Source organism: Silurus aristotelis, assembly GCF_946808225.1.
Source record: "Silurus aristotelis genome assembly, chromosome: 9".
Lineage (NCBI taxonomy): Eukaryota > Metazoa > Chordata > Actinopteri > Siluriformes > Siluridae > Silurus > Silurus aristotelis.
In genome coordinates, this window is record NC_139582.1 from 19,653,204 (window position 1) to 19,797,382 (window position 144,179).

Sequence of the window (144,179 nt, forward strand, 5' to 3'; positions counted from 1 at the left end):
AATGGAAGGTCCTCTACCCTCCCATCTCACTCCGTGACTGGAGCGTCCAAATGTTGTCCAGCCCAGAGTTCGGTGGAGCAGAGCCCAGAACGGAGCAGCTACCCGTGAATGAGTGGATCCCTCTTAGCCAGTCACAGATGGAGGAGAAGTTGATGAAGGGATGGCCAGGAGACTGGCAGCAGAGGGTGGGCAACCCAGAGAAGCGAAACATTGTGGTGGCAGATGATGCAGCGTTCAGAGAGAAGAGTAAGCTTCTTACAGCCATGGAGAGACAGAAATGGCTGAACTCGTACATGCAGAAACTTTTGGTGGTTAACTCCAAATAAATCGCTTGGGTCTGAAGGATACATTACAATATAAATATTAAAAGAAAGAATGTTATTTTGGTCACAAAACAGAAAGTAATCTTAATCACTGTACATTACATCTCCGTTCTTCATTGTAAAGAAGCCAGTCAGTATTGTATAGGCTGATAAAAAGCATGTATGTGGCTGGTTGTTTCTTTTGTGTAATTAATTTTAAGTTAAGATTGTAACTGCAAAAATAATTGCTAATGTGTTTGGTTTAACTTCTACTGAAGTGTAAGATCTTTGAACCACAAAAAATGGTATATATAGACCATGTATGATATACATATGCGTGTCATTTAATAATCAAGAACCACCACAAGTACAATAAATGTGTATTCTAACTCTTCTTCTTCTTCTTCTTCTATCAGAATTGAGTAGTTCTTTGTAAAACATAAAACTATGATATTATATAAAATAACTTGAACAGACAAGAGTCATTTGCATCCCCGGTATTTATTCCACATTTAATAAAAAATAATCCGACTTTGCTTTTTAGTTTCTGATTCGACTGAATAAAAAAAAAAAAATAAAAAAATGAAAATAGCATGGACAAATTTGCTAGTACCACTAATGATATAAACAATTGGATTCTAGTGATGTTTTGAAGTAACTGCTTTCTTTAATTATTATCACACGTCTTGTGATCTTGTAATTAGTCATTCAGCCATATTTTATTAAAGAGAAGTAGTCAGTCGGCTGTTTGGTGTTATTGTGTACCCCACACTGAACATCGAACAAAGAAAACACGGGAGAAAGTTGTCAGAGTTGTTCAGAAAATAAAATGGACAAACGTTAAAAGTAAAGGTAATAAAGGTATATTATTAAAGGTTATAAAAATAAAAATTAATTAATAAAAAATTAATAAATACAGCCTGTGACTGAAGAAGCAAAACTATTATGAAAGAGGTCTGAAATTAATATATTTTAGAAAATAGAGACACGGATAATAGTGGAATCTGTAAGAATTAAAGCGAGTAAAAAAAGTGAAATTAATTTGTTGTTCAGCTTTATATACCTCCTTTAGTTTTAAAAGTCTAGAAATGTATAGAATGCAGAAGGAATGTAGGAAATGGCATAGGAGTATATGCTAACCATGAGATGACATTTAAAACAAAGTTTGTGTTTTTAAATTTCTCTTAATAGCTCTTGCAAAAAGTGAGAGCCAATAGTAATAATAATAATAATAATAGAAATATTAATATCACACCCTTACTACAAAGATAGACTACATTCAAAGACAGCAGCTCAGATCAGATTTATGAGATGTCCTACTAGGGTTTGTGCATGTTTAATGGAAGAATTATTATGTTGTCACATCCAAAATAATTTGTATTTCTGGACACAATGGGACCAGAGTCTAATACGACGTTTTTCACTTGACTTCATTGCAAACCATCATCTTTCTGTGTTCTGTTTATAAATCAAACATAAGAATGAATTCTAATTTGAGCTGCTGTGCGAACCAAGAAATAATCAACGTGTAAGTGTAAGCCCATTGGGTAGAATTCACATATGATTAAGTACAATTTTGAGATTTACCACATTTATATATACATACAAAATTAATTTTGAATGAACTTTGTCAAGTATAATACGTTTTACACGTGGCAACAACATTCCTCCTGTATTTATCACACATAATGAAAACTACTGTTTTTTTTATATATTTATATTTGGCAACCCTTATTGATCACTTGAAGGTTTCTATTTTTTTTCTGTAATGAAACATACAAAAGGGTTCATACAAAAGGCGTCAAATCTGCTCTTTAATATTAAGTGTATCTTTAAAAACTATTGCATTCACGTCGTAATTAACTGCGACAACACAATTCAGGTTTCAAGACTTCGAGCATCCCTTACTTAACACACTCGTAATGGTTGTGTCTGTAATTGCGACGACAATTATTTGCACTCTTAAATTATACAGTTCTTCCCTACTCGTCTTTATTTGTGTTAGTCATTCTGTCCCTTTTTACAGATACAGCATTAAGCTACTTCAGTCTAACCAAAATTCCACCCAGTGCATATAATTAAACTCATTAGAACGCTCCATCACATTTCACTTTGGAAGTCAATGTCCACTATTCATTCATTTGCATAGGCCATGCTTTATTTAAGATAAGAGAGAAAAAGGTTCCTAATAAAAAGGAAGGTCAACGTCAAACATGAAGCTGAAGAAACTCCTTCAGCAGCCCAAATAACCACATTCCTTGAAAGACAAAGTTCATAATAGGGTCCGTCCTAGAAAACAGACTGGATGTAAATGTTAAACAAGAAGTATAAGTGTGTGTAAGTAACCTTTTGACCAATCTACCAAGATACTATTCAGCCACACTATATGGACAAAATATTGGGACACCTGAACATTTTTGGCGCTATGTGATTCTTCCCCAAATTGTTACCACAAAATTAGAAGCACCCAAGTTTATAAAATGTCTTTGGATTTGGTTGCTTTTACTTGAACTAGGAGACCCAAACCTGTTCCACCATGACAAATGCCCCATACACATATCCAGCTCTTTTAAGATATGTTTTACCTGGGTTGGAGTGGGAAATCTTGAGTGGTCTGCCTTTGAGCTCAACCCTATCGAACACCATTGGGATAAATTTGAATGCTATTGCACTCCAGGCCCCGTCACCTCACCTACATCAGTACCTGACTGTATAATAAAACCACCATGGCTGAATAAGCACAAATCTTCACAGCCGCACTCCAAAATATAGTGTGATATCTTCCCAGAAAAGTAGAGGTTATTACAACAGCAAATGGGGACTAAATAATGGAATGAATAGGATGTTTAACAATCTTATTATCAGGTGTCCATAATCTATTATCTATATAATGTACAACATGAGGTAAAAGTTTAAATTAAAATGAAACTTACTTACACCTATCATATACGGACTTGCAAAAGTGAATAAACAGCTCACATTTGTGTTCATTCTACTTCAGTGTCCAACATCCCAAAATGTTTACAGTGGGATTTGACCCTAAATGTTTAGCATTTCTGAGCTTTGGTCACGTTTCAATGATCTCATGAGGGGCTGATGACTCTTCTGGAAAGTTAGTAGTAGGATTTGGCAGCTTTTGATTGTGTGGCCCTGAGTTCTGCTGTATCTCCATAGCAATGGTTCCAGGGTCTTGTGGCAAGAACTCCTTAGCCTGTCGATGATACTCCAGGAATGTACAGGCTTTGGTGGCTAAGGCCACAATGTTCTTACCTATAAAGATTGTGGAGACTCGGCTGTCCTGAAAAAGCACCATGTTGACTCCACGGATGAGAACGGTAACTATGTTAATGGCGACCAGGCTGAGGACAGGGTAAAGCATCATCTTTTTTGGGGACATGTGCTCAACTTGCAAACTGATTTCGCTGAGAGAGATACACGGCAAAACCAGCAGGAGAATGTAACAGTAGAAGAACATTAGTCCCTCAGCCCAGATGGGCAGTCCCGTCCGCTGTGGTTCCCATAAGTTAGCTTGGATGTCCAGTACATCCAGTAAGTCCAGTGCCACCCAGAACAATCTACCTCGCATGTCTTCTTTTCTCCGGAACGTTCTTACATAATCCATGCTATCCAAAGCCACCAAGACAAAATACAGCCCAGGAACACAGACTGAAAGCAGCAGAGTCAAAGCTTTCCGAGCGACCGTCTCCGCAGTTTGACGCTCGGCCTTGTAGTTTTGAAAAACAAAGTACAGTTTAATCTCCAGGACAAAGATATAGAGGAACCAGAGGATCATGGCATAGCCACGCTTTGCAGTCTTCACCTCGGCCCCTACCCAAACAGTAACATAGCGCAGAACAATGAGGAAGCAAATGTCCCCTACTAATACAATGATGCAAACGCCAATCTTACGTGGACCCTGGTTCTGCTCTACCAGGTAAGCGTCCATGATGGCCATGCTGGTCATGATGACGATGGTAGTGAGACACACATGCTGCTTGTCAGGGGGAGGCAAAACCATAGTGAAAATTCTACTGCTCTGACCCCACAATTTATAAAAAATATTATTACATAACAGGAATAGTACTTCTGGTACTAAAAGAACACGTTCTAGCAATCCATTGGAGTATCTGGAAATGTCATGGGTTCTGGTGCTTGCTCAGTTTTTTCAATGGCGGTGTACTTCATGTGCCTCCAAGATTGTCCAGTGAAATATTTGCAGACTTTTGGTCAAGAGCTTGTCTTTTGGCTGAGACAAGCTCTTGCCTGATAGACACAGATCCACTCATCTGTGTCAGCTAGGCAACATTAACACAATGGCAGTGCTGGTCAACCCTGGCTCCATGCAGCCACATTTCCGCTAGTGCAGTATGCTTACAAGCTCAAATACACTCTGTTTCAGCTACTCTGGAGTCTATCATTGCTGTGACATTTAGTGGGTCATTGTTTGGCCTGGATATGAAGCCACTGGTTGCCTTGTGAATTTTCCTGGTTCATGGATTCTGCCAAAAAGAAAAAAAGGAAGTCAGTCAGGTAAGTAAGTGGTGCAGAGAAATCTTATGTTTTTCTGTGTGATACATTCATTCAGCATAACAAAAAGGGGTCACTTGTGCATTGTGGTTTCATCCAGAACTCAATCTTAAAGAAAAGGAAATTATAACATTTTAATTGGTAAATCTTTTCCAGTCTAGGGATTTTACTGGGATACAAAATAAACTAAATCGAGGAGTTCTATACTGATCGGGGTTGTGATAGTACCCGGGAAATGTCCAGCTCCGGATCGTAATGCGGGAATACACCTAGGAGGCACACCAGCCCATCACAGGCCACCATATACAAACACACACACACACACACACACACACACACACACACACACACACACACACACACACACACACACACAAAGACCCACTTATTCACATCTTTCAGCATTGGCAAGTCACCTACTGGAGGTCATGACCATGTATCAACAATGGATGAATGAAAACGCTGCCGTATACAGAATGCATTTGAAAATATCTCTACCTGATAGTCCAAAACTGCTGCCATAGCAACTATATTATATTAAGACAGCAATGATAATGAGCCGTGATGAGCCCTTAGCAGTAGGGGACTTTCACACTTCTGGGAGGTGAGAGCAAGTAAGAGAGAGCATTGCAGTGGTGTGCATAAAGGAATGGCAAGGACATACATTTGGTTCAGAGATACACATTAAATCTACACTTGTACATAATGATAAGAGTGTATTCTAAAGCAAAAGAAATGCTTGAAAAAACACGGAACGAGGTGCAACACAATTCCTAAAAATACTGATTTTGACACACAGCTCTTGACTAAACACACATTACACTTAAATAAATACTGGAACCCAAAACACTAGAGTATTTTTCTTTTTTTTTTATAAAATATTGCAATCAGGGATCCCTCCAGGTCTCCTCACTTCACACACACAAATTACCTTCTATTTTACTATACGCAGAGGTAAAGGCTGTAGAGGTGCAGTTTTAAATCAAGAACTTAATTAAACCGGCAACTCACAGGGGGTAATATGTGGACTGAAGCCGTACAGAATGAGCTCATCAGGCCAATCAATGCACAAAAAGGGCACATTAACATCAATAGCAAGTGCACTGAGAGGCTGCTGTCTTTATCCCCTTCAGTTAATTCATTATATTAATATAGCCACTGCACCAGGTAGTCATTTTTTATAGATCATGACTGTCAATGTTTCTGGCCAATACTAGGGTTAGATATGATTTCTGTTGCAGAGTAAATGTAGGCTACATACAGATGTGGACAAGGTAGGTGGTCCTGGCCCAAATTTTTTAATGAAATAACTTAGAATGAAAAAGTAATGTGTGTCCAACATTGCTTATTTTATATAAAACACACGTTTTGATTTTTACTTAAATAAAAAAAGCAAAGACAAAAATTATGGCACACACAACCTAATAGTCTGTGTCACAACCTTTAAGGGCAATCACTGTAAAATATTCATTTTTGACTGCCTACAGGTCTTCTTGCCCACTTTTTTTTAATGAGCACATTCCTCCCCAGTTCAAAAGGAGCATTCTTCAGACTGCATGTTTCAACTCTATCCAGAGATACTAATAAGATTCAGACCAGGGCTCATAGGAGACCACTTTAAAATACTGGGAGCTGTATTTTAGCTGTGTGTTTGATTCATTATCCTGTTGGAGGAACCATGAGCTGTGACTGAAGCTGGAAGAAGGAGCTTTAAGATGGGGTCAGTATGTTTTACTCCAGAACAGCTTGGAAGTCTTGAAATATTCTTGTGCCCTGCACTGATTCAAAGCTTCTAGTGCCAGACGCAGCAAAACAGCGCCATAACAAAATCAAGCTTTCTTCATTCATTTGGCATGGGCTTTAGTGCTAATTCGTCAATACTTGCAGTACAAAAACCGACATGTTAATTTCTGATTTTGGATTTAAGCGAACAAATGTCTCATTTAAATATTAACTTCTTTAAAGGTTTTTACTTCATTTTACCATGACGCTCTTTTTTTCTACCCTGGATCATTTTGCTCTCTGTCGGGGGTTTGTGTAAAGAGGAAACAGTTACTCTGTCATGCCATCTCGCAATCTGGGAGGCACTAGCATTATCAGATTAACTCACAAACAACCACGACTCATTTTCCATGGCTTTAAAGGGAAAGTCAACGATTTACACTTTTTTGTTTTGTCTCTTTTTTTTTTGTTTCATGACACACACCAGCTGCATTAAACTCTAGCCCAGATATCATGCTTGCCATGCTCGTTTACATCTCCATAGAAATCACACTTTTTTTATACACCATGAAAAGTTATTTATAAAGTGATCTACAAACATGTGATTGTGTAACATGTCGTTGCAAAACAAGAAATGATGTATCATGATATAACTTTTTTAGTTATACTACACTTTTAATATACCTAAACTTGACACTTGTTTTATCAATTTACTTAATTTTTATCCTTATATTCTATTTTTAATGTTTAAATGTTGGACATCGTTAAAAAAGCATCGGAAACACAAATATATCAGTCTTACTTTCCCACTGTCTCGTATCTCATTTTAGGGAAGTGTAATTACGGGTGGCTCAATCCTTCCGTTTTGGTAGTAACCCTGCATTAAAAAGGATTTTCACTCTCCCGTGTGATCGCTAGCTGTTGAATCATTGCTCAGCTGATACCAAAAACAGATTCATATGGAAGTGTGCTGGTGCTCTAGCTTCTGCCAGGAGCGAATACTTTGCTTCGTGTACTGTGTGGCATGTTGAGTCACTTGCTTATTGTGAGCTGTAACCATAGAGGATAAATACTTGGTCAGCGAACTCATTCAAACGTAGGGGGCTTTTCTTAATAAAGCAAATTTACCAATACATTTTGGGACAGGGACAGCATTTATTATTTTGGAATCAAGAATTGTGCAATACTAGCATGAAATATGTACATAATGTGCACAAATTGCAAATGTATGACAAATTTGTATAATCATACTCATCTTAACTTCCAAATTACTATTCTGACAAAAGTAATCAATGTCTAGCACTGATGTCTGCCCTTTAAACCTGTAAGGCAAGAGTGTGTCCTAATTTTGAAAAGTATCATATACTTCCTAAACAGTACCGTATTTTCCAGACTATAAGCCGCTACTTTTTCCCCACGCTTTGAACCCCGCGACTTAAACAACAAAGCGGCTAATATATGGATTTTTCCTTGCCGTTTCCTGATTTCACAAACTGCAAGACAAAAAACTGAGCCCCATTAGACCAATGAAATTGCCGAACGGGTTTAGGAAAACCAATGAAACTCTTTATATTAACACATCATAAATATGGATGATGTTCCTCTGACGTTTGACCTGCCGCTCACTCGGACTGTCTACAGGAAATGCGAATCATTCGTCATGCTGAAAACAACCGGGCATGAAAAAACACTCTTCACCTGTGTTCTGAGCTACACGGCATCGGGAGAAAAGCTTCACCGATGGTGATTTTTAAACGCACGACGATGCCAAAAGATAAACTCTCGAGAGAAATTGTTGTGAAAGAAAGGAGGAAGACAGTGAACAATGACTTTCTTGGTAGGCTACTGTTTAGATACAAGTCGTGTTACAGACACCGTCTTTCATTAAAGCCTGTGTAAGGTTAATTAGTTTCAATGCAGCTTATAGACAGGTGCGGCTTATTTATGTTCAGAATAAAAATATTTGTCAAATTCAGTGGGTGCGGCTTATATTTGGGTGCGCTTAATAGTCCGGAAATTACGGTACTTAAAAATGTCTTATGAAATATGAATGCCACCTAATCTAGGAATTCTACACTATATGGAGCTGAAGATTCCTACATTATTTTTTTAGCATCCCTTTCTACGTTTAGTCTTCATTTTCTGTTATAGTAACCTCCACTCTTCTGGGAAGATTACATTTTGAAGTGTGCTTGTGGAGAATGCTCATTTAGCCAAGAGTGTGATAGTAACATCAGGTTCTGATGTAGGGTGAGGAGAGGTGAACTGAGGTGCAGTCAACATTACAATTCACCCCCAAGTTGTTCAATAGGGTTGAGGTCAGAGCTCTATAGCAGGAGATCTTTCACTCGAAACCATTTATAACATATCTTTATGTTATCTTTATTATCATTCTGCAGCAGATTTGTAGTTCAAGTGAAAAAAAACTGTGACAGTGAAGGAAATTGTTTTTTTTTTTTTACTATAAAACCCCCTGCAGATCTTGAGTCAATAGTCTTTCTGTGGCCCAGTACCAAATGATCCATGGACCCTTGTGTCTAAAGTAAAGGCATTGAAGTCTCAAGTCTTATAAAGTCCAAGTCAAGAGCTTAACTCTTTAAAAGTTCCTAAACAAGTTATAAACTTTCATTCTGGCTATGTAGTTGGTAGTAAGTTCAATGTTCACCACTTTCTACACTATACAACTATATAATATATTTGAGAAACACATGAGAAACTATTTACATTAAAGGCATCTATCTCTGTTCCCTTTCGCATGCAGTGGAACATATTTTGATGCATTTCAAATGGCAAATGAAAGTTGAATATTCTTCTGATATTCTTGAACTTTAATGTGCATATGGACCTGTAGGTAGGGAACTACATTGGGAGCATAGCTACCGCATAGTGCCTCAGTTATGAGCAAATGAGCAGTTTTTATTCTTAATATCCAGTGGATTTGCTTTCTGACTGGCTAAACATTGACATTGGAAATGATGATTGATGCTGATTTGATGAGAATTAATTGTTTTGTTGGTGAACAAAGAGCAGTTGATTTACTGTACACTTTGGCTTTAAGAATAAATCTTTTCAAGTCTTTCCAAGGGGTATGGGCTCGAGTCCAAGTGAACTCACAAGTCATTGATGTCCAAGTCAAAGCCGTCTTCTTTAATTATGACAAGTAAATTTGTGATTTTGCCCCCCCAACAATGGTTATTGCACAATCAGTTGTAAAGCTGATTGGTTAAGAAACCTTCTGAATTTGTATGGTATATTAACATTTAAATAGAATCAGGTCTAATCCCAGGTGGGTAATGGACAAGACACTGAAAGGGTGATGATAGACTCGACCCTAGAAATAGAACCAAGCTTTGAAAAACTGGAATGTCACTTTCCATCTGTTGAAAGAGTTTGAGTGAGGGTTTGAAATGGAAAAGTGAGGACTAGATAAGTCAGGTTAATTAGTTCATTTTATTTATCACACCTTTACCAACAAAATACTCTTTTATGTTTGCCAAGGATATATGTTAGATCTGCCAGAAACACGGATAAGTCTTAAATGTATGAGTGGATTACTTGTAACTAAGCAACAAGGTTTTTTCTTAGGTGCTGAGACAGTGTATAAATAGATTAAATTATTTGTATGCATTTTCAAGGTCAGGCTCACGTTATACAGCCTGGGATCCTAATGGCACTTATGCATATGCACATCTATTTTCACATGCTATATATATATACAAATAAGAGAACATGTAAAAATAATTACTCTAATATTGGTATTCATTCAAAAGGGCACATGCTATCAGGTCCAACTCTGTGTAACACAGCTTATGTAAATGACCTGAATGATTCCGTTATTGTCAGATTAGAAAATAATAAGTGCTTCATGACTGGAGGCACAATGACAGTACAGCACTGAAAATGTGCTTTCAATGGATGGAAAAATGATTCAATTTGTAAATTATTCTTAAAAATTCAGCCTAAAACAACAAAAAAGTTTTTCTTTTCAATGACATTTTCCAAAATTGTAAAAGATTACACACACATAGTATAGTAATGAAAACATTCATAAAACATTTATTCATGGAGAATATAAAAATCTTCCATCATTCCTCTTTATTAGCCAAAATAGCAGTGGTTCCGATCCACTAAGCTGCATGATGTCTAGACCACAGTATTGGTCTGATACAGTGTAAAAGCAGTGCGTTCTTTTAAAGTGATCGATTCTCATTTAGACTCAATAGAAAGTTCAGCTATAAGTGGATGCGGAGCGAGCAGCACAGTGAATGATGCATCATTTTGTTGCATTGGAAAAACATGAAATTGTTTAGCTGTTATGAGTCATGCTGGTAGATATATAACATTATTACACATATTGAAGAAATGTATTTGGAGAAATACACACGATTTTTCAATTAATCAATGGATCATGTCCTGTTCACAGACTGTACACAGATATATATATATATATATATATATATATATACATATACACTGTATTGAGTCTATATATACAAAAACACATATCAGGGCTGTCAATCGGTTAAAATATTAAATCGTGATTATTATTGCACAATTAACTCGAGTTAACTCGATTTATCGCAACTTAGTCAGAAACATTGTAATTATGGTGTTTTAAATTACTGTAGTTAATTCATCAGAATCACCAGTAAAATAAATGTTTAGTGATTAAAAATAATTTTTAATTGGAGTTATTTATTTTATATTTATTTATTTATATATTTTTTTAAATATATAAATGCAGCGCGTATTTCTGTTTGACTATTTTTATTAAAAATATACATAAATATAAAAAAAAGGTACAAATAAAATATTCAACGCAACTCGCATTTATTCACGACGTCCTTTCTTTACTCAGATTTTGAAAATTTCTGAGTAAAAATTACTCGAATGAAAAATTATTTTTAATCATTGAACATCTGTTTTACTGATGCGCCAAGTTTTAAATCAAACACCAAAATCAACCATAAATCTTCTTCTTCTTCTTCTTCTTCTTCTTCTTCTATATTGGCAGTTTGCATTCTTAAGCAGAGCATTAGCACCATCTACTGTGGTAATGGATCAGAGACTTATATCCCTATTCCCTAGACCAAAAAACCACCATGATGACCACATCCGGCAATTGAAACCGTCCGTGTGGAAACATAGCAAAAGTGATTACAAAGTTCAGTTTGGTGTCCTGATGATTTACTTAATTTAAAACACCATCATTAATTTAAAATATTTACAAGAATATTTTGTCTTCATCCTAATTATGGGTTAATTGAGAGCGTCTGGTTTGATCTTTTAAATGGACACAATATCAAATGAGCCTGGAAATGGAAATGGAATAAAATATCTATGGCGAACGATCAAAAAATGTAAACCTAAAAAAGAACAATATGAGTCTACCTCAAGAACCTTGAGCAAAAGAAGGAGGAATTCACATCTTGGGACTATTAAAAAAATCCACACATGATCAAACCATGAAGCCTGGAGCTGTGAGACAGCAAAGCTACCATGGCAATAAAATGCTACACAAAAAACAAGCTAATTTGATAACTAAAGTAATTTATCACTTTTAAAGGACTAGGAACATCCAAGTTCTCCATCGGCACCCTGCGTTCAGTTAAATCTTCCAGTGATTACTCATAGCCGTGTCGACTCAGATCTGGTGTGCGGCTTTAGTGTCATTCAGTCTTGTACATTTCAAGCTTAGGTACAGTTTACATATGAATGGGTTCAGGACCTGAAAAATCTACATGTCATGTGATTTTATTAGTGTATAGTTTACTGTGTTGCTGATAGTTACAGTTCCCTCCACTAATATTGGCACTCTGGGTAAATATGAGCGGTGAAGTCTGTGAAAAACTGCCTTACTTGTTGTGAAATATTTTTTAAATAAAGTCTAAAAAAACCCTCTGCTCTCGTGGATATCAAACAATTGCAAACACAATATTTTATTTGAATAAAATGTACAAATTAATAGGACCCTCAATACTTTGTGCTACTTTCCTTTGCCAAGCTAAGCTCTGGGTCCATATTGCCTGTTGAGGTTGGAGAATACATGGTAAGCGATGTGAGAAGATTCCTCCAGAACTTCTTTGTGTTTTTTATTTAGAGCGAAAAAGAAGCTGCTATAACGTAAGTGCTAACAGGAACTGACTTGTCTCTTGGACATTTCACAGTGGAGGTGTTTCATTGATAAATGAAGCTGGGATTCTGACTCCATGTTTTGACCCATGTAAAGCACATAAAATTTTGTCCTGCTTTTTAAAGACCGCATTAAATGCAGGCTGTGAGGAAGAACGTCACTGGTTGGACATATTTAATGTCCACGTCTCTGGCAAAAGTGATAAGCCTGGTTAACAATTTAACAAGTTAACTGGGGCTTGTTTGTGAGAAAAAAAAAAAAAATATATAGTGAACAAACAAAAAACTGCTGACTAACAGCTCAGCTGATATACGCTTGTCGATCATTCAGTTTGCTTTCATTGTACAAGAAGAAAAAGATAGTGCATTTGAAAAAAGTGTGTAGCACCAAGACAAGCCTCAAGCTACGCTCAATTAAACAGCTCATCAATGGGGCCAAGCAACTAGAGACTGAAACTAGTGACTTCCTGTAACATGAGTCACTGGCGATCATGTGAAATCTGTGCGTGTCCTGTGATGTGCCGAGGTGAATTACAAAAACAGAAGATCGCCTTGAAGCAACGTCCAATAGCAGTGAAGACAGCAGTGTGAACATGATTACCGGTGACTACCAGTCTGAGTGAAGATTCTTGTCAACTTATATAAATGTATCGAACCAATGGCATTTGAAATACCTCAAATACACTCACTGGCGCCTCCCATGGGTGTAATTACGTAACTTATGGTAAGAATAAGTAAATAAACGAGTCGAAAGGTCTTTCGAGTCACTGGGATAAAGCAAAATGACCACCACTATTCTTAGCATTACATGAAATTGTAAATGAATGCATGACATATTGCAAAGCTGTGGGACAATAGGAATAAAACACTTCACGACTATCTCGACTAGATTTGGTCAGGGTGTACCTGATGTCCATCCAGGGAATACACCCTAGATGGGTCACCAATTCGTTGTATACACCATGCACACTAACACACTCACTTCCTGGTATTTTTTGTTTTTAAGTATAAGGATAATGAAGAATCAGCAGAAACCTACATGGGGGAAAAAACACTTGACTGACTGCAATCATTAAGGGATTAAACAGATGAGGTTTGCTGTATTAAGCAGACAATCAACTTCTCATTCAGGTCGAGCCCCATTCACACACCATCTGGATGTTGATTAATTTCTTATTACAGCATGCCTCAGTAGATGTGCATAATTTTTTTACTGATCAATCAGATCACCTGAGCAGAAACGTTTCCGACCAGTAGAACATATTGGAATGTAATGCACTTATCATGCTAATGAACCAGGACCTTCTAAACCACTATGAAAATATTTTGCTTTAACAAAAGTTTCAACATGTAGTCAATGTGTGCTATTTCTCCAGCCACTGTGAAGCATCTGCTTCGTTACTCTGCATGCACGCATCTTTTGGCACTTGCTAGAGGTGATGGAAAGAAAAGAAAAACAGCAGAAAGCATGATCATCATTTCATCACGCAAAGGGGTTCGGAGCAGAGAAGATAAAGCTCCTACCCCAGACTCTCCTACACCAGACTGCTGCTGGGTTCCGGCGTCCTCAATCCTGAGTCGTGAACTGATTGCAGCTTTGAATTATCTCTTCTCCATAAAATCCCGGCAGATAGAGAATCGAGAGCGATTTCCATCTAAAAACGAACAAACAAAACAAAACAAAACAAACAAACAAACAAACAAATATGAAACCCCTTCTCCCTCACCTCCTGAACATCAGCTCTGGAATAAAAGGAGCAAGCTCAGGCGCATCAGCGGTCTGCCTGGTCCAATCCTATTTCTCTCTCCCTCCTGATTCAGTGTCTCATTCTCCTCTCACGCCCTCGGCAGGGAGCCTAATTTATTGCCAATTTGCTTATGTCAAGTGTCAGCCCCCCTAACCAACCCCCCCCCCCCTCCCAGACTCCCTGACTTGAATCCATGATCAATGAGTGTAAACGCAAAGTGATACAGATTTCATTTTTACTTTGGGACCTCGATGTGTAGCAGCAAATATTCTTCTTCTTCTTCTCATTATTATTATTATTATTATTATTATTATTATTATTATTATTATTATTATTATTATTATTATTATTATTCAGAAGAATTTATCACACACACACACACACACACACACACACACACACACACACACACACACACCCCAACAGGCATATATTAGGTAGCAATATATAAGTATATATATATATATATATATATATATATATATATATATATATATATATATATATATATATATATATTTATAGTATCTGTTACATTTTTCAGTCACTTAGCCTTTTATAGTATAATATGCAACAAACTAAGTAATTTAAATAATATGAAGATTACGAACTTATTGTGTAGATGATCAGAAGGTATTTAATAGGTTGCCTAGCCTTTAATGTTTTGATAGACGCTTGTGTTTCTTTTGTTTCTATGCAATAAACTAGGCATGAAGATTTATTTTTATATTTGATATATATATATATATATATATATATATATATATATATATATATATATGTATATATATATATATATATATATATATATGTATATATATATATATATATATATATATGTATATATATATATATATATATATATATATATATATATATATATATATATATATACCTTTCCTCTTCTAAAACTTGCCAAATTTGTTCTTTACTAGTTTGACATTTCTTTCTTGAGATCCAGTTCATCACAGAGCAGCTCAATAGGATTTAGATTTGGTGCCATGGCAGGCTTTTCCACGATAGATAACATTTCAGCTGAGTGTTTGCTCTCTAAATGTTTACAGATCTTGGGTGTATGCCTCGTCTTGTTATATTGTGAAGTTGGGTCCTATTAGCTGCAGTCCAGATGGATTTGCATGGTGTTGAAGTATGGAAGGTCCCTTACGAGGGAAATATCAAGGTCCGTGACGTCGGAGTGATGTGGGGCCGCCTTCCCGTGGGCTCACCACCTGCAGGAGGGACCGTAAGGGACGGTGCTTTGAGGATTGGGCAGTAGTCGAAGGCAGGGGCCTGCTTAGACTTCTGCCCCCGCGACCCGAATTACGGATAAGCGGGAGAAAATGAATGAATGAATGAATGAAGTATGGAATGGAAGCTATTATTGGGTCAGGATTCCTTTCACCATTTACCCTACATGTATATAATGAGTCAGCATGTTATACAAAAGAAACAGGAACTTGTGACAGAAACGTGACATATTTATATGTATTTCATCCAAAATCTACTTCCATAATTTAACAGATTGATGCAAGATAAAGAGAGGCAAGAAATAGAGAGAACTGTGAACTGAAAGAGTATTTTAAAAAGATACCTACTATGTACTTATGGCAACCCATAGTGAATTTAAGAAGTAATTGCTGTATTTAAAGTAAGCAGCAAGTAGAGAGAGTTTTTAAAGTTGGAATTGCATACATTAATATTCAGAACTCTGGTGTTCATGGTTAATGTGGGGCGTGGGCTGGAGTTTAAAAGCATATCAAATCAGACAAGGAGCAATATCATGTCAAGCACCACTGAAAATCTGATGCAAACACAATATATCCTAATGAAATATACTGTTTGGATTGGATTAAACAAAAACTCAATAAATATCATTTAAACCCAAATTAAATCCATAAATATCAGGATTTAAAAGTCAATTGAAAGATTTTTTAGCATGAAGAACATGTCAGAGAAGATGGCATCTCAACTGGAGGTCTTGTCTCTCTTATAAACTGATTTTTCATCTAATATATTAACCATTAGGACATAAGTGTCGCATTATTATTTCAGCCATATAGAGTGTTCCAGTGCACAGTTTATTGTTCCTCCAAAACCAAGTTTGTTTAGAAAACCACACAAATCTACATTAAACTAAATTTGGGGCAAAGTTGCACAGAAGGTGTGTGTGTGTGCGTGTGTGTGTGTGTGTCAGTCCACTCTCTTTATATTAAACAGTCTGATGGCAAACTGTAATAGTAACAGAAGTTGAACAGAATTACACAATAACACTAAATTAATTATACAAAAAAATGTCTCTTATACCAAATACAATATATATTATGTGCTACAAAACACTGAGTGCTACTAAGAGCTTCCTTGTTCATTGTTTTTCCCCCCAAAACAATCAGAACCTTTTTTGTTCATCATCAGCCATCCTGTTTCTCCAAAATAATTCTAAAAAAGAGATGAATTGATTCAGTCAGAGTTCAGGGCTCCCAGTGAGCAGTCCTCCTTACATCCCACCCATGCCTTTGTGAAGCCACTCCTCTGTCCTTCCTTGGCCCTTTTGACATCGAGATATAATTGGTGATAGAGAGGAGGAAAAAACAAGGGCAGATCAAGGCAGTGAAGAGATTATAGGATCGAGGTGGATACGGTCGAGGCACACAGAGACACTGAGGCCTTAAACACAGATGACTCTAAGCAACATGCACACTCGACTAAACTCTATCAGTACAATCTCGAAAAGCACTGGTGGCTACACGGGCAATTAGATTTGGACAGGCTGATTATCTCTGCAGTCTGGGACAAAGAGGGACCAATAATGAGGGACAATTGATAAACAGCAGTGTTTTGTTTTTTGAGGGGCAGACAAATGCATCTGTGTTAACAACTGGCTCTAGATTAGTGGTGCTGGACCAATAAACACAAGAAAAAAAATTATGACAGGACACGCTAGACTGAAAAGACAAGGTTCAAGGTCACAATACAACCAGTTAATAAGAGTAATAGAATATATATATTTTTTTAAATCACAGGAAAAGTGCTCAAGGACTGCAAGACTGAGTATGAAATTAAGGGTAGCACTCAGAGGTTACTTTTTTTGGGCTTCACCCTTTATTTATTATTTAAAGAAGAATTCTCATCTACCTTTGAAGCAAGGTTTACAATAAAAGCTGATATTATGGAGTGCTACATGATGCTATCAGGGCTTATACATAAAGATGCTGAGAATTAAGGTTATAGCATTTCTATTAATCAATCACACCACATTACGAGATGATACACATCTTTGACTTATGTATACTCAAACCTTTAAATTCTGTATAGGCTTGGGATCTTACCTGCATGAACATAGATATGAATCCAGAAAATGTTCATCCATTCTAACACTTTCTTTGTTCAGGCTACATCGAGTGCAGTAAATTTCTGTGCTTTATCTTCCTCCATAAGAAAAGGGAACCTTGTTATGTTGCTTTGTGAGCCTCTTCTAGCTCTTCATCCACAAGTCCCACAAAGGACAAGAAAGCCCATTACATTATCTTGTTTTTCTTCATCCCAGTACATGACAAAATATTTCTTGTTTTCATTTCTTGGTGCGAGTTACGAGGTGAAATGATGGCAGGAGCATGTATCAACCTGGAAGTTTCAATCTTTGCTGGAGGGCTTTTTGGTTTGTGAATCCAAGCCAAATTTGATTACAAGGAAGCATGGTTACCGTGTTGTTCGTTTCTAGAAGAGCTTTTGTTAAAACACACTTACCCAAGCTAACCTCAGAAGAAATCCTAAATAAGATCTTAATTTAAATAATTGATTTTTTTTTTACTTACTTGCCTTCTTATCTGCAGGTTTACTTGGTCCATGGTTCTATTTGACATAATGCAAAACATTTTGGTGCATTAGTTAAAATATTAAATACAATAAAATGTAAGTAAAATGTACACTAAAATGAGTCCAGCCAGAACTGTTTATGAACACAGGAGAAAACAAGGCCAGGGTGATTCATATGCAGCCAAGAGTTACAAGATCACAGCAGCAATCAGATACTACATATACAAACAAGTTTCCCAGCAGGAGAAGCAACATGGAAATAAGCCTGTTTATATGCATGAGATTGGCAAGCACTGTAACTGAAATACACTTCAGGACTGAATCTTTCTCGAGGTTGAATTCAAGAAACGAGATATTGAGTGTAAGAAAACAGAAAGTGGATGCTTTTCAGTTACATGATGTAACTTACTGTATGTTTGTTCTTCATTACTAGCTTTAATAGTAGCTTTAAAAAGTTATACTTCTTCTTTAATTAAAAACTACTCTGTGCAGCTGAGCATGGTTCCACATGAACAGCCTAAAGATACATGAAGTTACTGAGCAACTCAAGAAAATGAGGATAGATTTGGACTGTAATTAAAATCAACAGTCTGCTACAAGAGCTCAGGACCACAGTTCTGCATTTAAGCACTAATCATTGGAGCACACCTCAACAATGATAAAACAATAATGAATGGACATTAGGTTCTACTCAGATGAGGATAGGTTTCCTTTTGAGTCTGGTTCCTCTAAAGGTTTTTTTGGTTGATACAAACTCATGGGGAGGTTTTCCTTGCCACTGGCACCACTTGCTCACTATTAGGGATTCATTTATAAGGGATACATTTATAGGCACTTATCAGTGTTAACTTCATAACACTTTTACACTAAATAAATACTAAAAGCATTTTAGGATGCTCTCCATATGAACAGCCGAACAATACATGATGTTACTGTGTCTGGTTTGCACTCAAGTCCATGTTGTTATATTATCAAAATAGATTAAATTTTAATAAATGAGTATCTCTATATTGCGCATGAGGATAGGTTCCATTTTAAGTCTGGTTCCTCTCAAGGTTTCTTCCTTTATACCATCTCAGGGAGTTTTTCCTTGTCACTATTGGCTTGCTCATTAGAGATAAACTTATAAGGGAATAAACCGATAGGCAGATATATATTTAACCATGATAACCCTTTTAGCTCTGTAAAGCTGCTTTGGGACGATGTTATAAGAGGGATACAAATAAAACTGAATTGAATCGAATACATTTCTAACCATAAAAATTGAGATCGAAAGGAAAAAAAAAAACATCAAATGAGTTCTGAGTTGGCCTTGGCTACTAATTAAAGCTACTAATTTAAAAATAATTACATAAATATTGTAATCACAAACAGTGGGGTCAAAGTATTTAATTCACTCAGCCATGATCAGTATCCAACAAGGCTGTAATGTAGCAATAATTCTACATAAACATTTTTAAATGTAATTTTTTATACTCATACCCCATATAGTTTAAAATAAATCCATAGGCATCAAATTGCAATTAGAAACACCCCAAGACAACATGAAGAAATTCTCTCGCTTTACACCTTTAAGTGTATGGGTGTACATGAGTCTTTATTTTTGTAGGTACTTATAAAAAGCCTGCACCTTTTGATCAAAAGGTGCACAATAGGCCAAAAATCCACTCAGGCAGCATTAGTTGAGACCATTCAGTTCTTAACAGATAATTATTCTTCATTTATATCAATGCGAAATGTATGCCAATGTGTTATAATATATATGGTGGGTGTAACAGTTTAACATTTTTACAACGCTATTGTAAAATAAGTCTGCAAAGAAGAGATGTGGTTTTGTAGTTTATTATCAAAACATCATCTTTGTGTCATTATTGTAGAAACTGCCTTTGTGTTAGCTTTGATTTGGAACATTTCATGCCTAAAAAATGGAAACCCATTTTGAATAATATTTAGATGCACTGTACAGATTGTCAATAAAACTAATTAACTTTTTATCCTCTTAGTGGTGTAATAAACCAGATTAAAATGGCCTCACTTATAATCTCCTTAGACAGGACACTATTATATCATTTTCAGCATTCTGAAGGCCAAACTAGACATCAACCCGATGTGGATGACAACACAAAACAAAACAGAAGAGTTATCGGAAAACAGGTACCCACAAACACCAATTAAACTGGCTCATGCTGTGTTCTGAATAATGTAGTGTGGCCACAGATGTTAATTACTTAAGGATGCAGGGGACTGGTTGTAACTGACAGAAAGGTCTTGTTAATGTCACCCAGCGTGTGCGTCGACATGGACAAATGAGGTGTAAACACTGTATACCTTCTGGTGTGTTGTCTATAGCTGCTGAAACGTATTTATTGTTTATGCTCAGGTGAAAGTTTGCTGTCCTCTGGGCCAGGGGTGGTATGCTGCCTCATGAGACTGCAGCAGGAATAAATTCTCTGAGTTTGTGTATGGACTATGTAACGTTGTTTTTTGTTCTCTTTACTTTGGATGGGTCCCTGACTGGAAATACTGGTGCACAATATTTCTGGGATAGGTTTTTTGTTTTGTTATATTTTGCTATAGTTAAATGTAAGACCTGGACAATTTGACTAAGAATAGGAAGCAAGAAAATGAAAGAATTATACATGGGTTAATATGGTTTAGGTGTTAACTAGCACACATTGATGGCATGTGTGTGGTATGAGTTGTGGTTCTACCTCTCAGCTCCAAGGTCACCGATTAAATCCTAATTATAACGCTGTTCTGTATTCTGTTCGCTATGGTTTCCTTGTTTGAATGCATGTGCAGATTGTCCTGCATTTGACCGGTGTCCCATTTGGTGTCCCTGGGCTAAGCTCCAGATCCATTGTAACCCTCAGCAGAATGGTAACTAAAGATAAGAATTCTGTGCTCAAAAGAAAAGACCCAGATGAAGCATTTACGTATATATACATATAATATAACTTCTTTCTATATTTTTGCACTCTGCTTCTCTGCCTTTTTTTTAATTCTATCTATTTTCCTCCATTGAGATTCTATTTATCTAGTCAGGTCTTCTATTCGCTGACTTATATATATTTTTACAGCCTTTCATGGTACATTTAGAGATTGAATTGTGCCGAGGAATGTATCCCCCAAAGTATGTGAACACTTCACCAGTACCCACATATGCACTTTTTGTATCTCCTATACTAGAATAAGTCCTTTATTTGCTGTTAAAATAACCTGCACTTGTCGTGGCTATTTAAAACAAGAACAAATTCAGTGACAAAACCAAGACTTTTAACAGAAACGAAGGCCTAAGTGCGGAATCCAGCGGTGATGTAAAAAAATTAAGGTTTTATTCCCTCTGAAATGAAGTCAGACCTTTTAATGGAAGTGTCCAAAGTTACAGCAAAAACTGACTTTTTATACTATTTTCTTTTTAGTGTAGATAACACTTTTTTCTACTTTTCAATGGTTACCTCGTTTAAATTTCTTCATGACAACAGGTACAGTACATCATCTGCCACCATTATCTCCAAGATTTGCAATACTTCCTCATTTTAATAATGGCAAAGTCCTTTCTTTTATATATAGTTTTAAAAATCTGCATGTGGCAAAAATAATTAGCACATGCCAGACATTGCACTCGCGCTGGCCGGAAATGAGACTTATAAGGCTGAAAAAGGAACCTTCTTACTTTTAAGTCTAGCAACGAAACTACTGACCATAAATGAGACTTCTGCTTTCGCCCACATTAGGCACTTACAGTACTGTCACTATACTGAGTACACATTTCTTTGGTTAAACTGAGTGGTGCAAATAACAGAAAGGAATTAATAAAGAAATAATACTGAAATGTGCTACAAAAAAATACTATATACTCTTCTAGGAAGGCTTTGGATTTTCAGGTGTTTAATAAGGGTTGTGGTCAGGGTCCTGTACAGGCTATTGGAGTTATTTCCCTTTAACCTTGTCAAACCATGTACATCTCTTTATGCACAAGGAGCATCACCATACTAGAAATGTTCAGTGATGGGAACCGGAGGTGGTAGCTCAGTGGTTAAGGCTTTGGACGCTGGATCGAAAGGCCCTTAACCCTGAACTTCTCAGTTGTAATTTGCTCTGGATAAAGGCACCTGGCAAATGCACTGAATGTGAATGCAAATGAAAGCGTACAATGAACAGCATACAAATGCATGAATTTATTTGCAGTAGCAGTTTAAGGCACTATAAAATGAATAATAAAATTTGAATAAAAAAAGAAATATTATTATTTTGTCTCATCTCCCACAGTGGCTAAGCCTGTATGGGAAATCTTCGAGAAAATTTTCAATAAAATGAATGATTTTCATAACAGTTTTATTGTAATGCATTAAACAGAAAACTTCAATTATATAGTGGAAGTATATACCACTGTGCACAGCTATAATTTCTTTTAAAAATATACTTCATAGCCCTACATTAATATATGGAAGGTCTATAAAGTTTTGCTGCATTTTATGTGTCATCTGTTGAGTGGCAGGATAAACACCAGACCTTCCAGTGTGTTAGCCTTTGACTGCATTTCCTCTCGCCGGCTCTGCCTCAGCAGCTCCATCTCCCACTCTAGTATTTCCTTTCTGTGCCTCAGCTCCTTTATCACTGATGAAGCCTGGAGCATTCCTGGAGTCTTTCCCTGGCCTGAATAACCTCTCTGGGGTTTGCTTGTTGACCTGGAGGCCTGTGATTCCAGATAGTATGGTGTGAATCCTTTGTCTATAGCTGTCAGAGTGTTGACTAGTGAAAAGCCCTGTAAGTGGGTCGCTACCCTCCTCTCCACCTCTTCTTTCTGGCTGGGACTCAGTCTGGCGGTGTCTGTGCGTCTGTCCTACAGAGATATGACAGGACGTAAGCAATGTTAACACTGAATTTTATTAAAGGAGCAGGTCGTAAAAGGAATCAAAAGAAAACCGTGTCTGTGGTGCCCCCTGTTTCCCAGAATAAACCTCTACTGACCTGCTAAGAAGTTTTTTATCATAAAAATATTTTTTCTTTTATTTCTATGTTTGTGGCTTAGTGTGTGATCCTTACTAGTCTGTCCTTGTGTTTGCTTTGTAGCCTCAGCAGCATCTTGTCTAAACGTCTCACAGATTCCCTGGCCTTGTCATCATGGCATCTGCATTGAGTGACAGCCTGATCTCTTGGTAGCACATCTACAGAACATTCCTGATGCCCATCTGAGAGGTAGCAATCGATTACACTGTCCTGTAAAGAAATAAAAAAACAGAGAATCTAGAAATGGTGTCTGTAACTATGACCAGATCGAATTCAATTTAATTGTATTCCATTTAACAACCTTTAAACTTTGTCACACGGCTGCTTTATGAAAACCAAACCGATTAAGAATATACATTCTTTATATACATTCAGAAATTTGTCCCTAGAAGTTTATCACTAATGAGTGAGCCAGATGTGATGGTGATGAGAGGGGAAAAAAAGCTCTCTGGGATAATATGAGGGAGAAAACCGAGAGGAACCAGACACAAAAGAAACCACGTTCTCATTAATGGATGTTCGATCATTATAGTTTCATCTATTTCAATAATAGGGACTAGTTTTGTAGGGTCGAGAACATGTTTGCATTTTAAAATAAATGCTGGCCTGAATTCAATTTCCATCTCTCGTAATAGACAGTGAATCAAAATGACACCTATCAGAGGTTCCTTTAGCCAGGTCTGAGCACTAGGCATATATTTGGGCCATAAACATTGCATATTAAAATAAACCCGAACCGTGAAACAATAGTCTGGCGTCTGTCACCTGCAGAGAGCATAGAGCTGTCGTCCCCTCTGCTAACCTTAAAAAAAACCTCATAATAACACTCTCTCAATGCATAATATCCCAACACCCTTTACACGTCTTTTTACTTTAACCTGCATGCTCAAAGCCTGCCAAGAGCTCTGAAACCACTCCTCTTAACAGGAGGCTTTCTTAATAACTCCAGTGCGATGTGGATGTGAGCTGCTTCATGCTTTCAGAGCACGTTAATTAACAAGGCATTGAGTCCGTATCAAAAGCCGCATATCCCAATATGGCTCAAGGCTAATTCCCTGTTCTACTTTAATGATATACTGCAGTGGCTTGAGAATTGAATCGCAATGGATGGGCAGAGCCTGTACACTTTATGGTTAAGTACACTTGTTTTAGAGCATTTAAACAGAATAATAAAGCAGGTAATAAACTGATTTAGGAAAATATCAGAGATATGGGATATGGACCAGTACTAAACAGTTATAATTACTAGCTATTAAATGAGGAAAAGATCATCTTTATGTGTATAATATCACTAAAATGTATTTCTTTATTTCTCTAAATATGCTTGGAAAGGTCTATTATTAAAAAGCGCTACACAAATTAAATCAAATTAAATGAAGTTTATGCCATTTTGAATGTTTTAAGAATGATTTGGCATGTAAAAGGTTGTTTTTTTGTTTTTCTTTTTTTCAATAAAATCCTGCACAGGAGGCACTATAAGGCACTATTACAACATGGTGCACAAACTGCAAAGAGGAAAAAAGTATTTCAATATATATATTGATTTTTTGTAAATAATGAATTATACATCATTATACATTTAACAGCATTAGGGCTTTAGCTTCATGTCTGAAATTTGGTCACAACCCAAAGTCTGTATCTTTGTTTATTCTTGATGACCAGCGGTTTGGAAAACATGAGAAGTAAGTATAAAAAAAGTCATCTGCATACAAGCAGAAGCACTCATAAGAAACCCTACTGTTGGTGAATCAATGATGCTGTTTTGCAGCTTGTGATTCAGAGGCATCTTGTAAAAAATTGATGGCGTCATGAATTCTGCTAAGCACCGAGATATGGCCGCTGAAAACCTGGTCGCCTCCGCCAAGAGGTTTAGACTTGGCCATAAATAGAGCTTTCGGAAAGATGGGCAGCCAAACTGCCTTCTGAATCTCTCTCGGTCCTGCTATTGTACATCTAGAACATCTGTGTGACTTTGCATTCATTTTCATTCAAGGACATAGTGTATGGTGTCGAAAAAAAATTTGCATAGAGACCTACGCACCATCCAACACCAGTACATCGGCTCTACGTTTTTCCATTCCAGATACGCTTCAAGAATTCCGTTCAGGGTCTGTATGCGCTCGAGATCCTAAACAAAGCAGATGAGTTGTGTGAGTCAAATGCATTGTAACTATACAGATATGTAACTTCATTGTAACTTTAGAAATGCTAACTTTATGGACAAAAGTATTGGGACACCGACTCTTCCTTGCCGTACGTGCTTCTTCCCTAAAACGTTACCACAAAATTGAAGGCACACAATTGCATAGAATGTCTAGGAGGCGGTAGTGTTACATTTTTCCTTCACTTGAACTCAGAGACCCAAACCTATTTCCACAAAAAGCCGGCTTCATGGACAAATTTCGTACATTGGTTGGAGTGATACATCTATTAGAACCCTACTGAACACCTCTGGGGTGAATTGTGTACACCAGAACCTGACTTTACTGACACCCTTGTGGTTAAAGGAATCTTATGCTCAGGTGTCCACAAACTTTTGCCCACAGAATAGCATGAGAAAGACTAGTTTTTCCTCATCTGAGACACTCAACAGGTTCTGCATTTTTGCAGTTTATTTCTTGTACATGTTTTATGTGTGTTATTTTGTTCCCTTCCACGCCTGTTTCAAATTCTTGTTCCTCTCCTGCTTCTTTGGATCACCCCCTGTAACATATATCTATCACATACGGAAACTACCCATTAACCTGGCTTGATGTTTATATAAAACATAAGATGATGATGCTCCCTTCAGTACATTCTGGCATAGGTCACCTTTTCAAGTGGAGTAGATCCAGTGAGATTAGGAACATGAGAAGTGTTGGGGTTGGGTGAAGAGCTCATGCAGAAGCAGACCTGCACAAATGCATGAAAGATCATTTTAGATATCATTTCAGCCAGCAGATAATGGTCATAACTCATGCCTTGCCACCTGCCTGGTCAGTAAGCTTGGCTTGCTCTTGCTGAGCTGATAAGAGACTCCGCCACTGGAGCTTCAGTTTCCCGTACTGCCATTGCAACCTCCTGACTTCTGTTTCTTCACACAAGTTTAAACCCCGTTTCAGTTCTTCAGGCAGACCCTACCGACCGCACACACACACACACAATATCAGGGTACCTTACAAGTAAAACATGTATAAGCTTTTTTACAAAACAAGTGACTGAAATAAATCTAAGATCGTTGTTAGATTCCTTCTAGGATGCTCCTTAAAAAAAACCAAAAAACAAAACAAACAAAAAAAAACAAACAAAGGGAGTGAAGGGAAACTAAGAGTTCTAATGTGCAATAAAGAACAGTTATACAAAGACCACACAAACACAGTATACACAAAACTATAAATAGTCATAATAATGGAAACCATTTGAAAATAGCAACAGGAATCAGCGACCACGAAGCAATTAAAATTAGCCTTCAAATCTCTCGAATCTCTTATCGAAACTTCCTTTTTGCACCTTTCACATTGATTTCTATTCATTTCTTTAAAGATATAAATACATTTAAGAACTCATTTTCTTTTTGGAAATGTATAACTTATGCGAGCATGTTCTACTGACAGGTTTAGTACTTCAGCACTGTTTTGCTGTTGCGCTTGTGAAGTGCACCGTTTGGTGGTTTCCGTGTGGTCCAGACCACCGAGAGCTTTATAAAGCTACTGCAGGCACGTCTATGCAAGTTACTGAACGCATTATAAATAAATGCACACTTTACCTGCACAGTAAATGATTTTCTTTCCTCCCTCTCTTAATCTGTACCCTCACAATACAGCTCAAGAATCCCTTCGTCCCGTCTCGATACCAAATTTTGAAGCACAGATGTACAGTACATGAAGTGAAATGTTTATTTTTCTTGGTTATATGATTTAACGGATGTTGTATAGATGCTACAAGAGATTACGTAGTGTCTGTCTAAAGTATGAAGCTTTGTCTTTTATCGGTTTTGAAACCATGCATGTTCATTTTGTTTGGATACAACAAAATAAGTAAAAAAAACAACACAATTTGACAGTGAATAACTGGATAAAAGGATGAATTTGGACAATTTTTGCTCTGACAGAAGAACTTATGCAAGATAGAGAACAGGAAAGAAGATGTTAGCAGACTGACTCACACCCACAGTTACACAAATTCCATACTTCAATGCCATGCAGTTCTGGACTGCAGCTTAATGGAAGATAATTTATGATTATTCAGAGAGCAAACAGTCAGCTGGAGTGGTTTCCACCATGAATCCTATCGAAGCGCTCTGGGATGAACCGGATCAGAAGGTCAGAAGGAAATCTACAACTAGTGATGAACACCTGTGTGATGTTTTACAAGAGTCGTTGCAAAGTATTTCAGCTAAATGTTTGGAGGAATTAACTGTCCGGATGCCAAGAAAGTGTGTAAAGCTGTTCTTCATGCATTGGGAGGATTTTTTTTAAATGAAAATAAAGTAGAACATCTGGACATTTATATATTTGTTTTGGTCAAAGTAAATCTCCTACCATTAAATGACCCTTGTTTGTTGCATCAAAACAAAATGAACATTTAAGTTTCTTTCAAAAACTATTAACGGTAAAGTGTTCCAAACTTTTCACAGACATATATATATATCCTTTACACCCACACTGAAGCCTGGACAAATCCACCAGTAGATGAAATTTTATTTTTCGGTTAAATGTGTGGACTTTAAACTAGAGATCTACCCCTGCTGGAGATGCCAGGACATCTAGGAGCAGGAGTCTGTCTCGTAGTAGAGCCTCGATCAGGTTTCCGGATGCAATAAGCCAGCTGAAGGCTAGCAGCAGGTCCCTGCTTCCGATCTCCTCTCTGCTTTCACATGCCTGAGGTCCAACAACCCACCAGCCACCATACCCACTGTGCCACAGGGCACTCTTCACAAAGCATAACTGGGGGTCTGCAAGAATTATACCATTCATCATGGGACAAACACACACACACACACACACACACACACACACACACACACACACACGGCAGTCACATTAGATAAATATTCAGAAATCCAAGCATGACCGTCTATTAACCTTTTTAAAACATTTTCATTGAAATTTTAATCTAATAACAAACTACCAATACCTGAGATAGACCTGAGTTCTGCGCATGCGCAGTCCGATTCAAAGCCCTTATAAAGGAGACTACATAGTAAACGCCACAATTCCTCCGCCTGCAAAAGCAAAAAACGACGTTTATACGTATTTTGAGGTGTTATGCAGTCAATAAAACTTTTAGGTTCGGTGTGATGGGTAGAAATTATTTTTTTGTGAACTTTTCGAGTAGAACCGAGTCACTAACCGCGTCAGGTTTGTTGAATTTGGCTCTTCTGAACACTTCAGCGGGTGGAACCAAATCAACATCCAGAGCTGAAAGAAGCGTACAGAGCCTTGTTATCACTTCTTTAACTTTTATATTCTTTTTACGCTCCTCATTCTGCATTTTAGAATTAAATTACACTTTAATATGTTGTTTTTGCCTTATCAAACACTGTTCCCGGATTTGAGTCGTTCATGTCACGTGACTCTATACGTCAGCGCTGCCCCCCCCCCCCCCGCATTCAAACACGTGACTGCCTTGGAAACTCTAAAGACGTGTATGCTTAAAAAAAAAAAACCTCTGGTGTTTGAGGAAAGTGACCACAGATTTGGGTTGTCTTGGTATACCAAACTGGTATTTAATAAACCTACTGGCAAAAAAAAAAAAAAATTCAAGACGGTCAAAAGTTTGTGGACAGCTGACAATCACACATGTATGAGCCTTTGCTCATGACAAGTGATAGACTATAGCCCAGGGTTAAATGTATTGTAGTTTATTACGTGCAGCTAAAATATATAAACGTGTAAAGAAGAAAAAAAAATTATGATTAATAATTTCTTAAATATTTAGTCAAAATAAGTGTGTCAAAATTCTGTGTTTTCCCAAGTGTAACGCTGCCCCCTCTCGGTCAATAGGCATTACTGCAGAAGTCCTAAGAGGCCGTGCATTATATTCTTTCTTTCTTGTTTTTACGCGTTATGTATATTAACCATGATGTGATGATTCTGCTTCTAGACATAAACCTATAAGTGCATTATATTGTATTTTCTTAAAATAAAAGACAAATGAAAAACCCACAGCCTTAAAATCTAAATTCAGGAATGAATTAACTATATAAGGCTGGTTTCATGTAAAATCCATTGTATATACACATGTACATTATTCTTTCCTAACCACATAGAAAGAACTGAACTAAACTAAACCGACTCTCGCATCAAGTGTGTAAACACATAAAATACTAATCACAACAAGTGATTTTGTTCTTTTATTCCAACAGTAGTTTTAAATATATCAATAAATCACACAAATGTATATCATAGAAACTTATCTAATAATAGTAATAAAATGAAGTAAGAATCACAATAAAAAAATCTTTGAAAACGACTGTGAAAACCAAAACAGCTTCGATATCATTTGAAACTTTGTTAATCCGTTAGATTTTGTCTTCATTTGTTAAAAAACTTTAATGTTTGTGCCTTTAGGTGTGAATCTCCATATATTTACACCATAAATATGATATGTTTATGTTACAGTCACATCTACAGAAGGCTACATAATGCCACAAAGTGCATCAGCTTATCTACAAGACTTTTCTTACCACTTTTTTAATAAATACTTTAAACATTTTAATGAGCAGTTAGAAGGGTATAAATTAAAATCAAGTCAATTTATAAAAGTCGGCAAAATACGACAATCTCTTCATTGTTAACATGGTGTAGTGAAGTCTGCAAAACTGTACCAAAAAACAAACAAACAAAATAAAAGATTAACTTTCTGCATCTTTCTCCTCCTCTTCTTGCTTGATCACTGGGATCCCTGGTAATGAGAGATAGAAGAGTGACGGAGGGTCAGCAAACATACATCTAACAGCTATTTGACTTATAATAAAGAACATAATATAATTACGATATTTAAGAGAAAGAAAAAAATGTAAATTATATATATTTATATATCATTATATATTTGTCCTTATCCCCTGGTCAGTGTCAAGGTGTTCAGGTGTGAGTGTGTTGAACATACAGGTAGTTTGCTGTCAGTTTAATCAGCGTTTCTAACAAATGCGCTGCTAATAAACAGCTATAACCATTATAACATATAGTTCTGGTTCCAGACAGAGTGAGACAGCTATTGAAAAAAATTCCTAAGGACCTTACGGAGGTAAATGCATGATTTTTGTGTGTAACTTATACGGTGATTACATTCATTTTGATAAATGGGTCAAGGTATGTAACAAAAAATAGCACCAGGAGTTAACCAACAGCTTTATAATTAGTAAAAACACACCAAAGATGCACCTTTACACAAACTCTTTCTCTAATAAATATGTATTAAAACTCAGGGAAATAAATGTAATCTTGTGGCACTACTTTATCTTATATATATATATATATATATATATATATATATGTATGTTCTGTACAGATAAAAGTTGGCATTAAAGTGACGAAGCAGAGGTGTACCAAGTGTAGCTTCTTCCTTACCATCAAGCTTCTTCAGATTGGGGACCCTCTTGGTGGCCTCGTCTATCCATGTTCCCTCAGCAGAGTATTTCTCTTCTAAAGGATTGCCCACGAAGACCAGATCGACCAGGGTTGAAAGCTCGGCCAATTTCACAAACTCTCCTGACGTAAGGCAGAGTCACAAAACAAACATTTCATGCTTGTTGAAAATCAACTACGGAGGTTTTTGGAAATATATGTGCCAGAGAACATGCTTACCCCACTCTTTGACCAAGTTGTTGGACATGTACAGGACACGGAGCTTCTTCATCACATGGATTCCCTTCAGCTTGTCTATGAGATTGTAGGAGATCCATAGTTCCTCTAATGTATCTGCTATGGCCTCCTACAAAGGCACAGGTGAATATTTATATACCGTACATAATCCTAGAGGTGTATGGGAGCTCCTGGTCCAGAACAATTCAGAGATATAATTCTCACTTACTAGTCCGTTTAGGTTCTTGATGTTGTTACGACCCAGGGATAATATCTTGAGATTCTCTGAGAAAAGCAAGTAGAAAAAAACAACCTGCCTTCATTTTTCTTGTTACAGTTTCGAAAAGATTTATTTTATTTCCGATACATTTATAAAAAAAATCAATTAACAATAGATTAAGATCACAAAACAGCTTTACAGAAATATTATCTGTCTGTCTGTCTGTCTGTCTGTCTGTCTGTCTGTCTTCATATAAGATTAACACATGCAGTATTCACTTACTTAATCCGTTTAGGTTGGCGATTTTTTCAATACAGTTGGTTGACAAGGACAGTTTCCTGGACAACAAACATGAAAAAAGTTATGCACTGAACCTGCTGATTTTTATATTTACAGATGTGTTTAAAATAATAGCATTCCAACATCACAAACCAGATCAATCACTGTTTTTGGAAGAAATTCTATTTCTACATGGCAAATATTTACTAGTAGGTGTAGTAGAGTAATAGAAAACCAACAGACCCAACAATAATGACGTGCATGTTGCTGATTCTGTGTAAATTAGTCATTAATCGAAAAGGGCGTGTTCAAAATATAGCAGTGTGGAGTTCAATTGGAGATGTAAATTATTCTGTGAAAAAACTGGTGTCAAAGAAATGTCCCTTATTTAAGGACGAAGGCAGCAAATGTTGTACTGTGCATTTCTCCCTGAGGAACAGCCAAAACGCCAAAGACTCAGCCAATGATCAGCTCCAGGGTGATCAAAGAAAGTCTAAAGTTACCTGTGAGTACTGTAACAATTAGAAGACATCTATGTGAAGCCAAGCTATTGGCATGAAGCCCCCGCAAATTCCCACTGTTGAAAAAATTGACACGTGCTGAAGAGGTTACAATTTGCAAAACCACAAAATGCAGAGGAATTGTTGTGTGTAGTGGGAGGTGTGATTGGGATGGTTTGGACATGTTCAAAAGAGGGACATGGGGTATATCGGTAGAAGAATTCTGAGGATAAAGCCACCAGGTAGGAGGAAAAAAGGAAGGCCAAGAAGGAGGTTTATGGATGTGGTGAAAGGAAGACATGCAGGTAGTTGGACTGAAAGAGGCAGATGTAGAGGACAGGGGGGTATGGAGAAGGATGATCCGCTGTGGCGACCCCTGATGGGAGAAGCCAAAAGAAGAAGAAGTGGTGCAGTCGTCCTGGGCTGGAATACCAGAGGTTGGTCGACTCCATGCAACACAGACGTGAAGGAGGTCTCAGAAATCGTTCTTATACTAAATATCAGTTCAGTGATTGACAAGAAAGCTAAATCTAAAGTTTATACAGTAAATGTTCGACTATGTAAAGGAACATGCACACACTGCTATATTTTTGGAACGGCCTAATATTCTTTCTACTTCACTTTCTGTAACGTAATACATTTTTCTTCATGTTTTGATTTAGAATTGAACGTGCATGCATTTGTGTGTATTGTAATATTTTGGGCTTTACTCAATTTTTTTTAAACACTGCTACTATACACATATATATATATGTGTGTGTGTGTGTGTGTGTGTGTGTGTGTGTGTGTGTGTGTGTGTGTGTGTGAAGGAAATATAAGTAAAAGTGTACTGACTCGCAGTTAATAAGGGTGGAGAGAGATGCATCCATCTTTTCAATAGGAGGGATTTGGCCATACAGCTTGACTTCTTTGGCATCACCTGCTTTTTCTGCTGACTTCTCCTCCTGTGTGTGTGTGTGTGTGTGTGTGTGTGTGTGTGTGTGTGTGTGAGAGAGAGAGAGAGAGAGAGAGAGAGAGAGAGAGAGAGAGAGAGAGAGAGAGAGAGAGAGAGAGAGAGAGAGAGATACAGACAGATAGATATTGTCATTGCATTACTGCATATTACTACATAATGTCCTATAGTCTTTACCAGGTGTACAAATAGAAGAATTATGTACATAAACAAACTGCAGTTTAACACACAGTGTAAATATATAAATGTGTAAGACCTATGTAAGGCACAGTAAATGTTTATATACTATGTTATATAATTTAATGTAATTTAATATAATGTTAGAAGTTCAGACTGTGGTCACTCCTTACCCACTTCGCAAGAGCCTCTTTAATAGTTGTTGATTTTGCCTAAAGAGAAAGAAAACACATGAGAAGTGTGTATTTAAATCCCAGTCACCACCGTGCCAGTTTAACAGCATGTCGGCATCCTGTTGGTCTTCTGTTGGGATCTGATTTAATGTGGACATTATTCAGTAAAAGCCCCAGATCCAATCCCCATATAACCCCGGCTAACTTCTATTAGCAAGGAGCGCGAGCTGCGAACTCATGTTTATGACTTTCGCAAAAACACAATCTCAGGAAATAAAATCTCAGGGTTTTTTTTTTTACTGTTTCCCAGTGACTTTTTAACGACAGTAACTCCAGAAATACTCGATCACTTCAGTAAACGCTAAAAGAAGATGATTAGCTGCTCACCATGTTCTCCTCAGCGGTTGCTATGGAACTGTCATCATACAACGCGCACGCGCAAACTCGGCGTCCGGCTCTATTAGAGTAAACATGAAGGCCAGGCGTGGGGGTGATGGGGAGGGCGCGTGCTGGCCTGACTGAAATAATACAAATAAATACACTGTTCTTTGCCTTAAAACCGTCGATTATTTAAAATAATTCACAAGACTTTATCAGATCATTAATGATTTATAATAATCTAACCAAATTGAATGAAAATATTAAATTGCCCATTTTTAATAGAATCCTATTTCAAGTTTTTAACTGTGATAACCCCTGAACCTTTCAAACTACTTCTACAACAATGTTTATCTATCTATCTATCTATCTATCTATCTATCTATCTATCTATCTATCTATCTATCTATCTATCTATCTATCTATCTATCTATCTATCTATCTATCTATCTATCTATCTATCTATCTATCTATCTATCTATCTATCTATCTATCTATCTATCTATCTATCTATCTATCTATCTAATCAACTGCCTGCCTGCCTGCCTGTGCATCCATCCACTAATCCTTTTTCTCTCTCTCTCTTTCCCTCTATCTATGTGTCTATCATTTACATTTCAGATAATTTAAGGTTCAAATCAATATTTTAAAATAAATTATACTATTTCCTTACACATTTGTCACAGAAATGACAAGAAATATCATAATATGATAATATAATTTTCTTTTTGACTGGTGTCTCTTAACCATTTATAAGCATGCACAGAACAGATGTGGGGGCAGAGTGGTACCTGTCCCAGTGGGCCTGTGTTAACACATGCTATAACTACTGTTTTTTTGCATAAATTAATCTACAATTAATTAATTGAATTTATCTAAATATTTTCCTGTCTGTCTGTCGGCCTGTTGAAAGGCATTCCCCTTATTTTTTTTAAGTTGCATGAAAATACATAAGAGAAAGCATGAATTCATACAAGGGTTTAGCATTTTTCAGTAAAAGCATAAAAGCTCCTGTTGGAATAGCATTCATAACAATAGACAATCTGTAGAACAATGGTGATCTCACTGTTTCAAATAGAAAATATATCATAACACTAGGTCTGCATTATGTCAGAAAACAGAAAACAAGACAATAATGCCATTCTGACTAATAGCAGCAGAAAAGTGTTCAACAATCTTCACTGCAGGATGGACTGCCAGGCACTTGCATGCTTTGTTTGGGTTATTCCTTGTTTTTTAATATTGGTTTTATTGATGTAAATGGTAAATTCATGCACTGCTTGTACAGAATGATTCAAATGTGCTTCAGGTGAGTTGGTGTATCACTTATAACATGCTAATTTTTGCTTTGAGTAAATGCACATGTAGGCAACTCTAATTATACTATATTTACATATTGTATTGAGTGTCAGTGAATTGGTCTATTTTGGTTCAGTCATTCTCATGTTTTTTTTTATGACATGCATCTTAATAAGTCGTTTGCTGGTTGTTGGCACACAGTGAGTCATACATTCATGTTAAAAATTTATTTTTTCTTTTAGCTACATTTTTTGTTTTTGTCTGACAAAGTTTACTTTTGTAAGTGGAAAATTAGATTCTCTAACCTCTCTTATATTGCACCACACACACACACACACACACACACACACACACACACACACACACACACACACACACACACACACATATATATATATATATATATATATATATATATATATATATATATATATATATATATATATTTACTGAGCTTGCTCAACAGCTTCTGCACATTTTTCATTACCCAGTGCCTTTTTATTAATTCATTAATTTATTTATTAAACGTCATTTCCTATTCTATCGCTATTCTGCGGGATAAACAGGGATTGGCAACACGCGTCCACCTCTTCCCCATCCTGCGCCGTGTTAAACGCGTGGCCTTAACTGCAGCTCTGCCCGGCTCTCATTGGCCGATTTAAAAATCTCCAAGCGATGTGATTGGTTGCTTTTTGAATTCCGTCAACGCGGCCAGTTTGAACCAGGGAAATCCTTTAGCAACTGCACACTCTCTTCACGTCTTCTCAGTGTCAAAAAAAAAAAAAAAAAAAATCAACTTTTGGTAAGTAAAAGAAGGTGTATATTTATTAAAATGTCCTTTTATTACTTTATTATTAACTTCGTCAGTATGTGGAAAAATGTTAGCACGCAAGGTAAAGTAGCCAACGTTGCTTGAAGAGTTCACCGAATTCACTGCGTTAGCTAGAAAATGAACTGATGTAAAGGCGACATTAGCTGTTAAGGGTAATAATTTTTTTTATAAGTATTTGAATGAAAAATATCTAGTTTTTTTATTTAATTCTACACATTTATAAAATATTTTATTTACTATTGTCTAATTAGCTGAAAGGTTCTGTCAAACAAGCAGCTAGCAACTGAACTCCTTCATGCATTAATACACACACACACACACACACACACACACACACATACATACATACATACATACATACATACAGTTTATATATATATATATATATATATATATATATATATATATATATATATAAATATATATATATATATATATATATATATGTGTGTGTGTGTGTGTGTGTGTGTGTGTTTGCGCGCATGTAAAGACCTGTGTTGCACTCATGACTTTTTTTTTTGTCTGAAAGATCAGTTGACAATGGAAGACTACCTGAAGATAGAAAAAATTGGTGAAGGTGAGTATTTATTAATTTATAAAAATTTTTACAGTATTACAGTACCATTCTGTCAGACTGACATGTAATATACTGCAATGAATGTGTTTGTATTCCTCCACCTATCCATTTATTTGCAAAGGAGAAGTCTGAATGCATTAAAAACATTCATGTCGAAATAAAAAGATATTCAAATATTATTCTTTTTTTTAATGTAAGTCAGCTTGCAGGCTGAACACAATTTTGACTGAATTTTGTCACTTCATTTATTCACTGTTGAATCCAAGCATAAAAGCACACTGAAAGTGTGTCCTGCGTTGTCATGTTACAGGTACGTACGGTGTGGTGTATAAGGGCCGGCACAAATCCACAGGCCAGGTGGTGGCTCTGAAGAAGATTCGATTGGAGAGTGAAGAGGAGGGTGTGCCTAGCACTGCTGTACGAGAAATCTCGCTGCTCAAGGAGCTACAGCATCCCAATGTCGTACGGTGTGTACCGCTTGCTCCACTGGCCAATCGGGGGCACCCGTGAGCTCGGTTATGCGATAGAGTACACATAATGCTCTCCTCTGAGTGTGTAATGCAAGAAAAAGCGTTTAGATAACTAGCAAGGTCACTCATAAAATGCAATGTGTGTTGGTCTCCATCTCATACTCTCATCATCTTTAGACTGCTGGATGTGCTGATGCAGGAGTCCAAACTGTATTTGGTGTTTGAGTTTTTGTCAATGGATCTGAAGAAATACTTGGACTCTATTCCCTCAGGCCAGTACATGGACCCTATGCTTGTCAAGGTGGGCCTTTGCATGAAATAGAGTTAAAACAGAAAAAGTTTAGAAAGACTATTCAAATCAGTTAGAAGGATTTAACACCAGAAAAAAAAGTACCATAAAGTAATGTCGCAATGCGTTCTCTCTGTGTGTCCTGCAGAGTTACCTGTATCAGATCCTAGAGGGGATTCTATTCTGTCACTGTCGTCGAGTTCTGCATCGTGACCTGAAGCCGCAAAACCTGCTAATCGATAACAAAGGTGTGATAAAGCTGGCGGATTTCGGCTTGGCCCGTGCCTTCGGAGTGCCTGTCCGAGTCTACACGCACGAGGTACGTCCCGATATGTCTCCAGTGGCCCCGTGTTCGCACCGGAGTTAGGTTGCGCGGTAACCGGATGTTTTTCACGTGTAGGTTGTGACTCTGTGGTACAGAGCCCCTGAGGTGTTATTGGGAGCCTCTCGTTATTCCACTCCTGTCGACGTTTGGAGCATCGGCACCATCTTTGCTGAGCTCGCCACCAAGAAGCCCCTGTTCCACGGAGACTCTGAGATCGACCAGCTCTTCCGCATTTTCAGGTACACACATCAGGGTATCACGCAGTGAGGAGAAGAGCACGATAATAGATGGTGCGAGGTGGCCGAAAGAACATTGAGACACATATTTCAGAAATATTCCAGATTTTATTATCTAATGAAGGAACAGGATTTGTGCGCTCTGACCGTATGCGATGAATACGTAGATATCGAAATAAGAATGATTATGAAAATATTTGCAGCCTGATCTAACCAATAAGAATCGAGCCATACCATATGATCTCTTTTTCATTGGTCTTGAACACACTTTTTTACTCTGTTGGTTCGTGTGTGTGTGTCTCCAGGGTTCTAGGTACTCCAAATAATGAGGTGTGGCCAGATGTAGAGTCTCTTCCTGACTATAAGAACACTTTCCCCAAGTGGAAGCCTGGCAATCTGGGAGGCATCGTTAAGAATCTCGACAAGAACGGCATCGACCTGCTTGGGGTGAGCTGCGATTCTCGTGCACATGATTAAAGCAGTGTGAACGATCAGAGTGACACACTTTGTTTTGTTTATTTTTTTTTCAACAGAAAATGCTCACCTATGACCCTTTAAAGAGGATTTCTGCACGCCAGGCTATGACTCACCCCTATTTCGACGATTTGGATAAAACCACTCTACCTGCCAGCAACCTCAAAAGCTAAAGAGTAACCCACTCTTATACACGTTACACCCGAATAAAAACCTCAAACCAAACAAGCGACATCAGGCATCAGAACTGGGCGTTCTGCTGCAGCGTCTAAAATCATAACGGACCAGAACCTCGCCTGTTTGGAGGAATTCGGGAATTCCAACCAGGGGTTCCCAGTGCAAATATGTTTATATTTGACCTCGAAAGCTCTTTCCTGCCCTGATGCAGACTTTACCATCTGATGAAAATGCAATACCCCTTTTCCTTTTGTATGTATGTTTTGTTTTTGTACGTGTTTTTTCTATACTTCCTTTATCCTTTAATTAAATGTTCTATATGTTGAGTTTGAACCAGACTCAGTGTTGATTTAATGCATCCTCAATAAAAGTGCACTTTGTGTGGGGGCTGAACCATATTGAATATATTTTTTGCCCTCCATTTGAAATTGTGCTGATCTTTTAAAATGTATCTATTTATAAGTAACAAACCCCCAATAAAAAAAACCGAAATAAATAGTATTCAGGGACGCAATCTCGTTGCTGTTTTCGAAAGAGGTCGACCGATAACTAGGTTGGATCGTATTTGCATAATGGATACTGGATTAAAAACATACACACCATGTAAAATAGTACTGAACATTTTCATGTGGAGCAGGATATTACACTGCATTTAAGTAGAAATATTTCAACTGGACTTTTTGTTTTGGTTGTTTTTTTGACAGTAAGATTTTGGACCATGAACAGTACACTTAAGTCTTTGTACAACACTTTGTACACATTGATCCACTGAAGCAACTGATTTGCTCCTGGTTTTTTTTGTTTTTTTAAGGTTTATATTTCACCGTATCCCTCTACTGAAACACGCATTGAGTAATGTGTATTTAAATCAGTTGAGCCAGGACTTAAACTACAGCCAGGACCTTCACAGTGTCACCTGTCTTAACCCATTAAACTATCAGGGATGACATTAGGTTTCTTTTGTTAAACATCTATTTACAAATCAAGAAATTGGTGTGTTTTTTTTGTACAGGATTTTACCTCACCTGCAACAGGACACAAAGCACAATAAAAAAAAGCAAAGAAAGCATAATGTCCTTAAGCTCTCATATCTTAGATCTGTTCTATTTGGACTGATTGGTTGTTCTCTTCCAGCCCAACTGGAGTCCAGTACCTATAGATATTTAACCCCCTGAACAATGTTTTTTCGGGTATTTATCTTTCAATTTTCAACCACCGGCAGGAAAAAATATTGCTAACAATATACTCAGTAAAAAAAGCCTTTCAGATTACTTGCTTTTTTAACATTCATCTTGTTTTATACAAGACAGAGGTTATTGAAATAGAAAGCAGTACTGATATCATATATACCAGAATCCAAACCATGAATAGCATCTTTAACAAGGCATATGGCTTACCAGGTTGAGCCATTTAAGCAAAGCTGTTTCGTTTCTTTTTTAGCTAATTTAATCTTTGATTTTATAGCTCTACTGACAGAAAGAAATAATTGTGACACACAGAATGATGGTTGTACTTCACCTGATGCAGGACTCAAACCGCATCTTCAGGAAGACACCAACATTAAGCTACTGAGCAACCAGGGCTGGCAAAGGTTTTTTTTCTTTTTGGCAAGGTTGTAAAGCTTTGCTCTGTCACTACTCATGAAAACAAAGAGAAAAGACAAAGATTGTCATGCATTATGGAATCTGTACTGTACGAAATGTACTGTTGCAATAAATCCATCACTGGACCTGAACTGAGAGTCACCTGTACAGATTCAGATAGAGCTGAGAGAGCTATTCAATACATGTTTATCCTGTTAAAGTGTGCTTTGAGTTTTGGCCCTTTATGTGCGATTGCGTTTCACACCACTGAATTAGATGAACATAGGGGTTTCCTATTTAGCATGATAAAATTACTTTTGACCAGTAGGTAACAATGTTGTGTCAGAGCCTCATGGCAAGATCAGTCAGAGGACCTCAAAGACTTTTCTTGCATATGCACTTTAAAGAAGTATCAGCCACACTTTTAAAGCCCCCTTTATTGTGAACCAGAGGTGGGAAGTAACGGAGTACAAATACTTTGTTACTGTACTTAAGTAGATTTTTTTGGTATCAGTACTTTACTCCACTATTTATTTTTCAGACAACTTTTTACTTTTACTCATTACATTTTTACACAAATATCTGTACTTTTTACTTCTTACATTTTTAAAACCGGCTCGTTACTTTAGTTTTAATCCATTGATTTGGTGAAATATTTTTTTTATTTTCACTGCGCGCCGATTTCAGCCGAACAACCGATTTCCTGTCATTGCGTGTCTTTTTCAATCCACTGGTGTATAAAGTCCTGACCCTCACTCACCACAGATGTAGACTAGTTTACGGAGCTAAGAATCAGCAGGCAGAAGGCAGTAAGAAGTTTGGGGTTAATGTGGATGAGACAGAGGGAGTCAGTGATGTAAACATGACTGAGAACAGACACATTCCTGATCATCATCATCTTTTCTCTGCTTGTGTTCTATATGTGGATCTTCAGCCTGGATACATTCATTAGGTAACAACATTTTTAATTCGTTTTGTATTAATATATATATATATATATATATATATATATATATATATATATATATATATATATATATATATATATATATATATATATATATATTTCTGCGCCAAGTCTTAAATCAAACACCAAATCCGCCATGTTTTACACAATTAACCCTCTGGGTGGCGTTTTGTGGGGTTTTCCCTCATAATGGCGACACAAACTTAAATTACTGTTTTTATTGATCGTACAGATAAAAACAATACATCATTCAAATCTGTAAAATGTCTATAATTTTCTATATATAAGCTTCCTGACTTGACTTGAAGAGGTGCAGTTTCTCCGGTATCACCTCATTAACTGTCCGTGTGGAAACATAGCAAAGGCTCTTAATGATGTCCACACATCTCTGCACTGATATAGCCTTTATATTTAATCACTGTACATATGCTTACATACATATCACATGCTGTAAATATGATACATGTTTAACACCTCCAAGCTGCCAGTTTTGGGCACCTGAGCAAGCCCTTAACTCACTAATGCTCATTTAGTAAATGAGATCATTAAGAGTCGCTCGGGATAAACACTTCCAACAGGAAGTGGCTATATCTCACTATCTTTGTCTCTCTATTTTCTCTGTGTCTCTTTTAGTAAATGTCTCTGTCTCACTGTATATGTCTCTCTCTTGCTGTCTCTCTATTTGTTTCTCACTCTTTCTAAAGCTGTGTCTGTGTCTCTTTGTCTTTGTCTCTGTCTTTCCTGCTTATTTACATGTCTAACAAAGTTTTGAGTTTTGAAAGTAATGCCATTAGCGATTTATGATGAAAGACTTTCCTGGTTTGATTCTTACCTCTAGTTTCATATTGAACATTATAAGAAGTTTTTAAAACCAGAACAATAAAAGGTCATTAAAATTGGTTGCTGGTAAATCATGGTATATTTTAGTGGTGCAGGTGTTGGAGATGTGGTTCTTGTACCTGAGTCACTTCTCATAGACTTCGAGTAACTGAGAGAATGAACAGAAAGGAGAAGTTTTGCTCTCTACCATCATGACCTAAGAGAAAACGGTGGTCTCTTAACTATAGAAAAACCAAGAGTCCAATAAGCAAAGCCTTATTTGTCACCCCTGTGGTAGTGTAGTGGTTAGTAATGCAGCCTCTGCTATCTGACTCACCCAGTTCAATTCCTACCCCTTAGCTATCCTTTAAAATGTTTAAAAAGTTTTATAAAAGAACCAAAAAAGGTCCTAAAAATCAAGGTCTTGCAGGAGATCCTGTGGCTCAATTGGAAGAGCTTTGCCTCTGGGTTGAGACCTTGCTGGTTCAAACCCCGCCATTAGCAAGGCACCAGCATTAACCCACTAAACCATCAGGAAGGACAAGCTGGGAAGCTTGTTTAGAGCAGGTCTATCTTTCTTTTTTTTAACAGAAGAATGATAGACCTGCTCTAATCAAGCTTCCCATCCTGTTTTTTCTTGATGGCAAGCTTGATTAGAGCAGGTCTATCATTCTTTTCAAACCATCAACACAAGAATTTAATGCTAAAGAAAGATGTAGGAAGCAAATACAGATGTAAGTAGCACAAGTTAAACCCACATTGTAAATAGCAGAAAAATAGCAGGATTCGAACGAAGATCCCCACCAACAGCGATAACGTTAACCCATTGAGCTATTGGTGAGGACAGGCTAGGGAGCTTGTTTAGAGCAGGTCTATCTTTCTTTTCAACCAATTAAAAACAAAAATATATCGCTAAAGAAAAACATAGGAAGTGAATCCTGATCGTGACTGGCAGGCAGAAAGCAGGATTCGAACCCTGAACCCCACCAAAAGCAAAATACCGGATTTAACCCACTGGACCATCAGAGAAGACAGGCCAGGAAGTTTGTTTAGAGCAGGTCTATCTACCTTTAAACCATCAACACAAGAATATAAAGCTAAAGAAAGATTTAGGAAGCAGGAACATAACCGACATCGCAACTAGCAGGATTCAAACCCTGATCCTTACCATCAGCGAGTCACCAGCCTTAATCCAATGAACCATGGAAGAGATCAGACGAGGATGCATGTTTAGATGAGGCACAAGCCTTAAACCACTGAGCGACCACTGCTGAAAAGCATGTGTGCTTTTTGGAGGGTTCATACTTTGTTTAATGCCAGCGTAGTAAGAAAGAAGGCATGTAGGACTGGCTTTGAAACCTTATAACCAGCGTGGACTATATTAAGGACCATGTTCAGGCACAAGCCTTAACTCACTGAGCTACCACAGAAGTGCTTTTTTTTTTTTTTTTTTTTTTTTTGGTGGAGTTATCTTTCATTAAAGACCAGGAAATCAAGAAATTAATCCAACACAGAAAGAACAGAATTGAAATGTTTTCAGAGTGGACAAGGTCCAGAAGTTTTATTTACCAACACAGCAACCAGCTCGACCAGGAATCAAACTCTCAAACTCATCCTCGTGGGGACCCTGACAATAACCCACTAGGCTATCACATCCATCCATCCATCCATCTATCTATCTATCTATCTATCTATCTATCTATCTATCTATCTATCTATCTATCTATCTATCTATCTATCTATCTATCTATCTATCTATCTATCTATCTATCTATCTATCTATCTAATATGATGTGAGGTCCAGTTAACAGCTAAAACAGGTAGCGATAATAACTACTTTTTACTTAATGTTTGAGCCAAAACTTCTTTACTTTCACTTGAGTAAAAAAGTATAATCAGTACTTCAACTTTTACCCGAGTATTTTAAAACATGAGGATCTCTACTTTTACTTAAGTAAAGGATGTGGGTACTTTTGCCACCTCTGTTGTGAACCCACCTCTTCACACACCCTATCTGCTAAACACCTTCACTATTTATTTCATCATACATGAAAACATACCGCTGTAATGCATCCTTACTTTCTCAGCCCCATTTTAGTTTTCACTAAAGGCAACCACTGTGAGGACAAGCTGGTCGGACCATCAATTTCTTAGCTCAAAGACCCACAAAGATCCACTCATGAATTCCTTTTTTGTTTGTGGAGTTTATATTTCATTTATATAAACTCTGAGTGAAAAATGACATGACAATGAGCCTTTCCTTCATTTGAGTTAGAATTTGATTCTATGGTCAGAATCATGTTCAGAATGTTCTCCAATTCACTTATTTAATCCACTGAGCCATTGGGTACCACAGGTGTGCCTTCTTATATTTTGAACTATCAGGGTTTCCACTTATTTAGTTTTTTGTGGGAGGAGGTCTATCATTTTTATCCTTCTACTCTGCCACTGTCCTCCTTTTTTCCCCACTTTTCTTGTCTTGAGCCCATGTTAATACCTGTGACAGAACAAACTAGCAGTTACATTTAATCCACTGAGCATTACCACTGATTTTTATGGGTTTTATATTTCTATTTAAATGGAGCAATCTAATACTGCTGAAGACAGACCCTCAGCCAGGAAGAAAAAATAAGTTTTATCATATATGAAAAAAGTTCGGCAAACCCCCCACTCCCCAATTTTCCAGCTTGTGAAGAAATTTTTTTAAATCCTTTCTTTTCCCTTAACCAACTTTTGTTTTTATGGTGTTATGAACATTCACAGAGTTAAAACAGCTGGAAAAAAGTGATTCACAACCACACAGAAGAAAAATTGGTGTGGGGAAAGAAAAGCTCTTGAAAAAGCGGAAAATTCTGATCATAAATGGAAACAAACAGCAATAAATCGAACAGGTTCATTTTAATTGGGTATATTTGTTATTTTTTAGCTAAATAAATATCTATAATCATATGCTTAAAAACAGCTATGCAGTTACACAACGCAAGCACAGAGTAATTTGAGATTTTCCAGTCAGGGCTGATGAGAAAAAATTCGGAATGCAGTTTTGAAAAAAAAATTATCCACATACCCCAAATACACTTTTTATAGATGTAGAATTATTCATATAAAATGTATACGGTATATAACTATCCTAAATCTGTTATAGTTATTTTATATATTTATATATAGTGATTCTTTTAAGAGATAAACAATTTAGGAAGCATTGAAAAACGTACTGTAAATCTTCTCGATTGCTCAATACAAAATTAAAACAAATTTTGATTTTTGATCGTCAGTGATCTTTCAAGAATTTTTGCATTCAGATGTAACCAGTGAACAATGAATAGCGAGACAGCAGTAAACTCCGCAATTTTAGGACTTCTGCGTCTCACACCTTCACGTCCCACGGTGTATACGTTCCCGCCTCTGGAGGAGGACACTGAAACAAATCCAGATTTATCATGTTTTATAGCATAAATAAGTATCATTTTCTTCTTCTATTCCACATACTACCAAAACAGCACAGGCTGTTTAAACCTGGCTACTCGGGTCCTGATTCCTCATTCATCCTAGTTTTGTTGAAACCTCAGTATTATAATTGTGTATCTTCTGTCTTATTGCCTATGTTCAAGTGGAAAAGTCAAGTTCAAGTCCTGGTCAGTAAAATGTTTCTCAAGACGAAATCAATCTAACCTAAAAGAAATAATGTAGATATCATACAGATTTAGCATCCACTATGGCATGTCTTTAAAAAAAAAAACTTTGACAACGTACAAGCTTGGTGAATCTGTCCTCACAAGCGTTGCGTATTTTCTCTGGTGTAGCGGGGCTGTCCAATCTAAACGGTCCTGTAAGGCCTGACTCAGCCCTAGCTGCTGTAATAGCATCTTTGATAGCATAGAAAACCGAAGCTGCCAGGAAGAGCGGGGGCTCCCCAACTGCCTAAATAGAGAAGAAATAAAAGGATATGCACAATAGTGAACATATATTTCCACAATTAGAAACTTAATAATCTTAAAATAATATTTTTTATACTTCGGATATGTCAAATAGAGTAGTCTAAGTCTCTTATATACAGTAATCCCTCGCTGCATGCTACATTTCCTAAAGAAGAGCCAATGACTAAAATATTAGACATACATTTTAATCATCCATGTTGTTGCCTGTGTTTTAGATCTATTAAAATTGACTTTATTTATAGACATACTTGTTTGTGTTACTGTTTAATTTAGAAAGAAACACATTCAATAACTAATCCAGTTTTTTAAAAGATGGCTCCTCATGGCTATGCCACAAAGACCTTTCTTGGATAACCAAAACCGCTTTGACCAAGATCGAAAGTATTACCTTGGAAGAGAAGATTGCTTTTTCATTCGGGGAATCTCTAAGTAGTGAGACCTTCAGTTCAGTTGGAATGTCTCCAAATGCAGGAATCTTATACATCCCAGGTCCACGAGTGTACAGGTTCCCTTGGGGAGAGTATCGTAACTCCTCGAGTGTAAAAAGTCCCACGCCCTGCATGAACGCACCCTCCACCTGCACATGAACATTTAAACAAAGTGTTGTTAAGCCAGGAAGTCACTTTGAGAGAACAAAAAACCAAAACTATGATTACCTGACCAATGTCCAGGGCTGGGTTCAGACTTTTGCCAACATCCATGACAATTGATGTATGCAAGTTCTGGATAGGTGTAAAGGAGTGAAGATGTGGATAATTTTGTCACCACACGTTAACACATCACCAACACATAACATGTAAGACCACCTGTATTTATCACAATTGGCAGAGATAGACAAAACCAAAACCAAAATTTTTTGTAAGAACTATAACAATTTTTATCCAAATGGCTTGATGTTGCCTATAAATGACAAAATTATTTAATAATAGCAAATTCATGAAGGGTGAGAAGGTCATTTTTACCTTGTGACTGCCAGTCAGACAGTCTATTTCCACCACTGAGACCGCTACACCGTAAGAGAAGTAGTTAAATGGGCGGCCTGAATTCGTTTCAAAGTCATAACCGATATCTGGGGTCCTGCAAAATCAGAGGGAATATAAAATATACTGAGGTTAATAGTATAAAAAAACACTGCTGTTGATTCAATATACATTTTTTCACATACTTATAAAACCCATTGGCTGATAAGTTCACCCGGTCAAAGTAAGCTGCTTTCACCTACAAAAAAACGTTATGAGGTAATTAAATGTTTTGCTTCATATACAGAAACACCTACATCAATTTAGATTTGATCACTATAAAGATTTTTGCCAAATATAAGTCAAATTTACAAACCCAGTCCTCCCAGCTTCCTTTTGGATCCTTGGCTTTGTATGGCTCCAGTCTCTGTATTAGCTTCTGGCATGCGTTCTGTGTAACATTATAGGATTAAGTATTATTTCATGTATTCAATTTACATTCATTTCAACCCACTTAAATATAACAATAGGTAACATTATTATCAGAACCAATTCCATTATTATGTAATTCTTTCTATGCTGGCATTAAGTTGGCATTACGTTCTCTTCAGATATAAACTGTGTATTATACATTTAATTGTTGTAGATTAGAATTTACAATGCTTACAAAGACAGCCATGCCATTGAGGTCCGATGCGGCAGATGCAGCAGTAGGGCTTGTGTTTGGGACTGTGTTAGTGCTGGTCTCACTGATGTGAATCTTTGTGGTGGGGATTCCCAAAGTACGACTGGCAACCTACGAAGCACAACCACATATGCTTTTATACCACTGCTGAATGGAGATACAGCAAAAACACACATCCTTATTATTTATTAGATAACATTACTGACATTATATCCAATTTAAATGGTTTCTGCAGGTTTCACAAAGTAGGATTTTTTACTTTTAAACCCATTAGGAATAAAATTTGTTAGAAACTGGCCTTAACCTCTTTAACCAACTGGCCTAAATTCCTTTTTTTTTTTCCTTCAAACCGAGAATTGCAAAAATTGCACTTTCCAATAGCTAAAATCAATTCCGTTTCAGATTTGTTGTACAATGATGCAAGACAGATTTGCGCCAATAAGAGAAAGATGATTGGCTGTTGCATGTGGGTCTCATTTGTAGTCGTAATACAATTATATTTGGACTAGCGAAAGAAAAAAAGAAACACTAAAGAAACAAACTAAATAAAACCTATTCTAAAAGTGCTGTGGCAGCATTGCAATAAGCATTAAAGGAAGCATTAAAGGAAAATTAAGACGTGTTTAAAATTATTTAAAACCTTGAACAGCGATTTGATTTTTTAAGGCAAAAAATTTACATATATTTATATTTTATATATTTTTTTAGACCTTTAAGTCCCCACAGAAACCCTGAGGAACACCTGAACTTTTCAGCCAAATTCTTACCCCAAATCTCCACAACAGCAAAGTTTAAATGGGGATGCATTGTGGAATTAGATGTTCAAAAAGCACCTACATATTTTATGGTCAAGTGTCCATAAACCTTTTTTTTTGCATATGTGTATAAATTGTTCATATGTGAATATCAAATCTTATAGCAATCTCTTAATTTATAATAGTGGGACAAGTGTGTTTGCCTACTGCAGCAGAGGTTCATGTACAAGCCCTGGTTATGTGCATCTCATTTTGATTGTGCTTACCTGGACCATTTTAGTGTGCAGTCCTTGTCCCATTTCAGTTCCACCATGGGTGAGAAGGACTGAGCCATCTGTATAGATATGAACCAGTGCTCCTGCCTGGAAAAATATCAATACAGTCAATACACACAAAAACAAAAAAAACCCTTGCATAAATATTCACCACTAGTACTGAAATGGCCTCAATATATATCAATGATGATATTGTTTACAAAATGAAACATTTTCTAGAAATGATCGACATTGGTTATTTTGGATTTTGTATATAAAAAAAAAGTGACAAGATATTTTAAGTCCCATTTGGAATTTTCAAAAGGCATGCATGCTGGACATGTGGACACTTAAAACAAATGACTCAAAAAGCTTTATGGTTGAAGGAAAACTTGGTTGAATGGATCATTCTGAGAGCAAGATGTTCCAGACTACAAAAGATGTGAGGACAATATCCCCCAACACACTACCCCTAACCACTGCTACACTATAGTAGAGGTCGACCAATTAATCGGTTTTGCCAATTAATTGGCACCGATTTGTTTGCTGGAACTATTGGATAACGGCCAAAATCCATACCGATAATTTTTTCCGATTAATTATAAATTATCTTTTGATTAATCAGTTATTAGCAAGTAAAAGCAAGCAACCTAGTTATCAATATTGGTAAAATCAACTACCTCTACACTGGAGTGGTTCTAAACCAAGAATGATCGACATACTGAAGAAATCACATGCTCACAATCTGAATAAAGTCGATTTCAATTACAGGTTGTATCAATACAAAATGCAAAGTATTGTATAATGTGAAAAGAAATACGACCTGGTTTAGAAAGGCTGCGGTGAAACTGATGCCAAACTTTGTGGGAATGATGGACAAGCCTCTTTTGGTCCAGCGATTCTGTCTGGTTCACAACAACAGCAACAACATAAACATTCTTCCCTTTTCTGAATTTGTTTTATTATTAAATAAGGCGATGAGATGAAACTTAAAATGCTGTAAATGTTTTGTAGCAACTCACTTGTTATACTGTTCCACCTTGGCTTTCCGTTGGTAGAAATCTGAGATGGTTATACATTCCTCCCAACAACGATGTATGGTGAACTGGTCCAGACACTGGTTAAAGGGGGTGTTGTCCCCCTGCTTATACAAGTTTAACTTCCTTACCTGTGAGTTCAAATACACACTGGTGTAAGTGCGAACAGAAAATGATATGAAGTCTTAAATTCTGATATCCCACACGGAACCTGTTCAGCAGGAAGACCACAAGACAGAGCCACATCACTTATCCAACTCTCTGCCACCATCATCCCCTGAGGCCCACCGAAGCCACGGAATGCAGTGTTGGAAGGCAGATTGGTTTTACATATGTATCCTGTCCCACGGATGTGAGGGATGTTATAACAGTTGTCCATATGGAAGAGTGCTCGTTCCATAATCTAAAGGAAAGGATTATAAATGTATGCTCTTATGCCAAAACACATTATAAGCGTAAATGTCGTGCTCCTGACTGATACTCACAGACAGGGAAAGGTCCATTGAATTTCCTGCATTGCTGTAGTAGGTTACCTCAAGAGCCATGACTTTTCCATCCTTCTTGAATCCAACCTTCACAAATCATAACAGCAGATATGATAGGATAAAAAACTATAGGATATCTTCTTTCATCAGTAATGATATAAATTCTATATTATATCCACGCCAACTTCTTACCTTGTAACGTCCAAAAAATGGGTGCCGGCCTCCAGTAACCAGCATGTCCTCATCACGGTCCAGCATGCACCGGACTGGCCTTTTGACTCTACAGACGGTATGGTGTAACCGCTCAGGTATTTATTTATCAGGTAGGTATTTCTAAGTACCTTTGACTAAAACAATAAATATTTGTAAACACAATTTATGGTTCTTACTTATAAGCAGCAACAGCCACGACTGATGAGAGCATGGTGCTGCGGCTCTCTTTCCCTCCGAATCCTCCTCCCATTCTCTTAACTCGACACACAACGTGACTAAATGGGACTCCTAATGCTTTGGCCACAAGAGCCTAAAACATATAGTAATCATTGCCATTCTGAAATAAAATTTAAATTTCTAAAGCAACCTCCTCCACATTTTATAAATGAAGAAATCTATTTTTATTGTTGACAGTAAACATTGTAAATTACACACATGATGCCCTGATAAAAAGTTCAGCAGAAGCTGAGAATTTTGAATGATTTACTGACTGATACCAGATACCTGATTCCCACTTAATTTGTACCTATTTATTTTAACTAAGTTCAAAAACATACTGAATATACATATAAACTATATGGACAAAAGTATTGGGACTACTTTTCCAGCCACATGTCATGCCATGTCAAGTTTATTTCTATAGTGCTTTTCACAATGGACATTGTCTCAAAGCAGCTTTACAGAATTTAAGAATTAAGGAGAGTGATGTGTATTTATCTCTGGTGAGCAGCCTGGGGCGACTGTGGCAAGAAAAAACATTCTTAGATGTTATGAGGAAGAAACCCTGAGAGGAACCTGACTCAAAAGAGGAACCCATCATAATTTGGGTGACATCAAGACTGTAAGTGTGTTAGAGTGTGGTTCTTCCACAAAGTTGGATACACACAATTGTATAGAATGTCTTTGGATGTGTTAGCATTACATTTTCCCTTCAATCAAACTAGGAGAACCAAACCTGTTCCAGCATGACAATGCCCCTGTGTCCAAGGCCAGCTCCATGAAGTTATGCTTTACATAGATTGGACTGCTATAGAGCTCTGATATCAACATTACTGTACACTTTTGGGATGAATTGGAATACTGCCTCCTCACCTTACATCTGTAAATGATTTTATTAACACCCTTGCGGTTAAATGAGCACAAATCTCTAAAAAAATCTATTGGAAAATCTTCCCAAAAGAGTGGAGGTTAATTTAACAGCAAAAGGAGACTAAATGTGGAATGGACTAATCAAAAGGCTCATACTAATCTTATGCCCAGCTGTCCACAAACTTTTGTCCATATAGTGTAAGTAGATACATTGAGTAAACTATACATGATTCGTATCTGACAATGAAATATATGAACTGCGCATCTTGTTACTTGTGTTTTTGTGGCTGCCTGTGTGGACACGAACAGTTCCATTTCATCTTCTCCTCGAGGGACAGCCAGTGTGCAGTTTGTCTCCAAGTAAAAATGTTCCTGTCCCCCTATGTGCATTTCACCTGAGAACACAATCGAAACGTCAATCAGAATGCAGACAATGCCATCATAGAGGTTTAGAGGAAGTGCAGTTTTTTCCAAGGGGTTCTGTGAGGTACTTTTAACATTTTGGAACCTTTTTATTGCACGGTTATTTTGGACTGAACCAAAAAAGGTTCTTTATGGCAGCTTCTTTTAAGAACCATTTACTGAATGCTTCTAAAAACAGTTCTTATAAGGCATTTTATTTTGGTTATTCCTCACACCTTTTTTAACAGTATATACAATATATACCTTAGTCTGGAGCAAACATCTCGAACTGTGAAAAAAGTTAATCCAGTCTTTAAGAGTATCTTCTTCTTCTTCTTTCGGCTGCTCCCATTAGGGGTCGCCACAGCGGATCATCCGTCTCCATACCACCCTGTCCTCTATATCTGCCTCTTTTACACCAACTACCTGCATGTCTTCCCTCACCACATCCATGAACCTCCTCCTTGGCCTTCCTCTTTTCCTCCTACCTGGTGGCTCCATCTTCAGCATTTTTCTACCAATATAATTCATGTCCCTTCTCTGCACATGTCCAAACCATCTCAATCTCGCCTCCCTCACCTTGTCACCAAAACATCCTACATGTGCTGTCCCTCTAATAAACTCATTTCTAATCTTGTCCATCCTCGTCACTCCCAACGAAAACCTCAACATCTTCAGCTCTGCTACCTCCAGCTCCACCTCCTGTCTTTTACTCAATGCCACTGTCTCTAATCCATACAACATCGCAGGTCTCACCACAGTCCTATAAACTTTCCCTTTCATTCTTGCAGATACTCTTCTATCACAAATCACTCCTGTCACTCTTCTCCACCCACTCCACCCTGCCTGCACTCTTTTCTTTACTTCCCTAACACACTCTCCATTACTTTGCACTGTTGACCCCAAGTACCTGAACTCCTCCACCTTCTCCACCTCTTCTCCCTGCAACCGCATCACTCCACTGCCCTCCCTCTCATTCACACACATGTACTCTGTCTTACTCCTACTGACTTTCATTCCCCTTCTCTCCAGCGCATATCTCCACCTCTCCAGGCTCTTCTCAACCTGCTCTCTACTCTCACCACAAATCACAATATCATCTGCAAACATCATAGTCCAGGGAGACTCCTGTCTGACCTCGTCCGTCAACCTGTCCATCACCACTGCAAACAGGAAAGGGCTCAGGGCCGATCCTTGATGCAGTCCAACCTTCACCCTGAACCAGTCTGTCGTACCTACTGCACACTTTACTGCCGTCACACTGTCCTCATACATGTCCTGCACCACCCTCACATACTTCTCTGACACACCTGACTTCCTCATACAATACCACAACTCCTCTCTCGGCACCCTGTCGTACGCTTTCTCTAAATCCACAAATACACAATGCAGCTCCTTCTGTCCTTCTCTATACTTCTCCATCAACATCCTCAAAGCAAATAAGGCATCTGTGGTGCTCTTCCTCGGCATGAAACCATACTGTTGCTCACAGATGGTCACCTCTTCTCTCAGCCTGGCTTCCACTACTCTTTCCCATAACTTCATGGTGTGACTGATCAACTTAATTCCCCTGTAGTTACTGCAGGTCTGCACATCTCCCTTATGCTTAAAGATCGGTACCAGCACACTCCTTCTCCATTCCTCAGGCATCCTCTCCCCTTCCAGAATCCTGTTAAACAATCTGGTTAAAAACTCCACTGCCATCTCTCCTAAACATCTCCACGCTTCTACCGGTATGTCATCTGGTCCAACCGACTTTCCATTCTTCATCCTCTTAATCGCTGCTCTCACTTCCTCCTTACTAATCCTATCTACATCCTGCTTCACCAACTCCACATCCTCCAACCTTCTCTCTCTCTGATTTTCCTCATTCATCAGCTGCTCAAAATACTCCCTCCATCTTCTCAACACACTCTTCTCACTAGTCAACACATTTCCCTCTCCATCCTTTATTGCTCTAACTTGCAGTACATCCTTCCCAGCTCGGTCCCTCTGCTTGGCCAATCGGTATAAATCCTTTTCTCCTTCCTTAGTGTCCAACCTCTTATACAGTTCCTCATATGCCTTTTCCTTGGCTTTCGCCACATCCCTTTTACCCTGCTGCCGCATCTCCTTGTACTCCTGCCTACTTTTCTCATCACTCTGTCGATCCCACTTCTGTTTTGCCAATCTCTTTCACCTAATGCTCTCCTGCACTTCCTCATTCCACCACCACGTCTCCTTGTCTTGCTTTCTATTTCCAGATGTCACACCAAGTACTTTTCTAGCTGCCTCCCTCATCACTCCTGCAGTAGTTGCCCAATCATCCGGCACCTCTTCACCACCACCAAGCCCCTGTCTGACCTCTTCCCTGAACCTCACACTACACTCTTCCTCCTTCAGTTTCCACCATCTTATTCTTCTTTCAAACCTTACTTTCCTCCTCTTCTTCTTCGCCTCCAAAACCATCCTACAGACCACCATCCGATGCTGTCTAGCTACACTGTCAGGTTGCATCTCCTACACAGAAGATAATCCACCTGTGTGCACCTTCCTCCACTCTTATACGTCACCCAATGATCCTCCTTCTTCTTAAAATACGTGTTCACCACTGCCATTTCCATCCTTTTAGCAAAATCTACCACCATCTGCCCTTCCACATTCCTCTCCTTAAAACCATACCTACCCATCACCTCCTCATCACCTCTGTTCCCTTCACCTACATGCCCATTAAAGTCTGCCCCAATCACCAATCGTTCTTTCCTAGGTACACCATCTACCACTTCATCTAATTCACTCCAGAATCTATCTTTCTCCTCCATCTCACAGCCAACTTGTGGAGCATAGGCACTGATGACATTTATCATCATCCCTTCAACTTCCACCTTCACGATCATCACCCTATCAGAAACTCTCTTCACCTCCACTACACTCTTACTGTACGCTTCCTTCAGAATCACCCCTACACCATTTCTCTTCCCATCCACACCATGATAAAACAGTTTAAACCCACCTCCAATGTTCCTGGCCTTACTCCCTTTCCACTTGGTCTCCTGAACACACAACACATCTACCTTTCTTCTCTCCATCATATCAGCTATCTCTCTCCCTTTACCCGTCATAGTACCAACATTTAAAGTACCAACCCGAACCTCTACTCTCCTACACTGCTCCTTTTCCTGCCGTCTCTGTAGACGCCTTCCTCCTCTCCTTCTCCTCCTTCGGCCAACAGTAGCCCAATTTCCACCGGTACCCTGTCGGCTAACGATACCTGTGGCGGTCGTTGTTAACCTCGACCGATCCCGTATGAAATTCTCATTTGTGATCCGCATATTTGATTTGGCACATGTTTTACGCTGGATGCCCTTCCTAACGCAACCCTCCCCATTTACCCGGGCTTGGGACCGGCACTAAGAGTACACTGGCTTGTGCCCCCCTAATGGCTGGGTTCCAGTCTTTAAGAGTATATTAATGCTAAAAGATTTAAGTGCTATAATACCTTGTATGATGGTATCAGACTCCTGAAAGCCCTGCACAAGATCTCCTTTCTCTATAGTTCTCACAGGCTGGAAGAAGGACTCGTTGGCAATGGCATCCTGAACAAGAGAAGATGAAAGAAGATTGGACATGTTTAATATTACTCATAACTAATGTACAGTACACATGAAGTTTGATATAATAATAAATACAAGATGTATTTGAGTATTTTTGTGCACATTACTTTGGGCTTCCGTATTTAATATCCACTATCACCACATTATTCATACACTTTATTGGCAAAGGTTTGCAGGCACTATACTGCAAGTATTACAGTATAAACCAAAAAAACATTGTCGTCTAGGTCCTTTTTTCTACGGCTGTCTATGGTTGACAGATCACTTGAGAAGAAATGATTCATGCCCATATGATAGAACAAAAGGTGGGAATTTATGTATATACATTAAATTGTGTCAATTTACATGTAAAAAACTTTTTTTTCTACTTATTCATGCTTGTTTAGTCGTAGAAAACACTAATCACCTCTGGAAGGTAAACATATACAAAAAAAAGTAAATCATTGAACCCACTGTGGCCAGTTCTACGAATTAAGAGCCATATTATGCAATAGTAGCCAATGAACGAAGCCAATAAAAATCCAATCCTTTACTGACTGAGGTTAATTATTATCTGAACGCTTCTGATAACATCCCAGTCCTGTCATAACCTATAACCTATACACCATTCAGGCATAATTTTTTTGACATTATAACAATATGACAGGTGAAGTTAATAACACATTATCTCTTGCCGCCTGTTAGTGGGTGGGAAATATTAGGTAGCAAGTGAACATTTTGTCCTCAAATTTGACGTGTTAAATGCAGGAAAATTGGGCAAGCGTAAGGATTTGACAAATTGTGATGTCTAGATGACTGGGTCAGAGCATCTTCAAAACTGCAGCTCTTGTGGTGTGTTCCTGGTCTGCAGTGGTCAGAATCTATCAAAAGTGGTCCAAGGAAGGAACAGTGGAGAACCGGTGACAGGGTCACATTGATGCATGTAGTTAGCGAAGGCTGGCCCATGAGATCCGATTCAACAGACGAGCTGTTGTAGCTCAAATAGCTAAAGAAGCTAATGTTTTAAATGCTCGACAGGTCAGGACTGTTTTGGCAGCAAAAGAAGGGGACCAACAAAATGTTAGGCAGGTGGTCCATACACAATATGGAAAAAGTTAATGGAACACCTGACCTTTCCAACCATATGTGGTTCTTCTTCAAACTGTTATCACAAAGTTGGCCCGCACACAACACTATAGGGTATCTTTGGAAGTGGTAGAATCAACTACACCTTTCGCTTGAGCTAGACAACAATGCCCCTGTGCACACAGTCAGCTCCATGAAGATATTATTTCCATGGGCTGGATTGAACATGTTTGGGATAAATTCGAATGCTGACTGCACCCCAGGCCTCTTTACCTTACCTACATAATTACCTGATTTTAATAAGTTCCTATAATGTCCTATTTCCTTACAATGGGGCAAGATAAAACATGCTTAATAACCTGACCCTTCCAGTATTACAGAAACTAAACAGTGTTTGTATGTTGGGCGTGTGTTTTATTTAAACATGCCTATATAGTGAGATCTTTCAAAAGTCTCAAAAATGCCTCTTTGTAATTTTCTCAGAATTTTAAAGGATAAAATTGCGTCTTTTTGAGTCCACCCTACTTTTACCACATAACATCTGTTGTATTCACTTCATAGAGGAAATGGGCAGAACAAAGCACTTACACTGCATATTTTGCTTGCTTTCTAATATTACATGTATACTTTTATTACATGCATTAACGTATTATGTCACAGCGTTAAAAATAACCTTCTTTCTAATCCACAAGTGTAAGGCTTTTGCGAGGTTTATAGACAATTATGGAACACTTTCATACCTGAATGGTGATGATCACAGGCTGGCATTCCTCATATGAGATTTTCACAGCTTTGGCTGCTCTCTGGGCATGGACTTGTGTGTCTGCTACAACGGCTCCCACAATGTGACCCACATATGTGACCTAAAAAAATTTAAATAAAAATCATGAAGACTTACATAAAAGTTGATATGTCTAAATGTTCAGTTTTGCCCTTTGGAGATAAAATCAATTAATGTTCAGACACTCATTATTCTACATTGCTTCATTTTTAGAGACTTATGACGCAGGTAACCTTGTCTTCAGCGAAGACAGTTTCATCATAAACAACAGGTCCAGTTTTATTGCTGCCAGGGATGTCTTTGGCAGAGACGAATAGAACCACTCCTGGAAGTGCCATGGCATCATCAGTGTCAATAGATCTGCAGTGTAACACAAACATGATTAATGCCAAGCGATGCAGAAAGTACGGCAAATCGAATCGAAGAATAGCCTTTATTTGTCACATATACATTACAGCACAGTGAAATTCTTTCTTTAGATATCCCAGCTTGCTCAGAAGCTTAGCCATGATACGGTGCCCCTGGAGCACAGATATTTGAGGGTTTTACTCAAGGGCCCAAGAGTGGCAGCTTGGCAAGCTTGGGGCTTGAACCCCCAACCTTCCAATTAGTTACCCAGCACCTTAAGCACTGAGCTACCACTCTCCACAACAACATGCACTTTTGCAGATGGTCGAATGACATCAGTATTATGTTTATGGTGCAATTCTGTTGCAGTAAATCACAATATATCATCCAGAATATTATATATATATAATACACACACACACACATACCCACACACACACACACACACACACATACCCACACACACACACACACACACACACACACACACACACACACACACACACACACACACACACACACACACACACACACAGGTAGTCCCAGAGTTAGGATGGTGCGACTAATGATATAGTATAAAATGGTTCTCATCATGTACTCAACCTGTCAAGCAACTTCACTAGTGACTCCTTGTTTCAACATGCCATACTATATTAGTGGCTTAGAGCCCAATTACCAAAACATAGCGTATACTGTTATAGAAAATAAATTATTTATGTAAACCCAATGCACTATAATAGGACATGCTTCTGTCAGGGATTTTTCTTGCGATTGTGATCTGTAGCTTGGTCATTAAGGATCTATATTTCTATGTGGATTTTTGGTAATGTTGCTGTGTAAATATTTGTGAATGTTCAATGGTACATTAGCTATACAAATAACATTTAACTGAATTGAAATTTTAACTTGCTGTATTTGGCCCAGTTTGGAATTCAAAACAGAGCACAAGTGAGTGCATCCACGAGTGGATCTAAGTTTGAGCATAAAATCAAAACATATATGCATTTATTGGCTGGATTTTCTCCAAAAAAAAAAGGACTTTGAACCTGTCAACATATATAAACTGGCAAACAAATGCTCTATATGCAATAAAAATGGAGTCAATAAGCCCAAACACTCAATTTCAATTGACCACATATCGCATGCTGCTTTGACATTTGGTATTTGTATTAACATTTTGAAGTTATATTTGCATTTCTAGAAATGTTTCCAATGTTGTGCATGTCATGTTACTGTCCTAATCGTCACACTATTCTACTGACAATATATTTTTTAAAGTTTAGCTGACACAAACCATCGGAAACTAGTATATGGCATCTATGTTCAAGGCATATGACAAGGTATTAACAAAACAAGTGAAACTATGTTAGGGAGAACTTGATTCACTGTGTAGTGTACAGATGGTGGTCGTATGCACGCTCATACTACTACCCCGCCCAGAAACACAAGCAGTTTACTGGCAAAATTAAATCAAATTTTTGATAAATAATGGCTACATTAGCCGATTTGCATGGTGGGCTGAATGCTTATAATTGACAGGCTGATTAACCACATGGAGTATATCATATCATATTATAATTCTTCCCTATGGAGAAATTTACAGAATTCTTTAGCAGTCCTTCAGTATAACTTTCTCAGCATGGCACAAGTTCAGCATTCTCAACAATTAACCACCAAACAGTTTGGAAAACCATCTCAGTATGGAAATGTGCCAACTGAACTACAATAATATTGATTAATTAGTCATTACAAAAAAAGGTACTGTATCAGTGCTGCTTTTGATACAGTTTGCATATGAAGGGGTATAAAGGTGAAGTGTAGCATAGGGGTTATAGTCACCGACCATAACCCCTAAACCCTAACCCAACCCTATCACTAAAACCAACTCAAACCCAACCATAACACTAAACTCTAACCATTAACCCAACCCTAACAAAAACCCCAAACCCAACCCAAATCCAAACTCCTTACATACTATTCTCCAATAAATAGAAGTATGACTAAAAGTGGTTTTTGGTGTATTTTGTGTTTTTCATTTCCTGATTCTGGCATTTCATTCGGAGAGAAATATCCTAAACAGCAAATATGCCACACAACCAGTTTTAAATGAAATGGAAATGATTATTAATATTAATTCATTTATATATTATTAATATATAAAACAATAAAATAAAACAAGCTTGTGGCCAGTTACTAGCAGCGACTCATTGTTAAACAGTAGCTTATGCTTCTCAAGGTTTCAAGAGCAAATTCTACAAAAAAGAATCTCTAAGATACGTTTAGAGTAAATGAAATGCAGAATATGTAACAGATTCAGACACAGTTAAATTGACAAAAATAATGTCAATTAAAAGCTAGCTTAATTCTAGCTATAATTACTCACTTAATATAAGCATGAGCTTTAGTGCTGGTTACAATCGCCAAACAGAGCTCGTTCTCAAAGCGAGGAATATCGTCACAGTAAACGGCCTCTCCTGTGGCCTGCTTCAGAGCTGACAGGTGCATAACAGGACGACCCACCACATCAACTGGGTTCTGACCAGCAGGGACTACCTATATCACAGAAACAGTGCACAATCATATATTATATGTAAATAAACACGCGTGAATTTATGTTTCTTCTCTTTTTTTTAACTCAGATCAAATATGTATACCTGGTAGAGCTGAACACTTGTTGGAGAATCCTGGTGACTAATTTCAATAGCAGTAGTATAATCTGGCTGGACATCCTCCACCGAGAGGTACTGAAGAAACACAAATAGGCAGCTTTAAAAAAAATTTTTTTAATTCATAATTAAAAACATTGTTTTCAGGTATTGATTAGTGGTAGCTATGAATTTCAGGTGCGCAGATTCCAGAATGTTTGAATAGAAATTCGATGATCATAAAGATTTTGAAGACTTTGTGAGTCAGGTGAAGATCAACTTAGATATCATTCCCACTTAGAAATATGGGTCATTGGAAATGAAGCTTTATTTTGAGTTATACGTACAGTGTCGATAACCGTAGCCTTACCTCCAGAGCTAGTTTGTGCTTTACAGTAAGGTAGAATTTGAAGAACAAGCTGATGGTCAGGGTGCGTCTATATGCCACCATCCCACCCGGTGCGGAGGGAGATAGCGCCATCTCTTCAGCTAATAAACAGCAGGCATCCTGCATCAGCTCTTCATTCCACTGCCTTTAATCGTGGACAAAGGAAGAGAAGGACTCAATGCATTTCCTTTGTGTGAAGCATTGTGTTATATATTGTAGTTCTTAACGCTTCCTTTTTATTGTATTTTGCTCCACAATCAGTGTAAATGGTGGATTGTGATTGTTTGAAAGTTCAGGCGTAAGTTCAGGGTTGCAGGAAGTTGGCAGTTAGATCAGCATTTAAAAAGATAATAAACACAGAGTTGGTTTTACGCATGCTTTGACTTATATGGGAAATACGGCGATAAATGACACAGGATAAATTTAACGGACTAAGAAGAAAACAATCAAATGAGAAATAGAACGGGAAAAAAAAAACTGCACCAGGAGTTAACACCAACAGCTCCATTATTCATCTATCGCTCTCATAACTGCATAAACTGCATTCAAATAAATGTGATCTTGTGGCAATACTTTATCTTGACATTCATGCCTTTGTGTTGCACTCAGCAGGATCCTTGTCCCGATACACACTTTCTGTCTCTACTCCATTTGCATCGAGCTTTTCCCTGTGACCTAACATACAAAATATGAATCAAGTTCAAACACTGTTAGGAGGCAGATTCATGTTTTTTTTTGTAACTGCAATTTAACAAAATTGTATTTTGTGTCTTGGTTTGCAGTTTGATATTTTTTTTAAGTGATCTGAGGTTTATGAAAACCCTGGTCCTGAAGATTCATCTGTCTTGTGCATTTAATTCAATTCAATACAATTCAATTCAATTCAATTCAATAGTTATTTCACAATAGACATTGTCTCAAAGTAGCTTTAAAGAATCTAAAAATTTGAAAACAAATGAACTTATATTTCAATTTGTGTGTATTTATCCCTGATGAGCAAACCTTGAGAGGAACCAGAATCAAAAAAAGAACCCATCCTCAATTGGGTAACACCAAGAATGTGATTATAATTCACTAAAACACCAGATAATGAGAAATATCATGAGCACTTGAAGGCGTGATTATGAGTAATGTCCTTTCTACAGTCTTCCACAGTCATTTGGATTTGTGGAATAGGGAGCTCCAGAGCAACTCATGTGCTTAACATATGAGATCATTATAGATTGAACACCAACTCCTCCATTCCAGTGCCAATCAATGTTTTCCTGCTATAACTTACCCATTTCAGCTTTCAAATAAAGGGATATTAAATAGTCTGGTGGGTTAAAGCGGGGACATAAAATGTGCAGGACAGAATAAGGTGGACCAAGACCAGGGTTAGGAACCTGAAGATGAAAACCTGTGTCTACAGCATCTATATTACCTGCCGATAAGTCGGACGCATGTTGTTGTGGCGAGTACAGTTACAGGGGCCATTCCTCCATAACTGAGTCGGATGTCCTGCACTACGTTGGAGCCCTCTTTGAAAAGCACATTCATCCCACAGGTGACAATAGCGATATCGTCCTCTTTCCGAAGCGACTGCTTAAAGGCTGAGCAATATTGGCCCTGGTATACAAAAAGTATTTTTTTTAATATGCATTTCTACACTGTATTGACTTTCAGGCAAATCTAACATGAGTCAGATGTGTTGCATTTTGTGATAAAACAGACCTTTTTTGTGTATGGAATCTCAATAGACAACAAAATTTCCTCTGCTTTCAAAGCAGTTTTTCTGTAGCCTGTGAAAAACTTGTCATCCATCTCAAGCACACGTTTGCCCTCTGCCAAATAGAAAAAACAATATATGTATCCATAAAATAACCCAAAAGTAGTTAATATACATGCAAAATGAATGAAATAATAATTAATATTAATTTATTTTGGCAGAGAAAAAGGCACTGCATGACGATCTTACACTACCACCAGCTAAGCACACGATAATATCAATTTGCAGTTTCAGTCTCTTTTTACAGCATACACTATAATTTGTAGGTTTGGATAGCCAGTCAACCTTTGATCTGTGAAATAAAGGTTTACCTTTGGACATCAGAGTTAGCTTCGAACCCACGGCCATGAACACAGGGTTAAGGTCTGAGATAGGACTTGCTGTCATGATATTTCCACCAATCGCCTGACAGGACATGCATGACATTTAGCAACACACACACACACACACACTCTATATATATATATATATATATACACATATATACAGTGGTACCTCGACATAGGAGTTTAATTCGTTCCGTAACCTTGCTCGTATGTCAAATTGCTCGTATTTCAAAGCAAATTTCCGCATTGAAATGAATTGAAATGCCATTAATCCATTCCAGCCCCCAAAAATGCCACCCCAGTTGTTTTTGTTACGTGTTTTTGAATAAGAATAATTTATTTATAAATGACAAATATTGTATAAAAACATAATAAAAGAGAATGTAAAGATATAATAAGGTTTTATTCAGTTTATTCTCCTTGGAGATGAGACGACTTGAGCTAACGAAAACGCCGGTGGTGTGTGTGTTTGTGTGTGTGTGTGTGTGTGTGTGTGTGTGTGTGTGTGTGTGTGTGTGTGTGTGTGTGGAGGGGGGGGTTTAGAGGCGATAAGCGGAGGGAATACTCGTTTTTTTACTATCACTCCTGTACACTACGTATCTCTAAACTTTTAAATATTTACTTTTTCTTCTTTGCTTATCCTTATTTTCGTCACAATCTTCGCTTTCTGGCTTCGATTCGCCATCTAGCAGCGGCGTCTCGAGCTCGTACCTCAAGTTTTTGCTTGCGTATCAAAGCAAAAAATCGACCGAGTGACCGCTCGTATCTCAAAAAACTCGTATGTGAGGGCACTCATATGTCGAGGTACCACTGTATATATATATATATATATATATATATATATATATATATATATATATATATATATATATAATATCTAAATGACATACTGCAACATTTCGAATCTGTTGTCCTGCAAACCAGTAAAGCTGCTCGAGTACGGCCCGGAAAACCTCCGTTTTGTGGTTGGGTAAATTCTTTACCATTCCCCAAAGCTCTTCCTTCAACACACTCAATGTCACAGAGGCTCCGACCTCAATCCCTAAAACACGTACACATGCAGTGTTTTCAAGTTGTTTGGGCAAAGTGCGGAAACATGGCGTGATATTTAGTTTTGGGAAATCGCAACAAATTATTATCGATGTCCGTAGTACAGGTCTAAAAGAAGGTCTAAATTTTTTAGATAGATTGAATAAGAGCAGTGAAAATCAAACTGTTTAATAATACGAATGCATGCACTGACGACTGCAATTACACAATTACACAAATGACATACATACCAGTCTCAGTGTACTGGATGTTGTTGAGTTCCTGGATGTAGCTTGGTGCCAATATTACAGGGAACAGGAAGTTCTTGAATTTCATCTCAATTCCTTGAAAGGAAAAATTAGGTAAAGACAAATAGCACCAGAATAAACCGTCTCTACCAAATCCTGTAAATGTTTTAACATCCATACTATAATATTATGAAACAACACTTTTTGCTGAACATCTCACCAACTTCAGTGTTCCCCACGACCAGCTTGGCTTTAGGATACAAAGCTTTTAGCTCCAGGAGTTCCTTCAGGGTGCTAGGCTGAATCCATAAAACTCTTTCCCCAAGAAATCTCAGCTGTTGTGGTGGGTGCTTGGAAAGACTCTGTAGAACATCACATTTCTCTGAGTTTATTTAATGTGAGATTAAATGGAAAGTTATTTATGCAGAATAGTTATAAAGCAATTTGTGTTCTTTCTGCAGTAGAACCAGATGTTGAATGTACCATCAGTTCTGGAGGGAAAATGATCTCTTGGGTTGGGTCCAGTGGCATAAATTCTAATGGGTCAAACAGTTGAACTGAATGTTTTGGATCTTCCTGTGAATCATATGGAAAATAAATAGACCAATAGGATCGTGTTTGGTAGAATAATTAGTTAGGTTCTCTTTTGCATTGTGTAACACAGAGAATATGACTTTTTTTTGTACAAATATGTGATTTCCTCAAGCTTCCCTAACATGCAAGAATGCCTTGATTATTACTCACACTGACCTTCATTATGTCTTCATTGTTCAAGCAGCACCCTTCAGATTTTCCTTTTGCTCCACAACATCCTCCATTCTGGTTGTACCAAAATAAAAATGAGTTGTATTAAGTGTCTTAAAATGGATCCACAATTTAAACCCCAATCACAAGGTCTATTCAAATTTGATGTAAATCTGAAATAGCTTTCTATAGAAAACATGTGAAAACGTTATTGTATTGACATTTTTTACTAAGCCTATATTGGTGGGGCAAGTGGTCAAGGCTCTGGGTTACTGACTGGAAGGTTGGGGGTTCAAGCTGCCATTCTAGGGCCCTTAAACCTCTGTGCTCCGGGATGCTGTATCATGTCTGACTACAGCTTCATAACATCACTGAGATTTGCAAAGTCACTGGGCTGTATTGTATATATGACAAGTAAAAAAAATCTCATTCTCAATAGTCCACATACTTTTAAACATATAGAGTACATCAAGTTGCTTGAGTTGTCAAGAGGATTAAATTAACCCTGACGCCAAGTTGGGATGCCAGTGCATTCTCTTGGACAAATTTCTTGTGGAACTCCTTGATCGAGGCTTTGGCACAGAGTTCAAACTTAAACACTGCATGACGGCATTGTATCCTTTTATTATTATTCATTACGATTTCCATATAACACATTAAGGTGTATGAAGAGGCAATTCATTCATACCCCTTCATACAACAATACTTGTGCATCAACCTAAGCATTATATTACCTTGGTAAAGGTCTTGTAGCCCTCCAGTATAGGTCTGTACCCAGTGCAACGGCACAGATTACCTGTATATATAAACACCAGGAGAAATGCGTTATTTTGTTTAATTGCAATTACGCTATGATGTGTTTGTCCGTATCTTAATGATTGAGTCTTCCTGAAATAGCCATCAGTATACCTTGAAAGGCCTCCTCGATTTCTTGCACTGTAGGCTGGTAGTTGTTTCTCAGAAGAGCGTACATGGACATGACAAACCCTGGAGTGCAAAAGCCACACTGGGATCCATGAGCCTTTGCAATCCGTTCCTGTCCAAACACAATACGGTATAACATGTATACATTGAATGATGTTTGCCAGTGGAGTCATAACGGATATTTGCCCATTGAGTCATCAAGAGTTACATAACAAACCATTAAAATGTAAACAGACTAATGAGGCACCATATTAAAAATCATACCTGAACGGGATGAAGTTTTTTAGCCACACTGCCGATCCCCTCCACTGTAGTGACTGCACAGAGATGCATTGAGCATAAAGGCGCCAGACATGCATTTATAGCATGATGACTGCAACAAGGAAATCAAGGACAACTTACTTTTTTAGAGGTTAAATATTTATACAATGTACAGTCTGTCAAAACCTTCGTTTTATTAATAATTCAAAAGTTCTGGTCTGACAGAAACTGAATAATCTATAAATCAACATTAGCAAATCCACTGCCTTCATTTACTAGGTGCAGTGCAACATCCATGAAAATGACCAATCAACACTCTGTATTTGTATATAAAAAAAAAAAAAAGATACACAATCTTGTTCTTTTGTGGATAGAACTTGGAAACCATCACGGTGCAGGCGCCACATCCACCTTCAGCACATCCCAGTTTGGTTCCTGTTAAACCTACTGAGTTTTTTAGTATTAAGGAAAACCAAAGCGAGATCAAATATGCAAAAGCTGGCATTGACTTTATAATGCACATAGTCTGAATGACTAAAATCTTAATAAAAGAGCTTTAATCTTAATAAAACTAGGTTTACCAAACTATTATCAAATCACACAATATGAACACATTTGGATTGTTTTTTGTTCACTTTCACATCAATTCATAAAGACGCATTGTCCGGGTCTGTTTTGGTAAATAAATAAAAATGCCCACTTCTTTATATTTCCCTCTTTCTGGCATTGATATTTTAACCCAGGTATCTCATTTTTTTAAATAATTGTATAGTAATGGTCCGAATTGAAAACAAGTACTGAAATTTGTACAAAATTATAGATTTTTTAGAGGTGGATCTTAGAGGGTGGTCAGTATAATTACTCCAAAGAAAAGAAATGGTTTTATCCACAAACTTCTTTTTAACAGGAAGCATCAACATGGTCAAAACCCCATCATCACACAAGTAGATGATGACCGGATGGGATTTGGGACACTGATTACCGAGTGAATATTGAGTATTGTAAATCCTACAATACCGACAAATACCAGTCAAATGATATTGGCACGAGTGGGGATTAATCCCCACCTAAATTGACTACTGTAAAGGCAATTTAACTTCAATTCTTTCAGTGCAGTGGTCAGACATTGGCTTATCACAGTATGGATACGAATCTATCATTTGCGAAAAAAAAATCCTGGAGATAAAAAAATTTGTTAAAATAATCTGACTTTCCTTATCAACTTTTTGTGTCTTTTGTTGCACATTCTGTTGTGGCTTCTTCTAGTTAATCAACATGGAGTTCAATCAGTAAAACGAATCATTGGTCACAGGGTTTAATGCCATTATCTCAAAAAGGGGAAAGTTTTCAAACACTTTCATTGATTTTTCTGAAGACTAACAGCGCTGCTCAAACAGAACTGGACAGATCATTTTCTACAAAATTCTACTGCTGTTTTATTTCACTGCAAATATATTCTATTGAACTGTATATTTAATTCTATTTTACAACCCATCAAATGCTAAAATCCGTTTACATTTTGTACAGAAATTTCTCTGTACATCTCATTATTTGCATTAAAAGCACAGATTTGTTTTTCGTCATATTTGCTGAACCAATAAATCATTTTTTCAGTGATGTCGAAATTTAGTCGATGTTTTTTTTTTCATGTTAATAAAATACATTTACACAATAAATAATAATGATTTGTTTTTGTAGATTTTGTTGACACAGAATTTTTTTTTATTTGGACTCACTTTTTCTGCTTTTGGAATTTTATTTAGCATGGATCTTTTAAAAGGGGTTGGGCTTACATTTTTATAAATTTACTTTAAAGAAAATGGGGCGGTACTATGCAAATTAACCGTGCACACAATATTAACAATTAAATGCCCCTGATAAGGTGGAAGCAGCAGCTTATACTGAATAAATGTTAATCCTTATGCATAGGTGTATGATTTGGTCCAGCCGTCTATCAGTTTAAAGAGTTAACAAGATCTATCTGACGAGGCGGAACGTTCCTTTGTTCCACCTTAAAATATGTATAGGTTCCATGATAAGTGTCATATCTGTCAACACACACACCCATTTCAATGTAACCTGTTTTCCCAGATACCATTTTAATAACAAACAAAATCTTTTCCTTGCATGCATAAATACATTTATTTCACATTAATATACTGATTGCATTTTGTCACTCCTTTTCTTGATCAGCTTTGATAAGTGATGATTTACACTGCCTTAATGCTTGTTTTTTTTCTTATTTATAATCATGTTTAGAATATATTTGTATACAGTAAGCATTATACACTAATTAGGTTAGTTAGTATTATTGATTATATTACCTTACAATATTTTTGTATTGCAATAAGTGGTAGTTACAATACAGATGCGTTTTGCAAGAGGATACACTTTCTCCTGAGAAAGCTCAGCAGTGTCATCTCAGGCTCTGCATTATTTTCAATGATCTATATATATAAAAAATAAATAAATGTGCACAAAATATGACTTGACTTGAATCACATACTCTGTCAAATGCATTTCTGGAACCTACCTTTTTGCCATTTACAAAGAGAAGTAAGGCATCTCGGGGGGTTCTGCTTATTTCCTCCATAGTCTTCAGCAGGAGAGACTTCAGCACATGTCATGCACTTTCTCACCAGGGCACGTCATATATCTACTATTATATAGTCGCCCCTTCCTCGGGATCGCTCTGCGCATGCGCAGGTTGCAATGTAGCTTCGAGATCTACCGAATACTTTGCATGTTCTAACTTGTTCGTGTTCATCTTATAAGTATTTTTTATTAATTATTACGTTATAATTATAGTTACAATTGCCCCGGGTAAATCTTTTTTTTTTTTTTTGTGGTGCAGATGCCCAGGTGTGACAACATCAACTCTGGATCTAGAATGATATAAGCTACTGAGAAGAATAAAACAGAGCTGAAATACAAACATCCTGAGACTATTATTTTAACGTTAGTAATAACCTCCTGAAATGTGATGTACATGTACACAAATATTTCGTCCACAAACCTCCTTATTCAAATTATATATATTGTATTATATTATATTCTTATTTCGGCCTCTCCCACTAGGGGGCGCCACAGCGGATCATCCGTCTACATACCCACCTGTCCTCTACATCTTCCTCTTTCAACCCAACTACCTGCATGTCTTCCCTCACCAAAAATATAAACCTCCACTCTCCTACACTTCTCCTTTTCCTGACGTCTTCCTCCTCTTTTTCTCCTTATATTATATTATCGGGTAAAATATTTTATCACGATTAATCGCATGATTTGTCACAAGTTAACTAACGATTGATCACAGCTAAATAGCACATTTTGATCTGTTCTAAATGTACCTTCAACTAATACTTTTCAAGTTTTTAATACTCTAATCAACATGTGCATGAACTAATATCCTTTATGCCTATGCATATTATTCGTTAAAACCAAACTTAACATGGAGCATAAACACAAACTATTCTTGTAAATGTTTTAAAGTAATTATGGTGTCATCAGGAGACCAAACAAAACTTTTGCTATGTTTTCAAACGGACAATTTAAATTTTTTGGATTTTGGTGCAATTACTAACACGTCAATAAAAACGTGTTAAATATGTTTGATATTTCACATTTTTTAAAGTAGACACCTTTTGCTTTTATAAAACCTTTATACACTGTTGATCTTCTCTCATAGTCACCTAAAAGGGTTTTCCAACAATCTTTAAGGAGTTCCCAGAGGTGTTGAGTGCTTGTTGGCTACTTTTCCTTCACTCTCCAGTCCAACTCATTCCAAACCATCCCAACTGGGTGATTGAGGAGGCTAGGTCATATAATGCAGCACTTTATTACTCTTCTTCTTGGCTAAATACCTAGAAGTATGTTTGGAGGTTATTGTCCTCTTCGAAAACAAATGATCGCAGCAAAATGCTGTGGTAGCCAAGCTGATTAAGTGTGCCTTCAATTTTGACACCAAGAGTGTCACCGGCAAAACACCCCGACACCATCACACCTCCACCACCATGCTTTACAGTGGGAACCACACATCCAGGAATCATCTGTTCACCCACTGTACATCTAACAAAGACACAATAGAAACCAAATATCTTAAATTTGGACTCATTAAACCAAATGACAGTTTTCACACTGATCTAATGTTAATTCCTTGTATTTCTTGGCCCAAGCAAGTCTCTTCTGCTTGTTGTTCTCTGAAATAATGTTTTCTTTGCCACAAAAGTTTGTGAGACCTGGAACACTATCCATAAATTAATATAGTCTAACTAAATAATGGTTTCACAGCACTAATCACAATATTTACTCTCATGTCATCCTTACTAATACAGAATAATATCTTCTAAACTTGGGATTTCTCCAGACTCCAGCATGTGACAGTGCCGATATCCACACATTAATCTGTTACATGTAAAGAGATAAAGAGTGGATCCAAAAGGACTTGTCTACTTGAAACATGTAACATACAAAAATGAACACATCATATAGTATAACATATACAAGTATAAGAACACACATATTCTTTATAACCTTTATCCTTATGAAGTTTAGGACCTCTTAAGTCAGTCTTAGTATTTTTCATCTTATTCATATATTAAAAGTCTATAGTGTGACTACAAAATGTTTTATTTAAGGCTGAAATTGTGTATAACTTTATGTAACCATGCAATACACAACCTACAAAAAAATACACCATGTATATAAGGTGTGTGCTTTCTAAAGATCCGATTCCACCTTTAGTCTCCATTTGTTGTTATAGTAACCTTGATTCTTTTGAGATGATGTTCCACTAGATTTTGGAGTGCAGGTGTGGAGATTTGTTAAAGGGTATTAGTAAAGTCAGTGTTCCAATTCATTTCAAAGGTGTTTAATAGGGTTGAGGAGGTCAGAGCTCGGTTTGGTATCCAGGCTGACAAAGATATCGGTCACCAAGCAGCTGTTGTATTTCTCGGAAGCCATCGGTTCACATTTCTAAAACGAGCAGATCCGGGGCAGCCGAATAACACTGCTTGTTCTACATGGTGTTGTTTTTGTTTTGCAGATTTGATAATGTCAGTGTAGGTATGTTTTACAAGGATTTTGTGTGTCTATGTCATTCGGATGGCTACAGGTTTTCTTCTGCTGGTTAATGATCTCTTTCAAGGTGACCATCAAGATGACCACATAAATTCCTCATTCATACTATTCACAATTCATTTCCACAATACAAATGGATGATTACCTAAAATTACAAAATGACACATTACAGTAACAGTAACTTAAATGGAATGACATATAGGGATTTGTTTCTAGAATGTTTCTCCCCTCCATAAACCTGCTTCTCATCCATGTACAGAAAAACAGATATTTTAATCTGCACTGGTCAGCGGTGTTTAGTTATTGCTAACATTACCAAGCATTTCCTGTCTTTTCTCATTTACAGAGTTCACACCTCCTTTTATAACTTTCTTTCTTTCTTTCGGCTTCTCCCGTTAGGGGTCGCCACAGCGGATCCTCCGCACGTTTGATTTGGCACATGTGTTACACATGTGTTACTGTTAAAAGTTGTGAATATTCAGGGTTCATATCAGTAACACGTTGGAAAGAAAGGGCTGGATGCCCTTCCTAACGCAACCCTCCCCAATTTATCCGGGCTTGGGACCGGCACTGAGAGTGGCTGGGGATGGTTCCCTGACCGGGGATCGAACCCGGGTCGCATGGGTGAGAGCGCTGCATCTTAACCACTAGACCACCAGGGGACCACACCTCCTTTAAAAACGAAAACAACAATTATAAATATTTGTTAAAAGTTGTGAATATTCAGGGCTCATATCAGTAACACGTTGGAAAGAAAACCACAGGTTTGATGTCTGCTCTAGAAAAAAAAATCACTGTACCAAGCTGTACATGGATTAAATTAGAGATATGTCTTTGCATGAAACTGCATTTCATAGATTTGCAGAAAAATGGAAACCTGCCAAGAAAAGAGCAACGCTGTAGCTTAGCTATACTACAGAGACTAAGGAAATGGGGCAACTTCCTTTTCCAGCATATGTGGTTCTTCTGTTGTTACAAATTTGGAGGTTCAAAATTGTATAGAATGTCTTTAGCATGAAATTTCTCATGAATATATGCTTTACATTTGGTCGGAGTGGAAGATCTCGAGTGGCCTGAGATACAATTTGAACACCTTTGAGATGAAATGGAACGCTGACTGCTCCTCACCTACATCAGCACCTGACTTTACTAACGCTTTTTGTGGATGATCACAAATCTCCCAAAGCACACTCCAAAAACAATTTTGTGGAACATCTTCCCAGAAGAGTGGAGGTTATTATACCAGCAAATGGGGACTAAATGGGCACATGGGCAGGTGTCCATAAACTTTTGTCTTTATGGATTCTAATCCATCCCAATAAAGCAGGGAATAAAATGTAATGCTCCCACCTGCTTACGATGTGTACACAGTAATGAATTAAAAGTCTATTCCCGTGGAACTGAAAAGAAATAAATATACGTTACATTTCACACAGAAAGTCACATGGTAATAAAGCTAATGAAACTTTTGCTAGCAGAAAGGTTTTATCTGGACAACACATCATAAACAAAAACAACAGACAAAACAAGACGGTACATTATTCAACCTGGCACTCAACAATTTGTACAAAATACAAGCACTGAAGTCTCATGCAAGTTGAGAACAGTGGCAACTGTTACACCAACCTTTAATGTATGATGAACATGCTTTCCTCAAGCAGAACATGTTTCCGGATCGATTTTTTTAAAATTATCCAATTACCACTGCACTTCCCACCTCCAAAGCTAGAAGGCACCTTCACACGACTTTACACCATGGTTATTGTGAATATTGTATCGTGATTGGCTGGATATTCAGGTGTGATTTTAGAACATTGAGGTGGTTTGATTAGCGTTCAAAATTAATGTACTGCTTATACACAGTTGTAACCATGGTAACATAGAGTTCCAGTTCCATACAGATTGTGACAGATATGGAAAACATTCCCTAATAAGTCTACTGAGCTAAAGGGAGGATCCACCGGTTGCATTTAATCACTGCATATGTTAACAATGATGGAACTGTAATAAATTGACAATCGGTGCTACCCAGATGAGGACAGGTCCCCTTTTGAGTCTGGTTCCTCATAAGGTCTCTTCCTAATACAATCTCAGGGAGTTTTTCCTTCCCTCAGTCGCCATTGGCTCGCTCATTAGAGACAAACTTGAAACTACAAGAAACAATCTTATGCATTCTTTTATTACCGCTTTATCCATGTAAAGCTGCTTTGAGACAATTTCCATTGTTAAAAGAGCTATTCAAATAAAAATTAATAGAATTTTGATAAATGGGTCGAGGCACAAGATGAACCTTCAAAATGAGAAAATTTGAAAAACGGCACCAGGGGTTAACACCAACGGCTCCATTATTCATCTTTCTCTCTAACAACAACTCGTTCATATAAATCTAAGATATGCTCTAATGCTCAAATTGCCGTGGATTATCCCTGGCTTTAAACTATAAATACGCTCAATTTCAGTATGTTTCAACAAATTTCAACCAGGAAACACCACTATAAAGCTACACAAACAAACTGACTGTTTTGGTTCGAAAATCATTGAAATACTGTAAAATTTTCCTTTTATTTTTTCTCTTGATCACAAAAACCCATTTCGTCAAGATCAGGAGAAAATGAGTTTGTGAAATTGAAGTTTATAATGCATGGCCTCTTAGGACTTCCATATTTAAAAGCTTATTCACCAATGTAGCAAGAAATAGAAAAGGAATCTTCCTAAACATGTCCTACTTGGCAGAAATCCTGTTCACTGTGATGCCACATGCGTATAATTCGCTTTTGCAATTGTAACTTTATTGAAAAAAACCTTCACCATGCACATTCTTAGTGTCGTATATATATGTATAACTTATAATGTATTATATAGGCAAAGACACAATCCAATATGCTCGCGCTCGCTCGATCGCTCTCTCTTTCTCTCTCTCTCTCTCTCTCTCTCTCTCTCTCTCTCTCTCTCTCTCTCTCTCTCTCTCTCTTTTTAATAAACATTTCATCAATTTCATATGTAAACATTACAATAAATTATTCTTGGCACCTGTAGTAAGGTAGATGGTATCTGACCCGTGAGTGGGGAAAAAACTAATTGTATGAGGATTTTTAAACACACACAACCCATAATTAACAAGTTTTTCTTGAAATATACTTATATAATATACTTATATATAATAATATAGCATTTCTGAAATAAAACGTTCAATAATCTATTATCAGATGGTGAAATGGTAAATGGGAACCTTAAAGAAACCTGAAACATTCAGATGTTAAATAAATTAAATATAGGTAGCGGATCATACACTTTATTATACACTGAAAACGATGTTAAATAAGCAACAAAAAAAAAAAAAGACTACAGTAAAAGACACTCAGTGGGTAAAACAGAGGAGTTTCTATGACATCATCATCACACGCCGATTGTAGTGCCGTTCTTTTCCTGTAAACTCTTACTTTACACTGGTTTGCTCACGTCAGTGTGGATATTACTTGATGTTTTTCAGCAGGGACGTTCGTGCGTTGACCACTGCTTTGAAAGCGTCCTCGCTGCCTGGTGCCACACACTTATCCGGGTGGAGTAGCACAGCAAGTTTTCTGTAAGCCTTGTTTACTTCCTCTCTGTAACCAGAACACGACATGGTGAGACCCAAAAACCCTGCATTTATTTTAAGGGGGGGGCATCTAATTGGTCATGGCCTCTAGTTACAAAGTTTGTGGACGCCTGATCTACACTTATATAGTCTAAAAGAATATTATAAAACCCAAGTCTTTCCTATTAAATCTTCAGGTACTTATACCATGGTGTGTCTGAGCACTCGATTTTGATTGGCTGGAAGAATGTACCCAAAAAAATGGAGAAATCAATGGTGCAGTGGTAGAGGATGAAGTAAGATGTTCTTGTAATAGAAGATGGACGGATCAGTGATTGAGTGGTAAAGGATGGTGGATTAGTGGTGTAGTGGTAGAAGATTGAAGGAGCATGGAGCAGTGGTAGAGGATGGAGGAAACTTTTGTGTTGTAATAGACGATGGAAGGATCAGTGGAGCAGTTTTACAGAATGGAGGGATCACTGGTAGTGGAGTGGAGTAGTGGTAGAGGATGGAGACTGGAGGGATCAGTTAGAGGATGAAGGGATCACTGAAGTAGTGGTAAGGGATGAAGCAAACATGGTGTAGTAATGGTGGTTAGAAGCAGTGATACAGTGGTAGAGGATGGTGGAATCAGTGATGCAGTGGTGGGAGATGGTGGGATCAGTGGTAGAGATGGATGGATCAGTGGAGTTGTGGTAGAAGACGGAAGGACCATGATGTTGTAATAGAGGAACCCAGGATCAGTGGACCAATAGTAGAAAATGGAGGGAGCAGTGACAGAGGATGAAGGACAGAGTGATCAGGTAGAGGATGCATGGATTAATAGTGCAATGGTATAGGATAGCTGGAGCATTGTATTGTGTTAGATGATGGAAGAACTAATGGAGCATCAGTGTTTTAAAACTAATGTAGCAACTACATGAATTTGGACCTTGTGTCCATTTGCCCATTTATTTCAAATCTCACATAAAAACCCAGCACTAGTGTCCTCTTTCTATCTCGTAGAGCATGTCTTTATATCGTAAAGAAAGACATATTTAAAAAATCTTTAGCCTTACTATTACATAACAGCACACAGTGGTACAGTCCATTTTCCCAAAATACAGTGAAAGTATAAAGAATGCAGAATACAGCAGTATTCTAAAACAGGGGAATTACACAACGCTATGTAGAAATCTCTAAAATACATGTTACATATGGACAGGACTTACCTTGTTGCCCCGGGTTTTACTCCCAGCATGTCCCAACTGTCTTTACTGCTGCGGATGCGGCGTATAGTGTCAGCTTGTTCTTTGGTGAATCCGATACTGACCTCTGGGTTTGGTCTCTTCCCTCCGTTTTCGCACATGTCCGTGATCGAGGAAAAAAAGGCCTGACCAAGTACAACATCAAGTCTTTATGTAGTCTTTTTTGTACACACAATAAAGGTACCAATAAACATCCTGTTCATTCTGTCTAATACAAATAATTATAGGGACACAAACAAATCCTTTAGACTTAACTTCATTCTCATGCTTCCAAAATATGCTATATGGCCAAAAGTTTGTAAACAAACAGTCATCTAATAACTTTAATTTTCCTGGGCATGTTTTCCACTAGATTCTGGCTTGGTGGTTGAGGAGTTTAAGGTCAGGGTTCTGTGCAGGACACTCGAGTCAGGATTCCCTTACGAATATCACAATACAAACCTGAAACATCTCGCTGATGCCTTCACCACTCTGCGCAGACGTCTCAAAATACTGAAACCCCCGGCTCTCTGCCCACAACCGACCTTCACTCTCATCCACCACTCGCCTTTTGGTCAAGTCCACCTGCAATACAAGTCATAGCTCTACCTTCTAAAAGCTGGACTGAATGCTTAGACACCACTCACTGTAGCAACCGTATATACGCATGAACATGAGCACAGTGAATGAGCAAAAGCTTACCTTGTTTGCACACACGACAAAAATAATGCTCTCCATGTTGGCTTGTGAGCCCATCTCTTGCTTCATCTCTGTAAGCCAGCTGTCCAAGGCATCAAAACTCTCTCTCAGACCTACGTCATACACCAGAATCACCCCCTGAGAGTCCTTATAGAACTCGTTGCGGACCTGGAGAAGCAAAATTATTTCACCTTCACCAATCAGCTACAGAGTTCATTCTCATCACAACAATGACAACAAAGTCTGTTTAGAAAGAGAAAGAAAGGAAGAAAGAAAGAAAGAAAGAAAGAAAGAAAGAAAGAAAGACTGAAAGAAAAACAGAGGCAGAAAAAAAGAAAGAAAGAAAGAAAGAAAGAAAGAAAGAAAGAAAGAAAAAGAAAGAAAGAAACAAACAAAGAAACAAAGAGGAAAAGAAAGAAAGAAAGAAAGAAAGGAAGAGAAAGGAAAAAGAAAGAAAAGGAAGAAAGAAAGAAAGAAAGAAAGAAAGAAAGAAAGAAAGAAAGAAAGAAAGAAAGAAAGAAAGAAAGAAAGAAGATAAATTGAAAAGCAGAGAGACAGATAGACAGATAGACAGAAAGAAAGAAAGAAAGAAAGAAAGAAAGAAAGAAAGAAAGAAAGAAAGAAAGAAAGAAAGAAAGAAAGAAAGAAGATAAATTGAAAGGCAGATAGACAAAAAGAAAGAAAGAAAGAAAGAAAGAAAGAAAGAAGGTCAGATAGATAGAAATACAAAACAGAAAAAAAGGAGAAAAAAAAGGATAGCCAGACAGACAGACAGACAGACAGACAGACAGACAGACAGACAGACAGACAGACAGACAGACAGACAGACAGACAGACAGACAGATAGATAGATAATAGAACATTATTACCTCGTAAAAGAACGGATGTCCTGCCATGTCAAAAATGTTGACTTTGATTTCCCTGTCCCGCACTTGAACCCTTGAGGGAAAGAAAGAGAAGAAAAAGAAAGAGGCGGTTGGTGTATGACTGCTCCTGTTCTTGCTTTACGTTTCAGAGTAAAACTCCATGCTCTCGGCTTTAGTGAAATGATTTAGTGAATAAACTGTAAGATGTGCTTGGCCTTCCACAGACAGACAAAAAAAATGACTATTGTACAGAATCAGTTGCACAAAACTAAACAACAAAGACTCTTCCTAAACCAGCGCACTTACTTCGTCACTCCATAATCGATCCCAATGGTTGCCAGATATTTGGGTACAAATCGTTTCTCGCAGTATCGTTTAATGATGCAACTCTGAAAGATAGAAGAAAAATGGACAACCAAAACCTCAAAGAGTCTGATTGGATAAACATTCATGTCACTGATGTAATATTTAGAAGAAAAGATAAAAAAGCCTTTTTCAGGGTTCAGAGCATCTGCATGGTCCAGCCTTAGTGTCAATGCTTCTGTAGATTTTTCCACTGCGGGTTTCCCAAGAATGTGACGTGCTACATCTTATAAATGTGAAGAAAAAAGACTGGAAAGGATTGTATATACAGCTCCTGTCAAACGTTTCTAAGTATTTTATGCTTTCTGAGTAAAAGAAAAAGGCATGTTACTTTTTATTATATGCAGCAAACATTTAATATTATAAAGATTTCCTTTAACCAAACAAAAATATAAATATATCAACTTTATTTTCTTTAAAAAAATCCTCCCTTAGCATGAAAAACAGCTTAACACACTTTCTCCGGACACTTCGTTTATTCGAACGTTCAACCTAAATACGTTGCCTTTTGTAGAATTGGCCAAAGTTGTTCTTCACGAGTTTACATTTTGTTCATGTAATCCAGCCGCAGTCCAGACGGAATTGCATGGTGTTGAATAATGGAATGGAGGCCATGTTGGTTAAAACCAACCACCTGCACGTCTTCTCTCACAACACATCCATAAACCACCTCCTTGCCCTTCCTTTTTTTCCTCCTGCCTGCAGGATCCATCTCCAACAAACCGTGTCTCCAAAAAAACGTGCGACCTGCTGGATCCCTCTAATAAACTCGTTTCTAATCCTGTCCATCCTCATCACTCGCAGCATCTTCAACTCAGCCACCTTATGTCTCGAAACCAAACAACATAACAGGTCTCACCACTGTCTTAGAAACTTTTCCCTCTTGCAGATACCCTTCTATCACAAATCCCTCCTGTCGCTCTTCTCCACCATGCGTCTTTTTCTACACCTCTCCAAACACACTCTCAAATCCGACCCCAGGAGTTTAACCTCTTCCGCCTTCACCACTGTGTCTCATCCTACTGTCTTTCATTCCCCTTCTCTTCATCACGTTCCACCACCTCTCAATCTTCTCTCTACGCTCGCCACGAATCACAATATCTAATGGATTGCTGAAGAAAACAGACCAAATCGCCATCATGGTACGAGAAATGTATAAAACATTACAGGATCTATAAGAAAATTATTCAAAAACAGGTTTGGTGTCAGACCAGAGATGTTGATGTTTCTCCTTTAACAGCATACCCTGCAGTGTTACTCCTCATCCAAAGTGCATAATTCAGCTATAGATTATTCACACACATTATATCAGTATATATATTAAACCCCTGAGCTGCAAAAACAATAATTATAACAAAGCGAGCTATATACAGAGACATATAAGATTTAAATGGGTTATATATATGGACTATGGCTTTCTACCCACCTTCCCAACCTCGGCATTCCCGAGGCTGATCACTTTAATCCGCAAAGACTTTTTATTCTCCCTTCTTTTCTGTACATTCGTATCCATTTTTCGCCCCGGTCAGATGTTATGATGAACTCTAGACAGTACAGGGTCTGGTCTCAGGGTCTGGTCTCAGGGTCTCCCACTGAGCATCTATATACAGCGCATATCAAATGTGTACAGGGCAAATGCGAGCTTTCTAGCTGAAGACGTTCATTTAGGGCTCATTATGACCACATTTTAAATGAAATATACAAAAATAACGCTCAAATCCTCCTCCAGTGGATCGTCTTAGTGACAGCTCAATGGATATAAACACTACTTCTTCTTCATCGTCGTCTTGGTGATGAGTGTGCGGAACACGGCATATTACCGCCCCCTGCTGGAACTCCCTTTACACTTTACCCATGTATGTGTATATTTGATGTCGAATCTCGATGTATTATCGACGATACGATAATTTAAAGATACATATCAAGCAGCTACCGATGCGATACGATTCACAGCTATTACGATGTAGGGTCTGTGAATTAAGTTGATCCCTGGTGACCTTTAATTTGGCCCACCATGCACCATGCTATATATGAGCAGAGTTAGAAATGAGTTTATTAGAGGGACAGCGCATGTAGGACGTTTTGGAGACAAGGTGAGGAAGGTGAGATTGAGATGGTTTGGACATGTTCAGATGAGGGACATGGGGTATATCAGTAGGAGAATGCTGAGGATGGAGCCACCAGGAAGGAGGAAAAGAGGAAGACCAAGGAGGAGGTTTATGTATGTGGTGAAGGAAGACATGCAGGTAGTTGGTTTGAAAGAGACAGATATATGAGCAGAGGGAAAAAAAGTGTAAGAAATGGCATTTGAAGAAACTTTTGTAAAATAATGACAAGCTTGATGTCAATTCATAAATGAGAGGAACCAAAGCAATGTTCATTTGAATATTATGTTTGGTATAATGCAACATTTATTTTCACTCCACGACCCTCAGTCAAGCTTGATATTTGGCCCTTTATAAGAAAAAGTTTGTCCGACTCTGGTTTATACAGATTTTTATGTCTCATACAAACAATCATTGAACTGCAAATGTACCATTACTTATAAACACTTACTACAGCCATGTATTAGTGTATATATGTAATCAGTCATGTTTATTTATTACTATTATTTTCCTTATATTGGTGGATGCATTAATTTTTTTAGCTAGTAAATATGAAAATGCATAAACTTAGCTGGAGTCTCATCCACATTTAATATCAATAAATAACTAGAGTACGATAACGGATAATTTTTGAGATCCTGCTCAGGTGCATAATTATTCAAGAGGGCATTTGTATAGTGTAAAGAATACAGAGTTTACTGTATGTTGCCTTATAATGGCATCCTTAGGATAGTGAGTACTAAGAAAAAAGAAAAAGTGAAAATGGGTGTTAAATGGTATTTTTTTTTTATGGTAAACTATTTAAATTTGAAGATTTTTATAGACAGAAAGTGTAAAAATTAAGTATTGAATTTAAAAATGCTCTTTTGACTGTTAATTAAAAAATGATAATTACCGCCTTTTTTCCTCTATGTGATATGTTTAAAAAAAAAACTAATAAATAAATATAAATATATATATATATATATATATATATATATATATATATATATTAAAAAAAATATAAAAATCTACTGATATAGTGCTAAAGACTGCATTTCATTTCATACTGTACATGTACTTTTCACGATGGCAATAAACTTGAATCAAATCTATTTAATCTAATCTTAAAACTAATCTAATCTAATCTAATCTTTCTTTCTTTCTTTCTTTCTTTCTTTCTTTCTTTCTTTCTTTCTTTCTTTCTTTCTTTCTTTCTTTCTTTCTTTCTTTCTTTCTTTCTTTCTTTCTTTCGGTTGTGTGCATTTTTATTAGCGTTAGTTGCCATTCATTCAAAAGAATCCCCCTTGATGTTAACTGCTTGAAATACAATTTTATAGTTGACATCTTCATATTTTACAATATCATACATTTTGATAAATGTGAAAAAAAAAATGATGACCATCATCCTCTAATCGATATTTATTCAACATAAATACTGTGCAAATGGTTGTAGATTATATGGCGAATGTACTGCTACAAGAACAAAGTGAACAAAGTCTTTCCAGTTTCATCTTAAGTGGTACAGAGGGAGTTTAAGAATATAGGGGAAAAAAAATAAGAGCAAATAAAGATCATTCTACCTAATAATTGTTAATGGTTATTAGGTTTGCAGTTCTTCAGTGGTCCTTCTTCTGGTGTCCGTCTTTGTTGATGATGTTCTTGAAAAGTGTGAGCAGAGGCTTTTGGCTGCGCTCATCCCAAGACTTCATGAAGCCCCCGTAGCGCTTGCTGGCTGGCGGCTCCCCCCAGCGGAAATGATTCATCTTGTAGGTACCGTCTTTCTTATCTTGGCTGATGGTGCTGTCCTCAACGCCCCCTGACTCACGTTTCATCTCTGCCGGCAGGGCCTCGGCTGACTCCTCCTCCACTCCGTTAGCGAACACCTTAATGGGCCGGCGCTTGCGACCCACAGGTTTACCCCAGCGAAAGTGCTCCATGGAGTATGAGCGCTTGTCTTCGTGTTGAGGACCGGACACGGGGGCGCCTTCCTCTGGAGGGGTGGAAAGCGTGGCAGCAGGGATGTCGTTGGGAACGAGGAAGACAGGCTGGAGGTGGCCATCTCCAGGGTAGATAGGAGACTCTGCTGTAAGCTCAGATCTGCACAGCTTGATGCATTCCTGCCAAAGAAGCAGAAGTAAAGAAATGAGTGATGTACTCTGTAGAGATTCATTGGAAATGTTTGAAACATTAGTAGTAAATCCCAGATTCAGAATTCAGTTCGGTAGAACATTTATAGGATGAAAAGAACAGGTTAGAGGGATCCCACTTACCAGGATATTTCTGTCTGATGTTATATCTTGGCATCCGGCATTCTCCCAGCACTGAGCTCGAACCTCTGATCCACTTGTAAACAGCATAGTCAGAACCAACATCCATACAGGACACCCCATTCTCATTTCTTTAACCATTTTCTGATGAACCACAGGAAGCATAAAGAAGTAAAACAGAAGCTGTTCAATACACAGGCAATTAAAGCAAATCTATTCAATAAGAGTTGAAGTCATATACAGTGTATTGATGTAGAATGATTGCTATTCTGTTTTGACACAAAACAAAAAAATTTATTTTCCTGGTTCTGGTTCCTTGAAACAGGACAGTATGATGTTCTACTCACATGCTGTAAAGAAAGGTGTCTGCACTTCCCTAGTTTTGCAAACGCTTCCTCCTCGTTCTCCTACTCGATGTCCCGCTACTTACCTGTGAGTGTGAGTCTGAGTGTGTGTGTGTGTGTGTTTCTGAAGTCTCAACCCTCTCTCTGCCCTTCTTTTATAAGGCCACCGAAGAGACACACCTTTCACGGCTACCGAAAACTTCCTATCTGCCTGCCAAGGGCAGAGAAGGAACCGAATCACGAACCGTAGCGAGCAATAATCAGACTTTTTTTTTAATAGCAAAATTTCCCTGCTTATTAACACGGTACAGAAGTGGATTAACGGGTATTTGTCACTGAACGCTGTTGTCCCCTGTGTTAAGGGCACAAGGGTCAGTTTACACAACATCGCATGAAATTCAGCTCTTTTTAATTAGAAAGGTGATTTTTTTGGTCAAGTGGTACAAAGCTGTTAATTCCAGGTTCTTTATAAGAAGCGGTTCACTGTGTTGTATTTTACTATGGGATTCGGAAGGAACGACATCAACATAATGCAATCAATTAATGGTGACCTTAAACTCGAGTTCACTCAGACGACATTTGATATAAGACGTGTGAAATTTCTAATCATGTAAAGTGTGAATGAAGGTGCTGGATATAGAGGGGCTGAAAATCGTTAGGCAGAAATAGTTAAAATATAAGATATAATAAATAAAATCTGTATTAGAATAATAATTAAACCTTCTAGATGACTCACTGCTGCTTATAGTTAAAGCCCAAGCATGGAAGGATATACTCTGTCTCAGGTAACGTCATTATATTGGAATTCTGACCTTGCAGGCCTTTTATATTGCTCCTTTTTATTTGTGCTTCATCACTCAAGTGGTCCAATCGAACAGAAAAAGCTTTTAGTGGCAAAACCATAAGGAAAGAATTTAGATGTCAAGAGTCTATGTTTGTAAAAAAAATTATTATTATTTCTTTGGACTTTGTGGAATAAGAGGAATCTGACTGTTGCCATATATCACACTGAATATCATTTAAAAATGTGTATTTAATTTTTATTTATTATTTATAATTTTTATTAAATTGAATCAGATCGAATTTTATTTCATTTAAATTTTTATATATAAAAAAAAAAAAATATATATATATATATATTTTATATATATACATTTTTTTATTATTTTTTTATTTTTATAAAAAAAATTATATATATATATATATATATATATATATATATATATATATATATATATATATATATATATATATATATTTTTTTTTTTTTTGTATTTATTTTTTTTTAAATAAAAATTTTAAAATAATTAAAAAAATTATATAAACAATTATAACACTATGTCTTTTTGGATGTTATTAGAATCCTAAAAAAAAAATTCTAACTGTCGTGGAAAAAAAAAAAAGATTTTTAAAACCCATATGTGTGTAATATTTTACATATTTAACTGAATAGCAATACATTATTTTGACATCAAAACGCTGTTGCTCATTCTGAGGAACTGTCAATTATTATTTTCAGTGTCTTCATTACAAGAATAGTGCCAGGGTTTTATTTTACACAAGTTCACACCCACCTCTGGTTTACATATGAAACCAATTCAGACTGGATTTCAGTAACAATACAGACACATTTGTGGATATCTGACTGTAACATTGATTTGTGCTTTTTAAACATCCCCATTCCACATTTAGTCCCTGATACTGTTGTTGTGTGTTTGGGTTCTCCTAGTTCAAGTAAAGGGAAAATTTAATGCTACTGCATTTCGAAGACATTCTATAGAATTGTGTGCCTCCAGCTTTGTGGTAACAGTTTTAAGAGGCAAATATGGGTGTCCCAATACTATTGTATCAATATATAAATGCAATATATATAGTGTGTGTATTGTATAATTTGTTCTGATATTGTCCTTTATTTCTTTACTTCTCATATATCCTTTATTTCTATATTAAAGTTTTTAATTCAATATTAGAAAAAGTTGCCAGGTTGAGCAAAATCTCCATTACCACACTAACAACTGCAACACGTTAAGCTAAATGCGAAAAAAAAGAGTTTTTGTTAGTTTTTTTTTTATTTCCTTTGAGGTAAAAATTAAACCACAGCACTCGTTTTGATATTTGCAATATATTATATATATAGAGAGAGAGATATTATACACCGAACTTGGCATCCCAAGTGCTGCAAGTGCGTCCCAGTTTTTATAATTGTGTCTGTCCATCTAAAGTGTCTGATCTTTCTGAATCCCAAAGATTTGATTTGCTTAGATGCCACAGTTACTGCAGCATCTTACACCAAAAATCAGTACATGTATACAATGTGCAAAACCTACAGACTTTGTTGCCAAATAAAATGCTGCACATTTTCTTCCCTATATTTTTTTTTAATTGTACAGTCGAGATAGAAAACACATGATAACTAATGCAACCAATAAAGACTTCATATAAGAAGCCAGTCAGTGATGTCACTGGAGTTATTTATACCATAAAAGTCAATAACAGACAAGTCAATAATGGACAAGAGTCAGCAAATGGACTTATTGTACTCTGTAAAAAAAAACGGCTTTTTAAAAAATCCTCTAGCTGCTCAGAATCTACGAGAGGACCTAAAAGGTTTAAATTCCTTTCTCCGGCTGTCCTTCAGGTATAACTTTAATGGCCCGTTTTATCAACAGATCCAGCCTTGAGTCAGCCTTAGGACGGGACCTACAACACTGCGCAAAAAAGCATTAGGCTTTCTTTTGAGTCTCTAATACTTAAATCCATTAATACCAGCTTATCTTAGACATAAGGTTACTCAAGTGTTTATCAGTGTGCTGTCAGTTTGCCTTTAACATCGATGACTCATTCTGTGTCTGATGGATTACACAGCTATGGCTTTCTTTTTATTTTCTTTTTTTTTAAGCAGCACATGGTGACATCCTCAGAACAAACAGCACAGTTTCTTTCAACTGACAGCAAAAGAGCAACAAAAAAAACATCCTTAAATCTTCCATTTATATGATTCGAGATATTTACGTATCTAGAATTGGACCAACCAATAGAGGAAAATGTTTAAAAACATAAAACTCATAATCGGATGTGCACAAACTTTTGTAAAAAATAATAAGAAAAATACTTTTTCCTCACAAAATATTTATTACGCCTTAATTACACCGTAATTAATCCTATGCTACATGCACATCTTCGGCTAGATCTTTTTTTTTCTTTAAATGTAGCATATTCGGTACAAATTTGTACATGTTAATCGATATAACCTTGACAATGCCCCTGTGCACAAAGCTAGCTCCATGAAGATATGCTTTACATGATTCTATAACAGACCACTCAAGATCTTTCACTACTAAAAAGTGGTCTGTTATAGAATGCTGACCTCAACCCTATCAACCTCTTTTGGAATGAATTGGAATGCTGACTGCACCCCAGTCTTCCTCACCTCACTTACATTAGTACCTGACTTTACTTTCCATCTTTGTGGCTGAATGATCACAAATCTCCCCAAAATCTAGTGAACATCTTACCAGAAGACTGGATGTTATTATAACAATGGGGACTAATTAACTTTTGTCTATATAGTGTATTTTCTGCATAATACTACAAGCATCCTACTGCTTTATTTATTATTATTTAATTGATTTACCCTTATTGTCATTTGTGTTACTGATACACCATGCTGTTTACTTTTACCTGTACAGTGTTGCACCTTACTATTTCATTTCATTGATTTCCTATTTGCACTGCTGATTAGATGCTAGTTGCATTTTATTCTCACTATACTCATCACTTAAAGTGGTAAAAACCTAGAACCTGACCCTAACCCTAACCCTAATATATTCTATCCACACAAATGTCCTCCCTATGATCAGTACAAGAGATATCGAGAGCACTGCATGTGTTCTTATTATCCAAGACTTCAAGTTGGACAATCAGAACATCTTTGCAGAGACACCATATAATTAGAGACAACTAAATGTAGCTGAATGACAAAAGGTGTTGTACTGAACTCTACTCTACTGTACTCTACTTTACTCCACTCTACTCTACTTTACTGTACTCTACTCTATTCTACTCTACTGTACTCTACTCTACTCTGCTCTACTGTACTATACTCTACTCTACTGTACTCTACTGTACTCTACTCTACTTTACTCTGCTCTACTTTACTCGACTTTACTCTGCTCTACTCTACTGTACTGTACTCTATTCCACTCTACTGTACTCTACTCTACTGTACTCTACTGTACTCTACTCTGCTCTACTGTACTCTACTCTACTCTACTGTACTCTACTCTGCTCTACTCTACTGTACTCCACTCTACTTTACTCTGCTCTACTCTACTCTACTTTACTCTACTCTACTCTACTCTACTCTACTCTACTCTACTCTACTTTACTTTACTCTACTCTACTGTACTCTACTCTACTCTGCTTTACTCTACTCTACTGTACTCTACTCTGCTCTACTCTACTGTACTCTACTCTGCTCTACTCTACTGTACTCTACTCTACTCTACTGTACTCTACTCTGCTCTACTGTACTCTACTCTGCTCTACTCTACTCTACTGTACTCTACTCTACTCTGCTTTACTCTACTCTACTGTACTGTACTCTGCTCTACTCTACTGTACTCTACTCTGCTCTACTCTACTGTACTCTACTCTACTCTACTGTACTCTACTCTACTCTACTGTACTCTACTCTACTCTGCTTTACTCTACTCTACTGTACTCTACTCTGCTCTACTCTACTGTACTCTACTCTGCTCTACTCTACTGTACTCTACTCTACTCTACTCTACTCTGCTTTACTCTACTCTACTGTACTCTACTCTGCTCTACTCTACTCTACTGTACTCTACTCTGCTCTACTCTACTGTACTCTACTCTACTCTACTGTACTCTACTCTGCTCTACTCTACTGTACTCTACTCTGCTCTACTCTACTCTACTGTACTCTACTCTACTCTGCTTTACTCTACTCTACTGTACTCTACTCTGCTCTACTCTACTGTACTCTACTCTGCTCTACTCTACTGTACTCTACTCTACTCTACTGTACTCTACTCTACTCTACTGTACTCTACTCTACTCTGCTTTACTCTACTCTACTGTACTCTACTCTGCTCTACTCTACTGTACTCTACTCTGCTCTACTCTACTGTACTCTACTCTACTCTACTCTACTCTACTCTGCTTTACTCTACTCTACTGTACTCTACTCTGCTCTACTCTACTGTATCTACTCTGCTCTACTCTATTGTACTCTACTCTACTCTACTGTACTCTACTCTGCTCTACTCTACTGTACTTTACTCTGCTCTACTGTACTCTACTCTACTGTACTGTACTCTACTGTACTGTACTCTACTTTACTCTGCTCTACTTTACTCTACTTTACTCTGCTCTACTCTACTGTACTGTACTCTATTCCACTCTACTGTACTCTACTCTACTGTACTCTACTGTACTCTACTCTGCTCTACTGTACTCTACTCTACTCTACTGTACTCTACTCTGCTCTACTCTACTGTACTCCACTCTACTTTACTCTGCTCTACTCTACTCTACTTTACTTTACTCTACTCTACTCTACTCTACTCTACTCTACTCTACTCTACTTTACTCTACTCTACTGTACTCTACTGTACTCTGCTTTACTCTACTCTACTGTACTCTACTCTGCTCTACTCTACTGTACTCTACTCTACTCTACTCTGCTCTACTCTACTGTACTCTACTCTGCTCTACTCTACTCTACTGTACTCTACTTTACTCTACCCCAACTGATAGAGAGCAAAGAATGAAAAAAAAGGAACTAAAGCCACACTATTTTCTTTATCTAATTGGACAATCACTGCACTATAATGTCACTTTTACTCGTGGACCATTGTGTACTGTTTTCTATGGTCAGCCATCTAGTTGTGTTTGTATTTGTCTATGTCTTGTTCAATTCAGCACCGCCTGCACAGTGAATGTCAAAAGCTTGAAAACACCAAGTCTTCGATGGTTTGCATGTTTCTTCTATTTAAATGCAACAAAATAGATCATTTAACAGCATAAAGATTTACCAAACATATATATTTAAATATGTCCAGATATTAAACATATTTTTTAATTGAAAAATTCTCCCTTAGCATGAATTACAGATTTACACACTTTTGGCATCCGGACACTTCATTTCTTCAAACATTCAGCTGCATTACTTTGCCCTGGTCCTTGTAAAACTTGTAAAACGCATTCTTCATTAGTTAGAGATTTATATCTTGTGATCCAGTTCATCCCAGAGCAGATAAATAGGATTTAGGTGCGGTGATTTGGCTAAATAATGCTTACAGAGCTTGGACATATGCTGGTGTTGTATGGTGAAGTTTGTTGCAATGCAGTCCAGATAGAATTGCATGGTGCTGAAGTATGGAATGATAGCCTTGTTCCTTTCTGCTAATATCTTCTCTCCTGTTTTCTGTCTTGTGTCAGAGAGCCAAAAATGTTCAATTTGGAGTCTGTCCACATAACTTTCCAGTCATTTAATTTTAATTGTTACATTATTGTATCCTGTACAAGAAATTATATTAAGTGTTTCATCAGAATTTATATTACTCCATCAATATATAACCAATTTGCTTTTTATTACATTTTTTTAATGTTTGCTTGAACTGCAATCATAATACTGTAATAAAAAAAAAAGTGATACCTAATCCAGAAGAGGGCGCTCTAACACAACCTCAGGGGCTTCAATGATTTAAAGCTCAACATTCAGTGAAGTGTATGTTTTATTTATGAGGTGCTAATAGACCGACAGATGAGGTATACAGGTATTTACTTGTCGCCTGATTTTTAAATGGGTCAAAAACCTGCACGTTGTTTATTAATAAAACATGAAGTAGGTATTGCTTAACCTCTTATAATTACAGGAAATCATCCGGCGTAAAAAAGAATTGGCAGTTAGTTCATTAAACATTGTTCTCAGGCTGAAATGACTTTTGACATCAAAACCCATTACACATTAATCCAGCAAATGATTCCACTTTCCCAAATGGTTTGGATATTTATTTATTTTCAGGCAGGTGTGCAGATGTAATGACCTGATACCTGTATAATTCCAGTTCTTTGGTAAAAAAAAAAAAAAAAAAAAAAAAAAAAAAAAAAAAAAAAAAAAAATTTATATATATATATATATATATATATATATATATGAAATAGAAATATATAACCCGCGACCCGAATTACGGATAAGCGGGAGAAGATGAAATGAATGAAATGAAGAAATATATAACAAAATAAACCGATCTGATCAATATGTTTGATTCTCACATGCAATTTAAATCCTTTCCATATTTAGGAAATACAAACTTTTAATAATATCCACACTTATATACAAAATATTACTATAGAAAAGGGATTAAAAATGCTAATTAGATTTTAGAATATTTCATGAATTCACAATAAACCATTCCATCAAACATATATCACATTAAAACTAAAGATATTTTAGACAAAATGAGTTTCCTCAACAGCAGATGGCCCTATGAGTCCATTTACAGGACCGAAAACAGAGTTTACACACTGAATGTAAGAAGCTGTTTAAAAAAAAAAAAAAAGGTATTTTAAAATATAATCATGTATAAAATGTAATCCTCAAAAAAGAGACATATTTCATATTTCTTTTATACGCCATATACAATATATAAACAAAAGTTTGTGGACACCCGCCCATAAGACTGCTCTGCTTTTTGAACATTCCACATTCCCTATTTGTTATATCAACCTCCACTCTTCTGGGTAGACGTTCCATTAGATTTTAAAGTGGGCTTGTGGGGATTTGGGCTCATTCAGCATAAAGTGAGGACGCCCGGAGTGCAGTAAGTGTTCCATTCTATCCCAAAGGTGTTCAGTAGGTTGGAGGTTAGAGGTCTATAGCGGAAGATCTTCCGCTCCGACCCGTGTAAACCATATCTTCATGCTGAAACAGGTTTGGTTTCCCTACTTTAAGCAAAAAGGGAATGTAATGCTACTGCATCCGGAGTCATCCTGTAAAACTGTGTACCTTTTATTTTGTGCAACAATTTTGGAGAAAAAAAAATACATATGTTAATAATGCAGGCGTCCCAATACTTTTGGCCAAAAAGAATATTTCTACGTTCATTTATACTTTAAGTATATTTATTCATGAGAGGAGGAATGATCATATTTACGAGAATATTATAAGCTAATATTAAGCTGATATCTTATCAAATATATAAAATACAAGGTCGATGTTAATTAGGTTTGTGTATTTATTCGAGATATTGTTACTTGCCAAGATATTATTTGCAGTGTAAAGCTTTCTGTGGAGTTAATTACTTATATACTCATATTACTTATAAATAGCGTCCCCGGCCCATAACTATGGAATTCTAATGTTTTATGATTTATGGTACTTTTTTATTTCTTTTAGGCAACATTCCATCTGTATGTTCTATTCACATGTACAGTACATTATCAAAACATCCTTTTTTTCGTCTCCAGAACTATCCAAGACTTCGACCTATGCTCTCTTTGGGTGACAAACAAGCAAATACTTTTTGCTTTCCACCTCAGTGATTACTGTGATGCACTTCTTTTTAAAATACAATATGTACAAAATAGGTTCGGCAGCTAAAATCCTGACTAAGACGAGGACTAGTGATCATATTATTATTACCATTTTAGAATCCTCACATTAGCTTCCTGTCAGGTTTTAAATATTCTCATGCTGATGTATAAAACTCTGCATTGACCAGTTCCCCAGGATCTATCTGAGCTCCTGACACCTCACATCCCCAAACATAAACTTCACTCTTCTCCCCTTCACAATTCGGTCTTTTATTTGTTCCTCACACTCATTTATGCTCCATAAATGACAGAGTTTTCTATTCTTATGCTCCTAAAATATGGACTTCACTTCCGGGTGACACTCAGTATAATTTTTTTTTAAACGTATATGTTCATGCGCATGCTTTTTTTTCATGCATTGTATTCACACCATTGTGTTTTCTTATGTAGAGTACTTTAAGAAGCTACTTTTAAAGGCGCTGTATTAAGTTTCTTCTTATAAATAATATTACAATTATTATTATTAATTGTCATTTCAAGGTAAGCAGAAGAGCATCACAAAACAATAAAAACAATTGAGAAAGATGAGCAGCAGTAGAAAACTTTTCATAGTTTTTTTTTTTTTTTTTTTACCTGCGCATGGACGTTTCCCTGCACTAACACTGGCTGATTTGATGGGGGATCATGTCTCTAATAAAATGGTAAAATTAAGCTAGATTTGATATCTGTTGCTGGTTTTGTACCTGACCTCTTAGTCAAGGTCCAGATCTGGTCCAGAGTCAGTAAAACACCCAGTATATCACAGGACACCATGCAGGCAAACACACATTGATTAACACCTGGAGCAATTTAGTTTAGACTACACATTTTTTTGAAAGTTGGAAGAAACCACAGAACCTGGAGGAAACCCAGACTGACATATTAACAACACAAATAATTAACCTGGACATTAACCTGATGTTTAGATAGCACTAAGGTAAGGGTTGTAGAATGATTGTAGAATCCATGATGTTGCAGCATCATGGATTTTTTCTTGTAAAGAGATGATTATATACAGTACATTGGCAATAATTATCCGTCCATCAAAAGCACTGTGTTACAGCCACAAATCTTAAACAGCTACTCAATTACAAACAAGTCATTTGTTTGAAAAAAGAAAACCCAAAATGTTTAGACAAACAAATCATTTCTTTGGTTTATCCTTTCTTGTGGAGAATATATATATATATATATATATATATATATATATATATATATATATATATATATATATATATATATATATATATATATATATATATATATATATTCTTTTGGACAGCCCCAGGTCTTTAGTTTAATCCAAAATATGCATTAATGTCAGAGGTGCCTAAATGTTTTCTGATTAAGGTACAAACATCAAACTAGATTGAGGGTAATGGGCCAAAAGTAATTATTGCATGACGGTAAACGTTTTCGCCGACATACTTGAAATTTTAATAATGACAAATGTATTCTTTCGAAACAACAGACAGTTTCCTTGATCTTTACATAATTAGCTGTTCGTTGAGTGTCACAAAGTATCACAAAGTTCACTGTACCTGCCCCTTAAAAGACGCATTTACATTAAATAAAAAAATTCTTATACATTTTAATACACTTCTTAGATATAGAATAATGAGCCAATTCAAAGGTTACTATGGGGCAGGTTTGGCCCATGGTTCCTAGTTTGGGCATCTCTGGCATAAGCTCTCCAAAAATCCATGTAGGTTTCCTCCATGTAATCTGAATTTTTTTCATTTCTAAGTGTAAAAGCTTAGCTAAATTGCCCTGGCTATGAATTAGTTTCTAGATATGAATGTATGTGTGTGTGTCTGTGTGTGTGTGTGTGTGTGTGTGTGTGTGTGTGTGTGTGTGTGTGTGTGTGTGTGTGTGTGTGTGTGTATTTACATGGTGCTTTGCCACTACTATGACCCCAACCAAGCAATCAAGCATCCAACAATTAATTAAAAAATAAATAAATAAAAATATAAATCAATGAATGAATGATTGAATAAAAGTTTTGTCTCCAGCCCTGTGATTGGTCTGTTTCCTATTGTGTGCATCTTTCCTCAGTACAGCCCTTAAAATATTTATCTTTTTCATTCCTTTTGTTCCGTTGCTTACAAAAACGTTTAAAAGCTTATTAATATGTCTATATGTTATATATATTATTATATATTATTTAACACTGATTTCACCACTAACTTTAGCAACAGTTTATTACAGATGACTGAATGACTCTCTACAATGGAGTCGGGAGCCAATACATATACTAGCCATTAGCTCATGCCATGTGGGGTTGACAATCATTTTAAAAAATAAAACAGTAAAAATATGTAACTCATTCATTTTCTATAAAGTAGTACAAGAAATGAGACTTTACATCATTCTGATAATATACACACTAATTCAGGCTTTATGCTAACAATCCTCTGACATGACAGTTTAACTATTTGAATCTATTGTTAATGTTTCTCATGAGATAAATATTCAAAAACCTTTCTGAAAATATCGACAGGGTTTACACTATTCATGTATCCTAATTTTTACACAACATGCATTTTTCTTTCTCTGTGCTTATTCTTGTGCAAAGGAATGATGCTACATGTGCATCTCTCTGTTTTTTGTTAATTGCTTTATGTGCAGTTTGGTGCATATGTTTTATGTGCATCGTTAAAAAACGCCTATGCATTTTTATTATTAATTTTATTATTATTACTATTATTAATAATATTATTATTAATATTAATAATAATAATAATAATAATAATAATAATAATAATAATAATAATAATAATAATAGAAAACAACAACAACAATAAGGTATTTATTACCAGTTAAATAAGCATTTTATAGGTGGGTGGGTGGGTGGATGGATGGATGGATAGATTGATTGATTGATTGATTGATGGATTGATGGATTGATTGATTGATTGATGGATGGATGAATGGATTGATGGATTGATAGATAGATAGATAGATAGATAGATAGATAGATAGATAGACAGACAGACAGACAGACAGACAGACAGACAGACAGACAGACAGACAGACAAACAAACAAAGATAGATAGATAGATAGATAGATAGATAGATAGATAGATAGATAGACAGACAGACAGACAGACAGACAGACAGACAGACAGACAGACAGACAGACAGACAAGTAAACTGGTATTTCCTGAAAAAGCCAAACAGAAATACAAAGATAGATAGATAGATAAATAGATAGATAGATAGATAGACAGACAGACAGACAGACAGACAGACAGACAGACAGACAGACAGACAGACAGACAGACAGACAAACAAAGATAGATAGATAGATAGATAGATAGACAGACAGACAGACAGACAGACAGACAGACAGACAGACAGACAGACAGACAGACAGACAGACAGACAGACAAACAAAGATAGATAGATAGATAGATAGATAGATAGATAGATAGATAGATAGATAGATAGATAGATAGACAGACAGACAGACAGACAGACAGACAGACAGACAGACAGACAGACAGACAGACAGACAGACAAGTAAACTGGTATTTCCTGAAAAAGCCAAACAGAAATACAAAGATAGATAGATAGATAGATAGATAGATAGATAGATAGATAGATAGATAGATAGATAGATAGATAGATAGATAGAGAGAGAGAGAGAGACAGAGAGGCAGAGAGGTAGACAGACCAGTTAGCTGACACTGCAGTGGGAGTCTGCAAAAGTCTGTAAACAAATCCACCTTTGGGTCTGGGGGACGATGTGCATAGCAGGGGGTGGAAGCTGAAGTTGCTTTTTACCCCAGGAGTGTGCAACCCCCAACCGGCACTGTGGTTGGCCTGGACACCTCCCCTGCTGGCTGCCCCACATTCCGCCACACGCCGAATGATTCTCTCAACAGGAACACAGCCTGAGTGCAGTGTTTCTGCTCCACTATTCATGATCTACAAAAACAAATGGCAATAATGGGCTTGACAGAGTTGCCTGTGATATTTGAAGGTCAATTATTAAACCTGGAGTTGTGTAGGATTTGTGTTAGTACAGCAATACCAGTTTCTACTTTATATTCATTTGGCACTTAATGTAACTAGAGCCAAGCTTTATTTTACAATTTTTATAGCAATAAATAAATATTAAAAAAAGGTTATTATAATTTACAAATTATTACAAAAGCATGCAAAAACAAGTGAATGCAAGTAAATATTGCAATTTCTTTTTACGTTATTTTTAAATAAAACACATAAAAATATGATTATTAAATCACTTTCAAGATAAATATATATATCTTTTTGTTATAAATAAATATATATAAATGCATATTTATTTATAAAAGAAGATATATATTTTAGGATTTTATTTCTAAGTAATAACCTTTAAAGCTTGAAATGTATGAAAGCATTTAAAACACTCAGAGTAATATAATATTTGGTATTTAATATATCCATAATTAAGGTATATTTTATATAAACAGTCATGCGAAAGCACATTTAAAAAAAAAATCTATAATAAATAGGATACAAAATAAAAATCATTAGGTCCTTGTCAGGTCTTACAGGTAAATACAGAAAAATATTTTGGGTTTTTTTCTTTCAAAATCAAACCGAAATGGAGAAACCATGTGTGAAAAACTAAATACACCCTTCAATCGGATTTAAAATGCCAAGTAGCAACAAATTAAATGCCTTTGATTAACTGATCAAGTTAGCAAGAGTGAGCACCTCTATTAAAGCCCACGTTTTAGCAGTTTGCTTTTCGGACCATACATTGCTCAGAGAAATTGCAAAAAAACAAACGTTTCAAAAGTTCCAGACTCAACAGGCCTCAGTTAACATAATTTAATGTGAATGTTAATGAGAGTACAATTAGAAAAACACTAAACAAGTATGATTTGTTAGGAAGGATTACCAGGAGAAAGTTTTTTTTCTCTGAAAAGAACATGGCAGCATGGCTTATGTTTGTAATGATGCATCTGAACAAATCAAAGACTTCTGGAGCAATGATGGGTTATGAGTTCGGCTTGTTCAATCCTCAATGAACCCATATTGTAAAATGGAGCCCAAAATCTCTCCACAATAACACGAGAGATTGATACAGCCATACTTCAAATTAAAGCTAATAAAGATGGTTTTACAAGCTAATCATAAAGTGTACTTAGTTTATCCACACATGGCTTCCACACTAGTTTATCCACACATGACTTCCACATTTTTGTTTTAATTTTGTTTAGGAACTAATAAAGAAACAGTCAAATGTGTTATGTATTGTTCAACTGAGGTTGCATTGAGAGTCTTACTGATCATTTGTCATTTTTGCATCTGTAATCCTGTAGTCAATAAGATTAGAAACATACAGAAAACTCACATTTCTGGACCAGAATGCATTACTGCTTAATTGGTTAAATCTTCCAATATGGCCTATTCACACTGGGATCCAGAACTGGTGCATTCATCAACTTGGAAAACACACACACACACACACACACACACACACACACACACACACACACACACACACACACACACACACACACACACACACACACACACATTTGAGCCCAAAACCTTAATTTTAACTTGAATTAATTCAATCAATGTACTATTGCAGATGACAGTGCACCCATTGCATTCCATGCATTAATACAAAAATACTCCAGTAAAGGTTAAAGTGCTCCCTTTAAACATTCTCTTGTGTAAAAGTACTAAACATTTTGCCTTCTAATGCACTTCCGTACTGTCCACCACTGAGAACATGCCTGTTTTCTAGCCTCCAAGCGCCACATGCAAATCTGGAATTTTTGTCCCAGATTAGAATATGTGAGATTTCTAAAAAGTTATTGCCTCAACCAGTAAAAAGTTGGTTGGTATGTCAGCATTATACGGTATATGCTCATAGAAAGATCTTGTCACACTCATTCAAAACAATGAGACAAAGTGAATTAAAGGATACACAAATGATTCTAATGTTTGTGTTGTGTTGTGTGAATGTACTATGGCTTTGCCTGCATATATTGCTTTATATGGGGAGGTGATAGCTCAGCGGCTAAGGCTCTGGGTTACTCATCGGAAGGTCTGGGATTTTAGCCCTGGTATCGCAAGGCTGCGACACTTGGGGCCCTTGAGCAAGGCCCTTAACCCTCTGTGCTGTAACATGGCTGACTCTGCGTCTTGACCCCAGCTTCCTACATAACTGGGATATAAGAACATGTAACGATTTCCCAATTGGATAAATAGAGTATTCTAAATAAAAATAATAATAATGTGTGTGAATGCGTGTTGTATTGACCAACATTGCTGAGGAACGAGGAAGTGGATTGTCATAAGTCATAAGTAAATAAAATGTTAATTGATTTATACAAGTAATAACCAAATATAAAATTAAACAAAACACTGATCCATGGAACAGCAAACCATGAAAGACGTGTCGTGACACGTGATTAGGTCATGTGATGTGCAGAATCTGATGGGAAATAAAAGTGTAATATAGACACTTTTAGTTTTTGCATATAATCTATAAAAAATGAACAGAATTCTGTAACCTGTAAATTTTTTTAGTCATTAGGTGCTGGCTTGGTCAGTGTGTGGTTTTTTTGGGCTTAGTAAAGTATGCAGCTGAGCAGAGACACTGCACTAAGCACTTGTTCGTATGTGATGCCAAGCATTATCCAACAGGCAATCATTTTTAGGAGGGGGAGTAGGTGGGGCGGGTGGAGAGGACAGAAAAGGGAAATGTGTTATAATTGCTGTCAGTGAAGCATAGTCTCCATACAAAATGCATTAGTTTGCCTTGACACAATAATTACCTGTTTTTGCAGATGTTTTGTGGCATTGTTGTGCAAACAGTTTAGCGGGGAGTAATTACAGGAAAGCGAGCTGAAAATAAAATAAGTGGGAGGTTTCTTGCAGATTCACCTTCATTCATGCAGAGAAAAAGCGATGCGATGCAGCTGGAGAAAATGGAGCTCGAGGCAAAAGGATCATCCTAACAAAGTTATAATCGGCCCATTCCTGGGTCCGACCCCCTCGTGCTATTTTTTTTTCTTTCTGAAACACACACACGTTTTTATCATCCTCGAAGCGTTCTGTTCTGTTCTGCGACACTGCAAGTTACGAGAGTTGTTTTTGTTTTTTTTTCTCCCCCCACTGAAGCAGCACAAAGTCATGAAATCAGGAAGATGAAGAAATTACACATTATACATTTCAACAAGTGATAATGGACTATTTGTTTTTGTTTGTTGCTTTCATGCTTATTTGTGCAAATCATAGGTGCTTCGCTCACACACTCACAGTTTCGCAGAATTAATGATTTTTTTTTGTAGGATAATTGAAGGGCACGTGAACGTTTTGTTTTTTTGGCCGTGCTGGATTTAGACCGTGCTGGATGCAACCTCTTTGTTCTAGGATTGCTCTTAATGATAGGATATACAGTAAACTGCATATTTTCAGTATTTCCAGTGTTCCTCGTGTTGGCTGGCAGATTCATGTAATGATTATATCATTTATATATTTATTTCAAATTTTATTTGCTTGTCCCCGATAATGGGAAGCAGTTGTAAAATATACGATGTTATTTCTGGTGTACTAAAATGGTGCACGTGCTTCGAATTCCATGGTCAAGCGGAACAGTGGAATATTCGAGTCCTGCATGGATGAAATTGTAAACCATAACAACGACGTGAAAGATAATGTTGCGTTTGTCTCACCTCAAAATATTGTGCCAGCCTTGTTGTCTGGGGTGGAAAAAGCACCAGAAACAATTGCACACATGTTTTAAGGTATAACATTCATGATAAATGTTTTGATTGTAAAATAAATGATCTGCTAATCTGCAAAAAAATGTCAGCTAGTCCTTCTACAAACTGGACGAAATGCTCGCTGTTACACATATGTTAATATACTACTAGATGTTTGGCCGATGTTGAGTGAGTTTGATACCTCAGCTTCCAGTACCTTTGCTCTGGAAGTGTCCTGGAACAATGTGGAGCCATTAATAAAAAAAAATAATTGAGAACACAAAATGTCCCAGAGACTTTAAACAGTGGACTGCAGAAGACTTCTGATTTGCATGACTTGTCAAAATGTTTAAATAAACATAAGACTGGGAACAGTAATTCATATAAGTAAAAAGGGTTCACCACAAAAATATTGAGGCCCGAATCATCTGGCAAAAAGTTTGGGTCAAACTACAACAGTGCTCTTCTATAAGTGAACTTTTACCTTAAGTTCTTGTCCTGCGTTTGCATGATCGTGTTAAGAACTAGAATGTGATTGGCTGATTACTCATATACAGAAACACAAGGTGGTATCAAAAAGTTTCGAGACTTATATTGCTAGCTGGTGCTATTCTGACCATGTGCGTTACTCAATAGAAAACGTGGAATTCTGAGTGAAATCCTGGGCAAATCTGCCACTGAGAAGTTTTACATGAAGTTTTACGTTTGACATACGGCGATGCTGCAATGAGTCGTTTGAGGTGTATCGAGTGGGGCGAGCGCTTTAAGTTCTTCCGTCGTGACGACGAAACCCCCTGTAAATGGCGAAACCGTTAGGCAACTTGTGCATAATGATCGTCGCAGAACAATCCACGTGATCTCACTTCCGCACCCACCCTACTCGCCAGGTTTGGCTCCTGGGGACTTCGGTCTCTTCCCGAAGATGAAGATCCAGCTCAAGGGTCGCCGTTTTGACACAATTGCTAGTGCGAATCGCAGAAAATGTTAAGTCAAGTCAAGTCAAGTGGCCATCACCTCAACCACTGAGCTACCACTACCCAGCTGTGCCAGCAGTCACTGGACCTAATGAACCAATATGGCTTCCTTTCCATACTTCAACACCATGTAATTCTTAATAAAGTGATTATGGATGACGTGGCATAAGGGTTAGGGTTAAGGTTAGGTTTAGGGTTAGGGTAAACACTGTTTATCGTTGACTGAAATGTATTACTTATGGTTGTAGGATTAGATTTTTTTTGGCTCCAGTCTCTTTAACGTATCCAAAGCTTTGCTCACATGTCAATATTTGGCATCTGTGGCGGTAAAAATTTTTTATAATTTAAATCTCAAGATTACTGTGGATGGTTAACACTTGGGAAGCATAAGGATGGATTTGAATTTCTTTTACTTTTTCAATATGCCATGAATAGTTTTGCATTCAAGTCTCCACCAGTGAACAGTTGGTATCCTCATCATGATAGAAATATAATGAATGAGTATTCTGTGTTGAGGATGAGGATGGGTTTCCTTTTGAGTCTGGTTACTTTCAAGGTTAATTCCTCATGCCATCTCAGGGAGTTTTGCCACTGGATTGCTCATCGGGGCTAAAAGAAATTATAAGGAACAAACTTATAGGCAATAAACTTACAGTTTCTTTAATACAACCTTATAACCACTTCATCTCTGTAAAGCTGCTTTCAGACAATGTCCATTGTAAAAATCTATTGAATTGAACTCGTTTACTCGTCAAAAAAAACTTATAGGAATAAATGTATGAATTCAAAATGTATAATCGTAATATATCTAATCTAATGTTACATTGAATCAGCTAAGCAAAATCCTGAATACTCCACCATTCCACTGTAAGACGTAAACATTTCGATATGGCAATACCTATGGCATATGTCCTTACCTTAAAGTTGCCATGTAGAATATAATTGCCCAATCATTGTCCCTTTCTTTTTGAAAGCGTTGTCCTCCCTCTCTCCAGGCTTTCTGATGTGCACTCACACGTCACCTCTTCTTTTTTTTTTGATGTGGCCTTTCCTCTACCTTTTTCACATCCTTCAAGTGCCTCCCATTGATGTTTTATCTTTGATAATGTTGAGTAGGCTCCTGTGGGCCGCAGGGCTTAGAGGCAGGGAGGGGCGGTCCCCCCACTGAGGAGCTGAAGGTCTTTGGGGTCCCGCCATGCGCTGATCGAGGTGAGTCTTGAGCGGCCACTTGGGGTGTTCAGTGGTGGCCGCTGCGGGCTGGGTGGCTTTTGAAGTAAAAGATCTTAAGGGTATGAAACAAAAAAATGCGGATGGATTCATTTGCCTACGGGGGGAAAGAAAGCGGCATTGCCAGGAGGGTGGTCTTTAGGAAGAGTGGAGGTGCCGGGTTACCGGGGAGCCAGAAAAAAGGAGCCTTTAATCCGAGCATGTCTTGTAGGTCAGGCAAAGTTCGTGGGATGAGCAAAGGGCAAGCCAAAGGTTGTGCTGATTTATTCAGTGCCACATAGGGCAAGCATTTTTACCTGAGAGAGGGAGAGAGAGAATGAATAGAGAGATGACATATTCAAAAAGAAACACAAATTTGTAAAAAGTATAAAAAATATAATCAGAAATCCCATGATAAAATTGTATATGAGGTTCTGAGGAGAAAAAAATGCCCATGTTCATTGACACAAGAGTTTATTACTCTTAGGGAGTCGCCAATCTACAGCTCCACATTTGGAACAATGCCAGAGACATATTTAAAATTGTTTAATATAAAAAATATATATATTTTACTCACATTATATCTATATTTAATAATTAAGGTTAGCTTTCAAACTAAAATTTCCCTTAGTTATTAATAGAGTTTGAGGCACCGATAGTTGATTGCCGGAAATATAACTATTAGCAAAAAACCATATTCATATTTTTTTCCAGCTTCCAGTCCGCTGTCATTACGAGAGCGGCCTCTAGGGGTGAACCACTGACGCCATGTGCTGTTTGATTTTACACATAAGACTGCGTGCTGCATGGAGAGCGATATATTACATTTTATTATTTACAATTTATAATTGAATCATATTTATTAAAGGATATATTCATATTTACTTTCTTTAGCAGATTTTCATGATTAAGTACTGTTTGTTTTTATTTTTTGTATCTGTAATAAAGTTCAGTACTATTTTACACAGAGTTTTATGATTGTTTGTTTTGTATCCAGTATTCATTTAAAAATACTATCGGTTGATTAGTCAGTTATCGGCAAGTACAGTTTAACCTAGCTCTCGGTACTGGTAAACTCGATCGACCTCTAGTTATTAACATAGTATAATTATTTGTTATATTTACCCACCAACCATTAGGGTTGCATTAGGGGGAATAATAAATACATTTAAATTCATAAATAAAATCTACACAATAATACTGGTAGTCACTCCGGCCATGTCATTTTCTGTTACAGACCAACACGAACCCCTTTTACAGAGAGGAAATGTTATGTGGCCCTCACGGAAAAAAGTTTGGGGACCCCTGATTTATTAGATGTCATCTATTTTCAAGTATATTTTTCAATGTCTATAGGCATATAAACAGTTTTTTCCTTTGCTGAAATGTAAATGAATCTGTTGCAAATAAAAACACAGAGCAAAAGGGATACTATTAAAGGCAGGAACGAGGGATGATTATTATTCATTATGGTATTGATAGTACACGAACATACTTCTTTTGTCACTTAAACAAACGGGCTCAGCTGTCGCTGGCCTGCCCAGTGCCTCGTTCAAACATTCTATCAGGATGGAGAAAAAGAATGAGCGCTGGCGGTATAAAGGAATCCCTCTGTGTTTGGTCCTTCTGTGAGCTTTTTGTTAAAGAGCATGCCTCAGGCTGATGGAGAGACAGAGAAATGGAAAGAGAGAGAGAGAGAGAGAGAGAGGCTAGTAACTTAGCGTCTCTGTCATTGCCAAAACTAAACTCTCTGCTGCCTAACCCCCGTCAACATGCTGTCCTGTCTGACCTTTGTGAGCCTCTCTGGAAAATAGAAAGAGCGAGAGAAAGAAAGAGGAAAAGAGACCGAAGGGATTAGGATAAGTGCTGATAGCCACCAGCTCCTTTTCTCCTGGCTTCTGCCTCAGTGTTTTAACCACTTAGCATTTTGCAGGACTCTTTCATTCACCCAGGGCTTTGATGCATATGTTCTGAAGGTGGCTGCAGAGACTCAAGCACGGTGGCAGATGGTGGACCTTCAGGCTTCTGCTGGTCAGGCTGGTGTTCATTTCCGAAGGTTTTTTTCCTGCCAGTGCATCAAATGAAGACTCAGCAGTGCAGAAGACCTTCCCCTACTGCACGAAATGCCCTCGGTACATCAACTTCCATCTAAAGATAAGCCCTATCTAACGTGACGCTTTACTAATCGTATGGTTTCTTGATTAAAATACTTTCGAAGCTTTTTTTTTTTTCGGTCCAGTTTTTTTTATTGTCCTTGTCCGTTATAGGATTTTATCTCGAAAATTGCTCCGACGATTGTGAAAAAGCCTCGCACTATGAAAGTCCCTTGCAAAAGCCAAGTACTTTTGGGAGACGGGACCCAAAATAAGTTTTATTTATTACATAAAAAAAAAAAAAAAAACGGAAATCTAATTTAAAGCGGGCAAGGTGAAGCGTGGTGGAGGAGAAACGCAGCGGCGAGGGCTGATGGTAGTGGAGGGGCATGGGTGATGAACATTGCCTGTCCTTGAGATTGATCTCCCCCACTTCCCTCAGGACTCTATTTCGCCATTCGTCCTCTAAATCATGGCAGCAAAAAAAAAAAAAAAACACACACACACAGACACACACATGGACAATTAGAATTAGTGCCCAGCTTCAAGATGCTTGCAGGTATAGGCCAGCTGTCACTGGTTTCAGATTGAGTGTGCTGCCCAACACTTTGGCAGAAGGTGACAAGAAACTGGCGTTCGTCTTCTTTCCCATCCTTTCATCCATTTTTTCTTAATGTTTCACGGTGACAAACAAAACGGACAGATGGGGAGGCCTCGCTGCCCTGATGTTTGAATTCTAATTATATTAGTCCCTGGCCCTGTGAGTATCCGTGATGAATGTTTACTTAGCTACTGATTTATAATCATTTAGATAACACCTGTTTCAGAGAGGTGGGGAAAAAAAAATCCAGCGGGTCAGGGGGCCAGTCGTGAAGAGAGATGAAAGACTTCCTCGGACGTGAACAATATTGTTGGTGTACCTCCGTAAAAATAAAAAAAACCCCAGAAGCTATGATTTTCTCTGAAATAACTTAAAATAGGCAAAAGTAATTGGCAGCCTTAATTTTTTATTCCATATTTAATAAAAAGAATTGTGATTTACTTAAATATGATTTAAATCGTAGTTATGAAATTAGCACGTACAGAAATTCCATTCCTTTCCATTTCCATTTAGGCAGACAGCCTTATCGAGAGTGACTTACAACCTTGCAGTTGAGGGGTAAGGGCCTTGCTCAAGGGCCTGGCAGTGGCAGCTTGACGGTGCTGGGATTTGAACTTGTACCCTTCTGATAAAAATGTCTAATCTGCTAAGATACCTCCGCTCCATTTAAAAGTAATCACTGGACCACTCTTAGCTGGTTTGAAGGGATTCTTCTCCAAATTGCATGTTTCAACTCTTTCCTTAGATATTTAATAGAATTTAGATCATTAAACGCCACTCCAGAATACTCTACAGTTTCGTTCTTAGACATTCTTGGATGCTGTATTTTAGCTGTTTTGGTTATTATTTTTTAATAGGACCCATGAGCTACGACTTTCTGTATGTTTCACTCCAGAACGACTTGGTAGTCTTGAGATTTCATTGTTTCCTGCACTGATTCAAGGCTCCCTGTACCTGTTTTGCAAAAACTTCATTTTTGCATTCAGCTGATGTACGTGGCTGAAAAGCTCCCAGAATATTATGGCTTTTAAATATGCATTTCAGCAGCATTCAGCAATACAATCCAAATATGTTTTTCCTTTGTAGCGGTACCAACACATTTGTCTATATCTTATATAAAGGAAGCTGTCTGGAAAAGCACAGATATGTAAGACATAGAGGCTCCGGAGGATGCTCTGATACTTTATAAAGCATGATTTAATGCCGGACTGAAACTGTCGTTATCGGCAACCGCTCGTGTCGAGTTATTGACAGGATTTTTGTCACCACTGTGAAGGCTCACACTGAGCGAGTTGGGTGTAGTACTTTCAGTGGCGCTGCAGCTCCATCCTCTTTCTCAAGCTCACACACACATTTTTTTCCCCTTTTTTTTTTTGAAAGGTCAGGGCACTGAGTGGGTCTGTTTGAAGCATGCTCTTCCGCACTATGCAGGAGGGATCGGCTCAGCAGGGAGACAGCGAACACACTTCGGCTTCTTCAGCAGCTTCTTCGCAGCCCCAAGTCGCTTCTTAAACACATTCCGCCATCAGTAATGTACGGAGATGTACAGAACAGAGGGCAGAGAAAGAGTTAGAAGGCAGAAGATCATGCCATCGGACGACGAAAAGGTCGGAGACATGAAGGTCGCTAAGCTAGAAGTGATGAAATAAACCAATGAAACCCAATGACAAACGAAGCAATCCATTCAATTAAATTAAATTTAGTTTGTACAGCTCTTTTAACAATGGAAAATTTAAACACATCAGCTTTTCAGCAATATAAATAACAAAGCTTTTCTGCATGGTTGTATCTACAGTGCCGATCTTATAGTTTATTACACTGTAGTAATATGATAAGTCCCAGATGGTGTGTGGAGGCAGGTGCAAATGCCTGGATTAGTATTTTGGGTGTACCACAGTCAAGCAAATCCAATAAGACATAATGCTGGCTCAGGTACAGTTCATGCAAAAATGGAATGGAAAACCAGGTACAATCAAGAATCAAAAACCAAAAATGCAATCAACAAAGAAAAGAGTGATAAGTCAGCTCTTTAAAACCTGAGCAAAGCACTGGTGAAAGTAAGGCTCTTAATTGGTCCTGAACGCAGCAAGCTACCAATCAGGGTAGAGCACGCTTTGTTTTGAAATTGTTCGCTTGGTGATATCAACTCAGCACCAACATACAGTTCAGCATCAGTTCAACAGCAAGCAGAACATTTTTAAAGAAAGAAATGATGTAAAAAACTCCTGACTCGAACCTGCCACAACATTCATGGCCTTGTTTACGCATATTTTTGAGTATTTGAATTGAAAGTTTTGATAATTTTATTAGATATTATTCTGTTTGATGACACAGATTAATAGATTGCTGTGCTAAGAGTCTTTTCATATAAACTGCGTTTTGTGAGTCTTGTGACAAAAATTATATTAGCCATAATAAATCATAGTTCATTGGATACTTAAATACATTTGAAGGCAACTACACTTTTGTACGTTTACTCAAGTGATAGTTTACAAGGAGCACTTTTACTTTTAGTGGAGGAATATTTTACCTTGTGTAATTTTTCAATATATAAAATATGTACTTTTACTCAAGTACATGGTTTGTCTACTTCGTCCACCGCTGGTTATAGATTCTATTGTTGGGACGTGTAGTGCCTGGTGGCCATGTTTGTAAACTGTGGTGTGTTCTGGGAAGCAGAGTTCTCAGCTGCTGTTGAAGATTGTCTGGCAGATACACTCAATGCAACTTATATTACTCCCAAACTACGATAACTACTAGTTGTTACCAATAAAAAAGTCCCAACAAAGAGTGTATGTCCTGTTGTTTTGCAATTCTGAAAGGCAAAATTCAAACGGAATTTAGCAAAAAACAAAGAAAAATTTAATCACAAACCAAACAATTGCTGTGAATCAAATTGCACTAGTTTGGTTAGTACCATTCTAGATATTCATTTTTAACTACTTTGAACCATCCGTCTGTTTAGGTTTGAAGTCCGGTTAGCGTTTACTGGCTCTAACGGGACTTTAAACCTACCAAAGTGTTTTGTGTACAAATGATTTGAATATTCAACACATGTGGATTCTGTTTCAGGGTCAGTTCATGACAACACTCAAGATGATAATGGAAAGTTCTGACAGAGCTCACAATAATTTGGAATTTATTAATTGTTGCATTTACTTATCCTTATGCACATAAGATATGCAGGTGTGTGTGTGTGTGTGTGTGTGTGTGTGTGTGTGTGTGTGTGTGTGTGTGTGTGTGTATATACATGCACATGTGCAAAGTCATATATCAAGTTTAAACCAGGCCCTTCTGCTCTGTGTCATGCTATATCACACCACCTGGCATGGATTAGTTTCCTGTAACAACACACCCTGTTCTGTTCTGTCCTGTTTCTTCGCTCGTGTATCATTTGAATCTGGATGTGACAGAAAAAACCCCAAAAGAAACTAAAATTCACATTTCGTTCGGATGATAAATCAGTGCAATGAATATTACTTTAGTTTGTAGTCGCTTATGTTAGTAAATGGTGTATCGATACAATACAACAGAAGGAAAAAACCTTTCTGGATGTTTCCGTGCCTGTACGTTGCTAAATCTACTGAAAGGTTGTTCAGAGGTTGATGGGAGGTGGTAGAGACGCCGACTTCCATCGTCATGCTGATGAGTTAGTTTGTAGTAGAAATCCTCTAATAAAAACATTGACCCATGTAATTGATTTTAATGGCAGTTCTGTGCCATCGTCCCGCACTGGCTGGATGCCAGCCAGATGCCATCAGCAGCAACCCCCCCCCCCCCCTCTCTCTATCCCTCCACCGCTAAGTATCAAGGGGATAGGGCAGAAGAATGCACTGGGGTGTGTGTTGTGGTGAGGGGGACGATTGTAGGGATGATGGGGTTGGGGGGGAGGTTTGGGAGTGGTGCGAGCGCAGATGAGCGCCTGCCTCTGAAGTGGAAAGTAACAAGAATAGATTAGTGCGCTTGATAAACATGGTGCACAGCAGGCTCCAAAGGCAGCCAAGGGTACAACTGACCTTTTTGTTCACTGTCAGGGGCAGAAGGGGATGCTGTGATGAGGGGGTGGCAAGTACAAAAATGACCATCATTCGGAAGAATACAGCGCACCTCCGCAGGACCACATTGTCTCACTCGGCAAAGACTCGGCGCTAGGCTCAGTGCGGCGGTGTGGCTAAATGAGTGACCGCTGCTTTTGTTTCCTCCATTTTTCATTCTCAATTTCGGCTTGGAACACACACAGCGGATGGTGATATTATAGGTCTATTGTAGTCTTAAAGAAGCAGCATGGTGAGAGCTTCATGGCATCTTGGATAGGTGGATGTCAAACCCTCTTGAGTTCCACAGTCTTGGCCGCTTTTAACTAAAGTGGAAGTGGCACCCACCTGGAAAGGAGAGCTTGTTTTTAAGTGCTTCGCACTGTTTGTGTCTTGTCGACCGCCGTTGCTTTTGTTATAGTTCCTGGCAGGGTGGTAAAAGACACACTTAAACGCACACTGAGCAAATGAAGGGTAAGGCTAGTGTGCGCTTAACTGTGGGATAGTTTACATCTGCTAAGTACCCAGGGAGTGGCGGCCCAGTAATATTGACTTGGAGGTGAAACAAAAAAAAAAAAGGTTAGATTCTATTATTTCTCATCGATCGGTTCTCACGTCAAGCGGCAAAGGTGGAACAAACACTTCCAGTGGTCAATTTTACACGCTGATAGAACAACAGCTTCTAATGACCTCCCACTGGCACCTGGTTTTGCCCCCACACTTTGGCAAGAATGCCATATAAACGATTCCAAAAGTAGCAGGAGAAGGTCAAAGTGACAATTCCCCCGTAATTAACAGCTCGTTTCGCTCACCAGCGGATGATTTCGGTACGACACGAAGCGTGAGGCTTTTGCTAAGTCTGGCAGTGCAACTTTAGTGTTTAATTTACCTTGCTTGATGTCTGCCAGATGTACAGGAACACAAATAGATTAGCCAGCCTTTAATGCTCATCTTGCAAATGAACACATCTGTGACACATTTAAAACAAAAGCCTCGCCACCTCACCTCACCTCTTTCACTCTCTCTCGGTCTCTAATTCTCCCTCCCTCTCTCCTTGAAAACCATAGAGCTTTGTGAATTAAGGTTTCACCGAACACACATTCGAAACAATACCCACGTGGACCCAGATGAAAAACCGTGCTTAATTATATTAATTTACTGCATGGACTAGTGAGAAGGCATCGGGGAAATGGCACATCAAAGTCAGCGCAGTCTGACAGAAGGGGCCACTGCTGCAAGGCGCCCACGTCTCTCCCCTCTGACTGTCTCTCTCTCCTTATTCTGCTCCGTTACTCTGCACGCTTCGCCTTAGGATCGAACAGATGTTGTACTGAGAGGGCATCGAGACACAAGGCTTTGGTCCCCACAAGCAGGTGGCACCACAGGTTGTGATCCAAGCACGCATACGCATTTTTGTTGAACAGACCTGCCTGAGGTTTTCTGCTCGATTTCACAGAAGGAGTGCAGGTCAGCTGTGTAACTGCGAGGCAGGTATGCGTCTGACAAGATTGCTTGCAAGATTACTTGTAGCACCAGTCAGACTAATGACTGAACTGGAGGAATGCCTGGAAGGCTGGGGAAAATCAGAGCACAATGCACCGCTGCTTCTTACTGACTCTGAATGATAGACCGCAAGACAGGATGGAGGCTTTTTTTTGAGAAACGTGAAACTCCTTTGACGTTTCTGCTTGAGTAAAAATAAAAAAATTTGCACTAAAAGTAGGTAAATAACAGATGCGGGTCAGTGTTCTATTCTCCTGCACGAGTTATATATTTAGTTACACGCACATTAAGAACGGCATGATTTCTTAGAGCAAAAACCTTCCTAAATCAAAATAATAAAAAATAACATACAGTTACTTAGAAAAATTTACTTTAATACAGGAACAATGTAAAAAATATGACATTACCGTCCACCACTGGTAGGCGCTGATATATATTGGGAATGGTAAGATTTACTGAATCGCATCTCTGCATCGCTGCATCGGCATAAAAGTTAACAATATGATGCTTCGATTTTGAAAAGTGTGTATCGGATACAAGTTGGCAATATTTTTTGCGATGCATCGTTTTGAACATAATCGCATCGGTAAATACCTGATTTATGTATATATAATTATTTAAATGCACCATACTTTTATTATTTAGAATGTAATCAATATTTTCTATGTAGATTGATTTCTCCTCGAATAAATTGTTTCTCGAGGGCGTTCCCTCGGCACCACTGCTGCTATGTGAATTATGACGTATCACAACACTACGACTGAGACGGAGGCGTGTCCTGAGAGTCACATCGAAATATAGATTAACATGGCAGAGAAACAGAACAGGAACACAGCATCTGGTTTACTTAAAACTTAAAACTTAATTGCACAATTATCGTATTATATATTATAATTATTATCATTTGATAAATAGTTAAACAAACATTGGTTTAAAATAACACTAGTTTTCATACATAGTTTTATAAATAACACACAGTCATTGCAAGACATTTTGGAATGAAACTGCAGCCATGAGGGGAATAACACCGGACTAGAAACTTGATGAAGTGAATGAAGTGAAGAGCTGGAGCGGCCCAGGCTGACATTTGGAATGCAATATTCCCTAAATTATTAAACTACTGTGCCATCATTATCATAGCGGTGCCGGGCCAATTCGTTTTCAAAGTGCACCAGATGTGCGTCCACAATTATTCCAGCAAGAACTCAGGTTCAGAAGTGCACTCGCACTCCCTAGTCTTGTTGGAACTGCAAATGTCTTCTATTTGAATTCCTGGCTGACCTTATCTCGTTTTGCTTTTACATTCCATTTCACATGCGATTCTTTGCAACTGTTTTGAGGCCGGGCTTGGCACATGTATAAGGTGCAGGCATTTCGCAATTAAGCCAGTGGTACCGCTCGTATTCACTGGTCTGAAAGTGGCGAACAAACCCTTTCCCGGGCTGAGACTCGCTAGCTAGCTTTGGGGTTGGCCGATCTCTCCTCACGATGTCTAGCTTTTCTTGAAAATTGATTTTTAAATATGTCCAGGACCAAATAAATTTCTCTTCCTCCATCAGCCATTGTGGCCATACAAAAACTCACTGACTGACCTCAGCTACATCAGTACCTGATTTTTCACAACCTTGTAGCTGTACCTTGTTCCCAGAAGAATGGACGGTATTATAATGGCAAATAAAGAAGAATGTGGACTAGGATGTTTAAAAAGAAAATTCCTTAATAGCACGTTTATAGTGAGGTGTCCGGGAAACTTTTATAGTTAAAGTTTTTCATGCTTTGCTACAGTAATTGTCTGCTTACGTTTTTGACATGAATCTAAATTCCATGAAACATTCTCTTATTAAAATAACTGAGCTGATGAGCTCTTTAGATTTTTTTTTTTTTTTGTCAGGGACTCTGTAGCATAAAGGACTTAAAAAATGCTGGAAGAGGGAGTGAGTTTGGTTTTTCAAGCCATTTTAAACTTTTGTTAAAGGATCAAACAAACCATTGAGCATTTGGAGAAAATCTTAATTCATTCAATCAATCAATCAATTTCATATTTAAATGTATATAAAAAGGTTTATATCTGAAATGAATAACAGGCAAGACTGTAGATCGTATGAAACTGACTGGAGGATCTGGATTAGTGAGAACAGAAGTGTATTTCGAGTTGTTTTAAAAGCAGAGCCGAAAGTCCTTGTTTTCTAAAGCCCTGTGAAGGGCTGAATTATATATTGTGATCTATAATGTACCGTCACTCTCACTAGGAAAGGTTGAGAACTTACTTTCTGCATGTGTGTGTTTGTGTGTGTGTGTGTGTGTGTGTGTGTGTGCGTGCGTGCATGTGTTTTTTTCTCTCCCTGTGCAAATGCATTTCTTTTCACTGTGCTCTTTGCTTCCAATTAACTGAGTAGGCGTTTTAGCCTATAATTAGTATCTTCATTTCCTGTCTGAAGCTTCATTATCAATGCAGCAAATTTGCCCGCAGTAATAGCTTCTAGTACTTAACGATGCCATTATTCTTAATGATACTGTTTTTAGCTACAAAGGAATAATTATTGTTCACTTCTGCTGAAAAAACGCATGCAGAGACAAACTGTTTGGATTTGTCCTGTCAGCTTGGTGTGTTCGAATATGCAATATTGGGTATGATCCTGTTTTTAACAGTGGGACAGAAACCGTGTACAAAAACACCATCTATCCATCCATCCATCCATCCATCCATCTATCTATCTATCTATCTATCTATCTATCTATCTATCTATCTATCTATCTATCTATCTATCTATCTATCTATCTATCTATCTATCTATCTATCTATCTGTCTGTCTGTCTGTCTGTCTGTCTGTCTGTCTGTCTGTCTGTCTGTCTGTCTGTCTGTCTGTCTGTCTGTCCACCAATCCCTCTCTATTTCCTTTCTACAAAAACACCATTCATCCTCATCTATCTATCTGTCTGCCTGCCTGCATCTATCAACCGATCCTCTTTCTCTCTTTCTCCCTCCATCTATGTGTCTATCATTTACATTTCAGATGACATTTCCCATTCTGATAATTTAAGGTTCAAATCAATATTTAAAAAAATTTTTTTTTTATTATTTCTAAATGCCTTCGTCACAGAGATGACAAGAAATATCACAATATGATCATATAATTTACTGTTTGACTGGCGTCTCTCAACCATTCATAAACATGCACAGAACGCATGTGGTGGCAGAGTGGTACCTGTCCCAGTGGGCCTGTGTTAACACATGCTATAAATAAACCTAATTAATCTACAATTATTTAATTGAATTCATCTGAAAATAAAGAAACGAAACTAATAATAAATCAACAAAGTTAAATAGTGGATATTTTGTTGCATTGCTGATGTACTGTATATGTAATTAGGCTCTGTTCCACTTACACCAAATCTAACAAACAAAATATCTGGCTTAAGAACAAATCAAAATCAATCACTGACTTTTATTCTATGTATTGGTCCTGTGTATACTGTAGGTCTAGTTTTGTATGAATTTATGTACTTTCATGTACAGTAGTACATTAATTCTACAGGAACGTTTCATTTCACTGTATACTGTAAGAAACATTTAATCATAAATCCATTAAATTGTAGAAATATGTGTAGTGTATCATTTAATATATACCTGTTAACTGTTATATACTTGTGCATTTAAAAATATTTGTTAATATCTACAGTATTTCAAAAAACATACTTTACATTGCAATATATTGTAAGGTAAAGCAAATACTACTAATAATCTGATACACTGAAACTGTTTAATTTATAAATCTATACAAGGCTGGCTAATTATTAGTCTCCCATCATTTCTATAAAAAACACAATTTTCACTTATCATTGACCTGGAAATTTTAATTAAATGTATGTATGTATTTTAATGGAATTAATTTTATTGCTTCAACAATGTAGAATTTTACTAGAACATTAAAACATACTGTTCTTCCTTTAGTGGATGAATTGATGGCACTTTGAGTAAAAACAATTTTTTGTAAGTTAGTGATAATTCAGTATATTAGTATATATTTATGTAATACATTGTATAAGATTTGCTTATTTTCACTCATTGTTCTTATGATTCACATTGTTCTTGTGTCTATTGCTGCCTTTGTGCGGTTACTACCTACTGTAGGTAAACATCATTGTGCAGATTTGCTGTATTTATTACAGCTGTTACATTCAGATGAACTACATCTGGTCAAATATATATGGAAGCTAGCATGATTGTCTAATAAAATTAATGGGCTATTGTACATGTTTTGCATATGAGCCAGCATGTAGCATAAGTAAAAAGGAAATCTTTTACCACAAAAAAAGGACTTTTTGATGGTTTAATTGAAACGGCGATGCGCTTCGCCTCAGGTAGTGCACCACTGGCAACATGAAAAGGCTTTTTGAAAATGTCTTGTAATTTTCGGATGAAGCCCGAAAGTTTGCATGCAAATGAATAGATGAATATGCATGTTCAACATCTTATAGCTTTTCAAAAAAAAAAATAAAAAAATTGTATTGCAACGAGACAAAAGTCTTTGTTGCCGATTTGCTCTGTTTCTACGCCAGGCCTATTTCTATCGCTCGGCTCAAGATATACAGCTTTCTTGTTTCTCGTGATCACATCTTCAAACTTACACAGCAACCTTTGTTCTGTCATTAGAAGCACAGCACCTAGTGTCTGTTACTTTACACGATCCGATGTTCTCCTCTAATTAAACTTCCAACGATTCAGTTCTCGACATCCTTCTATCCTAGTGAACACGTCGTCCCTTGCTCTTCTTGGTCAATACGCTCAGGCCTTTCTTTATTTTAAATCATTTCATCACATTAAATTAAATGTATTTTTATTTCTATAGTGCTTTTAACAACGGACATCGTCTCAAAGCAGCTTTACACAGATAATGCGATGATAAAAAATGAATAAGATTGTCCACTATAAGTGTACGTTTGTCCCTAATGAGTGAGCCAGGAGCTAATTGTGGCAAGAGATGGCATGAAGAAATGTCCCTGAGATGTCCCTGAGATGGCATGAAGAAATCTTGAGAGGAACCAGACTCAAGAGGGAACCCATCCTCATCTGGGTGGCACAGAATGCCCATTGATTACATCTAAATGATGTTGAGGTGTGCAGTGATGGTGATCAGATGTGAACTCTAGTTCTGTGTCATCAAATCCATCCTCAAAGCTACTGTCTGACTCTGCAATTTTATGGATCCCATACCATCCACAGCTGCACATACTTATGTATTACCACATAATAGAATTAAGAAAATCCTGAATACTATATCACCACCAAGAGTTCATTAAATTGTATGTTCTGTATGATGTACCTTGTGGAATTAGAATGCACCTTAAAGAAGTAGGTATGGGATTGGATTGGATCAGAACTGATGGTGGAAAAGAAGAAACACTCATCCGGATCCAGTCTTATCTTGACCAAGGTCACTGCAGATCCAGGGCCTGTCCCAGGGACTTTGAGTATGAGGGAGAAATCTCACCCTTATAACAATGCCAATGGATATGCGCACACACACACACACACACACACACACACACACACACGCGCGCACACACACACACATACACACACGCACACACATTCACAGCTGGGCCAATTTATTTCAGCCAATTCACCTACTGGCATGATTACTGGGAGTTGAAAGGTAACCAGAGAGAACCAAAAGAAACCTACATGGACACAAGGAGAACCTGAAAATACTTCACAGGGGCAGTAAGCAGAAGGCAGGATCAAACCTGGCAACCCTCACCAAGGTACTGCTATTCAAAAAATGAAAAATCTGTAGAGAACACGATTAGGGCAGCACGATGAGGGCAGTGTATTATAGACCACCAGCATTTTCATACACTCGCAGTGATCGATGTCACACTCAAGTCAAGGGACTGTACAGGTAAAGAAAGAAAATGGACTGTACTGTATAGACTGAATATATTGTAGTGACTCCTGAAAACCAGCAGGGGGAGACATGTGCTGGATGCTGTTTAAGTACTAGTTACAGCCCATGAATCTCTCCTCGAATCGCCTTTTGTTCATGTGTGTTTATGTGTTCATGTTTGATTATCTTCCAGGAATTGAAGTGCTCACTCACTCACTCACTCACACACACACACACACACACACACACACACACACACACACACACACATGCACACGGACGCACACACATGCATACAGACCATACTGTGATCAAAAAACCAAACAGGAAAATGGAGGACTATCACAATAGCAAGACAAAATAATGAGGATAATTATACAGCTTACAAAAATCAACATCTTCAAATTGTTTCAAGAGCCATGAGCAGCAGAACAAATTTGCTAATAATAATATTAATATAAATATTATTAATAATAATGATAATAATAATCATCATGATGTTCAAGGTTGTCCTTGCATAATGCAAGTAAGAAATAAAAGACACAATCATAAGCTCAGCAATAACCGCTCATATTTCCATCACACTCAGGCTGTATCCTGACGTGGAGGGTGTTGAACATAACCCTGCCTTTCCCCATGGGGGCATTTAGTGGGTTATGCTCCACCTGCTTAGATCCGACTTTGATTGTGGCAGGTCTGTTGATGCCAGGCATTTGAGTATTTTAGAAAATGCCTATCTCCTGGGATTTATTTATTTTTTTTTAACAAATAACAGTCTCTAGAGTTTACGTGAAAACATCTGGGTTAAAGCTCACAGTAAAGCTATGGTAGATCAAATAATCGATGGTTACGACTTGGTGCGGCAGAAAATCGTTTTAGAAAAGTTATTTTACTTTTAATTATACAAATGCCACATGATATCCTGATTGGATTGGACAAACTGTACATACTGTACATACATACAAACATACAAATCAAATCAATTCATATTTATTTGTATAGCGCTTTTAACAATGAACATTGCCTCAAAGCAGTTTTACACAGATAATGTGGTGATAAAAAATAAATATGTTCTTTATAAGTAAGTTTGTCCCTGATGAGTGAGCCGGTGGCGACTGTGGCAAGGAAAAACTCCCCGAGATGGCATAAGGAAGAAACCTTGAAAGGAACCAGACTCAAGAGGGAACCCAGACATCGTTTGGGTTGCACCGACTGTCCATTTATTGCAGATATACGATGTTGCGGGGTGCAGTGATGGTGATCAGAAGCAAACTGTAGTCCTGAGTCAATGTAGCAGTCTGTTGACATTAACTACAGTCCAAATCCATCCTCATACATACATACATACATACATACATACTGTACATACATACATACATAAATACTGTACATACATACATACATACAGTGTCTTGGAAAGGCAGAGACTGGATTTCTTGATAGAACTGAAGTAAAATATAGAGAAATACTGCAAAAAAAATCTCCTGGAAGGTAATTCAGCAGGACTATGATCCCGACCATGAGGACAGCGTAACACTGGAATGGCTCAAAAACTAAACAGTAAATATCCTACAGTGGACACTTAAATTCCTGAACAACACTACTGGATGTATCCCACCAGACAAAGCTGTTTTTGGCTTACAGTAAGAGGTCTATAAGAATGGCACAAAACTGTACCACCACATTCGGATGGCCTTAAAGGTTATCAGTGGGAGAGTAATGATTATCAATGAATGAAGGCATGCTGTTTGAATATAGAGGAATGGAAAGTGAACATTAACGGATTTCAGTCGTCTCCTTGTATGTTGTATGTTGTAGACAGGGGGTATTCTAGGAGTCCCAAGATGCCTCAAATATACAAATGTGGTCATATAAGTCATTAGGGCACCAAGAGGAACCAGAAGAGACCTGAGCGTGTGGTTAGATTTTTGCCCCACTAACTGGTCGAAGCAGAAATAGTGAAACACCATGTGAATCTCAAAATCTGAACTATTACTGTGTCATATAAATCAGTGTCATGTGATTGAGACTAACAAGGCTTAATCACAGGCTGATTCATGGCAGCCATTTTTACCCTCACGCTGAGCATGGTGGCAACATAGAAAAGTTGTGGGCACCACAAGTATCTGGAACATGGTTGCAGGTTCTAGCGGCTGGAGTGATATATGCGGGTTGCACAAAAGTTTTAAGCTTGCTAACCACTAGACCACCAGGGAAAATAAAAAAGAACGACTGATTTCGCAAAATGTAGTTGAGTAAAAAGTAAGATATTTGACTTTGAAATGTAGTGAAGTTAAAATAAAAGTCTCCCCAATTGTAAATACTTTGGTAAAGTACAGATACGAGAAAAAGCTACAGTAATGAATATATACTTCTGTACTGTCCACCACTGGTGGATCAGATAGGTCTTGAAAATCCTTCATAATATTCAATATATTGCTTAATGTAGGGTCGACCTACTTGATTTTTACTCCTCTGCACCCTGTGGACATCCGTAAATGTACATTGACTTTAATCAAATAAATTATTAATACAGAAGCAATACTTTGACTCAAGCCATTGCTTTTCTTCCACTCTCTACCCTCGTACTGCCCGAGATTCATGACAAGACCCAACCCAGATTTAAAAGAAAATCTGATTGCTGCCTTTTATTTGTACAGGATGCTCCTTTAGAAAACTCCTAGAGCATTGCAGTTTAAATGCACCGTATCTTTGTGTGCCAGTAAATAAAAAAAGCAATGGCCCACTTTTGAGGCAAGTATTCAAATAATAAGCAGTTGAACAATGTTCTTTAAACTTCAGAAGGATGGCAGGGATCGCAAGGATAATTTTCTTTCAGCTTTTCTCTCCCTTTTATCATTGCCCTGCCACTGTTTATGATTCACAGAGGGGAGCACATGATGTGCAGGTGTCTTTATTCAAGATGGATGCGTGAAGACGTGTGTGTCAGCATTGTTAAACCGGCCAGCCTCCTTTGTTCACGTGTACACCTAAGAAACTGTCAGCTGAAACGAAGCATGCCAGTGATAATGACTATATTACAGTGTGCCAGATTTATGAATAAGATTAATGGCCACTTTATTAGGCACATGGAACCGTAGAGAACGACTATAGCTTATCTTTTTCTGTGAAAAAGAAAAGTTTTCGATATTCTCTAGGACTCAGACTGGTCATTTTCTCTAGCAATTATATTGAAATGGTTTTGCTGTTACACTCTTACTAGACATTAATAATATAGTGCAATTTTATGGTAGTTTTTAGAGACTAAAAAGATGCTAAAAATTTACCTGAACCTTCAGCTATACAACAATCTTTCTCATTTACCTACACTACAAAAATGTCTGTTTGTGTGTCTGTGTGTGTGTGTGTGTGTGGGGGGTGGGGGTGTAAAGACCTCATACTGCAAAGTGTTTGTGTATATGTGCCGAGCCAGCAGCCCACACCTGATCCCCTTCTGGCGGATGCAGTTACAGTTGAGATAAGGTGTGAAATGTTCGGGCCAGTCTGCTCTTATGCTAAATGTTTTTTAGACATGACAACTCTCGGAATGGAGACAGCAAGAGTTTTCTTTATGAAAATGGACTGTAGGTAGGTTTTGGTTATCAGTAATAGATCTGGACAGTCATGGTCTTCTCAAACAAAAGGTTAGCCCAAAATTGTGCAAGAACACCTTATAGAGGTAAATCCTTCCAACAGACATGGTTCTTTCCATCTCAATGGCATTTTTATTATGCCCAAGCCAGGCATTGTGTAACTTGGACCCTGCTTGTCTATAACTGCCCACGCTGTCCTTAATCATAGGGCTGTGGCGACTGTGTGTACTGATTCTCTGTAGGATGTAAGTACAGGCTGAGACAACGCTGGGGTGGACATATTAGATAGGGAGAGATGAGAATCTGCACTGAATGGAGAGGGTTTGCCAGTTCTATGCGCTCTATGGTTTTGCAATGCATTGATTATTCATTAATACCTCATACACAGCTTACTTTCACGTGACTAGCCTTGTTATCCAAAATTGACTTATGGTGACTCATGGTATTTCTGCATGATTAAAAGCCTGGAGATACCTAAAGCAATGCTCCTATCTCCATCACTTGATATAATCTGGGATGTTATGCTCTTGAAGAACTCCACAAAGACTTCTGGGTCATCCTGAGGAGACATTTTCTGTTAGGGTGAAGACCAGGCTCTGAAAAATTGGTCTGTCCTCTGCCTGAGTTTACTTTAAAACTCCAAAGTAGTGCATGGTACTTAGGTCAAGCAGGGCTTGGTGCCTTGATGAGCCTGGTGATGGATGGCAAGTGGCTTGATTGCCTCAAGACTTAGGAGGACTCCATTAAACATTAAATGGACATGATATTTTTATATCTTTTAAAACTCAGTATTGAACAGTGGTGGAGGAAGTACACAAACTATGTACTTGAGTTAAAGTAGAGATTCACAAGGTACAATATTAATTCAGTAAAAGTGCTTATTTGAGTAAAAGTACAAACGTATTTTCCCTCAAATGTACTTAAGTATCCAAATTACTAGGATACTAGGACCATGAGTGGCAGCTTGCTGTGTGATTGACCATTTCAGTTTTTACCCACTCATAAATATTATAGGAACAAATGATTTCGCAAAATGTAGTTGAGTAAAAAAAAGATATATGACTTTGAAATTTAGTGAAGTTAAAGTAAAAGTCTCTCCAAATGGAAACATTTTATTAAAGTACCAATGCGCGAAAAAGCTACTTAATTACAGTCATGAATTGCATTTACTGAATCGTTACTGTCCACCACTAGTATTAAAAAAGCTATTGAAAAAGAGAAAACAAATACATATAGTATATAGGACACCATATTGCCCATACAGGTGTAAACACAATACATGTTTAAACATATGCCACTCATCCTCCTTCTTCCTTCATGTGCTACTACTACTTCTTTTGATGAATACAACATTTTGTACACACATTTTACATGCATTTAGTCCAAGCACACATTTCCTGCATAAACACCGGAGTTGATAATCTCTCTTAGTCCATTACTCTGAAGTTTCAGTTGAACTTTGAATCTAAATGGAGGAATCGAAAGCTTTGATGTAGGTAAAGCATATGTTTCAACTCAAAAATGTTTGCCGGATGCATGAAAAGTCTCGCACTTGTGACAGGAGGCAGACGACTGTTTATAAAAAAAACAGACAAAAGGGTATACATCTTGGCTTCCTACTCCGATTTGGCACTTTGGATGCCAACCCAAGCATCGCCAGCTTCTCCTCCATCTGCTAAGGCTGAAAAGGGTCAGTGCCCAGTCCTCCATTTGCCTAGTCTTCAGTTTTAGCTTATAGCTACTGTAGTGAGAAGTACTGTAATTTCTATACATAAAACCAAGTGGATTTTTCTTAGTACCTTGTTTGAAAACCCATCATCCATTTAGCTAACAATTCTACTTCTTAATGACTTTCTTCATTTCATTCATGTATAGTTGGTAGGCATTTTAACTTCTCTCTCTTCAAGAAGGCTCGATGATATCTCTGTCTGCACAAACAAAGAGAAGAAATAGATTTGAAGGCTCTCAGATTCGTACTGTACAAACTGCTAGTGCTCTTTTCATGCCCATGCACTTCAGCTCTTTAATCCCACACAACTCTTTACTAGGACCCACTCCCTGTAATGCATTGCTCATACTTGGCAGGTCAAACAGGTCCACACATCCGAAATGACGTCACATCGACGAACAGAATGAAGGCCATTCGTGCTTGTCAATCATCACATTGTGAATCTTAAGGAATGAGGAAAAACTTCTGAATAGACAAAAAAATGCAGAATATATAGGGAGGTTAGTTAAGACCTAGATTTAAATAGGAAGCATGCTTTAAGAAATATTTAGCAAATTGCTTCCTTGGTAGAGAACATGACGTTACAAAGAGCAAAGACAGAAAGGGGCATAAAGAACAATGCAGGACAGGAAGACCAAAAAACAACAAATATCTAGTACAGAATGTGCTTTGCAATTGCATCGGGTTTGGTCCAGTCCATACCCGATGCACCTGCAAAGCAAATTATTGATGTATAAGAGTGTCCTCATTTAATTGCATGTGACCACAAAGCACAGATTTTCAATAAAGCTTCTAAAGTAATGTTCTGTTGCAGCCGAACTACCTAAATTTTTGTTTTTCTGCTCACCATGGTTGTCAAAAGTGATTATCTGATTATCTGGTATTTCTATAATAGCTCGAGACAGATTCTGGATGTTAAATGGCAATTCTGGATATGATGTTTTTTTTTTTAGCATTATGTGTAAACTCTGCATGACCCTGGCAACCCGGCTGTTGATGTCATACAGCTCTGTAACCCAAACACCATCTAATATCTGCAGCTGCTGATTTCTTAGTCACTGTAATGATTCTTTTGAGTTAGTGGGGAAATGCTCTCTTAAAGCAGTAGACAGAAAGAGTGTGTGTGTGAGTGTGTGTATGTGTCTTGCATGGATTTAGGTACAGGATTTTAGCACAGATGTGAGAAGAAAGAAGCCTTTCCTGATGCAAGCTAAAGAGGAGAGAGTGTGAACTTATGGTTTAAATGTTTATTAAATATATATGAATATACTGAATACATGCATTTTATTAATTGTTCATTAATAAATTTAATATCAATAATTGTCTACTTTAATAATATATTGTATTTAGACAGAGAGAGATAGATAGATAGATAGATAGATAGATAGATAGATAGATAGATAGATAGATGGATAGATGGATAGATGGATAGATAGATCGTTTGCTCTCTAAATAAGGCTTACAGAGCTTGGACATACACTTCAGGTCATTCTCGTATGGTGAAGTTGGTTTCAATTAGCTGTTTCAGACGAAACTGCATGCTGTTGAAGTATGGAATGAAGGCCATGTTGGTTACTTTTACCTGGAATAAGTCTCCAACCTTCTTTGCTCCAAAATAACCTAAAACTATAAAGCTTCCACCATTATGTTTGACTGTGGGTGTGAGGCAGTCTTCCAGCATATTCCCTCCTGTTCTCTGTCTAACATTAGTTCCTGTGTTAGAGCAAAATTTTTTTTTATTTGAACTCATCCATCCACACAACTTTCCAGTCATTCACTGTGCAATTCTTCTGTGTTTTTGCCTTTTACCTTTTGCATAGAAAAAGCATGCATATATAGGTGTATATTTATTCATATACCCAGCACAGCCTTGGAAAATTTAACTTCGAGAAGTTCTTCAATACAAAGATGCAGGGACGATAAATGAAGATAAAACAAGGGGCGAATATTTCATGCATGTTTCTCAAAGCGATCGGAAATACGAACTGCCTGATGGTAATTAAAATCTTGTGTCCCTAAGGAGCAGGCATTTAACTAATGAAAGCTGTGTTGTAATGAATGGGAGATTCTCTCATTTAGCAAGTAAAGAATGCTCTCAAAAGAGTCACACACAGGGTGAAAGCAAGTCATCCAAACACTCTTCACTGAAAGACAGAGGGAAATATTGCAATAAAGCCAAGATCCTTGGCTAAACAAATTTCAAGGCCTAAAAAAGACAATCGTAATTTCTGCTTTTTGCGGATAAGTGAGAAAGAAAGAGAAAAAAGAAAAGTTATTTTAATTCCCAACATTTTAATTAAAAAGTTTGGGAAGGACAGTACTTTATTTCAGTTTATTAATTTATATTTAATTATCTAGCAGAAGGCTCTACCTTCTACTTCTAAATTCAAATAAGACGCAAAAGAAAAAATTAATAGAATTCATCCTTGATGCATATCACCTCGGTCAACTCTTAATTGAATTTTCGAAAATGAACCTATCTGCAGAAGGCTCCTACAAAAAAACTAAAATCCTACAAAACATACCCTAAGAGTAGCACACCAATTATTTCATCTTTTTTTTTTTTTTTTTTGCATACAAAATTTTGCAAGAGTGTCATGTGTAGAGGTCAGAAGGCACTTAAGTACATTTATGATTTGCTGTCTGTCTGAACCAGCGATAATAAAATCGAACTATCTGAACCATATTGCACCGTATAGCATCATATTTTTTCCAATGCATCATATCGCATTGTGTTGGATCTAATAAAAAATTAGATTGCACTGAATCTTAATGAGGTGAAAAGACACACAAACACACACGCACACTGTATAGACAAAGGTTTATGGACAACTGGCCATTTGCTTTTATAGTAACCTCCATTCTTCTGGAAAGATGTTCCACCAGATTTTTGGAATTTGCTTCTGAAGATTTGGACTCAATCAGCCACAAGAACTTTAAATCAGGTACTAGTGTAGAGTGAGGAAGCCTGGGGTGCAGTCACTGTATTGTCATACACATATGGTGCAGGAGAGTGACCTCCCAGTGTGTCTTCTGTTGAGGTTTGAGTCTCCAGTGAAGGACATTTGTGGATTGGCTGGATTAATCAGTTGGATGTAGAGGAGCTTCCCTGTCAAATAATGAACAGTGAGAGTGTTCTGCTTGAATCTAACAGAATCCTGAGGCATGCAACTGAACTGTGACCTCGCTCAGAAAGAATGCTCCCAGCCAATATCAGTTAGAAGAAAACTCTAAATCATGAAAGCCTCAAGCACTGTTTGTCCATCTGTCTGTCTATACTGTAGACGGTATTTCTGTAGCACAGACACAAAGGCTCAGAAGGCCTGAAGGGGTCTCGGATAGTTATTAGGGTACTCTGACCATTAGTACTGTCATGTAACACAAGGATAAGCAGATAATAATAAATACAGATAGATAGAATTAAAATGCAAATAAACCGTATAAAGACCATGAAACGAAACACCAAAAACCATGAAACAAAATAAAACCCAAAAAAAATTAAACAGAAGAAGCACAATCCTGAGCCAAACCAACTACAACCACCACGAAAGACAAAAATGTGACAAAGAGTGCTGTGAACAGGGGGAATTACTGAACACCAGTGGTGCCATGCATTTCACACCTAGACCCTCAGTGGTGTCCTACCTGAATGAATCCACCTCTTAATACTATCGTTATGACACCACAGCTATAAAATCCATCAATATTATAGTGACACGCAGTATAACAGAGCACTGCATCACAGACAGGAATCTCATACACTAAAAATGAATGGCATTACTAAAACAAGAAACCCAATAAACACCTCAAATCATTTCCACCTAGCGCTATTTTACTTTCTGGCTCTTTGAAATATCACGGCAATGACTAAAAATGCGTCATCGATTTGAAAAGCCTCTGTTTTCACGATCCACATCACGTCGCAAAAACGCCGTTTTTAAATGTATCTACCTTAACATTAAAGTACAAAACTGTTTAGAAATTAAGAAAGGGTTATGATTTAATAGTATAATGATCGAATACAAATAATCACCTCAGTGAAAAAAATGAAAGCATTTTTATTGGTATTGAATTTAAATTCCAGTGGAAATCACAAGGCAGTTCATTATAATAAAAAATCCCAGCAGTCATGTTTGCGATATCAGGTTTATGGTATCTTAGGGGTGGAGTTTAAAGTATACAGTCCCTGTAAACTAGCATGGTTTACTGTTGCTACAAGCCAATGCATAGCTACAGTACATTCATCACAGCATTCATTCAACAAAGAATGCTTCACTGCAGCTCATTCTTCTACACCATGAAAGAATCAGCTTAACCTGTACACCCTGACATTTGTGCAATTATTCAATCGGCCAATCACGTGCAAGCCGCACATCACAATGCATACAATCATTCAGATACAGGTCAGGAGGTTCTGTTCATGTTCACATCAGACATCAGAATAATGGGGATAATAGGAATATCGGTGACAGTGTCATACTTACTGATGCCAGATTTAAGTATTTAAGGAACTGCTGATTGTCTGGCATTTTTAAAAACAGAATTAGAATAAAAAAATAATAAGAATTTTAAACAGATTGACTGGGGATTGAAAAAGGCGTACTTGTTTGTTCTACACTGAACCATATTTAGCACTGTGTTTATTTGGTTGTTTGTGAATTATAATAGAATATTTTAATGTGTTTAAACTGTTCTATGATTTTTTATATGTTGGGAGGATAGTTCAGCATTTCATTTATTAAGCAGACAAAAATACACTCAAAGATACAGTATATTACGAAAGTAAGCATATCTCTCACTCGTGATTTAGTCTCACCAAAAGCTCCACAATTACAATTATAATGCTTTACAAGTATGGAACAGGAAGAGCTGTATGATCTTATCACCAAAAACAAATCAACAACATGTCTGTTAGATCCCATTCCAACTAAACTACTGATAGAAGTGTTACATACAGCTGGTGGGCCTCTTGTGAATATTATTAACTCCTCGCTTGGGTCACGTCCCTAAACCCCTCAAGTTGGCAGTTATTCCCTCATTAAGTTATTAAATTACAGACCCATTTCAAACCTTTTGTTTATGTATACAATTTTAGAAAAGACTGTGTATGCCCAGTTATGCTCCTTCTTACAAGAAAACAATATCTTTAAAGAGTTTCAGTCAGGTTTCAGGCCCCATCATAGCACAGAAACTGCTCTAGTTCAAATCACAAATGGCCTGTTTTTAGCTTCAGACCAAGGCTACATCTTTCTGTTCTGATCGTAGTGCTGCATTCTACACTTTAGATCATGAATTTCTCCTGGATCACTTACAGAATTACATCCGCATTCAGGGACAGGCATTAAGCTGGTTTAAATCCTACCAGTCTGATCGTTAACATTTTGTAGATTTATATGGAGATTACTATCCAGGTAAATGCAAGTAAATTATGGGGTGCCACAAGGTTCAGTTCTAGGACCCATGCTTTTCACAATATAAATGCTTTCTTTGGGAAATATTATTAGAAGGCATGGGATTAGATTCCACCGATGATACCCAACTATATATCTCATCAAAACCAGATGAAACATCTCAAATGGCTCGGCTAACTGAGTGTGTTAAAGAATTAAATGATTGGATGACACATAACTTTCTATTATTAAATTCTGATAAAAAAGAGATTTTGCTCTAAAACTTGCATTTAGAAGAATGTACTATAACCACTTGTTCAACAGGAAAAGACGTGGGAGTTATATTAGACAGCAACTTGTCTTTTGAAAATAATATCTCCCATATTACAAAAACAGCCTTCTTCCACCATAGAAATATTACTAAGCTTAGAAACATGTGGTCTATATCTGATGCAGAGAAGCTCGTCCATGCATTCATGACCTCCAGACTGGACTATTGTATTGCATTACTAGGCGGTTGTCCGGTTTTTATTAATAAACAAGCTACAGTTAGTCCAGAATGGATCAGCCCGAGTTCTCACACGGTCGAGAAAATATGACCATATAACCCCAATCTTATCATCCCTACACTGGCTACCTGTTGCCACTTACTTGCAAGGCCCTAAATGGTTTGGCTCCCATGTATCTATCCAGTCTTTAAACACACTGGAATCCGTCACGATCCCGAGGTTGCGGCAGCTCTAGGCGTGTTCCACCTTATGAAGATTATGGCCCTTCGAAGAAGTAGATGCCGACCCCGCAATCATCCTGAACCATCCAGAGACTTACCAGCGCCATATGGATCCCACTTCACTTTAAATGTTTAAAAACTTCTTCCTCATAACATCTAAGGGAGTTTTTCTTGCCACATTGACCCAACACACATCACTCCCTTAAATTTTTAAGTTCTATAAAGCTGCTTTGAGACAATGGTTATTGCGCTATAAAAACAAACTTGAACTTGAACATTTCAGCAACTATTTTAGTATATCTTCTTAAGGGACAATACTATAGAAATAAAACTTGGATAGATTTTAGATTAGTCAATGTGCAGTTTGTATAGCAGTTCAGATTTGCTGTATGTTGCTTAACCTTGCGGACCAGACACATTTGTGTATCTTGCATTAAAGAAGTTAAAATGTAGTGATTTAAAAATAATTCTCTTATACTGACCACTAGATGTTTAACCTGGCACCTCATGGCAAGGTACTCTAAAATCTGAGAATTAGAATTGTTGCTCTCCACAAAGATGGTCAAGGCTATAAGAAGATCAGTAACACCCTGAAACTGAGTTACAGTACAGTGACCAGGGTCATACAGAGGTTTTCCTAGATGGGTCCATCAAAGAAGTTGAGTCCTCCTGCTCAGTTGCAGAAGCTGCTTCAAAAACAGATGCATGAGTGCTGACAGCATTGCTTAAGAGGTTACAGAAGCAGAAGGTCCGATTGTCAATGCTCAGAACATAAGCCACACACAGCAAAAAGTTCATTTGCAACCATCTATCCATCTGTCTGTCCATCCATCCTTCCCTCCATCCATCCATCCATCCATCCATCCATCCATCCATCCATCCATCCATCCATCCATCCATCCATCCATCCATCCATCCATCCATCTATCTATGCCCCAGTGCACAAATGCAGTTCCATTAAGATTATGATTTACATGGATTTGATTGGAAGATCTTGAGTGGCCTGCCACAGAGCTCTGGCTTTAAACCAATTGTACACCTTTGGGATGAATTTGGAATTCTGACTGCACCCTAAGCCTCCTCACCTCACCTACATCAGAACCTGAAGTAGCTGAACAAGCACAAATTGCCATGCTAAGATCTACCGCAACATCTTCCCAGAAGAGTGTTTGTATAACAATAGAAAATATGGACTAAATGTCATATAGAATCCACAAACCTTAGTCCAAATAGTGTAGTCGCTATGTTCTGCCCCTGTCTGAGGCCTGCCAGTTGTCATAAAGAGAAGCAGTGAAGACTGATGAGGACTGAAAATAGCTGATTATAGCATGTTGTCCAATAAACATTCATCCTTTGCCTAATTAAAATAGTGTATAAGAATGTGTACCAAACCCCCAAAAGTTGCACAGACTTTAATGTGTGTATTTAGGCCATTTAAAAAGTTTCAACTGAGATTTTCATAATGATGAGAATTTACTGTACTTTGAATTGGCTACTACGGAAATTTAATGGAAGGCTAAGGAATGAATTTTCAAATAAATTTTGCTGGTCTATTTAAGGTGTACTCGCCCTCAATTTCCTTATCATTAGCATAATACAATTTTAAATAACCTTTTACTGTAAATACGTTTTTTTTCCCTTTTTTATTCTATTTTTCTGCTCCTCCGCTCCCCTTAAAAAAAAAAACCTTGGCGCAGCCTGTTTGACTTTGAGCCACAGTCCTTCTTTTCAATGCCATTCTATCACGTCATCTTCTGTTGCCCATGCAAGCCATAGATGCCTCGGGCATGTAATGCCTTTTAAGAGCCATCATTGAAAAAAAGACAGGATCCATTGGTCTCCTTTGAGGCAAGCTGTTCTGGCATGAAGGCAGGTTGGTAACAGCTTGCTGGTGTAAGGTGACATTTATGGTTATGCAAAGTAATGGGTAGAGAGCAAAGGGTGAGGCAAGGGAATGCTGGTGGGAGCAGAGGTAGCTCCTCAAAGCCCTGTACCTTTTGACTTTGCTTGGAGTAAAACAGATGCTAACAGCCTTAGTTATGGTGATGGTGGCACAGCATGCTTTAAAAGAGGGCCTAATGGAGTAGGATGTGTGTGTAAATGTGTGTGTGTGTGTGTGTGTGTGTGTGTGTGTGTGTGTGTGTGTGTGTGTGTGTGTGTGTGTGTGTGTGTGTGTGCACGTACGGTGGTTCTGGTGGCCCTTGATTGGTGGATTCTTTTTTTTTTTTATGGTTTAGTGCCCTTTCTGGAAACTGTCAGTGCACGTTATTTGTTAATAGGAAGCTGGCGTTGGAGAGCGGAGAGCAGGATCCTGAGTGGTAGCTATGCAGCTCTTGGTTGGATCACAGAAAGAGGGGTTGCTCTAGTGTGGATTAGGTAAAAGAAGAAAGAAAGGTGGGAGAAAAAAAACTGGTAATGAAGAGCAAATGAATGGCTCCAGGGAGTCTGAAAACAACTCAAGGTGAAGCCTAGAATAGTCTGATGATGGGTCTTGTTTTTAATGTGAGTAAGTCTAATTTGACTTTGGTTCTCAAAGACACCTAACAAACAGTACTGACCTGGTGAAATAACTAGGAATGATTAATAGAATTTGCAGGCAGCTGGCTAGTATCAGAAAATTTTCACCAATAAAAATAAGGGTACATTGGGGTACAACCGAATAAAAAGCTGTTTGTAGCCTAACACTGCTGGTATTCAGGGTTTTCACGTCCCACCTCTCCCTTGTGTGCATGGCGTTGGAGAGTTTTCCTCAGTTGAGTTTTCCATACCAGCCCTATACCCTTCACACCAATGTCTTTACAGACCTCGCTTTATGCAAAGGGTATAGTATTGTCATGCGCGTTTGGCAACGGTGGACAGTAACAAAGTAAATGTAATTTGTTACTGTACTTAAGTAGCTTTTTCTCATATCTGTACTTTATTCAAGTATTTCCATTTGGGGAGACTTTTACTTTAACATCACTACATTTCAAAGTCAAATATTGTACTTTTACTCAACTACATTTTGCGAAATCAGTGATTTTTTTAATTTGTTAGTGGATAAAAACGTAACTGGTGAAGCACGCACCAAGCCACCAATCAGGGTAGAGTATCTACTTAGCACTTAGTGTACTTAGTGTATCTCTACTTTAACTCAAGTACATGGTTTGTGTTCTTCATCCACCACTGATGTTTGGACTCCTTACATCTAGTGAAGCGAATTCGTGATGCAACAGAGCTCAAATACATCCTGGACAAATCTAAGCTTCAGGTTTTGTAGCATGATTTACGAATGTCCACATACTGTATGGAAGTAAGCGAGGTGCAGCTGGAACAGTGAACTACAACTACTACTTACAGTTAGCTAAAGCTGCTACAGTAGAATTATCCAAGTTTTTCCAGATCTTGCCTTTTATTTAATTAATTTTTATTTTTATTTTTTTTAACAGTTTAATATTTCTTAATAAGATTTCACAAAAATGGGGTTTGTGACCCAGAAGCACTTTGATATACTAATTTAATCAATTTACAGATATTTTCAGACTGCTGCTCAGAGTAACCATGCTGGTTACCATAAAGTTTGAAGAGGCAGAGGATTTTATATGCTCTAGATTAAATTTCTATTTAAATGTTTAGGTCTAAAGTCCCAAAGTCCAAACATTTACACATGCAAATATATCCTTATATAAAATGTGTTTCGCTAGAACTCTTTGCATCCAAGTTATAAAGGCTTAATGTCTTAAAAGTGTCCTTAAAGATGAAGGTAGAGGAAAAGAGACTAAATTTAGAGACTTAATCCAAGGTGTGAATGAGAACATAAGACTGGAGAAATACAGAGAAGCACAACATCTCGTACAAGATTTCACAAAGTTAATGAGGTACAGGAAAATGTATTAGGTTGTGGCAAGAGGTTTAGAAATTGGACAAAGTGGAGCACTGATCCATACAGGATGTGTTTTTTTTTTTGGATGATCCGATTATTCCAATCACTGTATATAAGTTATGCAATGAAATAAATCCTTGTTTAATGTAATTGTATATAATGTTAATCTCAAGACTGTTAAGATGTTTTTTAGTAGCGAATACACCTTATGGTACAAACCTTCCATTTAATTTCCCCCATTACAGCTTTCAGGATTTGAAATATAAATTAATAAATAAATAAATAAATAAATAAAAAAGCACTCTACCTACGAAACACAGTACTAACTATTCAGCCCACCGCTGCCATCAGACAAAAGATTAGTTTAAAATTCTTGTAGATGGCCTTGTTTTTGCTTGACAGGGGTTGACAGTACAGTAGCGTCTCATTACCATGGTAATATAGGGTTTGAGGTAATTACCAACCGGCGATGAATAGGCGACGTATCAAAGCACACTTTGCTACGGCCTCGCACTGACAAGGTGGAACACTCGCCATGCATCCCTTTTGTGAGCTCCAGCTAACTGGCTACAACACCTTAATGTGCAGGTTAGCTCGAATCCTGTTATTTAAGAGCGCCGGATCCATTCTTTCAATCTAGTCAATTATCTCTGTTCACAAGTCCCCGCTGAGCAGCAGTGAGAGAGGTCTTCGGTTAACTCCACTCCACCGCCATTTACATGTTTGGTTTTTTTTTTATTTTGGGGGAAAAAAAAATATGACAGGAACAAGAGCACGGGTTCTGCCGGAAAAACATTGTTTATGCTCCTGTCTTTCTGAGGCTGATGATTTAATTTATAGCTGTCATACTTCGACTTGGAAAAAAAATAGGGTAGACTGAATCTTGGAGTTTTTTGTGACTAAAAATAAAAAAAATAAGTTTAAGATCTGGCAGAAATTAAATATAAAAAAAAAAAAATAAAATACAATGAACGGATTAATTGATACACCTATCAAAAGGGATTGTTATTAAGGTTATTTATTAATTTTTACATGTTTCCAGAGTAACATTAGCTTTAAGAAATAGTTATTGCAGTTATTATTAAATTATGTTCAGTTATTAAATATTTAAATTGCAATTGCAGATTGCGGCAATAAAAAAAGGACAATTTTCTTATTGAAATAGCAAGGAGGATAAAAAATAAAACAATATGCCTTAAATGCATGTAAAATGTATTAAATTCAGAGTGACTGTCTTTAAAAATACAGTCGCATTCAACTCAATATACACTATATGTATAAAATATTTTTTCTGAACATCAGATACAACATTTAGACCCCATTTACTGTTTACTGAATAACTGTCACTCTTTTGAGAAGATGTTCTACTAAATGTTGTATTGTGCTCATAAAGATTTTGGTCATTCAGGCATATATACATCAGTAAAGTCAATTCCTGATGTAGGTGAAGTGAGGAGGCCTGGGGTTTACTCATCCTAAAGGTGTTTAATAGGGTTGAGGTCAGAGATTTATACTAGTCTACTCAAGATATTCTAATCCAAACCACCTAAGCCATATCTTCTTGGAGCTGGATTTATACAAAGGGACATTGTCTTGCTGAAACAGGTTTGGGTCTCCAAGTTCACACTGCAAAAAATAACCGTCTAAATATATGGAATAAATGTATGATTTATATATTCAGAGTAGCAGTCCAGAGGTGATAGTGGTAAAGAAAAAACTCATTATGATGATATCAGGAAGAAACCATGAGAGGAACCTGTATTCATCAAGACACCAGTATTCATGCATTATAAGTTCCTCATTGGTAAAGATGCTGTTCATCTCAATTGCAGTCCAAAATTCATGGTTCTTGTGTATGTCCATGTGGAGAACACCTTAAAAACATTGAGAGGTTTTCAAAAACTCGGAACCCAGAATGGATTGGTTAGACCCAGAGAGCCGAAGAAGACTGTATCACAAGTCTAAAGATACCAACAAAATAAGATCTCTCCAGCATCAGGAGTCAGTGCTTAAATGTCCGTATATTAATATCAATGCACAGATTAGTGTCCATATTCTTGTCTGGGTGGTTGATGGAGGTTTCCTGGTTGATGGAGGTTTCCAGGGCAGCCGTCTCAATCATCACTGCTCTTATGTGTATGGTTTGCAGGCAACAGTCAGAAGGATGCTAATGGTACCATATCCCCCATGCACTTTTTCCCCTAATCCTAACACCCTTAGGGAAAAACACATCAAATTGCCTCAACACACTGATTTTTTTTATTATTATTTTCTTTTGCTGAGAGACGGAACAATATTATATGCCATTTGTGCTTGAAAGTTCCTTATATGGATAACCCTAATTTGTCTGGCCTGACCTTCTTTGTACATTCTCCATACTGTAATGCGTAGTGTACACTCTCTTACACACACACGCACATACAGACTGAGAGTCCGTGCCCATCAACACAATTAAACTATCCTGAGCAAGTATTAGCAGCTTTAATGATGTCCCATTGTGCAGTTCTTTAAACCCATCAGTGCAAATTATCTTACTTGAGTGTTAACGCCACATTCTTGCAGACAAACATAATGAAAATAATATTACAATTACGATCGGAAGGTTTGCAGCGTGTGCACGAGAAACGTGGTCCCCCCGTCCTCAACAACAGAACTGAAAAGCCAGATTCTTTCATATACTGTCTAGTGAACAGCTAATTATCTTTGCCTACAAATAAAAAAATAACAAAGCATAAATTTATATTTCCAATTATTTATATTATTTTCTAGTTACATAAGTAAAAAAAAAGCCATGTGCTGATATGTTTAAGTTTGAGATGTCACTCATATTCAATACAGGTTTAATTACTACTATTTGATTAACAGTAGGTTATGTGGTAGGACAGAGTGCCGAGAGAGGAGTTGTGGTATTGTATGAGGAAGTCAGTTGTGTCAGAGAAGTATGTATGGATGGTGCAGGACATGTATAAGGACAGTGTGACAGCAGTGATGTGTGCAGTAGGTTCAGACAGACTGGTTCAAAGTGGAAGTTGGACTGCATTAAGGATCGGCACTAAACCCTTTTCTGTTTGCAGTGGTGATGGACATGTTGACTGACGAGGTCAGACAGGAGTCTCCGTGGACTATGATGTTTGCGGATGATATTGTGTTTTGTGGTGAGAGCAGGGAGCAGGTTGAGAAGAGCCTGGAGAAGTGGAGTTATGCGATGAAGAAAAGGGGAATGAAAGTCAGTAGGAGTAAGACAGAGTACATGGGTGTGAATGAGAGCAAGGGCAGTGGAGAGGTGCAGTTGCAGGAAGTAGAGGTGGTGAAGGTGGAGGAGTTCAGGTGCCTGGGGTCAACAGTGCAAAGTAATGGAGAGTGTGTTAGAGAAGTGAAGAAAAGAGTGCAGGCAGGGTGGAGTGGGTGGAGAAGAGTGATAACAGAAGTGATTTGTTATAGAAGAGTATCTGCGAGAGTGAAAGGGAAAGTTTATAGGACTGTGGTGAGTCCTGCGATGTTGTATGGATTAGAGACAGTGGCATTGAGTAAAAGACAGGAGGTGGAGCTGGAGGTAGCAGAGCTGAAGATGTTAAGGTTTTCGTTGGAAGTGACTAGGATAAACAGGATTAGAAATGAGTTTATTAGAAGGACAGCGCATGTAGGACGTTTTGGAGACAAGGTAAGGGAGGCGCAATTGAGACGGTTTGGACATGTGCAGAGGAGGGACATGGGGTATATCGGTAGAAGAATGCTCAGGATGGAGCCACCAGGAGGGAAGAAAAAAGGAAGGCTAAAGAGGAGGTTTATGGATGTGGTGAGGAAAGACATGCAGGTGGTTGTGGTGAAAGATGTAGAGGACGTAGAGGACGATGTAGAGGACAGGGGGGTATGGAGATGGATGATTCGATGTGGCGACCCCTAATGGGAGAACCTGAAAGAAGAAGAAGTCAATCCCAAAGACAGTCAGTTGATTTGACTTCCTGTGCACTCTTATGTATCGACCTTCTCAAACAATGTCTTTATGGAGCTCGCTTTTTGTACTGGGGGGTACGGGGAAGATTGTCTACCAGCTAGCAGAGGTAGCAAAAGTGTTAAAATTTATATAATATAAAAGAATTTCAAATTTTGTTATTTAATGAATGTATCCAGGCTGAACATCCACCATATAAAACATAAGCAGAGAAAAATGATGATGATCAGGTGATCAGGAATGTCTCTGTTTTTTTAAGTCATGTTTACATCACTGATTCACTCTGTCTCATCCACGTTAGCAATATTTCTTTTCGCCTTCCACTTTGCTCGTTCTTAGCTTCGTAGTCTAGCCTAGGTCTATGGTTCGTGATCGCCAAGAAACGATACACCAACGGTAAGTTGAAAATGCCACACAATGACAAGAACTCCTTAAGTACAGCAACAAGGTATTTGTATTTCATTACTTCCCATCTCTGCCGGCTAGACAAGGACAAATGGTTTTACACATCTCGGTTTGATGGTCAATTTGATGGCCTGTTGGAAGAAATTCTGGAAAGCATTCAGCTTAGGCATAGGCATGAGTCCATAATATGGGCAAGCTGGAACATGAATAGCTCCCGACTTCATTAATTTATAGTTTCTCTGTGGAACTGTCTGCATAACCCTTCTCGGCTGGCTGCCCAGGGACCTGGATTTGTGTTCTGAGGAGACCAGCAAATTCCTCCATAGATTCCAGACCCATGTACCAGGATTTCAATCTACACTCAAGCTCTGCTGGTTACCCAGGATAATAAAAGATTCTCTCTCTCTCTCTCTCTCTCTCTCTCTCTCTCTCTCTCTCTCTCTCTCTCTCTCTCTCTCTCTCTCTACATAGTTCTGCAGAAGACAATAATAATATAGTTTATCGTGAAAGAAAAAAAAAAATTATCAAAAGAAAAACTCATGGTAAGGTCATTTCTCACAGGAATGGGTACCAACATGGAAAAGGCGCTGAGGTCACCAAATTTTCTTTTGTAAATTCTGTTTTCTTATTTTTTCCATAGCATTATTTAAAAATAAAATCATATATATATATATAATGTTTTCATTCAAATCAACAAAATCTAATTGAAGTCTAATATATTAGAAACTACATTAAATTTACTTTAAGTACTTTAATGTTATTTAATAAAATGATTGTGTAAAGCATGTGTAAAGTTCGAGAAAATAATACGTTCTTAGCTTAGCTAAATTAATGCCTAAAACAAAAGAAGGCTATTAAAAGATACCATAGACTCTTAAACTGGATGGAAAATGTAATAAGAATGGTGCAATAAAGAAAACACATCTAGTGAGAAGTGGCTCTGCCTACAGACACACATTGTTGAGGAGAGAAGTCAATGAAGAAGTGATAGAAATGCTACAATAACTCAGATAACCACTCTGTACAATTGTGTTGAGCAGGAAAGCATCCTAAAATGCACCACATATTGATGCTTGAGGTGTATGAGCTATAGTAGCAAAAGACTAGATCCAGATTTCTGCTATTCAAGAACAGGATGCCAAGGCTTCAGCAAGCATCAGCTCACGCAAAAACTCAAACGTTGTCCGGTCTGATGAATCCTGATTTCTGCTTAGTCATTAACATGGTTCGGTCAGAATTTTGTACTAAAATCAGAAATTCGTGGAGCTGACCTACCTTGTGTCAATGGTCCAGGCTGGTGGGGGTGGTCTAATGATATGAGGAATATGCTTCTTGTTACTAAACATGTGCAACTTTTTATGAACACAATTAATCATGTTGTAACAGCTACCTAGAGCATAATAATGGCACGTTTCAAACATAATGCCTGAACTCAAGGTGGAGCTGGTATAAGGATATATGGAATATATTTCCATTAACATAATTTATTATTTTCTAACTGCTACTTATAGCATGATAATGGTACACAGCAATAGTCGTTTCAAACTGAATGCCTGCACTTAAACTGAAACTGTGTTCAGGCTTTCTACAGAGGCTTTCCCAGGCACCGGATCTGAATCTGATAGAACATCTTGGTCGGTGTTGGAAGACCTGGACATTCATTCACAGCATGAAATCTGAAGGAACTGTGTAATGTGTGCATGCTCAAATCAACATGTAGGAGAATCTCAAAAATATGTTTTTAGATCGTATGGAATCCATGCCATGAAGAACTGAGGACTGATTCAGAATGATCTACCCAGGAATAAAGAATTACCCTCTTTAGCTTCAGAATACTATATGTATCCTATTGTCAATTTAACGATTTACTAGGCATTTTTACTCTATCGAATGTGATAAACATACAACTTTGTGCATGCATCCATATTACCAGCTAGTATGACATTTGGCAAAAAGCTGCTTTCTTTGTGTACATGTAAGTTGTTGATTCCCTTGGCAGGAACCTTATCAGTCTTCGGGGTGAAAAGTATATGTCACACATAAATGACAAAGGCCAAAGGACAATGCAGTGACTAATATTGTGAGAAACCTACAACCTTTTGTCCTCTATGGGGTCTGGCATTATGCAAAGAATTTTAATGCATCAAAGTTCCTAGATTTGACTGCAAATACAAGTTGAAAAAATAAAACTATATATAAATAAATATATATTAGGGATGGTAAGATTCAACGATTTTTATAGGTGCATCAGCCGATGCAAATATGTTAGTTTTAAACATACATTATTCGCACCGGTAATATAAATAATTATTAATAGCTATACTTTTATTATTTAGAAAGTGACCAATCATTTTTGACCAATATTTTTTATGTACATTAATTTCTCCTGGCTTTCTCAAGCACGTTCTCTCAGCACCACTGCTACTACGTGAATATGACATACCACAACACTACAGATATTCCTTGCCCTGAGAGTCACACAGAATAGAGATTTACATGGCGGAAATAAAAATGCATCTTTATGGAGACAGAATAGGAAAAGAACGTCTGGTTATATTTAATCTCTAATTTCTTTTTTTTAATTAAATTAATGATTTGCTGTTATTGAATATTAAATTGCAAAGCATCGTATTTCTTGCACTGAATCGTATTGCATTGAATCGCAATCGGATCGCACTGCATCGTAATACGTTTGAATTGTATGGCATCGCAATGCTAGCTTCTTCATATGTATCTTTAATGCGTCATATTGTGGCTATGGATCAAGATGCAAATCTTGCCGGCTTCAGTTATGGAGATGCACATCCCTTATATATATATGCACATATATATATGTGGACAAACACACAGCGAACTTCTCGTGTTCAATGGTTACTTTAATATGTACTCAGCATTTTGACACATTTGATGAAGAGCTCTGTCTTGCGTTTTAAATATATATAAGAGCTCCGTCTTGCGTTTTAAATATATATAAGAGCTCTGTCTTGCGTTTTATATATATATATATATATATATATATATATATATATATATATATATATATATATATATATATATATATATATATATATATATATATTTAAAACGCAAGACAGAGCTCTTCATCAAATGTGTCAAAATGCTGAGTACATATTAAAGTAACCATTGAACACGAGAAGTTCGCTGTGTGTTTGTCCACAAGAACAAAAAAAAACAAACAAACCCATTTTTAACACAAGACTGGGACAAACTCCTATGTCTAATGGGCAACAGTCAAAGATCATCAAATCTCCTCCCAATTAAAGACAACCATAAAATATGCGAGCGGCATTGCGGAATCAGTAAAGCTTTTTCGCTGGCCTCCGTAAATACATTTTGAACAACAGATCTGAATCTTGCATGATGAAGACATTATGTGTCATAATAATTAGGAACACAGACAAAAGAACAACTAATCAGCATGCAAATGTATGCAGACCCCAGTGTTTCAGATGAGACAGATTTTCTACCTTTTTCCTTTTTTTTCCCCTTTTTTGCTCAATTCATCTTCATTGCTAATCATTTGAGGGCTGCCAAATGTTCACTGACACTAATGTATTACAGGTCAAGAGAGGCAGGTCTTCACCTATTACCCCCAAAACAATGTGCTTCCATCCCATTCCCACTTCAGGCTTTGCAGCAATTACTGCCAGATGCAATCACAAGCCTTGAATAGAAGCAACTGGGGCTTGTTTGTGGTTTGGATTCATTAAAAAGGAGGGTGAAGAAAGGAATAAATTACTTAATTGTACTGTGAAAAAAAAAGGAAAAGGAAAAAAAAACCTAGCCAAGAGATGGGCAGTATATGGCCCGCTGCTTGATTAGGAGGCTAGTGCACTCTTGGAATGGAATAGTGGGATAGCTAAGTATGGCCCATATACAAGATTTTTGGGTGTCCTCCAAAACAGATGGCTCCACATACCATCCACTCTGTCAAACGGCTGGCCATTTTTATTCATCTGGGCTTTGGTACAAAGTTCACAAAGAGGACTGGCGGGACAATGAAGAGAGAAAGAGAGGGGGAAAAGATTCGGTTTCGCTTCTGTCTTCTGTTTTGATCATTCTTCTGTCCTTCAAATCGCCACGAAACGGAGATAACGAGACAATAATGCGTATCGATGAGTATAGCAACATCTAGATTGGATTTAAAGGCTACTCTTTTGGCTCAAACTTGTACCACGTATGGAATTCACATGGATTGCATGTAAAAACGGCATCCAATTCCAAACAATTCCGTAAGAGACATACAGTACTGTATGAAATCGCTCTTGGCTGCCCATGTTTTTGACGAGATCACCCGAGTCAGATGTTACAAGACTCGGGCCTAGCAGATGTAGTCCCAACTACCACAGAATCCCAGCATGATGTATAATCGATGCAATTTATCAAGATCTCGGTATTAAAAAAAATAAAAATAATTGAAAGCACATAAGCAGCACTCAAGGCCCATAATGATAGTTGAGGATGTGAGAAAGCTCTTGGAAACAGAATAATGGCACACCAACCGAGTCCTCCATAGAAGAAAGCAAATGAGGGGTGTGTGTGTGTGTGTGTGTGTGTGTGTGTGTGTGTGTGTGTGTGTGTGTGTGTGGTTGGGGGGGGGGGGGGGGGGCGCCTGTGTATGCAAAAGTACCAGCATAATCGAAGAATGCGTTTATTTACAGTACTTGTATGCTCATTGTTGAGTCCCAGTCTCCCCTCCCCCCTTTATAATTTTCTCCATGTCTCCGTTCACCCTTTCTACCTCCCCCCACCACACAGGCAAGCCTTAATGGCACTTGTCTGCCACTCTTCATAAACAGACGAAGACACTCAGAACAAGCAAATGATGAGAAAGTAGTATAACAGCTCGGTTGTATGGGACGCTTTCACATGGGAATTATGGTTTTGAAGCGGGTCAGGGATGGGGGGGGGTGGCTTAATGTACGGTGGAGGGTGGATGAGTACATTTCGAGTTATATAGAAAAATGTAGGCACCCAAGACCCAAGTGCAGAGAAAAGACACTTAATGCACTTTGTTAGTTACTGGCCTGGAGGTTCAGGCTAAGTCTGAATTACAGATTAGCACCTCCCTTGCCAGATATTACAACTTGCAAACACTATTTGCAGGAATGTTTCCATTCTTTCCACCTACACTTTCATGCAGAATTTTACTCAGAATCAATGTCATTTTGCATACAAGAAAAATGGATTATCTCTTTAAAAAAAAATTTTTCCAATAAGACTGATTAATTTGTAGACGAGCGGCTGTCGGCGTGGGCAAGCGATTGTATAAAAATAATGTTTTTCGCAAGAAAAGTGGTTCCAGGGGAGGATTGTTGATCCTCTGGTTCTAAACCTTCTGCAGAAGCCTCAGGAAGTTGGGCTTCAGACCTCTGCTCCAACATGTAATTATAAGACTTGAGAATGGAAATAGTTGGTTGATTGAAGAACATAGGAACGATAAGGACCTTACTGAACGAAGTCACACACACGTTTGAGCTAAATAATGAAATCAGTGTTGCAAGAAAGGCAAGAAAGCTATAGTAAAAAATGTAGTGCAAGAAAAGGAATAGAAAAAAAAAATGCATAATGTATTTTACTTAATAATGTACAAATTTGTGTACGTAAGGCAATACACAAAGATGTAACAATGTGTGTTTTTTTTCTTTTTATAAATCTTAGATTGATCTACAATTAAAGCCAAATGAACTGAAACAATTTTAACCAGATTGTGACACAACTTGAGCGGAAGTAGATGCAGGTGCAGATTCATTTATTCAAGTGCAAACATACGAGATAAACGCTACAAAATAAAAAACACAGAACAAAGCGACAAAGAAACAAGGCGCAAAACCTGGACCTCGGAACAAGACACAAAGAAACATTGAAAATGAAATATAAGAGCTAATTACTAGTAAATCAGGTGCTCAAGCAGTCACATGACAATGATGCACAGGGGCTGACAGGACATGTGGTGAATTTCACACCCAGGCCTTCAATGGTGAATCCATCCACCTCTTAAGACCATAATTATGACGCCACGTCTATAAAAACCATCAATATCATACAGAAACGCAGTACAACAACGCTGCATTACAGACAGGTTTCCGAAACATTGAGAACTAAATGAAATGAAAACAATTCAACAAGTCTCGTTTCACTGCAGCCGCAGCTGCACCACCCCATACATCATCTCTAGCAATAATATCGATAAAATCTCATGAAACGACAAGTTTTCTGTGCATTTATCCGTGGATTACGGTTTTACTCATGATCTAAATTAAGGCAGGTTGTGTGTTTTTGTGCACAGGAAAAAAAACACAAAAGTATGAATAGTTCATGAGAAAGCTTAAAAAATGTTTTGAACTATTTTGGCTGATCTTTTCTCATGATGACCAGCTTTTCTTGGAAAGCCTGTCTTATAATTGTCCTTGTATATGAATCTGCATCCAAAAAAATTTCTTCTTCTCTGTCTGCTGTTGTGGAGTAAAAAAATAAACAGCTATTAAATCCACACGTATATATTCGAGCTTGTGCAGTTTGCTACAGATGCGGGTTGCGAGTTCTGACTAGTGCGATCTCTAACCGTCCAATCAAAGGACATGAAAATGGCAAAATGACTGGACGCCTGTTAGGGATTTGGAGTGACCAAATCACTGATTGGTTGAAGCAACTACATGCATGTGAATCTACCAAGAGTCTGCGCTGTTCATTTCTGCTGGCCTTAAGGCAATAACGTGAGCAGCCAACCCGAGAGAAACGTTATGGAATGAATAGAATAGACTTTCGGGAATAATTTAATACATATTCATAGACAACATATATTAAAATTTAAGTCAGTGATTCAGAGTTTAGACAAGCAGAAAAGGCCTTTTTGGCCTTGACGGCCCACCACTGATAAAATGACCTCCTGGACCTTCAGGTCAGCTTTAATATTAATAATAAATGAACATTCCTCCTCTTAGCGCTGAAGCTCTTGTTGGAGGAGGGCTCGTAGCCCCACGTGCATTAGGAAAAAGTGTGATTAAATGCAAATGAGTTGTATACAAAAGTAAATGGAGACAATGGCGTATAGACAGGAGGCTCCTATCCATGGCGAAGAAGCAGATTCATCGTTCATGCTCAAATTCCTGCCTCGTCGCCGCTTGTTTCTTTTTAAAGTCTTCATAAAGGCATTGTTTCATTAAAAAATAGGTTAAAACCTAAATCTACTTATGAAGAGTGGATGTGCATGAGCAGCTCTTTGAAAGCTTTTATGCCATTCACAGTTTTGTGAAAATAACGCAACTTTTCAGCAGCTTTATTGAATTGCATTTGGCCTTTTTTTTTTTTTTTATTTAATTTTTTATTTTATTCATTTCTTTAAAGAGGTGTTAAATGACCAGGCTGTTCACTCCTTTTCACAGAAACTTAAATAGATCTGTTTGATAGTTAAAAGTGAAGTGAGGTGTAGAAATTTTTTTACCTTTTATTTAGACTTAGGAATTCGGTTGTTCAGATACGGTGGAGTGTTCTTCATCTTTTTTATTTTTTAAAAATAAAAGTTTCGTATTGTAGCGTATGCTTGTAGCCCTGCTTAAATTTGTAATAATTAGAAGACATTTAAGACAGTACTTTTTCTACCATAAGTCACAAGGACACTGTTTTTTTTTTTTTTTTAGTCTTTTCCTTTTTCTTTTTTTCCCCCCATCAATTACAGTAGCTCCGCAGTTTGCGGTTGAATGGAAGGAGAAATGGCAGACGAGGCATAGCACTCCTTCTTTCGCTGGGGCCACACTTATAATAGAAGGAGCTTTTGTGAAGGCCATCTTTTGAATGTGCAGTCGAGGTCATTCATTAATTCAGAGCATGGCATTTAATAGGTACATCACAAGAAACTGAAAGAATGCAAATAATAACATTTCATAATACGAGTGCACAAAAGATGGTCGGTAACTTCATTAATTAAGCAAACACCCATGTAACTACGGCTCATCATTATGCCTGGATGGCCCCTTAATTATTAGGTTTCATGCATTTTATTATTTTTTCCTGATGTACATGATGAAAATGACAATAAGTGCACCGGCCATTAAGAGCTGGCAATAAAATGGCAATGTGTAATTGGTGGAAGAATGAAGTTTGTATACTTTTTTATATTATGTATCATTTCTATATTATGTACTCATATATTTTTTTCATTTTATAGATTTTTACCTTATCAATAAACTTCATCATAGCCAAACTAGATGTACACTACATAGCCATAAAATATGTGGACGCCTGGCAACCCAGATGCAGTTTTTCCTCATACTGTACTCTTGCCTTGAACCACACAATTGTATCAAACATCACTGTAAATTATAAACAACTTTCCTCTACAGGAACCAAGATTTCCAAACACTGTTTCTAGCATGATGAAGCTCTATGAGCTCCAAGAAGACATGGTTAGAGTGGAAGAACTCGAAGGTTCTTCGGAAAGAGATAAACTGGAACACACCGAGTAAAACCTAGACCTTCTCATCATCAGTGTCTGAGCTCACTAATGCTCTTGTACCTGAATGATCACAGTATTTTATGTAAACCTTCTCATACTGTCATAACACTTCAGTCAATATAAGAAAAAAGATAAAAGATAAGGGGGATATATTGAGATTAATTATCGATTTAAAAAAATCATTGCTGTATTGTAATAAAACAGACATCAGCCTTGTCTACTGTTCAGACTTACTGCTGGAGTGTCACTCAAGCCATTAGGTTCCACCTGTTGACATTCATTAACAGTCAAAGGCAGTGCAATAGCCTGCAGCAACCTCTACATGCCGAGGCAGAGTTGAAGGTTGATAGGAGCCCCCTGACAGCAGCTCACACCAGCCTGCCCATCACAGAGGAGGTGAGGGAAAGCGCTGGTGGCCGACACGTTGCTCGCTCGTTCCGTTAGTAAGCCGCATTGTGGAAGGGTGAAATTCACTGACACTGTGTTCATTCTAATTCAATTAAACACCTGTCAGTGAGTCTTGTTTTTGTGCATGTATGTGCACATTATATGACTGCGCTGCCCCGTGCTTTATTCGTGATGCATACAAAACTGATACAAGGTTGATGTGAAGTACAACAACTGACTAATTATTATTATTATTATTATTATTATTATTATTATTATTATTATTATTATTATTATTATTAATATTACTACCGTATCAATAAGCATTTTGTAGTTTTGCACATCTAAGTAATACCAGACAACAAGAACAATATCTTGCTGCTTTAAGACCATATATAAGTATATTTACATAATTGTTTTTTCTTTTTTTACAAGAAAATTATTAAAAAAACGAGGTTAATTTGAACGAATTAAAATTCCACTCAAATGCAAGCTGAGTAAATCATTTGTTTCATGACAAATAGGTCAAAGCCTAAATCTAAGAGTGGATGTGAGTGAGCAGCTTTTTTGAAAGCTTTTATGCCATTCACAGTTTTGTGAATGTAGCGCAACTTTTTAGCGGCTTTATTGAATTCGTCTTTTTTTTTTCACTTTTTTTTTTCATTTATTTAACAAGGTGTTCAATAACTGGACTATTCACTCCTTTTTCTCAGAAACTTAACATCTGTTTGATAGTTAAAAGTAAAGCAAGTTGTAGAATTTTTTTCCCTTTTTTTTTATTTAGACTTAGAAATTCGTTTTTTAACAAGTTTCATATTGGAGCATAT

The 144,179-nt window shown here is 37.4% G+C and overlaps 8 protein-coding genes and 1 long non-coding RNA gene across 19 annotated transcripts in view; 2 read left to right on the plus strand and 7 right to left on the minus strand.

Moving 5' to 3' along the window:
- Positions 1 to 612, plus strand: part of pth2 (parathyroid hormone 2) — a 3,811-nt gene extending 3,199 nt beyond the window's left edge. For all 5 annotated transcript variants that reach the window (XM_083550761.1, XM_083550765.1, XM_083550764.1 and 2 more), the window contains one exon: positions 1 to 612. This exon is cut by the window's left edge and continues 38 nt beyond it. In XM_083550761.1, the coding sequence (XP_083406887.1) occupies positions 1 to 326 (326 nt within the window). In that variant the 3' untranslated portion in view covers positions 327 to 612.
- A 1,826-nt stretch (positions 613 to 2,438) lies between these two features.
- tmem121aa (transmembrane protein 121Aa) lies at positions 2,439 to 17,993 on the minus strand. Of its 3 annotated transcripts, XM_083551187.1 has the most exons (3): positions 17,758 to 17,993; positions 14,208 to 14,338; positions 2,439 to 4,801 (listed from the first exon to the last, which is right to left on the minus strand). In XM_083551187.1, the coding sequence occupies exon 3, from the start codon at positions 4,318 to 4,320 to the stop codon at positions 3,370 to 3,372; it is 951 nt and encodes a 316-aa protein (XP_083407313.1). In that variant the 5' UTR covers positions 4,321 to 4,801; positions 14,208 to 14,338; positions 17,758 to 17,993; the 3' UTR covers positions 2,439 to 3,369. The 3 variants fall into 3 exon arrangements, with proteins under 3 accessions (XP_083407313.1, XP_083407314.1, XP_083407312.1); XM_083551188.1 differs by lacking the exons at positions 14,208 to 14,338; positions 17,758 to 17,993 and adding an exon at positions 14,411 to 14,512; XM_083551186.1 differs by lacking the exon at positions 17,758 to 17,993 and having other exon boundaries at positions 14,208 to 14,504.
- A 4,572-nt stretch (positions 17,994 to 22,565) lies between these two features.
- On the minus strand, positions 22,566 to 28,843 carry tedc1 (tubulin epsilon and delta complex 1). The gene is made up of 8 exons (XM_083549796.1): positions 28,589 to 28,843; positions 28,373 to 28,460; positions 27,979 to 28,190; positions 26,230 to 26,373; positions 26,069 to 26,149; positions 25,299 to 25,385; positions 23,294 to 23,467; positions 22,566 to 23,090 (listed from the first exon to the last, which is right to left on the minus strand). The coding sequence occupies exons 1-8, from the start codon at positions 28,727 to 28,729 to the stop codon at positions 22,728 to 22,730; spliced, it is 1,290 nt and encodes a 429-aa protein (XP_083405922.1). The 5' UTR covers positions 28,730 to 28,843; the 3' UTR covers positions 22,566 to 22,727.
- Positions 28,844 to 29,581: 738 nt separating this feature from the next.
- On the minus strand, positions 29,582 to 33,783 carry dnal1 (dynein, axonemal, light chain 1). The gene is made up of 8 exons (XM_083549798.1): positions 33,730 to 33,783; positions 33,343 to 33,381; positions 32,875 to 32,984; positions 31,544 to 31,599; positions 31,271 to 31,326; positions 31,045 to 31,171; positions 30,808 to 30,948; positions 29,582 to 30,142 (listed from the first exon to the last, which is right to left on the minus strand). Exons 1-8 carry the CDS (start codon positions 33,730 to 33,732, stop codon positions 30,093 to 30,095), a joined length of 582 nt encoding a protein of 193 aa, XP_083405924.1. The 5' UTR covers positions 33,733 to 33,783; the 3' UTR covers positions 29,582 to 30,092.
- A 1,879-nt stretch (positions 33,784 to 35,662) lies between these two features.
- Positions 35,663 to 38,732, plus strand: cdk1 (cyclin dependent kinase 1). 2 transcript variants are annotated; one of them, XM_083549783.1, is made up of 8 exons: positions 35,663 to 35,821; positions 36,386 to 36,428; positions 36,739 to 36,895; positions 37,076 to 37,199; positions 37,336 to 37,506; positions 37,588 to 37,751; positions 38,054 to 38,195; positions 38,282 to 38,732. In XM_083549783.1, the coding sequence occupies exons 2-8, from the start codon at positions 36,392 to 36,394 to the stop codon at positions 38,393 to 38,395; spliced, it is 909 nt and encodes a 302-aa protein (XP_083405909.1). In that variant the 5' UTR covers positions 35,663 to 35,821; positions 36,386 to 36,391; the 3' UTR covers positions 38,396 to 38,732. The 2 variants fall into 2 exon arrangements, with proteins under 2 accessions (XP_083405909.1, XP_083405908.1); XM_083549782.1 differs by having other exon boundaries at positions 35,707 to 35,821; positions 36,381 to 36,428.
- Positions 38,733 to 44,969: 6,237 nt separating this feature from the next.
- On the minus strand, positions 44,970 to 68,378 carry xdh (xanthine dehydrogenase). 2 transcript variants are annotated; one of them, XM_083551195.1, is made up of 36 exons: positions 68,239 to 68,378; positions 68,095 to 68,152; positions 66,056 to 66,152; positions 65,709 to 65,817; positions 65,430 to 65,556; positions 65,255 to 65,316; positions 64,527 to 64,595; positions 64,260 to 64,352; positions 63,997 to 64,138; positions 63,780 to 63,872; positions 63,390 to 63,541; positions 62,485 to 62,578; positions 62,119 to 62,228; positions 61,829 to 62,013; positions 60,388 to 60,550; positions 60,027 to 60,116; positions 59,756 to 59,925; positions 57,258 to 57,384; positions 56,984 to 57,106; positions 55,064 to 55,160; positions 51,457 to 51,578; positions 50,271 to 50,404; positions 50,074 to 50,161; positions 49,882 to 49,968; positions 49,608 to 49,799; positions 49,382 to 49,527; positions 49,183 to 49,264; positions 48,372 to 48,467; positions 47,333 to 47,461; positions 47,042 to 47,116; positions 46,872 to 46,924; positions 46,669 to 46,783; positions 46,363 to 46,428; positions 46,095 to 46,283; positions 45,522 to 45,689; positions 44,970 to 45,186 (listed from the first exon to the last, which is right to left on the minus strand). In XM_083551195.1, exons 1-36 carry the CDS (start codon positions 68,296 to 68,298, stop codon positions 45,136 to 45,138), a joined length of 4,014 nt encoding a protein of 1,337 aa, XP_083407321.1. In that variant the 5' UTR covers positions 68,299 to 68,378; the 3' UTR covers positions 44,970 to 45,135. The 2 variants fall into 2 exon arrangements, 1 of the variants encoding a protein (XP_083407321.1); XR_014535247.1 differs by lacking the exons at positions 44,970 to 45,186; positions 45,522 to 45,689; positions 46,095 to 46,283; positions 46,872 to 46,924.
- A 5,373-nt stretch (positions 68,379 to 73,751) lies between these two features.
- Positions 73,752 to 79,304, minus strand: dnajc27 (DnaJ (Hsp40) homolog, subfamily C, member 27). The gene is made up of 7 exons (XM_083551199.1): positions 78,939 to 79,304; positions 77,456 to 77,538; positions 77,153 to 77,222; positions 76,287 to 76,451; positions 76,047 to 76,169; positions 75,570 to 75,730; positions 73,752 to 74,386 (listed from the first exon to the last, which is right to left on the minus strand). Exons 1-7 carry the CDS (start codon positions 79,023 to 79,025, stop codon positions 74,254 to 74,256), a joined length of 822 nt encoding a protein of 273 aa, XP_083407325.1. The 5' UTR covers positions 79,026 to 79,304; the 3' UTR covers positions 73,752 to 74,253.
- Positions 79,305 to 81,003: 1,699 nt separating this feature from the next.
- Positions 81,004 to 83,201, minus strand: pomca (proopiomelanocortin a). Of its 2 annotated transcripts, none has more exons than XM_083550286.1 (3): positions 82,214 to 83,201; positions 81,870 to 82,010; positions 81,004 to 81,716 (listed from the first exon to the last, which is right to left on the minus strand). In XM_083550286.1, exons 2-3 carry the CDS (start codon positions 82,005 to 82,007, stop codon positions 81,216 to 81,218), a joined length of 639 nt encoding a protein of 212 aa, XP_083406412.1. In that variant the 5' UTR covers positions 82,008 to 82,010; positions 82,214 to 83,201; the 3' UTR covers positions 81,004 to 81,215. The 2 variants fall into 2 exon arrangements, with proteins under 2 accessions (XP_083406412.1, XP_083406411.1); XM_083550285.1 differs by having other exon boundaries at positions 81,870 to 82,049.
- Positions 83,202 to 94,411: 11,210 nt separating this feature from the next.
- LOC310731142 overlaps positions 94,412 to 144,179 on the minus strand; it is a 109,584-nt gene continuing 59,816 nt past the window's right edge. Inside the window, exons 5-6 of one of the 2 annotated variants that reach the window (XR_014535069.1) lie at positions 100,421 to 101,026; positions 94,412 to 94,744 (exon numbers count right to left, since the gene is read on the minus strand). This is a non-coding gene — a long non-coding RNA (uncharacterized lncRNA). Of the gene's footprint in view, positions 94,745 to 99,750; positions 100,113 to 100,420; positions 101,027 to 144,179 lie in introns of those variants that run through there. The other variant, XR_014535070.1, reaches the window with a different exon arrangement.

What these genes read in the sequence shown, in the direction of transcription:
- tmem121aa (XM_083551187.1), bottom strand. Translation starts at nt 4,320, where the DNA reads ATGGTTTTGCCTCCCCCTGACAAGCAGCATGTGTGTCTCACTACCATC.
- tedc1 (XM_083549796.1), bottom strand. Translation starts at nt 28,729, where the DNA reads ATGCAGAATGAGGAGCGTAAAAAGAATATAAAAGTTAAAGAAGTGATA. An exon ending in AATTCAACAAACCTGACGCG is followed by an intron (nt 28,461 to 28,588) that starts GTTAGTGACTCG and finishes TTGCTTTTGCAG; the next exon opens with GCGGAGGAATTGTGGCGTTT. An exon ending in TCCTGGCATCTCCAGCAGGG is followed by an intron (nt 26,374 to 27,978) that starts GTAGATCTCTAG and finishes TGCGGTCGGTAG; the next exon opens with GGTCTGCCTGAAGAACTGAA.
- dnal1 (XM_083549798.1), bottom strand. An exon ending in CAACTTGGTCAAAGAGTGGG is followed by an intron (nt 30,949 to 31,044) that starts GTAAGCATGTTC and finishes GCCTTACGTCAG; the next exon opens with GAGAGTTTGTGAAATTGGCC. An exon ending in CAATCTGAAGAAGCTTGATG is followed by an intron (nt 30,143 to 30,807) that starts GTAAGGAAGAAG and finishes TCTCATTACCAG; the next exon opens with GGATCCCAGTGATCAAGCAA.
- cdk1 (XM_083549783.1), top strand. Translation starts at nt 36,392, where the DNA reads ATGGAAGACTACCTGAAGATAGAAAAAATTGGTGAAG. An exon ending in CAGCATCCCAATGTCGTACG is followed by an intron (nt 36,896 to 37,075) that starts GTGTGTACCGCT and finishes CATCATCTTTAG; the next exon opens with ACTGCTGGATGTGCTGATGC. An exon ending in TGGACCCTATGCTTGTCAAG is followed by an intron (nt 37,200 to 37,335) that starts GTGGGCCTTTGC and finishes TGTGTCCTGCAG; the next exon opens with AGTTACCTGTATCAGATCCT.
- xdh (XM_083551195.1), bottom strand. Translation starts at nt 68,298, where the DNA reads ATGGAGGAAATAAGCAGAACCCCCCGAGATGCCTTACTTCTCTTTGTA. An exon ending in CATTTTTTGGACGTTACAAG is followed by an intron (nt 49,969 to 50,073) that starts GTAAGAAGTTGG and finishes TGATTTGTGAAG; the next exon opens with GTTGGATTCAAGAAGGATGG. An exon ending in TCAATGGCATGGCTGTCTTT is followed by an intron (nt 47,117 to 47,332) that starts GTAAGCATTGTA and finishes AATGTTACACAG; the next exon opens with AACGCATGCCAGAAGCTAAT.
- dnajc27 (XM_083551199.1), bottom strand. Translation starts at nt 79,025, where the DNA reads ATGGATACGAATGTACAGAAAAGAAGGGAGAATAAAAAGTCTTTGCGG. An exon ending in GGAATGCCGAGGTTGGGAAG is followed by an intron (nt 77,539 to 78,938) that starts GTGGGTAGAAAG and finishes TCTATCTTTCAG; the next exon opens with AGTTGCATCATTAAACGATA. An exon ending in ATCGATTATGGAGTGACGAA is followed by an intron (nt 77,223 to 77,455) that starts GTAAGTGCGCTG and finishes CTTTCCCTCAAG; the next exon opens with GGTTCAAGTGCGGGACAGGG.
- pomca (XM_083550285.1), bottom strand. Translation starts at nt 82,031, where the DNA reads ATGCTTCCTGTGGTTCATCAGAAAATGGTTAAAGAAATGAGAATGGGG. An exon ending in CATCAGACAGAAATATCCTG is followed by an intron (nt 81,717 to 81,869) that starts GTAAGTGGGATC and finishes CTTCTTTGGCAG; the next exon opens with GAATGCATCAAGCTGTGCAG.